The sequence below is a fragment of the Haliotis cracherodii genome, unplaced genomic scaffold, assembly GCF_022045235.1.
Source record: "Haliotis cracherodii isolate W230 unplaced genomic scaffold, xgHalCrac1.p SCAF_10, whole genome shotgun sequence".
NCBI lineage: Eukaryota > Metazoa > Mollusca > Gastropoda > Lepetellida > Haliotidae > Haliotis > Haliotis cracherodii.
The window spans coordinates 34,697,105-34,823,321 of record NW_027266265.1 but is presented as its reverse complement, the minus strand read 5'-3'; the positions used below and the strand labels follow the sequence as shown (position 1 = coordinate 34,823,321).

The following is a 126,217-nucleotide window of genomic DNA, read 5'->3' as shown; positions in this document are numbered from 1 at the left end:
GTTTTGAGTGAGTGAGTGAGTGGGTGGGTGGGTTGCTGAGTGAGTGTGTGAGGTTTTTAAGCCACATTTAGCAATATTCCAGCAATATCACGACGGGGAACACCAGAAATGGGCTTTTCACACCTATGTAGGGCCTCGAACCCAGGTCTTCGGTGTGACGAGCGAACGCTTTAACCACTAGGCTACACAACCGACCCTGCTGCATTGAGCAGTACTTCAGTTGTGTCATGCCATGTGAGCTTGCTGTTGGCCGGGTTTTAGACATACACAAAATCCCATGAGCATGGGTGTGGCGCATATAAAACCATTGACTAATCAATGAACTAAAAACATGATCATAGGATCCTGACATGACTAGGGGACGCAACTCTGCCTCACTTGACTTCTTGATGATTAATAAGAGTACAAACAAAGTAATAAAGACATAATGATTAATTGAATTTAAAATATGCTGCCCTCTCCTTGCTCAAGAGCTATTCTCTAGTTACCTGTTCTCCATCTTCACCAAAGTCCAGCCACAGCAGTCGGTGGCCATCATCAGCTGACATCCTCAATCTCTCGAACGGGTAGTTCCACAGGATGGTTGGTTGGATTTCATCGCTTCCCTTGTCTTCTATCATTGTGAAGCCTGTGTCAAAGTTCAGACACAACTTTGCTTTTTTCCCTTGCCATGTCACAGCTGAAATAGCAATGTTTAGTCAGTGAGGTCAGGTCGTATTCAAGACAATCTAGTGATTGAAATCATGAGCATCGATCCACGCAATTGGGATACGATGACATGCATCAACCAAGTCAGACAGCCTGACCACCCGATCATGTTAGTCGTCTCTTACAACAAGCATAGTTGCATGGGTTGCTTAAGACCTATTCTAACCCGGATCTTCACAGGTCTCGGCATGTGAGTGCTTGTATTAGTTTTGGCGTGTGAGTGCTTGTACTAGTTTTGGCGTGTGAGTGCTTGTACTAGTTTTGGCGTGTGAGTGCGTGTTCTAGTTTTGGCTTGTGAGTGCTTGTACTACTTTTAGCTTGTGAGTGCTTGTACTAGTTTTAGGCGTGTCAGTGCTTGTACTAGTTTGGTAACAGACGCAAATCTGAACAGGCAATTGTGGCACCTTTTTCAACTAGGCCACCCGTGCCCTCCATTAATGATAAAGATACCAAAAGGCTAGAAGACCTAAGGTGCCATGAATAAATAGAACACATCCGTTTTGCACACATAAGTAGTACAACTCCTTTGATTGAACTGGATCTTGCAAAACAAACCATCTATTCAAGGGGTACTACACTGTGGTTTTGGGAAAGAAGTGCTACCTTTAAAAGTCAGGTTTGAGCAATATTCCAGCAATATCATCATGACTTCATACAGTGTGAATGAATGATAGAATGAATGTCTTATGCTGCACTTAGAAATATTTCCGCTTTATCACCGCTGCCTGTGAATATCAAGTCTGGATCAGGTAAACCTGCTTGAGAGTGAGCGAGTGAGTGAGTGAATTTTGTTTTATGCTGCAGTAAGCATGGTAAACGGTATTCCAGCTACATCATAAATAATCAAGTCTTTGATAGGCGATCAAAAGCATGCTACACATGCTAAAACAGGAGGCAGGGTTCAGTTGCACAAAGCTATCTTAGCGCTATGATGAATGTGACTCTCATACTTTAACATAGACTTATGATAGTTGTAGGACTTAGATCATTTTGTACAAGTGGGCTCTGGACTATATTCTGCATGTGAGTAAGAATACCCACATGGTTCGTCCATCTCCCAGACCCTAACTCAAGTCTACAATGATTTGGCAGCCCCTGAAATTAAGGACTGTTCTGGTGTCCATTTGAATTTTACCGATTATTTTGTGGATATATATTTTTAAATGAGATAACTTTATTTCTGAAACTAAAAGTTAGTCAACCACAGGGTCGTAACTATTGAAACAAGTAGGGATTAGTTTATAACCAATTCCCCTGAAGCAATTACCCTCATCTCACCAATAACACAAATCTTGATAAACACATTCCTAATTTGAAGATTCCATATGAAACTAAGAGTCCTTTAGAGAAATTAAACACCTTACACAGACTAAAATCAAATCGAACTGTCTTGTCAGTGTTAACAATGTCCTCGTTTCTCTACTTACGACATGTGACATCCTTGACAAGGACTGCAGCTCCATGGGAGCCCTGTACCAGAGCCCGGGACCAGAATGCCAAGTCTCGCTGTGTCTCTACACGGAGGATGTGTGTTTCCACGCCATTCCTAGTCCCAGAGCGGGTACCAAATGTCAGGACGTCGTCTCCGGTGATGAGGTTGCTCTGCCTGCCCGAATGTACCAACCTGCAGTGTCAAGATGGCTGACAAATCTAACAAGCCATCACAGTGAACCGATGTCTCACTATTTACCTTAACTTATTTTATTAAGTTGCTGTCAAGAAACAAATAGTGATTGGGAAAGTCATGCCTTCTGCAATTCATGCATAATTCTAAAAAAAAGGTGCATCAAAAACTAAAGCCTCCATGTGCAGTAGTTTTCTTACCTGAACTCCAAGTTTACCTTGACTGACAAATCACAATTTAATTTCATCATCATGACCTCTAAATCGTTGATCTGCTTTCATCTTTGGTTACGATACTGCAGTGCTCATTCATACAAAATTTGAATTTTGTTTTGTTTTGTTTTTCCTCCTAAAACGTTCCAGCTAAGTATGATTTGAACAGGTGACTATGGCTTTGACATGTGATTGTTTGAAGTTCAAGATTAAGATTACACAGAATGAAGTGTTTTATTCAGCTGCAATCATTTCTAAGTCATGTTGAATTTATGGCAAGAAATACACTCAGGGTGTACACTTCAATTTAATAGTAGAACAGGCTTCCGAGCATGTGCAATGATCACAAAAATCATGTGTTTGTTTGTTTGGTTGTTGTTTACATTCAGTAATAATCCAGCTATATGACGGCAGTATGTAAATAATTGAGTCAGGACCAGACATCCACTGATTGCTACCATGAGCCTTGATCAGCGCAAGTGCGATATGATGACCCGATCCCATTAGTAACCTCTTACGAAAACCATGGGTAGCTGAAGACTTATTTTAACCCGGATCTTCAAAGGTCGAAAATCAAGTGAAGCAGGCCACAGGTGGCCAGCCTTGGACCTCCAAAACATATTACTGGGAGTCCTTTGGACTCCAAGATAAGGTCATTAGGAAACAATTAGATGCAAGTTAGAATATTTTCTTGCAATATAAGAATCTCAGCAGTGAAACAAACAAAACATCCTGAAGGTAAAAATTCATATTCAGAGAATAATACATGACCATTGTCAATTAGTACCTTGTGTGCTTTTTGTTATAGTTTTTGTTATTCTATTTTTGTTTTGAATTTTGTTACTTCCCTGGTGCCACAGATTGGTTGTCTGTAGACGTTTAGTTTGTTTGTTTGTTTGTTGTTTAACGCTGCACTCAACCATATTCCAGCTGTATGACGTTGGTCTGTAAATAATCTGAGTCTGGACCAGACAATCCAGTGATTCACAGCATGAGCATTGATCCAAATAATTGGGATCTATGACACGCATCAACCATGTCAGCAAACCTGACCACCCGATCCCGTTAGTTGCCTCTTACAAGCATAGTCGCCTTTTATAGCAAGCATGGGTTGCTGAAGACCTATTCTACCCTGTATCTTCATGGGCCTACATTTAGTAGGTAACAGTGGTCAAGCCGTGACTCCTGTTTTCCTGCCAGGGACCCCAAAAAGTATTCCAATCCAGCAGACAGACCCACAGTATATCATGTACCTGGTTGCCAAGAGTGGGTGGCTCTGGAAGGGTGTGGCCCACTCCTCCTTACTCCAGGGGGCAGTGTCGTACAGAAGGAGATCCTTGTCCGTCAAGGCTATGAACACCGGCTTCCAGCTCGGGCTTCCCTGCTCATTTGTTAGCTACAAACAACATAATTAGTTGTCATCAGACTGAGAGAGAATGAATGTCTCAGGTCCCAAAGTTGCGACTAATTTGGTCACCAAGCAACTGAAATTTCCACCTGGAAACATATTCTTAAGCAGTCACCACATGATTACTTGGAAAATCAAAATGGTGACCTGATATGACTAAATGCCAATACTTAGAGACAGAAAGGGAATATATTAATAACATTGTTCCACTGAATCAAAATCTCATGCAAATGTTTTTAAAAAAAAGGAGTTGTAAGGTTAAAATGATTGATAATAATGACCAGTATTCACACAATATGCAGCAAACTTTGAATATCCTTTCCAAAATAAATAGATGATCTATGATACGACAGCTGTATGGAACCTTGACATATCATGATGTAAAGATACATGTCATCCAAGCCCTACATATAACCAAAAATATCATCATCATCATTATCATCACCTGTTCTGAGAGCCATCCCATGTGCATGATTTCCCCCTGGTTTGGTGCAGAAATTGTGATCTGGTTGGCCTCTGATATGGCTTGCTGGGTTAGCATAGTTACGTTAGAATGAATTGCATTAAACCAGTCACTGGCCGTAAGAGGATCTGAGAATCGGAGAATGCAAGAGCTTTTTCCATCTGGTGAATGAAGTTCAAGAACTTTTTGTTCGAGGTCAGATATACTTAGGTTCCGACAGAGGTAGCACATTTTGAGTGGTATAGTTTTCGTTTCTGACCAGTTGGACGTTTTGACTGTTTCTTTCGGTGGGTCTGGGTGTGACCCCCATCCAAGTTCATTCAGAGGAGACGATTTCTTGAAATATGGTGTTACTTCTCTCAGATATTTCACTGTGAAAAAATAAAGAAATCATAAATGGTAGATCTAAAGAGTTTACAAAATAATACTGCACAAATGATGAAAATAATTTTCAGGCTTTCTTCTCTTGTGGTTATGTCATGAACCAATTAAAAGATGTAACAGTGTTAGTGTCAAGCAACTTATGTCAGGCTAATCTAAAAGTTGAACAATCCATGAATTTGCCTAAGCGCAGCTGCAAAACCGAAGCTATACAATTCCGTGTTTACTATTTGACATCCACTTGCAGCTAATAAATACATATTAGAGACCACTGTAAGCCGAAAGTTAAAGCAGAGTCGTACACTGCAATAGGTTTCGCAGCTCGGAAAATGGATAGCGCTTGATATTTTCATTGACAGATTTTATAAAGGGGCAGATAATCCTCTAAGCCTGCCTTTAAACTTCACAAGTCATGTCAAGACCGGCAATCAAGTTGCAACGAGAAACATGAATATTATTCCTTTAGCAGTATCGTTGAAGTTAAGAAGTAGAAACAAGAAATACAAATATTGGATATTTCCAAACCTTCCATCTCTACTATTTTGCCTGCTCTTTTCAAGGCCCTGACAGCTTCGTCATGCGTAGCCTCTCTCAAGTCTTCCCCGTTCACCGACAGAATGGCGTCCCCGACGTACAGTTTCTCAGTCTTGTCGGCTGCCATTCCTTTGAAAATCTTGCTAATAAGAATTGGCATTTTGTTTTCCTTTCCACCTTTGATGCTGATTCCCAAACCATTTGTTTCTTCTTTTATGACTTTCACAAATCGCTTCTGACCGGCGATAGATTCAGGCATTTCAGGGCTGCCATTTGCAAGACCCTGACGACTGTCGGGCGCACCATTGATTGCACCCGCTTGTTCGGGGTTTTCCGTAAGTGTGAGGGTTAATGACTCTTCATTTAGAGTCACATCCACCCCACACCACTGTTGTCTTATGTAGACTTCGAAAGTTCCTGACCTGGCTATTCCAGCCGCCATCTTGACCTCCCTGTCTACACGGATCACGTGACCGGGGAGCAATCAGTGCTTGAAGTTACGTTAGCAGGTGCATGGGGAAAGAGAAACGGTGCTTTTCCGTAATTGCATTTGGCCATATATTACCACAACATCTGCGAGTAATGTAAATATCGGTGTTGCGTGGCATTCCACACTCTCTTACTACCGCCGTCAGCTATTGTGAGCTGTACTTACATACATATTTACGTAATACGATTCCAGTTTATATAGCGTGACAATAATTTAATTCAATAATAACCGCAGTGATAGCAGCCTAATGGTAATAATAATTATAATAATGGCTTAAACATACGGAAGTTAAGATATTATATATCCCGCGTGATATTTATTATTAAGGAATTATATCTATAGATATAGCTTACAGCGAGTAGTATTTATTATTTTCCGTATGTACATACCGAATAATATATATATATATATCATGCCGTTATGGGCAACGAAAACTGGTGCCATTCTCAGCCAGTGTTGTTTGACAGGGTGCCGCTTTAGCTTGATCCCTTATATATAAACCCATGGATATTAATAATATTAATGAACAGGGGTGTCGTATGTTCTAATTACCCCATTTTAGTGTATTCCACGTTTTGTAAATATACCGGTCAGCTCAAATAGGTCGTATTAATTAGGCGGTAGACGAAACTGCCTGGTCCACGTATTGTCGAGGCGTAACACTGATTGTTTTAGATACGTCAGTCAGACTAAATGAATCAAAGGTCTATTGTATGTAACTTGCGGTAACCAGAATTTTCCCCTGAGGCTGCAGAATTTACATATTTCTCGGGCACACATATCTCAAAAGTGAGGAAGGTGGTAGGAGGTTTTAATTTTTTTGTTGAATATCCATTTTATTTTTGTTGAGTGTGCAAGTAGTGGGTAAAAACACATTATATCATTAGAGTAGCATTGAGGCAGTAAAGGAATGTCAGGTAGTGTCTGAGAAAGTAAACACAATGTGGTTAGTGAACAAACGGTGTTCCATAAGTGTAGGCTCGTTATCTACAATGTCTGTGCCGCATGTCATGGGCAGGCTATATACACAAGGTTATCACACCTCTCCCCGGCCACCCGCCTCGTGACTGCTGTCAAATTATGTCGCCTTGAGAGGCTGGTATACTGGTATAGCAGTAGGCAAAACTACAAGCTCATTCAACATTAAACTTTTTGTTTGTACTTTACTTACATCGTGCAGCACGTTATTACGCACGTTTTTCACATTTTGTCTCAAAATTCTTAAACATGTCACATTTATCATGTATGATTGTTTTGGTCATACAGAGATCATTTGAACTATACTTCTAATTGTACCAGCTCTGCGAATATAATCAATCATTCATTCATTCAATCAATCAATCAATCAATCAATCAATCAATCAATCAATCAATCAATCAATCAATCAATCATTCAATCATTCAATCAATCAATCGATCACTTTAAAAAGACGATTTTAGAACGTTTTAATTACTTGTTTATTCAAGTGTTTTTTTAAGATCGAACCTATTTTTTTATATGAAAGTACATGTACAATAATAATAATTTTAAAGTAACTATGATCATATGTTACTAATTATCAGGGTGGATTTTGATACACATAGGTTGTTAGGCAAGATTTGAATTTGAAACTTTAAATTTCTGTAATTATTATTAAGAATGTTTTAGAAGAAGTTTTAATATAAGTAATTAAGGAAATTCAAAGTGTTAATTTCAAATCCTGCCCATCAACCTGTGTGCACCGACACACCCCTGTGTGCACCAACACACCCCTGTCTGTCCCAACACGTGCTTTGATGATTACACTTATTAGGGCGAGTGGGTTAGCCTCAAGTAGCTTGTCACCTCGTTGCTCTGGGTTGGTTCAACACATGGTGTCCACCGCTATATTGCTGAAATGTTGATAAAAGCAGCGTAAAATCAGTTACTCATAATTATTGTAAGTTTCAGATTTATACTGGTTGTAAGCAGAGGTAAAATGTGGTTTAACGTCGCGTGCAAGATTATTGTGCACGTGTGTGTGTTTGTGTGTGTGTGTGTGGTATAGTATAGTCGGTGACCTGGTTTTGTATGTGTGTCATCGCACCTCTTACGGTGTATATCCTTGCTCATAACATCAGTTGATCATCGCACTTCTACGGTGTATATCCTTGCTCATAACATCAGTTTGTCGTCGCACCTCTACGGTGTATATCCTTGCTCATAACATCAGTCTGTCATCGCACCTCTATGGTGTATATCCTTGCTCATAACATCAGTCTGTCATCGCACCTCTATGGTGTATATCATTGCTCACAGCATCAGTCTGTCATCGTACCTCTACGGTGGATATCCTTGCTCATAACATCAGTCTGTCATCGCACCTCTACGGCGTATGTCCTTGCTCATAACATCAGTCTGTCATCGTACCTCTACGGTGGATATCCTTGCTCATAACATCAGTCTGTCATCGCAATTTTACGGTGTATGTCCTTGCTCATAACATCAGTCTGTCATCGTACCTCTACGGTGTATGTCCTTGCTCATAACATCAGTTGATCATCGCACTTCTACGGTGTATATCCTTGCTCATAACATCAGTTTGTCATCGCACCTCTATGGTGTATGTCCTTGCTCATAACATCAGTCTGTCATCGCATTTCTACGGTGTATATCCTTGCTCATAACATCAGTCTGTCATCGTACCTCTACGGTGTATATCCTTTCATATAACATCAGTCTGTCATCGCACCTGTGTGGTGTATATTCTTGCTCATAACATCAGTCTGTCATCGCACCTCTACGGTGTATATCCTTGCTCATAACATCAGTCTGTCATCGCACCTGTGTGGTGTATGTCCTTGCTCATAACATCAGTCTGTCATCGCATTTCTACGGTGTATATCCTTGCTCATAACATCAGTCTGTCATAAGTACCTCTACGGTGTAAATCCTTGCTTATAACATCAGTCTGTCATCGTACCTCTACGGCGCATGTCCTTGCTCATAACATCAGTCTGTCATCGCACCTCTATGGTGTATATCCTTGCTCATAACATCAGTCTGTCATTGCACCTCTACGGTGTATATCCTTGCTCATAACATCAGTCTGTCATCGCACCTCTATGGTGTATATCCTTGCTCATAACATCAGTCTGTCATCGCACCTCTATGGTGTATGTCCTTGCTCATAACATCAGTCTGTCATCGCATTTCTACGGTGTATATCCTTGCTCATAACATCAGTCTGTCATCGTACCTCTACGGTGTATATCCTTTCTCATAACATCAGTCTGTCATCGCACCTGTGTGGTGTATATTCTTGCTCATAACATCAGTCTGTCATCGTACCTCTACGGTGTATATCCTTGCTCATAACATCAGTCTGTCATCGCACCTCTACGGTGTATGTCATTGCTCATAACATCAGTCTGTCATCGCATTTCTACGGTGTATATCCTTGCTCATAACATCAGTCTGTCATAAGTACCTCTATGGTGTATATCCTTTCTCATAACATCAGTCTGTCATCGCACCTCTGTGGTGTATATTCTTGCTCATAACATCAGTCTGTCTTCGCACCTCTATGGTGTATGTCCTTGCTCATAACATCAGTCTGTCATCGCACCTCTATGGTGTATATCCTTGCTCACAGCATCAGTCTGTCATCGTACCTCTACGGTGGCTATCCTTGCTCATAACATCAGTCTGTCATCGCACCTCTATGGTGTATATCCTTGCTCACAGCATTAGTCTGTCATCGCACCTCTACGGTGTATATCCTTGCTCATAACATCAATCTGTAATCGCACCTCTATGGTGTATATCCTTGCTTATAACATCAGTCTGTCATCGCACCTCTACGGTGTATATCCTTGCTCATAACATCAGTCTGTCATCGTACCTCTACGGCGCGTGTCCTTGCTCATAACATCAGTCTGTCATCGCACCTCTACGGTGTATGTCCTTGCTCATAACATCAGTCTGTCATCGCACCTCTACGGTGTATATCCTTGCTCATAACATCAATCTGTAATCGCACCTCTACGGTGTATATCCTTGCTCATAACATCAGTTTGTCATCGTCCCTCTACGGCGTATGTCCTTGCTCATAGCATCAGTCTGTCATCGCACCTCTATGGTGTATATCCTTGCTCATAACATCAGTCTGTCATCGCACCTCTACGGTGTATATCCTTGCTCATAACATCAATCTGTAATCGCACCTCTATGGTGTATATCCTTGCTCATAACATCAGTCTGTCATCGTACCCTACGGCGTATATCCTTGCTCATAACATCAGTCTGTCATCGTACCTCTACGGTGTATATCCTTGCTTATAACATCAGTCTGTCATCGTACCTCTACGGCGTATGTCCTTGCTCATAACATCAGTCTGTCATCGTACCTCTACGGTGTATATCCTTGCTCATAACATCAGTCTGCCATCGTACCTCTACGGTGTATATCCTTTCTCATAACATCAGTCTGTCATCGCACCTGTGTGGTGTATATTCTTGCTCATAACATCAGTCTGTCATCGCACCTCTACGGTGTATATCCTTGCTCATAACATCAGTCTGTCATCGCACCTCTACGGTGTATGTCCTTGCTCATAACATCAGTCTGTCATCGCATTTCTACGGTGTATATCCTTGCTCATAACATCAGTCTGTCATAAGTACCTCTACGGTGTATATCCTTGCTCATAACATCAGTCTGTCATCGTACCTCTACGGCGCATGTCCTTGCTCATAACATCAGTCTGTCATCGCACCTCTATGGTGTATATCCTTGCTCATAACATCAGTCTGTCATCGCACCTCTACGGTGTATATCCTTGCTCATAACATCAGTCTGTCATCGCACCTGTGTGGTGTATATCCTTGCTCATAACATCAGTCTGTCATCGCACCTCTATGGTGTATGTCCTTGCTCATAACATCAGTCTGTCATCGCATTTCTACGGTGTATATCCTTGCTCATAACATCAGTCTGTCATCGTACCTCTACGGTGTATATCCTTTCTCATAACATCAGTCTGTCATCGCACCTGTGTGGTGTATATTCTTGCTCATAACATCAGTCTGTCTTCGCACCTCTATGGTGTATGTCCTTGCTCATAACATCAGTCTGTCATCGCACCTCTATGGTGTATATCCTTGCTCACAGCATCAGTCTGTCATCGTACCTCTACGGTGGCTATCCTTGCTCATAACATCAGTCTGTCATTGCACTTTTAGGGTGGATATCCTTGCTCATAACATCAGTCTGTCATCGTCCCTCTACGGTGTATGTCCTCGCTCATAACATCAGTCTGACATCGCACCTTTACGGTGTATATCCTTGCTCATAACATCAATCTGTAATCGCACCTCTATGGTGTATATCCTTGCTTATAACATCAGTCTGTCATCGCACCTCTACGGTGTATATCCTTGCTCATAACATCAGTCTGTCATCGTACCTCTACGGTGTATGTCCTCGCTCATAACATCAGTCTGACATCGCACTTTTACGGTGTATATCCTTGCTCATAACATCAATCTGTAATCGCACCTCTATGGTGTATATCCTTGCTCATAACATCAGTCTGTCATCGCACCTCTACGGTGTATATCCTTGCTCATAACATCAGTCTGTCATCGTACCTCTACGGCGCATGTCCTTGCTCATAACATCAGTCTGTCATCGCACCTCTACGGTGTATATCCTTGCTCATAACATCAGTCTGTCATCGCACCTCTATGGTGTATATCCTTGCTCATAACATCAATCTGTAATCGCACCTCTACGGTGTATATCCTTGCTCATAACATCAGTTTGTCATCGTCCCTCTACGGCGTATGTCCTTGCTCATAACATCAGTCTGTCATCGCACCTCTACGGTGTATATCCTTGCTCATAACATCAGTCTGTCATCGCACCTCTACGGTGTATATCCTTGCTCATAACATCAATCTGTAATCGCACCTCTACGGTGTATATCCTTGCTCATAACATCAGTTTGTCATCGTACCCTACGGCGTATGTCCTTGCTCATAACATCAGTCTGTCATCGTACCTCTACGGTGTATATCCTTGCTTATAACATCAGTCTGTCATCGTACCTCTACGGCGTATGTCCTTGCTCATAACATCAGTCTGTCATCGTACCTCTACGGTGTATATCCTTGCTCATAACATCAGTCTGTCATCGTACCTCTACGGCGCATGTCCTTGCTTATAACATCAGTCTGTCATCGCACCTCTATGGTGTATATCCTTGCTCATAACATCAATCCGTCATCGTACCTCTAAGGTGTATACCCAAAACTCCAATATTTACAGGCAGCCGCCTATATATTATACATGTATATTGCTAGGCGCACCGTTAAACAATAGCTATATAAAACAAGCTATTTTTCAGTTTAAATAATCACAATTACCTAGTCTTTTGACCTTGAAAAATGTCGCATTGTCTCCCTTTGGTAAAATAATAGATATTATTTAAAGCGCGACCATACGACAAATGGCTAAAATGTCGCCTTGTCGCATTGTGAAGCTTTCGTTAATAATTGTTTTAGTAAGGGCGACAACGTGACAACCCGACGATGTCCCTTCAAAGATTCCATACTTTTGAGTGTAGATTAAGCGCACAAAAAAACCCACATATATGATATATAACATGTATTCCTTAGAATAGAGTTAGAGTTAGACAAAATTCTGTTTACATCATTGTAACCACCAGGAGCCAAACTGACATGATTAGGATTAACTTTTGATATTCATTAAATATTTGGTAAGCATGTAAATAAAGAGAACACAAAGGACGAAATACGATAGTCTCATCAGGTCTCCCTATCACCTGTTATTGAGGACAGAAATACAGTAGAAGCATATCTATCAATGTTGATAACGTCACACTGTCAGGTGTGATGTATTATTTCAATGATCAAAGATGAGAACCCCTATCCCGTGTGTCGAGTTATACAGACACCCTGCTACACTAGGCTAGAGAAACCGGTTCCCACAACTATCACATCTGCCTGTATTTAACAGAGCTCGCACCATGATAACCAATGTTTGACAGCATGAACAACTATTTATATTGTCGTGGTATTAGGGCACAATCTTTAGGGGGGATTCCGAGTACGAATAGTGAGTAAGTGAGTATGGTTACTATTAGGTCACACTTGGATTTGAAGATGTGGACCCTGTCCTTAGCGATGGAGTGTAGGGATATAGAGAATCTCACCCGAGTGTCTTTTGATATCAAATAAATCAACACGAGTTGATAAAAGTGGAAAGACTTGCCGAGGAGTTTTTCCACTTTTATCAACAAACGATATCTCCTGTGGGAGCCAGTTTTGGATGATAATGTGTTTATCAACCAGTGTATTATATAAACCTTTTTTGTACTGTCTGAACGCTAAAACTGTTCCTGTATGGAACATGACCCTAAAAGTCTCTGTTACTTGAACACCTGGATGTGTTCTTTACAGGTCACATACAGGCGTCCATATTTGTCCTTAAAGACGCCCTGTGGTACGTCCAGCCCATCATCTGGCGTCAGGACGTCTCGGACATACTCCCCAGCTTCCGTCAGAAGTATGACCTTATGGACCTCTCTGTCGACAAGCAGGATGTCTCCTTTGTGCTTGGACGTTACCCCTCGAGGCACGCTGACAACTGTATCCCCATGGAGGGTGTACTTGAAGAGTAACTCCCCATCACATGATAAACACAGGAGAGATTTAGACACGTTGTCAGACACTAGAATCCTGCCGCTATGTGTTATGTGCAAATACTCGGGGTACTGTATGTATCTGTTCGACACTGACATGAGTAACACACCTTCCTGGTTCAGAATGTCCACTGATGAAGACACGCCGTCGCAAACACCCGCCGCTATCCTTGCCTCGTCCATACAACTGACTCCCCAGTACCGACGTGTTGTTGGTATGGACTTGGCCATGCTAAGGCGTGGATACACTGATACCACATAAAGACTCCTTTGCCACGGAAGACTCACAAGAACAAGATTGTCTCCGAAGTTTGTTATTCCAAACGGACTCTCTTCTAATTTCAACAGTTTCCGCAATGGCTGGTCGTGCTCTGTGTAGAATTCTTTAATGCTTTTGTTGGTCCAATCAGTCACAACAACAATATCAATTCCTCTCACAGAGATTACAACAATGTCCTTAATTACAGGAATGGTACTGTCAAGACTGGAATTTACATTAAACCGTTGATGTAAAGTTGGATGAAAGGTATCATAATCAATTATCTCTTCGTAGTTTGAGATGCTGTTTCTGAGAGTGATTTTGCTCAATGCATCCGTGAATCTGTCCATATGAGCTTCAAAATTACTATCAGCAACCCTCGTAATGTCCTCTTCATGTTTGCTGTCTGTCAATGTCTGTGTGTCTGATTTAGTTGCCTGATACAAATCAAACACTTTCGTTTTAGAGTCTGACGTCAAAACATTGTCTATGCAATAAACCCGTTCTTTCCTAATTTTGACAGCAATTTTATCTGAGTGTAATTCTTCTTGTATTTGCTTAATCTCTTTGGACTTGATCCTGTTCATTTCATCAAGAAGTTTCTTCTTTTCGACGCGTATCTTCTCCATCGCTGTCTGACTTTTCATAATAATCTCGGCCTCAACTTCATCAGTTCTGTTTGACACCACTTTCGTTTGTAATTTGCGTTTTTCAATAATATCCATTTTCAATGCTATTTCTTTCTCCAGATCCAATTTGGTCGCCATCAGACTGGCCTTGACCTTGGGAAGAACATCGCTAATGACTGCAATGCTTTTACATTTCCTATGGTCAACGTTGCAGCAGATATGACAGATCGTTTTCTCACAATCTCGGCAGAACATTGTGACTTTTTCGTCATGGCATTCACAAACGAAACTACGACTTTTCTCCCTTGTTGCGATGTCCTTCACGTCGTGGTTTTGTGACATGGGCATACGACGATGCACACGGATACATCTGCCACAGAATGCAGCTTCACAAGAAGAACACCAAAGAGAAGCTGGAGTTATCTCCCCTTTGTCCCTGCACACGCTGCATATGTTTTGATCTAGAACAAAAATAAAAAAGTAAAACCTCTTTCCATTGATCGAATTTACACTATGCTTGACCATTCGGGTGAATTATTTGTGAAATAATTATATAACCTTTTGACACATTTTTGATGAGGGGCCTGGAGTTAGCAGCGGGTTCGTTATTCGTTATTCGTTTTTCGAATAACGACAAACGATCCGGCACCGGGTTCGTTATTCAAAGGCTGTATATTAAACAACTACAGTAATGTGGTCAAATACACTGACACTCATTTAATATTTGACAGCAGGTTCGTCTTACATCGTTGTTTTTCGTAATTCAAAAGTACTGAATAGCTGAACGGTTGTTGGGAGACAGACTACAGACTATCTTATATTTAATAGAATTGTTGGACATAAACTGAATAACGAACCCGGTGCTGGCTTGTATTTCGTTATTCGAAAAACGAATGATGAATAACGAACCCACTGGAAATACGGTATCTTATACAATGTATTTGTTATACCAAGTCTGACTAACGAATCCTGTGCTGGTTTGTTTTTCGTTATTCAAAAGTACTGAATAACTTAACAGCTTTTGGATGATGATGTAAGACGAACCTGCTGGTATATTATAAATGAGTTTCAGTGTATTTGACCACGTTGCTGTAGTTGTTTAATATACAGCCTTTGAATAACGAACCCGGTGCTGGCTTATTTTTCGTTATTCGAAAAACGAATAACGATTAACGAACCCGCTGCTAACTTCAGGCCCCTTTTTTGATGTACAAAATAATACCTTTGTATTTTTGTGTAAAATCGTCCGCCAATCTGTGTGTGGCGTGGCTTGGTTTCAGCTGACTGACGCACTCCTCTACTGGAGTGTCTGCACTGCATGTGCCCATTTCTGGAGACATGAAATCAAAGATTTGAATTCTTTGAAGAGTAAAAGTATTCCTAACGATTAATATTTTGTACTGTTTAATTTGAGAATGATGTTTATAAGAATATATGCTCAAGTGTCGCCATGAACTAGTCACTAGTGACCGTCTCCGTGGTTCAGTGGTATTAAGGGGCTAAAAAACAAGGACTGATCGGCTCGGGGTCAGTATACTGTGTCTGAATGGGGTATTAATGTTAAACTGTGGCATGGTATCTCAGTGAGCTAGCACTATAAATCAGCATCAGTTCGGACTAGTACAAGCACACACACACGCACGCACGCACGCACGCACGCACACGTGCATGCACGTCGCTATTCAAATGCAATAATCTTGGACGCGAAGTTAAACCCCATTTCATCTCACCTCACCACTCGTCATCTTTGAGTTCGTTAAAACGAACTTTTACAGCACTCACCTACAGAACCGTATCCAAAGTCGTCCTTCAGCCCCTGTATCACATGACTTGGTTTCAGCTGACTGACCCACTCCTCTACTGGACTGTCAGGGTTGGTCACCTTCGTCAGCTGTCTACAGGATGGACATGGGATGGACCTGGCTTGTTTGGCTTCAGGTCTTGTCTTGAGGCATAGCAGTAGGCAGGACTTACAGAATGTATGGTTGCACTGAAGTGTGGCTGGGTCTGTGAACACCTCGGTACATACTGCACAGGTCAGGTGACTTACTATAAGGTTCTTGGCCATCTGAAACATGAACTGACGTGGAACAGTTACACTTTCACGGTGTATTCCATGACATACACAGTGTTAAAGTGACACGTCTGTAAGTAATATTTGACACAGATTACTTAAAATGTAATGTCATGTAATGGATAGTGTGGTACTGAGAGACATTATGTGTGTTTCTGTAGACAAACACGGCTGCAAATCAATTGGCATTACAGTAAACTACGTTTATAACGAACTGACGGATATAACGAACTGGTTTTTTTACCCCGTCCATTTGCTGTTTATATGCTGTATACGTGCTTATAACGAACTACGGTTATTGCGAACTACATTGGTCCCTTTAAGTTCGTGGTAACCGTAGTTTACTGTACATTATTTGTTTGTTTGTTGTTTAACGCGCATTTCGGAAAATTCCAGCTATATGACGGTGGTCTGTAAATAATCGAGTCTGGGCCAAACAATCCATGCAGTGATTGACATCATGAAAATCTATCTACGCAGTTCGGAAACAATGACATGCATCGACCAAGTCAGCGAGCCTGACCACCCGATCCCGTTAGTCGCCTCTCACAAGCATGGGTTGCTGAAGACCAGTTATAACCCTGATCTTCACTAACCCGGTTTCTAAACTTTGATCATTTGAGCACAACTACGTTTTAAACATCGATTATTGTAATACAGTGTAGAAACATCATATTATAAAGATATTATTACACCTATGTCTTCCGGATTGTAAATAGAAGTTTTCAGGCGGGAGCGTTTTGGGGATGGTAAATATCCTTTACCAGAAACAAACATTGTATTTTGGAAGAAAAGAACTATTCTCATTTCTTACAAACGGTAACAAGTTTCAAGTTTTCACGGAATGTGCGCATATATATATTGTTTGATTAGGTCAGTGATTGATCAGTCGGACAATGCCAACAGTCAATATAGTTCCAACTGAAACCTATTATTTAGACAGTGGCGTAACTACATATAGACAAAACGACAATTGCCTACACACATTTTATGTTCTACCTGCCTTGGCAATTCACCGGTCCGCCCGCTAGTAATTCTTTTTAGAATAAGGCAATGACTTGATAATTATGATAACGAGGTTATCACGTTTGTGTAGTTTGGTAAATATCCTGTATGGGGACTATACACGTTTTATTTAACTCGCCAATGCTCTCTAAAATACAATGGTTATTTACCATATATTATATTCCTAATTTATAGTTATGATACGGAAACCCACTCAGCTGGTAATCTCTGGATATATGGATAAGTGCCTCGTCGCTATATATATATATATATATATATATATATATATATATATATATATATATATATATATAGATACTGATTTTTCATCAATCGGAACTAGTTATTAACAGTACAACCCTCATCAAGAAAAAGGTTTTCACAATGATTATTATTGACAAGATTTCTAATGATAATGGAATGGTTTTGTCGCTTATGTATTACCATAAGATTATGCATGATGTCCCAACATTGACCATTAGAGATGACCCACCTATTTTGATCACAAAGTAACTGCACATGATACGATTGTAGATTGTAGATAAACACCAGGATGTCGATTGCAACAATGTGGCTGTATCAATATAGGTCATGATGTCACCTCCTCAGAGGGAATTACAATGTGCATTCTAATACACGGATTCACATATTCACATGACAATTGCTATGGACAATCAACTTTTGTGTGGTTAAACTCATTTGATGACAAGAAATCACTTATCGTTTTATTTTAATAACACGACCGGAGGTCTGTTGGTATATATTGAGTAGGTTCCAATGTTTTCAATGTTTTTATAAAGACATGTATTTACTTGCACAAGATGTTAAAACAATGACGCTTTTAATGTTGTTTCAGAAATACATCGTACGGTTACATTTACCATACGCTAGTCCTAAAGGATCAGTTTGTCGAGTTTGTCGAGCAATCATCCAGCAGCTCCAACCTTTGTTGTTTACATTTCACACCTTTTGAGATACAATCGAGCATGCTCTTTCTATCAAGATTTCATACGACTCTTGCTCAGAAGTTGTTTGATCAAGGTTACAACATTCAAGGCCTCAGTAAAGCTTTCAAAAAGTCTTGTGGTAGACATGTTGAGGACGTTTCCAAGTTTGACGCACCAATGACAAAAATGATGTCCGATGCAATTCCCTCGACTCGTACAATATGTTCCCGTGGAATTTCAGGTGAACAATTGACTTGCCTTTGCATGTGTTTGTGACGGGTGCCAACGGTGGGGCAGGATACGCTCACCTTTTCGCGAACACCTGGTATCATTACTATTTGAAAGTGATTCATAAACACCTGCTCATATTAAAGTCGGAATCGTACAATCGACTCTGCTTTATGCAGACATTTCTATTGGATATGGAAAGGGTTTTGTCGCTTTTTTTAAGTAGCTGATGGTGGCTTTGTGATCTATTTTGGTTGATATTACATAGGTTTCAGCGTTCTCCGCCCTTGTTAAGACAAGTTTTTCAAACAGGTTTACATGTTACGGATGTAACTATTCAGGTATTCAGGTACACATGCTTATGATATAGTCGGAAACGTACCATGAACTCTGCCTTTAGCACAGATTTCACATGATTATGAAAAGGGTTTTTCTGTTATTTAAAATTGAAAAGTCATAATATTTACTTAAACGAAAAGCATTTTGAACACTAACTTTGTGCCTAAACAACATGTAATTGCACAAAAAGGCTTAAACTACCGTACTTACATTGTCGCTTCTACATGGCAGGTGTCTGACTGACTGCTAGTATTGTTATCACCAGTACAAAGAGCAACTTTCGACGCAGGTGATGTCATCAAGATTATTTGATATAGGCATTGTACTGTTTCAGAATTCCTTTTTAGAGTTGCGTCCCTTTATCGCGTCAGTAACCGCTGTTTATGACCCCTGTTTTCTCAGTTCCGTAACCGTGCTCGTGAGTTTCAACACTTGGCAACGTCACTGTCTGATTCATAAACACCTGCTTATGATAAATATTATTATAGTTGGAATCGTACAATGAATGATTAAGTATCATAATGAAAATGTTTTTTGTCGCTGTTATTTAAGACCGAAAAGATGTTTTAGATGTATAACAGGTAAAAAGAAAACGCTGATATGTCGTATCATTAGCATGGGTTCATGTATAGTGTTCCCATGGTTTTATTTCATTGCTGATACCCCGACAACTTGATTCAATGGACGCAATATTAGATCATTTGATCTTCTGGTCCAGACTCGATTATTCAGAGGTCGCCGTTATACAGCTGGAAAATTGCTGATTAACAAATAACATATTTGCTCATGCGAGATAGCGCTAGACGTTTTGTTCACATGGAACAAGGCCGGGGGGACAACTCTGTTTAACTTTTCCTGGGGGTTTCCAATAGAGCCTTTCCTGCAATACCGTCAATGTAAAAGGACGGTTACAGAGAGCGACTATTGGTCAATGTTATTCTGCTACAAGAGTCGGTTACCGAGAGCGACTATTGGTTAATGTTTTCTGCTACAAGGGTCACAGAGGACCATTTTGTGGAGGTCTTGTTTTCAGACAGGTAATAATGAAAATATAGCATTGCTTTGCATGACTATCTTTGCCTTGCAACAGTTAACACTTTCTGAATATGTTCAACAAGTTAACCACCGCCACCGTGGTCTAGTGGATAGAGCGTCTGCCCTGGGAGGGGAATGCCGTAGGCTCGATCCTCGACCGCGTCATATAAAACGACTTTCAAAGATGATACTTGTTGTTACGCTGCCTGGTGCTCGGCATTAAGGGGCTAAAGCAAGGACTGGTTGGCTCGGAATCAGTACACTGTTCCTGAGTTTGGAAAGAAAGAAGTGATTGCATTAAGATCTTTGGTTAATGTTCGAGACAGAGACTTGGTGACTTATATGCTTAACCCAGCGGTATATCTCTCTTCGTACGGATGATTATGGAGCTTTGGGATCCAGTACGAAAGAAGATTGGACATGTCTTTATGTTTTAGCTTCGAGTCAAAAGTTAATAATACTGATGCTTGGTTTTGGCAGATTTCTTCTTCAGTCATCATACTGGCCTGGTATTAGTATCTGGTATTACTTCATATGCCACTAATACCAAGTTCTTTCATGTGTCTTTTATACCAATCTGACATTATTATTTCCTCTTTCACAACCATGAACATTGAGGTATTAAACAGTCATATATGCCAATAACACCAGTCCTTAGCTTCAATCACCATCGGAATTCCCATGGATTCACCATAGGGCAACACGGGTTATTACTACCTGACCTAGACTGTACATAGATGCAAGGCCGTGAAGCATTATTATAGTTCCTCTTTAACGTCTTCCCATCACCAACGTTATCTGTTCAGGGTTATGGTTGACCTGGAGACACTATGTCATTGCACAAAATCACAAACCAGGAAGAAATACATTTATTGGACAAAAGCCAAAATACAAACGTTGTTCACCTTCAAGTAAATACAGGTGATGCCATGTTGTTCAGGGCGGCATTGGATGAGAACAATGATAGAGTCAAATATTTATGAGAAGAGTAAAGGTATAGATCCACTACATACCCAGGGTTTAATGTAAATGGATTGTGTGGCAGCATTGCTCTATATTAGGCTATAGCTGACAGCCTATGTTAAAGTTTTGTATACCAGAAGATTGTGAATATTAAATATTTACATGTAGCAACATTTACAGCGTCATATTCCAGTAATCGTTATTAATCAAGGCATGTCACCATTTGTAACATCATTGTGAGTCATAAGGTGAGTTGAGTTGAGGTGTGGTGTGGTGAGGTGAGGTGAGGTGAGGTGAGGTGAGGTGAGATGAGGTGAGGTGAGGTGAGGTGAGGTGAGATGAGATGAGATGAGATGAGGTGAGGTGAGGTGAAATTGGGTTTAACTTAGCTATCAAGATTATTTCACTTATATAGCGACGTGCATACACGTGTGTTGACCTTCCGCTCTCGGAGCAGCCGAGACTTATAAGATTATACAAAAACACACATTTCTTAACAAACAAACGAAAACAATTCCATTTCTTAGCTTTGTGTTCGAAATGAACCTTTAAATTGACAGCGATAAATACAATGACGGCAACAAACTATATATGCTCCAAAGTTGTAGGTCAAAGACTCAAACACAGAGGGTGTTAGATATAATTCAGATCTGCTGTTTGATCAGGTTCAGGTAAGAAACAGAATCGCTATAGTTTTAGAAACAAGAGTTGTCGGCTTTGTCCACCAGGCACAACACGACTGCCTTCAGCACGTGCTACTTTCATGTTTTGCAGACTGTGAATCCTGGGACCCTGTCACTGTATGCGTTCTTGCTTCATCTTCATTCCCAGGTCCATTGAGTGGACCAACATTGTAACCATGCCATTCGAGTCTATTCAGGCTTTAATTGTGGTTATTATTGACATAACCCTATTGGGTGAATTTGAACACTTTCACATGATTGAGACCGGACACATACAGCAAGCCGTCGCTGTCCAGACAGATACCAGAAGGACAATAGAGACCATCCTGTTCTGTGAGAACATCTCTGACAAACTGCCCCGACTCTGTCAGCTGAATCACTTTGTGGGACTCACTGTCTGCAAGCAGGATGTCGCCTGTGCTGGTTGATGTGATACCCCGAGGAAACCCCAGAGCTCTGTCTCCTGTGGGCGTGTAGGTGAAAACATCTTCTCCTTCACGGGTCACGCATACAAGGGAGGCCACTCCTCCATCACTTACTAACACATTGTTCTGTCTGGTCACGCGGATGAAATATGCAGTAGGTACGATACCCGTGTTGATAGACTTCAGTACATTGCCTGACATATCCAGAATATCCAGAGAGTGTTCGACTTCGCAGTTACTCGCTAGTAGTTTTGACTGATTCAGGCATGCTAGGGCCAAGTGTTTGTGCTTCGTTGCCATGGTTGACAGCTGTACAAGGTCAGGGTTGAAGCCAATCATAGCTATCATCTTCTTCTGAGGGACACTAACAGCAACCTGGCTGTCACTCATCTTAGCTAATCCATGTGGTTTACCTGATAGAGTTAGACATTTGTGGTGTGGTTTTGATTTTAAACCATAAACTGCCTTAATATTATTATCACCAGAATTTGTTATAACAATGACCCTTTCACAAGCAACAGTCAGCACTGTGACATCGCTAACAAAATTATTCTCACCATCTATGTGACAGTCAACTGTGTGATACAGACGAGGTGAAGACGTCCTGTCACTTACACCCTTCCCTATGTCAATATGGCCGAGATGTATATCCTCCACAGATGCTCTCACTTTGTCCATGTCATGTGTGAAAATAACCCTCGCGAAGGTTGGTTTACTGACAGCATCTGTGTCTGTGTTAGATTTCGCTGCCGATTCGTAGACGTCGTACATGTCTGCCACAGACTCTGTCGTCACAGCTTTCTCCACGAACTCTGCTTCCTGCTGGTACATCTGTTTGTCAATCTCCTGAGATTTGATGAATGCTTTTAGCTCTTGTATGTGTCTGTCAGTTGATCGGTCGACCTGGTCCATCAGTTCCTTTTCCTTCTTCATCAACACTTCTGCAGCAGCCCTGTGTGTGTCTCTGATTTGTGTTTTCACGTTTTCTGCATTTCTGGTCAACTCCTTAATCTGGGATTGTGCTGTTGACATCACCCTAGCTGTAGATTTCACATTTCCCTTTAATCGTCTAGTTTTTCGCAAAAGTTCTTCTTTAACAAGTGGGTTCATGTGTTCAATTGTATCAACATCATCACATTTCCTGTGTTTTATGCTACGACAGAGAGTACAAATAGCTACTTTGCAATCTTTACAAAACAGTTCAATTCGTTTGTCTTTGTGTAATTTACACATAGGGCGAGGTGCTGATTTTCGCCTCGCTTGTTTTAGTAAATCAACTATTTCATGGTCTCGTAGATTTGGCGTTTTGTTGTGTAGCTTGAGGCATTCACCACAGAAGGCGTGTTTGCAGACAGAGCACCAGGACGTGGCAGGAGTTGTCTTCCCGTCGGGTCTGCAAACACTGCACGAGTCCATTTCTGAAGATATGAAATTAAACAGTAAAATCGTTGTTTGTGATAAATAATGAGTATCATTTGTGTTAAGGAATCTCAGTCATTTTAAATAAATGTAAAAGCTAAGAACATGTTGAATCGTCGTCATAAACCAGGTGAATACTCACTTGTAGAACCTTGTCCAAAATCGTCCATCAGCCCCTGTATCACGTGACTTGGTTTCAGCTGACTGACCCACTCCTCTACTGGACTGTCAGGGTTGGTCACCTTCGTCAGCTGTCTACAGGAGGGACACGGGATGCATTTGTCTTGCATTGCTTCAGGCTGTGTTTTTGTGTATTTCAGCAGACAGGTCTTACATAATGTGTGATTGCACTGAAGCGTGGCAGGGTCTGTGAACGCCTCTGAACAGATGACACAGCTCAGGTAATTGTCTTCCAGCTTTTTAGCAGTCGCCATCTGATAGAAAATATGCATTGGTACTATGTTGCACAACAACATTGACAAAATTTGAAGCCTATAATTTGCAGGGGAAGAAGATTGACGAGAGGCCATTCGTTAGCTTTTAACAGATCAATATATATCTAATCATTACATGCCTATAAGTATCGACACGGCATCAGGAATGAGACAAAATTGTTTTTGCAAGGTCTACAAATTGATGGTGGTCTCTATGAGTATCAGTTTCAGAAGGGACATAACTCCGTCCATCTTCTCGATGGCTGCCTGTTACACGACCACTGTCCTGTTTAATGGGGTTTGTGTTATGGGCAAAATCAACATCTAATTGTATTTATTGCATTCTTTTTATATTTGTTTCTGTGGATATTTTAGGCAACTAATTTCTAATGTAAACTCAAACCTAAGGTATAATTTAGGCAACTTTCGCTATCAAATCTGTAAGTCTACTTTCGTTATCAAAATCGTTTTGAATATGAAAGAATAACCTCTCCCTCAGAATATCAACATTATTTTAATTCGCTTAATGTTGTCTTCATATGTTTAACTGTTTTGATGTACAAATATACAAGTAGATATTTACTTTTGCAGAGAATTACCTTGAGAGGTGATTACCTTGACACACACAGCAGAGGGCGTCTCACTTCCTTGTTGGGACTTGACAACAAAGCTGTGTGTGTATGTTTACCGTTGGTAGTCACGTGATTAATGTATACTACATTTGTTCCTTCGCGGTAGGACAGTCGACTAATACAATCTTCAACAGTTGAATGGCGAGACTTGAGGGTTATTCAACAACTCGCTGAGGAAAGAATATACCTAACCAAAAATGATTTTATCATTGTTTAATTCCATAAACAGGTTCAAAGCGTACCCACGTTTTCTCATAACAATTTACGCAAGTTAGCTCCTTTCAAAATATTCCTAGTTTATGATGTTATCGGACATATTGTCATACAGCTACTTTGATGGATATATGTTTACAAACCGTGCATTAGGATGTACAAAGGTTATAAGCATAGAGAAATATAAGTTAAATTCACCAAACGTAAACCGTATCACATTTGACGCACTAACGTCACACACTAAAAGTACTACCAGTACTCGTATTTCACGATTAAGGGTCACAGGTTGAACTGTCCGTCCTTTGTGACGGTGTCCGTCGTGTGTCATTAATGCTTGCTACATTCCACCTGTCATTACAAATTAAACAAACATAACTGTCAATCAAGTTAAAGTCAACTGATTCATGTTCATGTCAGTGAAATGGTAAATCATTGCATGAGATGTCCAATCCGAATGGTATCGTACTGCCAGAGTGGCGGGCGACTCACGGGACTCGGGACACACGACAAAACATTTTCCATAAACATACAAAAATCTCTGTGCAGTTTTTAAACTTAAACTGTCATGTTATTGTTTTACATATCACCGGTCAAGAGTGTATTATGCTTCTCATGTTATGTTCCGAAGGCCCGATGCTTTTGTGATACATACAATCTTGACATTAGTAATTTAAAGTCTATTTATTTCTATTTTTTGTTCCTATGTACAATGTGGGAGGACCATTTCTGGTGTCTCCCGCCGTGATATTGCTGGAATATTGCTAAAGGCGGTGTAAAACCATACTCACTCACGCATATACAGCGAGCCAATAAGCTGGCGGTAGTAGCATTGGGAAAAGTATTTCATCTGCCAATGAACAAAATAGAGAAATTATTAAGTACTCATTTTCATACTAACAGCATCACCAGTGTTATATGGTGATAATCACAGGGGATATGTTACATGGCGATTTGTAGAAGATATATATGCTGTTTATATCAGGCCATTCATCCGACAAGAAATACAGAAATATTCTTCAGCCTTGTTTGCAACAGTAACGAAGATGTAATAAATATTTGTCTCCCTTGCACTTGGGATAAGTAAATTATTAAACAAATTATTCAATAACAGTAATCTCCTTAAATCAAAGCATACCAATTGCAACATTAACCACCTCACTCAGATTAATACGATAATACAAGAGCACCTCTTTTAACTGTAGAAATAGTAATTGTTTTAAAACAATTTCACATTGAAATATTAAACATTAATACAAGAGAGTACTCACTCTCGATCATCTGGGGACATAAACTCTTTTGGGTGTAACAGGCACAATAGTGGTGAAAACATTAATGTGAGAGTAATATTGTCTTTGAATTGCTGCCCAACTCAGATACCATGCTGAAGATTTCACATGGATACACCTCTCAGACACAGCATACTGACACCGAGGAATGGACCACCGACGTTCCGTTATCCGGGCAGGCGTGAATTATGAGATTATATAAACGACACTTCTAGAACATAAAATTCAACATTTTACCTTTGTGTTTGATATGAAACACATTCACGTAAGGGTACTATTTACAAAGCCAGAAAACCAGATACATATATAGGTATGCTCCAATGTTGAAACAAACTGTATATGCTCAGTATCTGACTCAAATAGAGAGGGAATGAGATATTATTCTGATCTGGTACATGCTCGGCTTGAAGGAAAAAACAAAATTACTTTTAGAAAGAACAATTGTCAGTTTTTCCCTAGGCACAACACGACTGCCTTAAGCATGTGCTTCTTTCATGTTTTGCAGACTGTGTATCCTGTGACCCTGTCCCTGTGGGCTTCCTTGCTTCAACTTCATTCCCAGGTCCATTGAGTGGACCAACATTGTTATCCATGCCATTCAATTCTATTCAGGCTTTAATTGTAGTGATTATTGACATTATCCTATTAGGTGAATTTGAACACTTTCAAATCTTTGAAACAGGCGACATACAGCAAGCTGTCGCTGTCCAGACAGATACCACGAGGATATCGCAGGCCACCCCGATCTGTGAGAACGTCTCTCACAAACTGCCCCGACCCAATCAGCTGAATCACTTTGTTGGACCCGTTGTCTACAAGCAGGATGTCTCCTGTGTTGGTTGTTGCGATACCTTGAGGGCATTTCAGAGCTCTGTCTCCTGTGGGAGTGTAGGTGAAAATATCTTCTCCAACACGGGTCACACATACAAGGGAGGCAACTCCCGCGGCACTAACTAACACATGTTTTGTGTGATCAAGTGCCATTGGTACGATACCCGTGTTGATAGACTTCAGTACATTGCCTGACCTATCCAGTGTATCCACCGAGTGTTCGACTTCGCAATTACTCGCTAGTAGTTGTTACTGATTCAGGCATGCTAGGGCCAAGTGTTTGTGCTTCGTTGTCATGGTTGACAGCAGTACAGGATCAGGGTTGAAGCTGACCATAGCTATCATTTTCTTGTTTCGGACGGTAACAACAACCTGGCTTTCACGTACCTTAGCTAATAGAAAAGGAGGTCCCGATAAAGTTAGACATTTGTGTCGGAGCTTTGACTTTAAACAATAACCTGAATCTGTCACGACATTGACCTTTTCAGAAGCAATGGACAGCACTGTGACGTTGTTAATATCTGCCTGACAGTGCACTGTGTGATACAGACGAGGTGAAGAGGTCCTGTCACTGACATCCTTTGCTATTTCAATATTGCCTAGCTGTACATCCTCCACATATGCTCTCACTTTGTCCATGTTGGGCGTAAAAACAACCATCTCGGAGGTTGGTGTATTGACAGCATCTGTGTCTGTGTCTGTTTTAGATTCAGCTGCTGCCAACTCGTAGACGTCGTACAAGTCTACCACAGACTCTGTCGTCACGGCTTTCTCCACAAACTCTGCGTCCTGCTGGTACATCTGTTGGTCAATCTCCTGTGATTTGATGAATGCTTTCAGTTCTTGTATGTTTCTGTCAGTTGATCGGTCGACCTGGTCCATCAGTTCCTTTTCCTTCTTCATCAGCACTTCTGTAGCAGCCCTGTGTGTGTCTCTGATTTGTGTTTTCACGTTTTCCGTATTTCGGGTCAACACCTCAATCTGGGATTGTGCCATTGACATCACCTCAGCTGTAGATTCTACATTTTCCTTTAATCGTCTAGTTTTTTGGCAATAGTTTCTCTTTTACAAAGGGGTTCGTTTGTTCCACTGTAGGAACATTACAACATTTCCTGTGTTTTATGCTACAACAGTCAGCACATATAGCTACTTTGCAACCGTTACAAAAAAGTTCAATTCATTTGTCATAATGCAATTTACACATTGATTTTCGTGTAAGTAAATCAACTATTTCATGGTCTCGTAGATGTGACATTTTGATGCGTAGCTGGATACATTCGCCACAGAAGGCGTCATTACAGACAGAACACCAGGATGTTGCAGGGGTCATCTTCCCGTTGTGTCTGCAAACACTGCATGTGTCCATTTCTGAAGACTTGATTTTGTTTAAGAGTTAAAGCATTTTATGTTGATTAATAATTAACGAAACTATATAATTTTCAGTAACTCTAAGCTCTAAAACATATGAATGTGTTAATGCCATAAAAGATATGCCTACTCACTTGAGTCCATCAGACTTCGTATGACGTGACTTGGATTCAGCTGACTGACCCACTCCCCTACAGGACAGTCAGGGTTGGTCACCTTCGTCAGTTGTATACAGGAGGGACATGGGATGGTCTTGTCTTGTATTGCTCCAGGCTGTGTTTTGGTGTATTTCAGCAGACAGGTCTTACAGAATGTGTGATTGCACTGAAGTGTGTCAGGGTGAAGGGATTTAACACCATCAGTACTCTCGATGGCTGAAATTTGTGTCATAATCAAAACCAACATCTACCCTGTATACACTGCATTCTTTGTGTATTGGTTTCTGTGGATATTATTAGGTAACGAAATGTCTGGTGCCAAACCATATGCCTGAAGGCTACTTTCACTATCAAAACCTGTAAAGCTGCTTTCGCTATCAAAATCTGTTTCAATTTGAGAGACTAGCCGCTCCTTTAGAATATCAACATTATTCTAATTCGCTTACTGCTGTCTTCATATGTTTTAACGGGTTTGATGTTAATATGCAAGTAGATAGTTACTAATACACAGACCATTACCTTTATAGGTCATGAACTGGAGACACACTGCACATGGCGTAACATCCTTGTTGTGACTTCACAATAAAGCTGATCACGTGTATGCTGCTGCGGGTAGGCACTCGATCAATATGTACTGCATTATGTTTGTTTGGAGTAAGAGGGGTGATTAAATGAATATTCATCTGTCGACGATGGGAATCAATAAAGAAAAACCTGATGTTGTGTTTCACAAGGATGTATGATTTGACCGTAACTGTTTTATATGTACATAGATGAAATGTTATTAAGAGTGATGACACTCATGGTATCTTCATTGATTGTGATATTGATGTTACATGTTGCAATTACTTGCTGATTCTATTATAAAGAAAGAATTAAAAGTGAATATTAATAAAAATAACGTTATGGTATTTAAAAATTAAGGATATCTATCACAACACGAAAAACCGTTTATCGATGGTGAACAGATTGAAGTACTTTAAATATCTTGGTATTTTAATTTCATATAGAAATATATTTACATAAGAATGTGTTACTTTAACTAAACAGGCAAACACGATATATCAGATAGCTACGCAAAGAATTAATCGCAAAGAACAACGAAGAACGAAGCGTGGTTTCTTTCACGACTAAAGATTGTCCTATCATGTCGTAATTTCTGGAGATTCAAATAAGCGCTCGCAACTTGAAGACGACGTAAAATTTGAGAGGGAAGTGTCTAATTAGTTGTTCCCCACAGATGTAGCTGGGCAACGTAGATAAACACAAAGGCAACGGTCGCATCCCAAAAGTGGGAGGGATATACAGATAATCGACGTGAATATTGTGAGCATATGCGGGAAAGACAAATTTACACATGTCCCCTTTTCATAAAATGGGCTTGGTCGACATTGCCGCTGTCGGATGCTATTCGGGGAGTCATCATTATTTAAATACGGGTAAATATGTTGAAAGCGTGTATTTTTTACTAACATTCAGAAAGAGGATGTAAGATTGTGACATACATTGATTCCTGTTTCTACAGTTTTGGAGAATCCAGCTTTACAAATTCTCACCAAGCATCCTTGAACAAGGGAAATAGTTCTATAAACCAATTCTTACATGTCACTTAAAGAAGGCATTCTATGTTATTTGTATTTTATTTACACACTCTGTCATTAGCCCATGCCATTTATTTATTTTGAATTTATGCTTTTACAAGAACATACACTGCTGTATTATGTAAGTGTCCTGTGGAACAACAGACGTGATGGTAAAGATGCAACACTGATATGTAGTTGTATATGTATCATAGGTTGCAAATAAGGGGCATGGATGGTCAATTCGTATAAGTGACCGCATTTCGTGTAGAGTTGCGTTCCTTAGGGGACCCTGGATCCAATGATCGTGAGTTCTATTCAAAGATAAACCCTATTCATGAGCCTAGTATATTATGTCTTTGAGACCCACACCCGTACCTGTATGTTCCAACAAAGTGTTAACGGTTTAAGACTTTCCACTCACTGATACATCGTCATGGAACTGAAATACAACACACTCAGTGGTTATTTAGAAGTAACACTATGCTCACTCGTCACTCATTTGTCAACACCATACCGTGCCAACAAAGTGGTAAACGTCTATGATTCTCTTCCACTTTAAGCTAACACGCTGTGATAGAACTGAAAAACTATTCAAAGCAGCCGTTAATGTGATTTGTTTGCTGTTTCCCATCACTACTATTCAATTGACTATGATTGAACTCCATGAATCGACTTACCATAGAGAGCAACTAAAATTCCTATTGTTTTCTTCTTGTTTTCCTGATTTCAGAGTTTTGGAATTTGATGTTTGAATGTGTCACTACTTTTCGATATTTCACAATTATTTCACGCTCATTTACCATGGGGGCGGTCGGGTAGCCTGGTGGTTTAAGCGTTCGCTCGTCACGCCGAAGACCCGGGTTCGATTCCCGACATGGGTACAATGTGTGAAGCCCATTTCTCGTGTCCCCCGCCGTGATATTGCTGGAATATTGTTAAAAGCGGCGTAAAACCATACTCACTCACTCATTTCAACCATGAAATAGATATCCCGATTTATCACACTTGAACCATGGTCCACCAACTATTATAATAACAGAACCACCAAAACAACGATCATATCTTTGACTCCCAAGGGTACGTGATAACCCTGTGACATGAGACGACGTGATTCGATGAGCAGATATGGGCCCCTTGATCAGCATTCGCTGGCCTTTGGGTCGAATCCCAGATTCCAGAGTATGAGCGTCTGTCGACATCAAATGTATGGATGTGGGTTCCACCAAAATGGTAAACTTCTTTGACCTGCTTTACCCGTCCTGACACATCAAGCGGATACTGCTGAACGTTGGGTAAAGTCAGTCCTTCACCCCCAAAATATCAACAGTTTACAGTTTATCGTTGAAGTGAACATGACATGTCCAAGAAGCCAGAAACACTACGTGTGTGTATCTGCAGTAATTTATGTGTCCCAAGGTGACATCAAATATTTAAACTTTTCTCATGGCACTTAATCCAGTTAATATGTTTCTGTTTAATGCCTCGCTCAACAATATTGCAGCAACATGAAATAAAAAACGAATCTTGATCAGACATTGCAGTAATTGATAATATGAGTGAGTGGGTGAGTGAATATGGTTTTATGCCGCTTTTAGCAATATTCCAGCAATATCCAGGCCGGGGGACATCAGAAATGGGCTTCGCACATTGTACCCATTTCGGGAATCGTGCCTGGGTCTTCGGCGTGACGAGCGAATTCTTTAAACACTAGGCTAACCGATCGCCCCAATTGATAATATGAGCAACGTCTCACGGTTTTAGCGAACACCTGTAGTCACTGATTTTCAGTGATCCACTTTGCATTTTACATCCGATGGAATGTCCAACATCAGAGCTGTGTGGGGTGTAGCAGACGCCGCCGCCCTACATTAAAGTTTTATTGAGACTCAGCGTATAGTAAATACAAACAACCTTTACATATCATGCATAAACATCGATCTGTTAACGTTACTCGAACTGGCATATGGTTGTTGTACGCAACATTTGTTCCAGAGTGTAATGTGCTTCTCAAGTAATGTTATGAATCTCTTTTGTGCAGAATATATCCAAATTATTAAAAGTGTAAACGTTACTGTTACGAAAGCAGGGGTCAATTTGGAAAGTATTTCTTCCTTAAATGAGCGGTATACACTGAAATTGGCTGACACAATTACTGACGATGCAACTCATGTCTTTAAATCCGTAAACACAATCTTACTATCTGACTGACGCTATCAAATTCCGCAATGTGAAAACAGCTTGTACATCATGTACAGCATATCAAACAGCATTCGCCTTTAGACAATATCTGAAAACGATTATATCTTGTTTGACATTGTTCCTCGTGTTTGCCTATTTATGTAATTATCTAATCAGTTAGCAATGAAGACTTTATGATAAGTAGAATAGAATTAGCTTTAGTCCATTTATTAATGTTTCCTGTTGTTTTAGATCGATAATACAAAACTAATTCCTTCAAAGGTATCATAATATTTTCTGATGTCGATCACGTCTCGGTGAGTTGTGAAAAAATGTTCTCTTTCCCTGGGAGGCTACTCCTCTGTCACTGACACGTTGTTCTGAGTCATTTTCGAACTAATTGTTATCTTGATCTTGGTTTTTGCTTATGTCTATAAATAGCTTGATGTCGAAAATTCCCTCGCGGAATGCCGTTCGAGGTTTTCAAGCGACTCGTAAAAGTTCCATATTTTTTTAAAAAATTGGGTGAACATGTTCAAACATAAAGACAAAAAAACTTAATTTTGGATTTATTTTTTTTATTCAACCGTCAAACCACCGCCTGTCGTCTCACGATCCTCGCCAGGTCATATCGACAAAACATGTCTCAGCCTGAAGACGATACATATGGCAGTTTTCAACTGAACTCAACTTGAACAAGAAGACTCTGCTTTTGATTCTGACAAGGAACCGGAAGAAAGTTTAGTGGAATTGATGAACGCTAATGATGAGGCAAACTTAATTTTTTGATCATTTTCTAACCAATAATGAATAAATAAATTACGCGAAAAATATAATTATAAGTCATTATAATCTTGTAGATCTGCCTGTGAATGAACAAAACGCCTGTGCCGAGGGTTGAGTGAGTGAAAAAAAAGTGAATTTGACGAAGGTGAGGATTAGATTGAAAGCAATTTTAAGTGTAAATTTGAGTAAATACAATTTTAATATACTGGAAGTTTTTATATAAAAATTAATATTCCAGAAACTAGCTTGAAACTGGACCGTTTCAAAAAACCTTTCAGGACTATATTGCCAAAATTGAACAACATGCTCAAAGCGAATCAACAAAAAGAAATACAAGACGGAGTGTTAATCTTTTTAAAAGTAAATATTCATCCTAAATCTGGTAGATTTCTACCCATCATAACATAGAAGATAATCAAACAGTATATAAATGGGCTTGATATTAAGATTAATACAGATTTTCCTTCACAACCTCCAGTTTTTGGCTGTGGCTGCTTGTACTAGTCCGGCCTTAAGCCAGTTTAATAAGGCAAGCCCATTGAGATACCAGGCCGCAGTTTTACCAAAATAATAATTCCAAATTTTAGCTTTGTCTTGTATATAATACATTCACGTTACAGTGATAAATAATTTGAAATGACAGCAACAAACTATATATGCTCCAAAGTTGTAGGTCAAGACTCAAAAACAGAGGGTAATAGTTATTGTCCTGTTGTGATGCTTGATCAGGTTCAGGTTAGAAACAGAATGACTATATTTCTAGAAACAAGAGCTGTCGGCTTTGTCCACCAGGCACAACAAGACTGCCTTCAGCACGTGCTTCTTTCATGTTTTGCAGACTGTGAATCCTGGGACCCTGTCACTGTATGCGTTCTTGCTTTATCTTCATTCACAGGTCCATTGAGTGGACCAACATTGTAACCATGTCATTCGAGTCTATTCAGGCTTTAATTGTGGTGATTATTGACATAATCCTATTTGGTGAATTTGAACACTTTCACATTATTGTGACAGGTGACATACAGCAAGCAGTCGCTGTCCAGACAGATACCAGAAGGATATTGCAGGCCATCCTGATCTGTGAGAACATCTCTGACAAACTGCCCCGACTCTGTCAGCTGGATCAGCTAGTGGGAGCCCCAGTCTGCAAGCAGGATGTCTCCTGTGTTGGTTGTTGCGATACCCTGAGGACTCCCCAGAGCCCTGTCCCCTGTGGGCGTGTAGGTGAAAACAGCTTCTCCTTCACGGGTCACACACACAAGGGAGGCCACTCCTCCATCACTAACTAACACATTGTTCTGTCTGGTTACATGGATGAAATCTGCAATAGGTATAATACCCGTGTTGATAGACTTCAGTACATTGCCTGACATATCCAGAATATCCATAGAGTGTTTGACTTCGCAGTTACTCGCCAGTAGTTGTGACTGATTCAGGCATGCTAGGGCGAAGTGTTTGTGCTTCGTTGTCATGGTTGACAGCAGTACAGGGTCAGGGTTGAAGCCAATCACAGCTATCATCTCCTTTTCAGGGACACTAACTGCAACCTGGCTGTCACTCATCTTAGCTAATAGATATGGTTTACCTGATAGAGTTAGACATTTTGGCGTGGTTTTGATTTTAAACCATAAACTGCCTTAATATTATTACCACCAGAATGTGTTATAACAATGACCTTTTCACAAGCAACTGTCAACACTGTGACATCTCCAACAACATTAATCACATTCTCTATGTGACAGTCAACTGTGTGACACAGACGAGGTGAAGACGTCCTGTCACTTACACCCTTCACTATGTCAATATGGCCGAGCTGTATATCCTCCACAGATGCTCTCACTTTGTCCATGTCATGTGTGAAAATAACCCTTTCGGAGATTGGTCTACTGACAGCATCTGTGTCTGTGTTAGATTCAGCTGCCGACTCGTAGACGTCGTACATGTCTGCCACAGACTCTGTCGTCACAGCTTTCTCCACGAACTCTGCTTCCTGCTGGTACATCTGTTGGTCAATCTCCTGAGATTTGATGAATGCTTTCAGTTCTTGTATGTTTCTGTCAGTTGATCGGTCGACCTGGTCCATCAGTTCCTTTTCCTTCTTCATCAGCACTTCTGCAGCAGCCCTGTGTGTCTCTCTGATTTGTGTTTTCACGTTTTCCGCATTTCGGGTCAACTCCTCAATCTGGGATTGTGCAATTGACATCACCTCAGCTGTAGATTTCACATTTCTCTTTAATCGTCTAGTTTTTCGCAAAAGTTCTTCTTTAACAAGGGGGTTCATGTGTTCAATTGTATCAACATCATCACATTTCCTGTGTTTTATGCTACAACAGAGAGTACATATAGCTACTTTGCAATCTTTACAAAACAGTTCAATTCGTTTGTCTTTGTGTAATTTACACATTGGGTGAGGTGCTGATTTTCGCCTCGCATGTGTTAGTAAATCAACTACTTCATGGTCTCGTAGATTTGGCATTTTGTTGTGTAGCTTGAGGCATTCGCCACAGAAGGCGTCATTGCAGACAGAGCACCAGGATGTGGCAGGGGTTGTCTTCCCGTCGTGTTTGCAAACACTGCACGAGTCCACTTCTGAAGGTATGAAATTAAACAGTAAAATCATTGTTTATGATAAATAATGAGTACCATTTGTGTTCAGGAATCTCAATCATTTTAAATAAATGTAAGAACTAAAACATAAGAATATGTTGAATCGTCGTCATAAACCAGGTGAATACTCACTTGTAGAACTTTGTCCAAAATCGTCCATCAGACTCTGTATAATGTGGTTTGGTTTCAGCTGACTGACCCACTCCTCTACTGGTCTAGCAGGGTTGGTCACCTTCGTCAGTTGTCTGCAGGAGGGACATGTAATAGACTTGGCTTGAATTGCTTTAGGCTGTGTTTTGGTGTATTTCAGCAGACACGACTTACAGAATGTGTGACTGCACTGAAGTGTGGCAGGGTCTGTGAACACTTCTGTACAGATGACACAGCTCAGGTAATTGTCTTCCAGCTTTTTAGCAGTCGCCATCTGATAGAAAATATGCATTGATACTATGTTGCACACCAACATTGACAAAATTTAAAGCCTTTAATTTGCACGGCATTCGTTAGCTTTTAACAGATCAGTATATATCTAATGATTGCATGCCAATAAGTATCAAAACGAGAGCATAAACATAGAAGGGGTAATTATTACTAATGTATACTCATTACTTATTACCTGTCTGCATAAAGTTCATGAAATTCGTGTATGCATGCATATTCATAGGCGGATCCAGAAGGGGGGTGGGGGGGGGGGGGGGGGGGGGGTGGGGGGGGGGGGGGGGAGTGGGGGGGGGAGATTGGGGGTTGGAGGGGGGGGGGGGGAGTGGTCAGGACTCACCCCTTTTGAAAAGTTAATGTAGTATGTTGTATGCAGTAAAATTATCTGAGAGATCCATCGAGTTTAAATGTGCTGGATCCGCCCTTGATATTTGATTAAAATTCATGTTATCACAACAGAATCAGAGATGAGACAAAATTGTTTTGCAAATTGTACAAATTGATGGTAGTCTATCAGTTTAAGAAGGGACATAACTCCGTCCATCTTCTCGATGACCGCCTGTTACACGACAGAGTGAGTGAGTGAGTTAAAATTTTAAGTCACATCGGCAATATTTCAGCCATATCGTGACTATCAAAAGTTAAATATAATACATATAATGAAACGTATGTAAAAACCTGCCAACGAGGGACAGTAAAACAACTAGACGTATCACAGCAATTTAATTTAAAACTAGTATGTAATAATAAAATCAATAGCACTATACATATACATTACATTTTAAAAACAGGCTATAGATCTCCAGCAACTGAAGGTAGATCACCATACTAGGGACCATGCGGACTTACAGTACCTTTGCTACCTGCATGGACCCTAGCAGGAGTTACATCATCCCTTCAGTCGTTGGTGATTGTACATAATTTTAGCCACAATTAAAATGACAGAAATTCTACGTTTAAAAGCGTAGTAAATGGAAATATTCTGTGAATGACAGGGACTTACGATACCCTCTCAGGGGGACAATAATTTTACAGTACTTTAACCCCCTTCAAGGATACTGCCACTAACAATCTCAGATATAAATTCATTCTACTAAGTTTTAAAAAGTTATTATACACAAAACAGATTAACAGAATTTATGATACAGTTCAATTTCTTTTAAAAAACCAAGAACTAAATGAGGACTTATAGTATTAAAAAGATCCTTTATAGTTTTGACCTGGAAATATTTATCCCTTGTGATGGAAAAATCAATACAGTCAAGCAGGACATGCTTGACCGTGATTCTCTCATCACAAGGGACACAAAACGGAGGATCCTCACCTTTTAATATATACTCATTTGTATATCTACTGTGGCCAATACGACATCGTCGCATTATGACCTCCTCAAATCTGGACTGACAGCCCAAGTAGGTGTAACCGATAGTTGGTTTAATTTCATGTAATTTATTGATACCTACTTGGGTGTCCCACTTCTTTTGCATCAGATCACGAATGTAAGATCTAATTGCAGGTTTATAATCAGTGTAGGGTATGAGAAGTGGTGTCACAGATTTGGTGAGTGCTGCTTTAGCAGCAGCATCGGCCATTGTGTTACCAGTGATGCCAACATGGCTTGGTAACCAACAAAAGACGATGTCATATTGGCCAGTAGCAAGATCATTAAATAATTCGAGAATTTGGATTAAAAGTGGATGTTTAGATGACATATTTTTAATTGCCTGAAGGCATGAAAGTGAATCAGAGAAAATAATGAATTGTGTATGTTTAGATTGATGACTGATATATTTTAGTGCTGTAAAAATGGCGTTTGCCTCTGCTGTGAATATGGAACTGCAATCAGGTAATCGTGAAGATAATGTTCTGGATCCAATGACGGTGGCACTAGCAACTGTGCCACCATCCTTGGATCCATCTGTAAATATAGATTTATAAGTGTCGTAAGTGGTTCTTAATTGATTGTATTCTTGTTGATAAATTAATTGGTTAGTATCGGATTTCTTTAATTTTGTTAAGGACAGGTCTACCTCTGGCCTTACCATTTGCCAAGGAGGTGATGTAAACAGTTGAAAAGGAGCTATATCTTGCAGTTTAATATTTGCGGCAGACATGTCAGACTGGATTCTGATTCCAAGTGGTGGAACAACAGACGATTTTTTATTATAAATATCTTGGAAAAGAGGATTAAAGACGCAATTAAAAGCTGGATTTGACTGATTTGAATATAATTTAGTAACATATTGTAACGATAATTTCAGACGGCGATGTTTAAGAGAAGGTTCATCTGCTTCTACATACAGACTGTGAATTGGAGACGTCCGAAAGGCTCCAAGGCAAAGCCTTAGGCCCTGATGATGGACAGTATCCAGTTTTTTTAAGTTACTTTTGCAGGCTCCACCGTAGACGATGGAGCCATAATCGAGTTTGGAACGGATCAATGACCTGTACAAGTGTAAGAGAGTTGTTTGATCCCCTCCCCACTTAGAATGAGAAACTACTTTCAACAATTCGAGTGCCTTCAGGCATTTAGCTTTAAGGTAATTAATATGCGGAAGGAAAGTTAAATGACTATCAAAAATAAGGCCCAAGAACTTGGCCTGTTTAACAATTTTGATAGGGGTGCCATCTAAATGTAGGTCAGGGTCCTTATGCGGCTTATATTTTCTGCAGAAATGTATACAATTAGTTTTTGATTTCGAAAATTTAAACCCGTTTTCGAGTGACCATTTATGAATTTTATTGAGACAGATTTGTAACTGCCTCTCTATTGTATGCATATTTTTACCTCGACAAGAAACATTAAAATCATCCACGAAAAGTGATCCATCTACTGAATCACTTAAAACCTTTGAAAGACTATTTATTTTTATACTAAATAAAGTGACAGACAAAATACTGCCTTGTGGGACACCCTGATCCTGATGATAATGATCAGACAGGGTAGAACCCACGCGGATCTGAAATTGTCTGCCAGTTAAAAACTTGGATATAAATTCAGGCAAACGGCCTCTCAATCCAAAATCATGTAAATCCTTTAAAATCCCGTGTTTCCACGTTGTGTCATACGCTTTCTCTAAATCGAAAAAGATAGACACCGCATGCTGGTTATTAATGATTGCATTTTTCACAAATGATTCTAACCGTACTAAATGGTCAACGGTACTGCGATTCTTTCGAAAGCCACACTGGATATTTGTAAGTAAATTATTTGATTCCAAGTACCATGTTAATCTATTGTTGACCATGCGTTCCATGGTTTTGCAAACGCAACTGGTCAATGAAATGGGTCTATAATTTGAGGGATCACTGTGATCCCGTCCAGGTTTCGGTATGGGTATTACTATGGCATCACGCCAGGAAGAAGGAAACTTACCTGTTGTCCATATATCATCAAAAATCAACAAAAGGGTTTCTAAACACGGTTCTGGTAAGTGCTTTAGGAGTTGATAGTGTACATTATCAGCTCCTGTAGCAGTATCATGAGCTTGTCCAAGAGCGGTATGAAGTTCATGGATCGAAAATATTTCATTATAATCTTCCCCATTATCCGATTTAAAATGTATAGTTTTCTGTTCCTGCTGTTTTTGAAATTTTTGGAATTGAGGGACATAATTTGAGGAAGAAGAATGTTTAGCTAACGTTTCACCTAGTTTATTTGCAATATCCGATTTATTAGTTAGTAGTTCATCCCCATTCTTAAGATGGTGGACGCTACATTTAGAACCCTTACCTTTAATTTTTTGTATCATGTTCCATACCTTGGACATGGGCGTTCGCGAGTTTATCTTGGAAACATAATGTTGCCAAGATTGCCGTTTATTTTGTTTAAACGTACGCCTGGCTTTAGCATTTAAGATTTTATATTTATTTAAATTATGGACCATGGGATGGCGACGGAAATAGTGTTCAGCCTTTTTCCGTGCCTTCCTAGCTTGTTTGCAGTCATTATTGAACCATGGTTTACGGATATGTGGATTTGTAGAGGACTTAGGAATACATTCATCTGCTAATTTGTTTAATTCATCAGAAAATAATTGCACAGGATCAGTAGCTTCAAGAAACAGATCAGGTTTTAATTTAGTGGATGCAAGCATTTCAAACAAAGGCCAGTTGGCCTTATTGAAGTTCCATCTTGTTGAAGGAGGAACATCTGAAGGTAAGACAGGTTTTAAAATGGTTGGAAAATGATCACTGCCACATAGGTCTTCATGGACAGACCATTCAAATTCGTTTAATAAAGCAGAACCTGTAACTGATAAATCCAGTGCAGAGTAAGTACCTGTACCGGGATGGAGATATGTGTTTGAACCATCATTAAAAATACATAAGTCATTGTTTGAAATGAAGTCTTCCAAAAGCTTCCCCTTATTATTTGTCTGAACACTACCCCAAAGTGGATTGTGTCCATTGAGATCACCCATTATAACACAGGGCTTGGGGAGTTGATCATAGAGAGCTTGAAGTTCAGACTGTCGGAGAGAAGTAGATGGTGGAATATATAACGAGCACAAAGTAAAAACTATGTGCAAAGTTACACGGACTGCAACAGCTTGAAGCGGAGTAGTAAGTTGAACGGGGCTATGGATGACGTCGTTTTTCATTAAAATTGAAGAACCTCCAGTGGCTTTAGCACCTGGAGGTGAAAAGAAATTGTATGAGGTATAACCTCTAATATCAAATTTGTCAGTGTCTTTATAATATGTTTCTTGTAAACATAATGCAGATGGTTTAAAATCCTGGATTAAGAGTTGTAAATCATTATAATTATTCCTAAGTCCTCTACAGTTCCATTGAATTAAATATGATGATTGAGTCATGGTGGCTCAATTGGTGATCTCCCACGTGAACGTGAGGGAGAGGAACTCCTGCTGGTCTCCAAAGACGGAGTTACCTCCATGTCCAGAAGTTCAAAGGAGTTGTGAACTGGTACCTCTGGTGGAGAGGGTACCCTGGCAGCTTTTCTGTTCAGTTTTTTCTTTCCTTTTTTTGAAGAGTGTATAATGTCAACGGCTGGTGCTGGAACAGCTGGGTCAGATTGACCCACATTCTGATTACTGGTCTGAGTTTCTGCTGTAGAGTAAGTGATTGAGTAACTAGGCAGATGTTCAACTGACTTTGGAGGAGTAACTGATTTGGTTGGAACTGGATGATCAGATATAATCCAAGACAAATCAGTCTGACAATGAATAGAGGAAGTAGCGACAGTACAGGAAACAGCTGCAGAATAATGCAAAGTTGAGGGAGATGTTGACTGTTTTTTTACAAGTTGTTTTGCATCATTGTAGGAAATGTTTTGTTCACATTTAATTTTGATTATTTTAGATTCTGTCTGCCACACAGGACAGGACTTGGATGAGGCGACATGGTCATTGCCACAGTTAGCACATTTGGCGGCATTTGTACAACTGGTTCCATCATGATCGCCACCACAGCGAGAACAAACCACTGAGTTACGACATGATTTTGAACCATGTCCAAAGTGTTGACAAGTGAAACATCGGAGTGGATTGGGGACATACACCTCCACTCCGATGTTGTTATAACCTGCTTTAATAGATTGGGGAATAGATGAGCGTGCAAAAGTCAGCATATATGTATTTGTATTTTGAATGCCACTCTCTTTCCTCACGGTAAAGCGTTTAACAGCCGTGACAGCCTGATCCTCCAACTCTGCAGTGATTTCATCTTCTGACATATCCGCCAGGCAACGAGCTCTATCGCGAACTATACCTCTGCAAGAGTTCAATGTCCTGTGTGCGGACACAACAACCTCAACATTTGCAAATACATGAATGGACAAAAGATTAAGAGATTGCTGCCTCCGCAAACATTCCACCAAGAGGGAACCACCACGGAGACGCGTGACATTCTTAACCTCGCCACAAATCCCAGAAACGGCTTTTGAAATCGCAAAAGGGTTGAGTTTAAGGGGCAGTTGATCCTGGGCCTCAATAACCAGAAATCTAGACCACGAATCTATGTTTTGAGACACACTGTCCGTTGAATTGTCAATTTCTAGTCTTCTCTTTTTTTCATTTCTATTGGAACCAAGTTGTGGGAGAGACATGATGACAGAAAGTAGTTCAGAACTCCCGCTCCCCACCCGCCATGGAGCGTCAACAAGGACGGTGTCACATTGCAACGGATATCCAAGATGCAAACACCAGGGATACAGGGGTTCTATACTCCAGCAAATATGACGCGAATAGCTACATTTATCTACCAACTCAATGCCAGACTGGTTCCGCCAATGACAGAAGTTGGAGACATATATTATTCGGAGGTCAACATCACCAGATTGGCCCATGAGCCACCGCCTTCTGGCGTAAGACTCTAGGCAATTTATATAATCCAAAATAGTTAATTCACACAATTTATGCATGGCCAAGGCCAAAATATACATCAAAATACAACACATGTGTGTATATACAATATTACGCACAGGGCCTGGCATGACCAGCCGATTGATAAGACCGGGCCCATCTTACCACCCGTCTAGGCGAAGTAAGGGTCGAAGTAGTGTGTTGGGCAAAGGAACACAGTTCCAGGAACCAGTGCCCTCAACTACCAGACTCCCGTCCTCCGCCGACACAGGGACGCAACCCACGGCAAACGGGCTGCCCACTTTGGTCGCCTCTTACGACCAGCAATGGGGTGCTGTGGAAATATTCTGCCCCGGTTCCACACGGGGGAAGAGCTATTAGCGCTACCCAGCACTCACCACGAGGAGGTTGCTCTTCACGAGTGCCTACACGACAGAGATTACCCCTGTCCTGTTCAATTGAGTTTTTGTGATGGATAAAATCAACATCTAATTGTATTTATTGCATTCTTTGTATATTTATTTCTGTGGATATTTTGGGGCAACTAATTTCTAATCTAAACCCAAACCATCACTTTCGCTTTCGAAATCTGTAAGGCTACTTTCGTTATTAAAATCTATTCGAATATGAAAGAATAACCACTCCATTATTATATCAACATTATTCGCTTAATGTTGTAATCATATAGTTAACGGTTTTGATGTACAAATCTACCATTAGAGTTTTACATATATGCAGAGCAACACTGTAGCAAGTGTGTAGCACTGTAGCAATTACCTTGACACACACAGCAGAGGGCGTCTCACTTCCTTGTTGGGACTTGAGAACAAAGCTGGTCACGTGATCAACATGTACGTGTTCATTTGCGATAGGACAAATTAGTAACAGAAGTTTCAACTGTTTCAAGACTTGAGGCTCTTCAATAACAATGCTATTTATTAAATCTTACATTAAAATACTAGCTTCTGATTGGTTAAGAGTGGGCAAATAGTTTCCATGTAACCCGCTTATTTACCCCGCAGGGAAAACATCCGGAACACACCTTAGGTAACTTGCTTATCTCGCATACGAATCGTTGAGCTGAACAACCGATGTTTATCCGAATGCATTGGGTAAAAGGAAGTAACTCGGTTCGTTTGCGTCGTCTGTCACATTCTGAATCAAACTCGTTGTCAAACAATCCCTCAGGACATATAGTGTGATTTACCCTGTGTGTGAGCCTGTGTACCCCTGACGGCCCGGGTTACATAGGCTCACACACAGGGTACATCACATTTTATACCCCTCTAGATCGGTTGTCAACTTATTTTAACACATTCCTTCCTGCTGAGGGGGTAATACGTTTGTAAACGTGCTAATTCTAGATCTACCTCCAAATACACAGATGTCTGGTCAATGTAAATAACCCAATTGTGACTATGAAACTTGCTCATCAATACAAAGCTTAGATAACCCATCCCTTCACTAATTCCGTTTTGCGTGTACTCAATTTATTATCCTTTGGTGTTAATCTCGCGTTATGAGTATGCCTACCTTCTTCTGTTAACGTACGTATTGTACCGATTGTAGTAAAGATAATTCAGTAAGCTCGTACATACTATTAACATGGGGAAAATGGACAAAGTTTTATCACGTTACATACCACATATTAAGACTTTGAAATTGTGAAATAATGGAATATTATTCCGTAGATCGCCTAAAGCCAAGAGATGCAATAGAGAAGCCCAAACTAACTATATATCGGAAAAAAGTGATCTTCTTGAACGTACAGCAAAACAGAACAGCAAAAGAAATTTTATCAATTTCTAAAAATAAAAAAAATCATATCAATTCGAAAATAGAAATCTTGTTAATACAAAAACAGAATTGTTTATCATTACTAAAAATCACAATAGATATGTGTACCCAACTCACATGTGTACCCTACTGTCCCAAGGAAGGACAGGTCAGCCAAAACTCTACGGCAGAAGACGACCTCTTAAACACTTAAAGCAGGCGAGACGATAGACTATAGCCTACCTGCTTAAATCAACACCAAGCCGCAAATCTTTCTGTGGCTGTCTAATAAACCGACTGTTTATTCGCTTAGATAAGAAACGTTACTATCTTGTACTGTGTTAAATCTGAACTATATGCTATTAGCAGGGACACTATATAGATATTCTCCCTGCTATTACTCTTGGCAATACCTGCATGTTTATTTGGTAATTGTTAATGACCTACTTTTGAGTATATTTTAGATATTTCCATTGTAATCATGCTGTGAATAGATTATGTAAATTCTGTTAACATTGTTACCTTGTTTACCTCGGAATGTGTATTGTCTCTGTACTAGAATGTATCTTGTGTGAATGCCCACTCGGGCAATGTATTCTATAGAGTGTGTCGGATATATTATATTCAATCACATGTAAACTGTTGTATGACGTTGTGTACCGTGGAATATGTATCGTGACTAATGTAGGATGTATCTTCGCATATATTGCCCGCTTCGTGGTCTAGTGGAAGATCGGGATTGAATCCCCGGCCGAATCATATCAAAAGACGTTAAAAGATGGTACTTGTTGACTGGCGCTAGCTAGGCAAGGGGCTAAAACAAGGACTGGTCGGCTCGAAGTCAGTATACTGTGTCTGAGTGGGGTATTCATGTTAAACTGCGGCATGGTATCTCAGTGTGCTAGCACTATAAATCAGCATCAGTCCGGACCTTACAACCAGCCACCCCCACCATCCCCCACCCTCTACTCCCACTGCACGCACGCCGCTAAATGAGTGCAATAATCTTAAAACGTGAAACCCAAATTCACCTAACCACACCTCTTTGCATACAGTACATGTACTTCTATACCTGATTGTAAACATTCTGTGATACTAGTAATTGATTGAAAGCATTCTGTTGTTGACTGATTATATAAAATATTCAGTGGCTGTCTGATAAACTGACTGTTTATTCACTCAGGTCTTGTGTTGTTGTGTGGGTTGGTCGCGTACAATGGTACCTTCCCTCACTCGTTTTAATAATGCGACAATAGGTTTATGAGCCCCGCCTCAGGTTTGATACCACGAGAATGGGGAGGTATAAACCTAACGTGGGACGCATAAAGCCACACATACCCCGAGGGATACTGCTACAACGAATCTGCGATTCAACGAATCTACCTTGACGATATGTTTCATTCTGCCATTGTAAATGAATTGAAAGAGATTGAATGCTGTTCGATTGAGGTGAGGTTAACCAGTGCAGTGTAACGGGACTTTCGTTGACTCGGAAACAACGTGCAGCTTTTCGCTTCGTATCAGGGTACAGGAGTTGGGAGGATATTTATTGTGCTGCTGAGGAATGTCCGTGTATTATCGTCCCAGACCATCCTGATGTGTGAGAATATATCTTTGACAAACTGCGCCGACACTGTCAATGGAATCGACTTGTGGGTGCTAATGCCTACAAACAGGATGTCTTCTGTGCTGATTGTTGTCATACCTTGAGGATATGAGGTATCAATTCTTCATACCAATGCCATATCAGGTTCTTCATGAGTAGAACTGATGGTGCTTAATACCGTGGACCTATGGGCCACAGATGATAAAAGTCTGACTGTATTATCAGGAGGAAGGCTCCTGTTCTTCATACCAATACCACATCAGGTTCTTTATTGGTAAAATAGATGGTACTTATTACCATGGAACTTTGGCCCACAGATGATAAAAGTCTGACTGTATTATCAGGAGGAAGGCCCCTGTTCTTCATACCAATACCATATCAGGTTCTTTATGGGTAAAATTGATGTACTTATTTCCATGGAACTTTGGCCCACAGATGATAAAAGTCTGACTGTATTATCAGGAGGAATGCTTCCGGTTCTCCATAGCAATGCCATATCAGGTTCTTCACGGGTAGAACTGATGATATTCATTACATGTAAAACTGTGCCCATGAAATAAAAATTAAATGTCGATGTATGCCCTCCCTTACTACTCATGTAGAGGTGTTCTTTAATCGCACACTGTATCTATGATAAAATGTATTTACTGTCAGTAACATATCTTCATTTCATGGGAGATAAGATGACCTATTTGTTTAATATACACTGACTGGTATATTGTTGCTTACAATGAACCCAATTAAAGTAATGTCCGTGGGTTTTCTCAGCATGAGGCACATTAATACAGTTACCCTCAGTTATGAGTACCGTTTGTACATGCGCGCGTGCGTGCCTTCTTGGCATCGGGGCATGTATGGTATGTTTACCGTCTTTGCACCTTAGGGGCGGTGGGGAAGCCTTGTGGTTAAAACATCGGCTCGTCACGCCAAAGACCAGGGTTCGATTCCTGAAATGGGTACAATGTGGGAAGCCTATTTCTGGTGTCCCCCGACGTGATATTGGTTGAATATTGCTAAACGCGGCGTAAAACAATACTCACTCTCTCAATCACTTTGCACCCTTACAAGTGTGTCAGTGGCGGATGCTACCGGTATAATAGGACAATTGAGCGATCACCTGGTGTCATCACTTATGTTCAGTGATCGATTTATATAATGTCATCACGATGTTGAATTTTCCCCATGGAATTCGTTCGGCTTGTATCCGTGACTGAGTATTCTCCGGCGTGGACATTTGAATTTAAACGAATACATGAACAGTCGTGTGTTTGTGCCCTTTTTACATGCATATACGGTGTGTTATTGTTAGCATGCTCACGTGGAATGCACAATTGCGTGTGTGTACCCACTTTACATCCATACATGTATTGTCATGTACATGTATCTTCTCGCATGTATATACACGTATGTATTGCGTCTTTTTATCAGTGCATGGCTGAGTCATGGATTGTTTGATAGACATTTCTTAGAAGTTGACGGATGACAAAGTAGACACAACTTCTTAATGTTACTGTAATGACGACGTCTCTGTAGAAAGTTGTTGTCATCATTTGTGTCTACTGTGTCTGTGTGACGTCTTTGCCTATGTGATCAATCGTGTGTAAGACTGTCACGATGTATGGGTCCGGCCTTTCCATGATCATGAGCAAAACAAATGTACTCCGCATATGTTCAGCGTGTGTGTGTGTGTGTTTGTGTGTGTGTGTTTGTGTGTGTGTGTTTGTGTGTTTGTGTTTGTGTGTGTGTGTGTTTGTGTGTGTGTGTGTGTGTGTGTGTGTGTGTGTGTGCGTGCGTGCCTTTTCCGCATATATGTTCAATCGTGTGTATTTGCGCACAGTCCTTTAAGTCACTCTATTGAAAATACATGAAAAGTTGCACAGATTCTAAAACGTTTTGGCGATTTTTAGGGGAATGTTAAAATGTTCTGTTTTAATATGATATGCATTATTTACATATCAGTGCAATACACACTGAGCCAGTCGAACGGGTACACTGTCTTCTCATGATCAATTACCTGGCCAAGCCGGCGTACAGTCCATTTGGCAAATGTGCACCGAAATATTACAAGCTGCATGGATTCGAAATTATTGTTCAATATAAAATCGTGAATTATGTACATTTTATTATACTAAATTAACACTAATCCAGTCCAAGTTGTGAGAACGCAATGATAAATCCAGTCTGCTATTCTGACCGTCATATAAACAAAAATCATTATCAAGAGATCAAACCAATGGTCCACCATTTCATACACAATACGTAATAACGGTCCCTACAAACATGTTGAAACCCTATGCGTTAAAAATGTACATGGCTAATGAATTGAATGAAGGTTGTAAACACACACTCCAAAAGAAGCTCCTTAATATGCATCATGTCCCAAAATATAATTTGTTAAGTATTTAATAAACCCAAAGTTGTTTAAATACGACCCAGCTACAATAACATAAGTAAGTGAGATATATTTTTTTGCTGGATTTCAACAGCTATTCACACGTTTTACAAGCACTCGTTACACTTGTTATACATTTAGATATACATGGTGCTTATGTACAGGCTAATTTTGTCATACTCCCTAGTGGTAAACAATTCAATTTATTTCATGTGGCAGATGAAACCAGACCCTGACGTCAAGATAATAGAAAGTCTATTCACCCACGTAAGAAGTGACAGATACGTGTAGCGCAAACCGAACATGTTTTTAGACTAGCGTGTTAAAGTTCGCTGTGAAGGGATCTATTTTGTCACTTAATCTTGTAGTACACAGACTTAGTCAAGTTTCCCTCACAAAGAAATCGCCTATAGTGCCTTAATTAATATAATCTACCATTCATTGAGAACTCGGAAGTTGACCAAATTCTCCATAAGGAAGATAAGCTATAAGATGAAAAAAAGAAGATAAAGACTTAAAGATGTACATTAAAGGTTGTAGATAACGCAAATCCTTTAAGTCGGTTTATTGTAGACGTGAGATTTCGCATCCTGACTGGACAACGGTATGCTTATAAAGGACGTGTTGGAGAGTTCAAGTCATTTACGAATCAAGTTGCTTGGTGAAGAAGTCCACAAAGCAATATGTCTATCACAACATCGGCCCTTCTGTTCGGGATGTGCTTGGCTCAGATAGCCACCGCCCTGTGGCCCGTGTTTCCGACAAATGGCGAAAATTCCCGAGACACTACAACAAACCCTCGGGAGCCGGATTCAAACTTCCAGACGGCGGGAACAACCGAAGTGTGTTCGTGTTTGGAGGAAATTTCACATCTCGAAAAACAACTTAGACTTTCTCATGGAAGACTTGAGAGTTTTCAGCACAGAATGGACGAGCTGTCGGCGGAGTTATACAACATGCAGAACGGAATGAGGGCGTTGAGGAACGGACGTTAGTACTTGCCACCGATATAAGTTTACGGCGTTCATGATTGGTTTATTATGAGATATTTCAGTGTTCAGGAACTTCTTTAACAAATAAAATTCTCGAGTATCCTAAATTTGTACCTTGCTCACCATTGCATCTGAGTAATGACGTCCAGAAAAAGTTCACGACATCGAATCTTAATTTAACACTAACCTCGTTATTATGCCACCGTTTGAAATATAAGCGATACAAAATAATTCAAAATCATAAAATATCTCTGCTATGAACGTAAACTTATCACATTAAAATTCATATTTCTAGTATGGTCTCCATTTTCTGACATTGTCTAATCCATTGTCTGATATCGTCTTATCCATTTTCTGATATTGTCTCATCCATTTTCTGATATTGTCGAATCCATTTTCTGATATTGTCTGATCCATTTTCTGAAATTGTCTAATCCATTCTCTGATATTGTCTGACCTATTTTCCGATATTGTCTGATGGATTTTCTGATATTGACTTGTTCATTTTCTGATATTGTCTGATCTTCTATAGGCTCGCTATACTGCCGTGAAGCTACATACGTTATCACTATAACGAGACTACATTATGGATATTCTCGGTGCCATGCTTCACTGTAACGTCCTATGCCTTCATCTATTTTCAGTTCGACCAGCTCTTGGACAATCACAGGACATTTCTTTCTCGGCCCGCGTTGGCACCAACAGACCATATCTCAAGGACGTCGACACTGTAATCTTCGACGACATCATCATCAACAATGCTGGTGCATACGACCCCTACACCGGCAAGTTCACATCACCTGCCATCGGTGTCTACCATTTCAGCGCCACCATCCTCAGTGGCTATAACACCACCATTGAAACAATGTTTGTGGTCAACGGGGCAGAAATGGGACGGTTGTATTCGGGCTCCTTCAACAACAGAGGTTCAGGAACAAACTCTATTCTCGTGAACTTGAAACAAGGCGATGAGGTTTCAATCAATTTGTTCTACGGCAACGGGGATTATGTTCACGGACAATGGAGCACATTCTCTGGATATGCCGTGTCACTGTTTGGATAGGTGGTGTCAGATTGCGGAAGCTCTTGGTTAAAAATTGACTGAAAATGGCGTGAACTGGAACGTTTCCTTGCCAAACATTTTCATTGCTATCTGTATCATCTCGTCACACAAACGCATCTTTTTGTCAAATTTGTGTCATCCAACAAATGTTGATTGATTATTCATACACTCTTCCGTCGATGAATCATACACATTACTTACTTGATGAAAGTGCATGTAGAGTCGATTGGGGTACCACCTGTGATGAACAGTTACCTCATCATATCATACTCATAATCATAACCTGTACTATAGATTATTATATGCTGAATACAAATCATCAATAAAATATGTAACCTAATGCTTGTGTTTGTTGTCTTCGTAAGAAATCCGTAACTAGCATTTCTGAAATAATCCTGACTGCACTTAAACCTGGATAGTGCATTCAACCACTCAGTACTCACGTACAACTATTTTGAATTGTGACACACATTTCGTTACTAAGCTGGTAGTCAAATGTGTATACATTTTGTTGTGACTTGGGTTAGTAAGGCAGCGTTGAGGTGTTGACGTCTCTGGTGTCGACGTTATATATTTATGAAACCTTCTCTGAAATATTTTTGATTGCCAGACTGATTGATCGTTTGTGAAACTAAATGTTGTAAATTCTGGTAATAAACATAAGCGGGTTATTAATTTTAAATCGATACTGGACGATCTAGGATTTGGTGATGTTAAATGTGGATTCAATATATATATATATATATATACAGGACGATCAATGGATTTGGTGATGTTTAATGTGGATTCAATATATATATATATACTGGACGATCAGTGGATTTGGTGATGTTAAATGTGGATTATATATATATATATATATATATATATATATATATATATATATATATATATATATATCAAAAGCACAGTAAAGTTCTAACTCTCAGGCACAATATAGTAATAATTAAATAAGTGGAGTAAGATTGAACACAGTTTTAACACTATATATATATATATATATATATATATATATATATATATATATATATATATATATATATATATATATATATATATATATATATATATATACTGGACGATCTAGGATTTGGTGATGTGGATTCAATATATATATGCCCAGAGATCTATTATATCCCAAAACTTCATCTCATGAAATTATAAAATAAAATGTATATCATTTGAACAAAACCAATACATTTTGGATGTATAGATAAATATAGAATGCCACCATTGCACTATTGTACCTCGGGTGTTTGTGTGTGGCTGAAGCTGTGATATACTGTATGTAAGATCATCATTTTGTACCAAAGTGATATGTTTCTCAAAAAGGATGGTTTGTGTTTGGCTGAAGCTGTGATGTGCTGTATATAAGAACATCATTATACCAATATACATACATTGGTCCGAACCTTGATTGGAATTGATTTTAAACCCATAATGCTCATGTCCATGCAGTATATGTACAAGTAGTTTCTTCTCCAAGTAGTGTATGGAAAAAAGCGTATTAATCTACATGTTCAGACTGCACAAAACATATACATCTAAACAACGCCTTCTCCGTTCGTGTAATTCATTGTCCAAATATATGGTTACATCAGAGTTCAAAAGAATTATGCATTTTAAGATGTATTTCTGAAATCGAAAGAGAATAACTGTCCAAAATGAATATAAGGAATAAACTTAGGCCTTGGGTGTTATTTAAAATGAATATAATATTTCAAATATTAGCTTGTTTCAAATACAAGCGTGAGACCTGATTCCCGGATCCAAGTACAAAAAGCCTTATGGTCTATGCCACGTGGGTGTTATATTCGATGGGATATTAAGCCCTGGTCGACCTTCATCATCTGGGCCAACTCGACATAATACACGTAATAAGCCGTACATTCTACACACCACTTCCATCTCCGTGTCCGCGGTTGTTGTCCTGTTGTGTTTACGTGCTTGTTCAGTGCGGTTTGCTTCGTGTGCTTGAACCGTTAAAGTCAGCATTAACTTGTCATGCGTCAACAGTAGCCCCTCAAAACAAACACGCAAATTGTCTCAGCGATGTTAAGTTAATTCCTGTCAAACAAGGGAGCTGTGCAGTTTGAGGAAGTTTTTGTTATGAAACAGGAGACAATTTGTACAGATGTGATCCTGAGCCCGTGAGTAAGCTGTTGATGACGGGCGGTGATACCTTCATCAAACTGCTACACCTTTGTGTTCTGAGACATGGCGAGGTGATGTACATTCAGGACTCTTTTCTGCCGATGACATCGAGCACCTTCATCACACTGCAACACACCCGACTAGGTCTTTGTGTTGTAAATTTTATATTGTAAATGCAAGGGAATAACCAACCCAGATTTGCTTCCAAAACAGATTCCATTTGGCGTAAAGGGCAAATAGGTGTGGAAATTAAATGAATGGATTACTGAAAACCAGTGATGACACCAGGTGTTTGCTAAAAGGGTAAACAAGTCCTACCCTACCGTTAGCACCCGCCATTCATACAATCTGCATAAAAAATGTAATTATTGCGTGACGTTGAACAGCAGCACTCTTGCCATGCGACGTCAGCTTGAAAAAAACCCATACAATCAAGTGATCGATGAACCAGTAAATCCAGCGACACGAGAGCACCATTACTGATTTGGTTAAAACTAATAAAACCGGTATGTAAATATAAGTAAAGAAAACTTTAAGAAATATATTCGTTTTGCAACACAGTTTGGCGCAGATGTAAAGTCTGGGCCCATATTTGTTTTGTAGTTGTCTCAGCATTGATAAATGCTACTAAGACACAACGCGTCAGAGATGCTGAAAATTCTGGTCTCTTGTCTGTTGATGGGAGTAATGTCAGAGACAGGTTTCCACGACTGTGCTTAACATAGGTGGTTTGGGATATCCACGATATCTCTACGACCGTACAGGTTGTACTTCAGATGACTGTTGAACTTTAGGGCAGAAGATGTAAAATGCTTAAAATGTTCACAATTGCCTTTACCTGACATTTTAGACCCGTGGAGATTCGGGGTAAAATAGATCTTCAGCAACCCATGCTTGCTGTAAAAGGCGACTGTGCTTGGTTAAGAGGCGACTAACGGGATCGGGTGGTCAGGCTTGGTTGATGCATGTCATCGTATCCCAATTGCGTGGAGCGATGCTCATGATGTCAATCACTGGATAGCATGGTCTAGACTCTATTCGTTACAAATCGCCGTCATAGCTGGAATATTGCTGAGTGCGGCGTTAAACAACAAACCAACAAACAAAAAACAAACCTGACATTTTAAGAAACGAATCACTGAAATGCTTAAAAGTAGAATAATAAGAACCATGTCATCAATCCACTGGTAACATTTTACACCCATTCAATAGTAAAACTTCTTGTCTCTAACTATGAACAGGTGTAAGTGATTCACGTGAAAACCTTTTATTGGAGAATGGCTGATAGCATTGTAACGTCGTGTTCAACAATGCATACATCTGACATATATTATGTCATACATGCATTCTGAAACCTAAAGTAAAATACCTGAACTTATCCGTACTATCCATATACAATGTCCTTAGAAAAACGTAAGAGTCGAATAAAGGAAAACTTGGAGAATATCGACAATGAAATATAACATGACAACAAAGACGTTTTTTTTATATCAAAGTATATTTATTAAATTGTAAAATCATTATAATCAACATAACACACGTCTAGATTAAGAGACAGGCGTTCCTATTCAACTCTCACAATACAAAAAAAATAATACAAAAACTTCTTGGACCAGAGCGTGGATAGCACACACACGCGAACTAGCTTCTTCGCCCTGCAAGGAAATGTCATATTGTTCACGAAAACCACAGTTTATTTTGCAAAGTTTTCAAGGATCCTTCTCATTGAGGATAAACCCCGAAAACGTGCTGTAAAAGCCGTGGACGTGAGTGCCACCTTGATACAAGAGCCTTATCCAAACGCTGTCACCACTGCGGAGGTTTACAACGGCCGCGTTACTGCCAGATCCATGCGCGTCATGTGCGCCTGAGTACATTCGGGATACTTCTTTGTCATTGACTATGACCGCAGTTTCCACTTTGGTGTTGTAGCCGGATAACACCGTAGCAAAGAAGTAGTACGACCCAGAGAGGGGCGCCGTGAATTTACCAGTTTCTGAATTGTACCCCTCGCCGTTGTTGGTAATAGTTGTGTCGAAGATGACGGTGTCCAGAGGTTGTAGCTCTCGGTTGTAGCTCAGCTTGGCAGTGAAGGCGATTGCTGGTGGGTCTCTCTGAGCGGACAATGCAGTAGCTCGGGCCACTAAAATAAAATGTGTAGTTATAGTGAGTGAGTATTGTTTTACGCCGCTTTTAGCAATATTCCAGCAATATCACGACGGGGGACACCAGAAATGGGCTTAACATTTGTGTAGCTGTAGTAATGTGCAGAAAATACTATTGTAATATGGACGTTATAATACTTATACCGTTACTGCTTCCATGACACAAATGTCCCTTATTAAATGGTTTGAATCATACTTTTCGTTTTCACTTTTGGCATAGCGACTAATCGGATGGCCATAGCATTATATAAAGAAGGTTAAGAATGCCAGATATACAAGGAACTGTTTGTCGCAGATATCAACAAATCCTAATCTTCTTATGTACAAGGAATTCCTTAATCATCGGTGAGAGTTCCGCCTTTTGTATAACATTCAGTTGTATTTATAGACCGATTTACACTTGTTAGTATGTTTGATTTTTGTTTGTTGTTTTTACACCGCTCACAGCATAATTCCAGCTATATGACGGCGGTCTGGACCAGACAATCAAGTAACTGCCATCGTGAGCATCGATCTACGCAATTGTGAAACGATGACATGCATTAACCAAGTCAGCGAGCCTGACCACCCGATCCAGTTAGTCGCCTCTTACGACAAGCAAAGTCGCCTCTTATAAGAAAGCATGGGTTGCTGAACACACATTATAAACCGGATCTTCACGGGTCCTTGAAATAAATCAGTTTCATAGCGTGACCATTTTTTATCATCCTGGTATAAGAAAAAAACCCATACTGATAGAATAGATAGAACGACTCGTATAAAGAATTGTGCGGCTATCATCGAATACAGCAAATATGTTACAGACTACTGACGTATCTCTGCATTGACAAAAAGAGGAGCAATGGGAAATAACAAGCATTATTAATCATGTGTATTCTTGCAGACTGGTTTCTAGAGGTGTTTATTGTTGAACACGTTGTTAAACCCCATTTCATATCACCTCTGGAGGCTTTCACAGTAAACTGTTTGATGAACTAGATATAAATTCATAATAAATCATGCATATTTTTGCTGTTTCCACAAAATTTACAATTTGTAGGCGTTTTATCAAATATTGTAAGGCTTAAAAAAGAGGTGGGCTAACACCTTGTTGAACATGATTTCAGTTATACAACAACTTGTCAGCTTTGGGGGAGAAAAGTTCAAAATGATGCAGGTCTAAAAAGGTTGACACCCACCAGTACGGGCATGGCGCTGACAAACCAAAAATCACGATCAAGGCAAATCTCTGAACAACAAACTGCGGCTCATTAAACTTATCCTATGATTCACGAGGTTGTATAGACAATAGTTGGTTAATAAGAAATGATACCGTTGGGTGTGTTGTATGCACTGTTTTCATTCTTTTCAAATTAAACTAAATTTAAAGGGATGCTCCAAACACTGTCTGAGCCATAATCATGATAACCACTTGCTCACAGGATAAGTACTTGCATAACCTGGCCAGATGATCACTAACATACGTTGTAAAGTTTGTCTTTTGCATTCAGCATATTGTAAAGTTTGTCTTTTGCATTCAGCATATTGATCTGCTTATGTTATTTCTTTGCATAATGATGATGTCCGATGCAATTCTCTATTTTGACGTGTACCTTATGTTCCCGTTTTTTGTCGGTTTTTCTTTGAAGTAATTGACCTAGCAATATCTGTTTGTCTAAACACATGTCTGAGACTAATCAAAACCAACTGGTACATTTATTAAATATAGAAATTCATAATCCATGCTAAATTATGCCTTCTGGTATGCTTAAGTGGTTAGTGTGTCGGATGTTTCCAATATAAACTGTTTGATTGGCATTTTTTAGATTGGTTGGTTGTTTGGTTTGTTGTTTAACGCCGCACTCAGCAATATTCCAGCTATATGACGGCGGTCTGTAAATAATCGAATCTGGACCAGACAATACAGTGATTTACATCATGAACATCAATCCACGCAATTGGGATCGATGACATGCATCAACCAAGTCAGCGAGCCTGACCACCCGATCCCGTTAGTCGCCTCTTACGACACGCATAGTCGCCTTCTACGGCAAGCATGGGTTGCTGAAGACCTATTCTACCCCGGATCTTCATGGGTCATTTTTTTAGAATTTGGTAAGTAACAGTGAAGACAAGATATTTTATTAATGACAACTTCTTTATTCTATTATGATGTGACGTTTCGGTATATATCCTCACATCGGATTGCCACGTCTCCTTGTAGACGGCGTTTGAACTATTTCATTGGCACTTTTTAGATAAGGTGAAACGGACCCGACCTTCAGATTGAAGAGTGAACGCTATAACCAATATGCTATCCACCTCCCTTATTAAAAGAATAAGTAGAAAGTGTTAAATTGACAGTCCTATGGCCGAATAAACACTTACCTTTGGTTGCATTTTTTAGAGCAGTGACTAAAGCTCTGAGTTCATAAAGTTCTGAAACATAGGTCTCCAAAGCACCCTTGAGTTCCTGTCGCTGATGAACTTCCTGGAGGATTTCTCTCTTGAGGGCAGTGATATCGGACGCACAGGAACAGTTATTGGATCCGGCTGCCCATGCGTTATATCTTGTGGGGATGGCTGCAGCCTTTTCAACCTTATGCGCAGATGATACATAAACTATAATGCTTAAGAGCACTAACGCCGTTTCACGAGTCATTTTGATAGAGGTGTTCTGCAGAGTGGTGTTCTGAGTCCGTGCTTGTCTTTTATACCTGCGTGCAATACGACCTTCCTCACGCCGCCCATGTCAGTCTTTTTGAGTCAATATGAAACGTTGAGACAACAAACATGCCCCGCGAGCCAAGTTAGGGAGGATCACTTTGCCTGCCAACACAATAGCCTCAACAAATAACAAGTCCTCCATCTTCAATTTGTCAAATATTTGTGTTCTTGCTTCTTCCAGCACGCCCCGCGCTTCTGACATTGACTGGCAAGGGGATGTGTACCTCTTAACATAGGAACCCATTCAAAACGGGATTATGATAATTCTGGGTGATAAGCTAGTCAAATTCGTTCGTAAAACCTAAACTATATCTGGGCCAAACAGGAAGCGATTCAAAATATGAAATTCCTGTTTGTCCTCGGACAATGGTCTTTTCCCCCCGAGAACAAAACCTCATGTGTTTTGGGTGCAAAACAATTCACCACGCCCATCTCTTGACGCTCAACACAAGATAACATGACAATGCAACTTTAAATGGATCTTCATTGCCAAGTTACACCAAGGAATTGGGTTTTTGCTTATATACTCACAACTTTTTGACAGCAACAAACAACCTCAGTTTGCTATGAGTTTCAGATTTGTGATTCTGACAAACATGAAGAATGTTTTCTAGATTAGCCGATTTCCCAACTAATTTACCTATTTTTCCAAACGGTGCAATTATACATAAAAGCGGCAAATACCTTTTGTTAATAATACAATATATATAAAACATTAACGCCAGAGAATTCTCACTCTCGATTATCTACCTTTGGGCGTAAAAGGCAAAATAGCTCTAAAAATTATTTGAATGTATCACTGAAAATCAGTGATGATACGAGGTGTTCGCGAAAAGAGCAAACATATCCTGCCCTACCGGTAACACCCCTCACTCGCACAATTTGCATAAAAAAAGTAAGTGTTTGTTTGTTGCCTGACACCGCAGACAAGAAATATGTGCTAAAAGCAAAAACGATTGTACGATTCCGATTATTTAATAAGCACGTGTATATGATCACTGTCAAATTTTGATGGTGTTCGCGAAAAGGTGAAAATGTAAACACATCCTTTGGGAGCCTATCCAGATGTACAATTAAAAATAACATAATTACTGGGTCTTTGAAAGGCATTAAGCAATTAACATAATTACTACCATAAAAATCTGATATTTTGTATTCTACTTTTCTCAACATGAAGGAACGAAATATACTGTGTAAATGCGCGCTAGACGAAACAAATACTGATTGTATTGAAAACTTAATAGTTAAGTAACATGAATCGGTAAACAATTCAAATATTCTAGTATTTAAGAGGAAAAAAATTACATTACTTTGAGGTGCTTTGTCGAAGAACTATGTCACTGATATGATACTTCACAAGTCACTGTCACTCCTAATACCAATGTTGTTATAACCCAATTGACAGAATTCGTGTGGTTTGGTGAGCACACATTTACATATTTTGTAGGAAGACAAATGTTGTCAACACACTGTGTCCTTGTGGTGCAAAAACACATTTAGTAAACAACTTGAGTCAAATGATATAACCTTTTCCTTGGAAACTTTATCGTAGGTTAAAGCGGATTTAGTAAACCCACAATAATGTATTATTTTATTTTGTCATTTGACCACATGACCCTTTTTGCAATAAGCATATATGGATATGTTCCCTCACATTTCTCTTTTATCGGACAGACTGTTTCCGATATTAGCAAATTGTTTTTCAAACCAGAATTGACTTGTGAATGAAATTTTGTGGAAATTGATATGCTGGGTGTTAATCAATAACCACTTCAGTGATCTGCTGACGGTGGTTGAGCGTTACCCTGACAGCAGCATTACACGTATGGATGTCATCGATTATGATCTAAGTAAGTATTGATTATGACCTAAGTAAGTATCGATTATGACCTAATTAAGTATCGATTATGATCAAAGTAAGTATTGATTATGACCTAAGTAAGTATCGATTACGACCTAATTAAGTATCGATTATGATCAAAGTAAGTATCGATTATGATCTAAGTAAGTATCGATTACGACCTAATTAAGTATCGATTATGATCAAAGTAAGTATCGATTATGATCTAAGTAAGTATTGATTATGACCTAAGTAAGTATCGATTATGACCTAATTAAGTATCGATTATGATCAAAGTAAGTATCGATTATGGACCAGATAAACATGGGGAGGAGAGTGCAATGATACACCAACGGCATTACGACAATGGGTTCAGAGGGCTTCTTTCCTTACATACTCACGGGATTACCTACCAATCAAAGCGTCATTACTTATTTAAATGTTCATATTGTGGATGTCACTGTGGGGAGTATGGGAGAATACATCACGTACACATTATCAGGTATGACTAGAATAACCAGTTTGAGTATTCACACAAAAAATCATGCCCCGGTAAAAAGCAATAGGTATATTTAACCATGCAGTATGTTGGAGTAACATTTTTATAATTAGGTTTCCATCCAAACCATGATTTCCCAGACCCATAACGTGTACATTAATGCTTCGGGATGACGTCCTTCTCCATGTCAAAAACATTTTTTCAGTCATGTGTGTTTTGCCTTCCCTCTGGTCACTACAGGTGAGATATTTCTGTCTCTTTGCTGAGCATCTTTACTTTATTATAGACGTGCTGAGTCAGCAGTTATCGACCCATGTTATTTGTTTCCGGTATGCATGAATGGATGAAAGTATTTTGTGCAGGTATGCTGGGCGCTAGTGACATTTTATCACAACACTACTTTAAAGATGATGATACATTCCAAGAAGAAGCTATTTCTCACCATAAGAAGGTGATGTAACCACAGCTGTAACGCAATATGGTGAGTGAGTGGGAGAGTGAGTGAGTGGGTGAGTGAGTGAGTGAGTGAGTGAGTGAGTGAGTGTCAGCTTTACCGATACAAACAAAAGTAATAAATATGCTTGATATCTGTTTACTGTGACAAAAATACTGTTTCCTGTTATATAATTATTTTTTAATTACCCGTGGCACACTGGCAGGAATATGTATAAAGAGCTTTTAGTACAATGTTCAGTGTATGTGTATGAATATGAATGTGTATATGAAATTATATATGTAAATGAATATGTATATGGGTTCAATTATGTATATATAATTAAATTTTCGCTGTTCAATTAAATTCCTGCATTCTGATTAGCTGAATTGGTCACGTGGTATTGCATTCATTTCCCAACGAATGTAAACAATTAAGACACGCCCACCGAGGCGCACTACTTTTATTACTCAGGAATGTCTGGGACTCCCAATATAATTGCATGACGATACGCGTGAGCAGAAAGAGAATTCCCTCGACTGTAATATGATATTGCAGTTGAGAGAATTCCCTTTCTGCTCACGTGTATCGTCATGCACAGGGCATTCAGCGACATTCATGCATATTCATTGTCCAAACTACCCTTTGAAACCGAAGGCCAAGAAAGAATGAAACAGCAAACGTGCAGGCTCACTCGCCTGTTTTTTCCCGCTCGCCTCGATTTAAGAACTTTCATGTCTTCGGGTTTCATTTCTTACTAGCATTTTTCAGGGAACTAATGTTTGAATCTGGCGGTAACTGACCATGTCATTTGAAACAGCCGCCTTCTCAAGGACATATTTCTTCCGATTTCTTCCGGTTCTCGCCTCTTGCCTTAATTGACAGGTCCTGTGAACATTATTTGATCCTACTCTCCGTTGATTGGCTACTGACTTTGTAGGCGTGTCAAGTTATGTGCATAAATTTAACGATCACCTGATTCATGTTACGCCACGGTGTGTATTCCTACACCTGGAATGTTTATCAATCTCGTAATTTTTTTCAGTTTTTGGTTAAACTTTCGTAGATTAAACATGTTTTACGTTGTAGAATTTAATTATAAGCATTGACTGTGTATTTTCTTCATTTCATACAGTTTGCACATCGGTTTTTCGATTCATACCTCAATGAACCTAAACAAATACACAGTCAATCCTTAACTGTATATTATATTATATGTAATATCTATATGTATATTGCATTTGTGTGTATATATGCATATGCACATGCGTATGTATGTATGTATGAATATGAATATGAATTTGATTTCATATTCATACATGCATATACGCATGCTGAATATCATTTAGAAACATAAAACACATGGTGAGGGTGTATTTCACGTATGATGTACGCACATCTAAGGCACAAGGTAATTTTATACACTTGAAAGTTGGATTTGGCTCAAGGTCACAAACATTTTCAAAACGTTATTAGGCTGAAAACAATCGCCGAAACACTGCAAACTGAAGATCCAATACACAACTATTAAGCCAGTATCAAATTCATCACCATAACCAGTTTGTTTGTTTCATTGTAAGACACCATCAAACGTACTTTATTTTGCCCAGCAATTTAATTGCAAAGAAATTCAAACGAGTCATGTACATTCATGAAATATGAAATGAAAATGATTAAATTCAATGTATATGGATCATGACGATACAGTCGTCGAAGGAGTCATACAGAAGTAAGTTACTTGAATAAGCTTATTCCAGGAACTATTTTTCACCATGAATTTGGAAAATACTCCGGTTTCAAATCACTAAAGCCATCTCTGATTTGACGGCCGCTTCTCCACGAATGTTAATATGCTACTCCTCTTTTGATAGGGATATTGTTTTATCTTTCGATAATTAATAACATAACTGATTCTAATATATTAAGTGTAGCTTTATTTAACGTGACATATCTCATTATCAAAATAAGTGTAGTGTATTATGAAAAAAGTACGCCTTTTCACTCAGTCATTGTCGGTACATATTTTGGAATAATGAAATCTACAAAATGCAGAGTTGCGGTTGCTACAATATTCAAAGAATGTATGGCAATGCATTTTGGCAGAAGACATGATAGAAATCCACTGAGAGAAGGTATTTCAAATAATAGAGACAAAATTGCAAGGCTTGAATAATTTTTAATGATACACATTTGACTTACGAAGTAGCTGGGATACACAATGTCAATGATTAGCATCTACGCGGGCAAAGAATCTACAGTAAACTACGGTTATAACGAACTCAAAGGGACTACTAATTTTAGTTCGTTATAACCGTAGTTCGTTATAAGCATATATACAGCATAACTACAGCAAATAATCGGGACCAAAAAAGTTAGTTCGTTATATCCGTCAGTTCGTTATAAGCGTGTTCGTTATAACCGTAGTTTACTGCATATGTAAAAACAACATGTAAGCATATACATCACTATCCTTTGTTTACGGGCATATAATCGGTGCTTAGTTAATTCAGATCGTGTTTCGTGTTTTTAGGATAGAACTGAGATAAACATTTACATTAACCGTGTCGTTAATGTAAAAACTAGGTTACCTGTAGATTTGATAGCAGTAAGTTTACATCTTAAAACTCATGATGCGCGTTCCGTTCCTCATTCTTTTCATCCTCTAAATGAACAGGATCAAGATGCTGCCACCAGCTATTGTCAGAGATACGGCAAAAAATACACAGTCAAGTAAACGTTCCCAGTAACAGGACTTGCACGATCCAGAAAAGGGTTTTGTGTCCGAGGATGTTGTGTTGGTCTGGGCCTCCTCTTTCTGGTGATGAACCACGAGCACAATGATAGAGGCAAAGATGGTGAGGAATCCTTGGATCTCGTTCATCAACAGGTACAGAGAGAGCCTGGATGTGCTGTCCGAGGTGGGTGGCATGTTGCCGTGGATCAGACTCAGGAACATTGTATGAGAAACAAAGACAGCCATCAAGAAGCCAAGTTTCTCCCCAGACCGAGCTGGGATGAGGAACACGAATGGGTTAAGGATGGACATGAGGCCCATGGGGAAGAGAAAGTTAATGAGATAGTAAACATATTTCCTTTCCAATGTGAACATGAATTCGGCAATTTCAAATGTTTCTATTAATGAGAGGTACGCAGAAACTCTTCGAGTTTTCCATTCACCATTTTCACCCAAGAAATTCTTTCCTGGAATATCGGTGTCATCAATTGTAATGTTAAGTGTGTATCCATAGGGAGGAGTGAAGAGCAGGGGACAGTGTTGAGTGTCGAAAGGAAATCGTGAAACGTCTATCTTACACACTGTCCGGAAAACATCGACAGCTTGCCATGTCACGTACCCGGAATGCATGACAACAATAGGTATCTTTGTTTCCACTGGATTCATGTCTGATACACTGTTGCCAACAGATATAGTGGGTGTCCATATGTCGCCACTTCTTACCTCCATCAATCGGACATCTGAATGATTGTGAACATTCCAAGTGAGTCTCGAGTCACGCCATCTTACCCTGAGATATCCAGCCACAGTCAACTCTTGGGTGACAGAGTTCAGGTCTAGGATTGTGACCGGGGTGAAGGACAGTGAAACGTCTACTGATTTCGAGTTTCCTTTGAACGGAGGAACAGCATTATCTTGTTGTGCAAGAAGATACTTCCTCAAATGACTTAAAGAGTCTCTTGTTTCTGAATCTGCTTTTGCACCCATAAATACAAACAGGAGAAGGCATATTCTGACCATACCGATTCTCACGTAAGGGTCCCTATTACATCACTTAACTGCAATACAACATACAGTGTCAACTCTAGAGAATAACCACAGTTTCACTACTCCTGCATAACAGATTAAACTGTGCGCACATCTCGTCCTTTATAACCCTTGTGAAACATTGCCACAAAACAGGCTACAGGCACTGTTACAAAAGAGAGGGAGCAATTAAACTGTGTCTGATCAACGGTAACCATAACAGACTGTCCAGGAGCAATTAAATGAATGTATAGCAATACTTAAAGTTATCCCAGTGGAATCTGCAGTGATTGCTGTACACATTATGTACGGATGGTCCAAGTCAATCAATATCCATTTAAACTGTATTTTGCTTTGTCATTTGCATCTATGTACATTTGGGAAAACAGCTTGTAAACGTTACATGTGTATTTCTGATAAAATCGTTATAATTGTGAGTTTAGAGTTGTCATGAAAGCTATGCATATACTGGATTTGTTTGCATGTGTGACATATATGTCATCTGACGTATGTACAACATGAGGGAACAAAGAATCACTATGTAAAATCATTCAATCTGCGAAACACGATAAATGAACTATCTATGGTAATGTGATATGTTTAATTGTCTCCAAAGCATATGACATATAAACTTGCAGGTGCACATGAACACCACCTCAACAATAATAAAAATTCACATAGGATAATCTTTTTGATAATGTGAAGTGTGTTATTTTAGTTTGAGAATAATTTTATCCACTTACCATCATTCAAGCAATATCACAGAGGAAGGTAAAAGAAATGGGCTTCACACATTGTGCCCATGTGGGGAATCAAACCTGAGTCTTTGACATTACGCGCAATCGCATTAACAGCTGGAATATCCCACTGCAGTATATTTACATTAAGTATGTAAACATGACAATTGTCCATTATAGCCAAAGTTGTAATGACACAAACAGTGGTAGTAAACTGTTTGCTATCATAAGATCTTCCCAAGATACAAGACAGTAACATATTGTCAGTACAATAACAAACACCTGGCGTTTGTTCTATTACACCTCACTCAGCAGAATTCCAGCTACATTCGAATTCCAACAAAATATCAGGTTTGGACCAGACAAACCAGTTCGTTGCCGGAGTATGTTGACAATCGACAGTCAGTGAGTCTGACCAATTCATCAGCTGATTCTCGAAGACCTTGTGCGACATGCATAGGGAATATTACTAAATAGCAAATATTAAGGACAACATTGCAATTCTTGCTTAATTTTTAAGGATACACACTTTGCTTACGAAGTAGCTGTGACACACACTGTCAATGATTATCATCTTTACTGGCAAAGAATACAAATGTAGAACCAATATACATCGCCATCCTTTGTACAAAAGCATTTAATTGGTGTTTAATTAATTCATGGACAATCCACTCCAAACATTGGGGTCAACCAAACTGCTTCACTAAGACCTTTTACAAACACCGAACAGCGTTTGTGTTAGCATGATAGAATGGAGATAAACATACACATATCGTGTTTTCAAGGCAAAACTAGGTTAGCTGTAGAATTGTTCATGCTAAATGTTACATCTTAAAAATCATGATGCGCGTTCCGTTCCTAATTCTTTTTATCCCCTAAATGAACAGGATCAAGATGCTGCCACCAGCTATTGTCAAAAATACGGCAAAAAATACACAGTCAAGTAAACGTTTCCAGTTACAGTACTTGCACGATCCAGAAAAGGGTTTTGTGTCCGAGGATGTTGTGTTGGTTCTGGCCTCCTCTTTCTGGTGATGAACCACAAGCACAATGATAGAGGCAAAGATGGTGAGGAATACTTGGATCTCGTTCATCAACAGGTACAGAGACAGCGTGGATGTGCTGTCCGAGGTGGGTGGCATGTTGCCGTGGATCAGACTCAGGAACATTGTATGAGAAACAAAGACAGCCATCAAGAAGCCAAGTTTCTCCCCAGACCGAGCTGGGATGAGGAACACGAATGGGTTAAGGATGGACATGAGGCCCATGGGGAAGAGAAAGTTAATGAAATAGTAAACATATTTCCTTTCCAATGTGAGCATGTATTCGGCAATTTCAAATGTTTCTATTAATGATAGGAGCGCAGAAACTCTTCGAGTTTTCCATTCACCGTTTTCACCCAAGACATTCTTTCCTGGAATATCGGTGTCATCAATTGTAATGTTAAGTGTGTATCCATAGGGAGGAGTGAAGAGCAGGGGACAGTGTTGAGTGTCGAAAGGAAATCGTGAAACGTCTATCTTACACACTGTCCGGAAAACATCGACAGCTTGCCATGTCACGTACCCGGAATGCATGACAACAATAGGTATCTTTGTTTCCATTGGATTCATGTCTGATACACTGTTGCCAACAGATATAGTGGGTGTCCATATGTCGCCACTTCTTACCTCCATCAATCGGACATCTGAATGATTGTGAACATTCCAAGTGAGTCTCGAGTCAAGCCATCTTACCCTGAGATATCCAGCCACAGTCAACTCTTGGGTGACAGAGTTCAGGTCTAGGATCGTGACCGGGGTGAAGGACAGTGAAACGTCTACTGATTTCGAGTTTCCTTTGAACGGAGGAACAGCATTATCTTGTTGTGCAAGAAGATACTTCCTCAAATGACTTAAAGAGTCTCTTGTTTCTGAATCTGCTTTTGCACCCATAAATACAAACAGGAAAAGGCATATTCTGACCATACCGATTCTCACGAAATGGTCCATATTAAATACAATACAACATACAGTGTCAACGCTAGAGAATAACCAGTTTCAATAATCTGGCATAACAGATTCGACTGTGCGCACATCTCGTCCTTTATAACCCTCGTGAAACATTGCCACAAAACAGGCTACAGGCACTGTTACAAGAGAGAGAGAGAGAGGGCAATTAAACCATGTCTGGTCAATGGTAACCATAACAGACTGTCCAGGAGCAATTAAATGAATGTATAGCAATACTTTAAGTTATCCCAGTGGAATCTGCAGTGATTGCTGTACACATTATGTACGGATGGTCCAAGTCAATCAATATCCATTTAAACTGTATTTTGCTTTGTCATTTGCATCTATGTACATTTGGGAAAACAGCTTGTAAACGTTACATGTGTATTTCTGATAAAATCGTTATAATTGTGAGTTTAGAGTTGTCATGAAAGCTATGCATATACTGGATTTGTTTGCATGTGTGACATATATGTCATCTGACGTATGTACAACATGAGGGAACAAAGAATCACTATGTAAAATCATTCAATCTGCGAAACACGATAAATGAACTATCTATGGTAATGTGATATGTTTAATAGTCTCCAAAGCATATGACATATAAACTTGCAGGTGCACATGAACACCACCTCAACAATAATAAAAATTCACATAGGATAATCTTTTTGATAATGTGAAGTGTGTTATTTTAGTTTGAGAATAATTTTATCCACTTACCATCATTCAAGCAATATCACAGAGGAAGGTAAAAGAAATGGGCTTCACACATTGTGCCCATGTGGGGAATCAAACCTGAGTCTTTGACATTACGCGCAATCGCATTAACAGCTGGAATATCCCACTGCAGTATATTTACATTAAGTATGTAAACATGACAATTGTCCATTATAGCCAAAGTTGTAATGACACAAACAGTGGTAGTAAACTGTTTGCTATCATAAGATCTTCCCAAGATACAAGACAGTAACATATTGTCAGTACAATAACAAACACCTGGCGTTTGTTCTATTACACCTCACTCAGCAGAATTCCAGCTACTTTCGAATTCCAACAAAATGTCAAGTTTGGACCAGACAAACCAGTTCGTTGCCGGAGTATGTTGACAATCGACAGTCAGTGAGTCTGACCAATTCATCAGCTGATTCTCGAAGACCTTGTGCGACATGCATAGGGAATGTTACTAAATAGCAAATATTAAGGACAACATTGCAATTCTTGCTTAATTTTTAAGGATACACACTTTGCTTACGAAGTAGCTGTGACACACACTGTCAATGATTATCATCTTTACTGGCAAAGAATACAAATGTAGAACCAATATACATCGCCATCCTTTGAACAAAAGCATTTAATTGGTGTTTAATTAATTCATGGACAATCCACTCCAAACATTGGGGTCAACCAAACTGCTTCACTAAGACCTTTTACAAACACCAAACAGCGTTTGTGTTAGCATGATAGAATGGAGATAAACATACACATATCGTGTTTTCAAAGTAAAACTAGGTTAGCTGTAGAATTGTTCATGCTAAATGTTACATCTTAAAAATCATGATGCGTGTTCCGTTCCTAATTCTTTTTATCCCCTAAATGAACAGGATCAAGATGCTGCCACCAGCTATTGTCAAAAATACGGCAAAAAATACACAGTCAAGTAAACGTTCCCAGTTACAGGACTTGCACGATCCAGAAAAGGGTTTTGTGTCCGAGGATGTTGTGTTGGTCTGGGCCTCCTCTTTCTGGTGATGAACCACAAGCACAATGATAGAGGCAAAGATGGTGAGGAATCCTTGGATCTCGTTCATCAACAGGTACAGCGACAGCGTGGATGTGCTGTCCGAGGTGGGTGGCATGTTGCCGTGGATCAGACTCAGGAACATTGTATGAGAAACAAAGACAGCCATCAAGAAGCCAAGTTTCTCCCCAGACCGAGCTGGGATGAGGAACACGAATGGGTTAAGGATGGACATGAGGCCCATGGGGAAGAGAAAGTTAATGAGATAGTAAACATATTTCCTTTCCAATGTGAGCATGTATTCGGCAATTTCAAATGTTTCTATGAATGAGAGGAGCGCAGAAACTCTTAGAGTTTTCCATTCACCGCTTTCACCCAAGAAATTCTTTCCTGGAATATCGTCATCATCAATTGTAATGTTAAGTGTGTATCCATAGGGAGGAGTGAAGAGCAGGGGACAGTGTTGAGTGTCGAAAGGAAATCGTGAAACGTCTATCTTACACACTGTCCGGAAAACATCGACAGCTTGCCATGTCACGTACCCGGAATGCATGACAACAATAGGTATCTTTGTTTCCACTGGATTCATGTCTGATACACTGTTGCCAACAGATATAGTGGGTGTCCATATGTCGCCACTTCTTACCTCCATCAATCGGACATCTGAATGATTGTGAACATTCCAAGTGAGTCTCGAGTCAAGCCAGCTTAACTTAAGATATCCAGTCACAGACAACACTTGGGTGACAGAGTTCAGGTCTAGGATCGTGACCGGGGTGAAGGACAGTGAAACGTCTACTGATTTCGAGTTTCCTTTGAACGGAGGAACAGCATTATCTTGTTGTGCAAGAAGATCCTTCCTCAAATGACTTAAAGAGTTTCTTGTTTCTGAATCTGCTTTTGCACCCATAAATACAAACAGGAGAAGGCATATTCTGACCATACCGATTCTCATGTAACGGTCCATATTAAATCACTTCACTGCAATACAACATACAGTGTCAACGCTAGAGAATAACCAGTTTCGATAATCCGATGTAACAGATTCGACTGGGCGTAATAGGCAAGCTCGTCCTTTATAGTCCTTGAAACACTGGCATAATCCATTCTACAACCACTGTTACAACAGAGAGGTCCTTGGAACCGTGTTAGGTCAATGGTAACCATAACAAACTGTCCAGAATCGATTTAATGAATGAAGAAAAATACTTTTAGTAATCCCAGTGGAATTTGAAGCGGATGCTGTATGCATTATGTACGGATAGTCCCAGTCGATCGATATCCATCTGAAGGGTATTTTGCTTTGTCATTTGCATCTAAGTGCATTTCGGAAACCCGCTTGTAAATGTTACATGTGCATTTCTAATAAAATCGTTATAATTGTTTAGAGTTTAGAGTTGTCATGACAGCTATGCATATACTGGATTTGTTTGCATGTGTTGGACAGATATGTAATCTGGCTAATGTACAACATGAGGAAACAAAAAATCACAGTGTAAAAACATTCGATTTTGCGAACACAATAAATGAATTATCCATGGTAATATAATATGTAAAAAGTCTCCAACGCATATGACATATAAACGTGCAGGTGCACATGAACATCCACTCAACAATAATAAAGATTCACACAGAAGAATCTTCTTTTGTAACAAATGTTATATTTGGGATAACACTTTCTTAGTAAAGTACAGATTCTCATACTTTTTGGGGGTTGAGTCCCAGAGTGAGGCACCTAATCGCCAGCACACAAAGTCAGCGTTCTTACCCACTCAGACACCGAGGCTTCCACAAAAAATGAAAGTCCGACAACTTGTAGTCAAGAACACGTACTTTGAGTACACCTCTGACATGTGTAAATTGGCAAGTGTGGGTTCGAATTCCGGACGGGACTCAACCCCCCAAAAGTACGAGAATCTGCACTTTACTAAAAAAATGTTATCCCAAATATAACATTTGTTACATTTGACCACTTTCTAAATGGCATTGTGTATTCAAGAATCTTCTTGATAATGTGAGGTGTGTCATTTCAGTTTGAGCAATATTCCAGCAATACCACAGAGGAAGATACAACAAATGGGCTTAACACATTTTGCCCATGTTAGGAATCGAACCTGGAACTTTCACGTGAACCACTGGAAATTCCAACTGCTGTATTTTAACATTGAGTATATAAACATGACAATTGTCCATTATAGCAAAAGTTGTAATGACCACCAACAGTGGTAGTAAACTGTTTGCAATCATATGATCTACCAGAGATACAAGACAGTATTCGTACTACATTCGAATTCCAACAGAATATCGAGTTTGGACCAGTCAAATCAGTTCTTAATGTTGTGAAAAAGATACACATCGCCGGTGTATGTTGACAATCAACAGCTGCTGAGCCCGACCAATTCATCATCCGATCTATGAAGACCTCATTTATCGGTGTGTAGTCGACAATGCACTCAAAACAATACGGTCAATGAAAACCGCTTCACTTACTGACTTCTCCAACATCAGACAGCGTTTCGTGTTTTCATGATAGAATGGAGATAAACATTTACATTTACCATGTCTTTAATGTAAAAACTAGCTTACCTGTAGATTTAATAGTACTAATTTTGCATCTCAAAACTAATTTTCGTTCCTAATTCTTTTCATCTTCTAAATGAACAGGATCAAGATGCTGGCTCCAGGTTTGTCAGAGATATGACAAAAAATACACAGTCAAGTAAACGTTCCCAGTTACAGGACTTGCACGGTCCAGAAGAGGGTTTGTGTCCGAGGATGTTGTGTTGGTCTGTGCCTCCTCTTTCTGGTGATGAACCACGAGCACAATGATAGAAGCAAAGATGGTGAGGAATCCTTGGATCTCGTTCATCAACAGGTACAGAGAGAGCCTGGATGTGCTGTCCGAGGACGGTGGCATGTTGCCGTGGATCAGACTCAGGAACATTGTATGAGAAACAAAGACAGCCATCAAGAAGCCAAGTTTCTCCCCAGACCGAGCTGGGATGAGGAACATGAATGGGTTAAGGAAAGCAAAGCAAAGATGGTTAGGATTAATTACCAACAGTGGTGGTAAACTGTTTGCTATCACATGATCTACCCGAGATACAAGTCAGTAGCATATTGTCAGTACAATAACATACCCCCGGCGTTTGTTCTATAACAACTACATTCGATACCAACAAAATATCGAGTTTGGACCAGGCAGACCAGTTCCAAATATTATAAACAAAGATACACATCGCCGGTGTATGTTGACAATCAACAGTCACTGAGCCTGACCAATTCATCATCCGATGCTTAAACATCTGGGGTGACAAGCATAGGCTGCTTGGGAAGTCTAACCCGGAACCTCCACGAGGGTATTGAGAAGCATGGTAAGTTGGCTGGTTCCAGAGTAGTTCCAGATGCAGTTGACCACAACATAAGATGATACTGAACTGTTGGAAGTGACAGTTAAAAAAACCTAAACATCCTGTCAGTGTCCAATACTAATGTGAGCTACCAAAACATATTTGAAAGTAATTTGTGAAATATAGTGGCTGCACCTCCTAAAGTGGTTGTTGATGTTTGTAGTGTACCTCCTGAGAATGCAGTGTACTTTCGAAGGTTGCAGTGTACCTCCTTAGATTGCAGTGCTGCTTATGGGTTAAAGTGTACCCCTGACGTTGTTATACTTTTTGAAGTGGTCGATGTGTACCCTCCGTGGTTGGTGTGTACATCCGTGATTGTAGTTCCCCTCAGAGACTTCAGTGCACCTTCTTAGATTGTAGTGTGGCATCAAGCTCCTCACGGCGATAGTCTGTTTGCGGAGCTCTCTATACTATCGCTGCCAGCAGTCAAAACTCCCCACTGTGATAGGTGGCCCCAACCATGCTTGGAGTTGAACTCGCAACCGAATGACCGTTGTGTTTACAAACAAGTGACGACTGTCGTGACAGCGAATACACTTACCGCTGATGAATTAGTTTGTTTGTTTGTCAATTTGAATTTCTATTTCATTAAAACTATCATCTTTAATTGAAATTAGTAAGAATGTAAGGGAGTAGTTGGTTGATTTTCCGTTAGTCTGCAATCTCGAACCAATCTGTGAGTGAGTGAATGAGTATGGTTTTACGCCGCTTTTAGCAATATTCCAGCAATATCACGGCGCGGGACACCAGAAATGGGCTTCACACATTGTACCCATGTCGGGAATCGAACCCGGGTCTTCGGAGTGACGAGCGAACGCTTGAACCATTAGACTACCCGACCGCCCCTCTAACCAATCTGATTATCAAAACAACAAAGTATATTCATCTGGAAAACATGGTCAGCCGTAAACCTTTTCAAAATGAATATGATGGCATTCTCAAAGACATAAACAAAAGTATAAACGTTACTACACATGGGGTTAGAGGGCAAATTTCAAGATTCTTGTAATGGCCGCGCCCACACTGGTGGCAGCGATGTTACCGAGAGTGTAACGAAGGTGTCACGCGCTGGGAAGGAGTTTGGTGTGGCATATGTTGTTGTAGGGAGCCCTAAGAAACTGCTGTGTGCCTTCTTAAATTACAGTGTAGCCTATGAGGTTGATGACTATTTTCAGAGGTGCCTTCCGAGATTTCAGTGTACCTTCTGATGTTGTTTACCTCCTACGTTGTAGTGTACTACATGAGAATTTAGCGTACATTTCGAGATGGCTGTGTTGTTGTTGTTGTTGTTATTATTTGTGGTTTAACGCCTCACTCAGCAATATTCCAGCTATATGACGGCGGTCTGTAAATAATCGAATCTGGACCAGACAACCCAATGATTGATATCACCATCGATCTACGCAATTGGGATACGATGACATGCATCAACCAAGTCAGCGAGCCTGACCACCCGATACCGTTAGTCGCCTCTTACGACAATCATAGTCGCCTTTAACGGCAAGCTTGGGTTGCTGAAGACCTATTCTACCCCGGAATCTTCAAGGGTCTGTGTGTCTTCTGAGGTTGAAGTAGACCTTCTGAGCTTGTTTACCTCCTACGGTTGAAGTGTGCCTCCTCGTGTTGTAGGGTACCTTCTGAAGCTGTAGTAGACTGTCCTCCTGTTCAGTGGGGGGCACGGGTGGCCCAGTCGTCTAAGGCGCCGCGATTCGCTGTGCAGAGTTGCGTCCCCTGGACATGCCAGAAACCTATGATTGAGGGTTCGAATCCCGGTTCGCCCCGATTATGTTTCTTGGTTTGTCAGCACCATACCCGTGCTCGTGGGTTTCACCGAAGTGGTAAACGTCTGAGACCTGGATCACTTCAGGCTTTCCTCCCACATTAAGCTGACACGCCGTGATATAACTGGAATAATGTTAAAAGCGGCGTTAAACCCAACTCACTCACTCACTCCTGTTTAGTGTACCTCCCGAGCATGGCGGCGCAATAACATGATAATCTCATTTTTTAAATTGATATTTAGAAACCTTAACAGTGTTATAAAACTACTCGCCACTCTACTCCTATTGACGGAATATTTAGAGCAGTTCTAGCTAGGCATTTCTTACCAACATTCTGTTATGTTGTTGTATGGAGATCTGCAACGTTGTAAGGTTTGCTGGTCAGATCACAGCTTGTGAATGCACAGTCACGTGTCAAATAGACCGTATATGTCTATGGAAGTCTGTTTTAGATTTTAATAGTTGATAGATATTGCTTACATTCCTCGATACGTATAACATGTGACCGTATTTGACAACAAATCACAAACTGTGTCAGTAATTTAAGTTATTTTGTTTATTAGAAAGTTGGGGGCACTGGTGGCCCAGTCGTCTAAGGCCCCGCGATTTGCTGTGCAGAGTTGCGTCCCGTGGGCACGCCCAAACCCTATGAATGTGGGTTCGAATCCCGGTTCGCCCCGATTATGTTTCTAGGTTTGTCAGCACCATACCTGTGCTCGTGGGTTTCACCAAAGTGGTACACGTCTGAGACCTGCATCACTTTGGGCTTTCCTCACACATTAAGCAGACACGTCGTGATATAACTGGAATACTGTTGAAAGCGGCGTTAAAGCCAGCTCACTCCCTAATAAAAAGTTGTTGTGTGTTGTGATCGTTTGGCACTTTGTCGACATTACCTGAAACCATTATAATAACAAATTCACAACTACAGACGCATTTTACAAAAAGTCATCCAATGACATATTTACACATCTGCTCGTGGAAAGTGCAGTTACGGAAGAGTTGCTTCCCTTCTATTGAGAAATCGTTTGAGATATTTCATGCTGAAATGAAATTATTAAAAATAAGTCGCCTCTTACGACAAGCATTGTCACCTTTTACGGCAAGCATTGGTTGCTGGAGACATATATATAGCTGGATTATTGCTGCGTACGGCGTTAAACAACAAACAAACGTATATTCGAAATCGTACAATCAATTCTGTTTTTAGCAAGAAATTTGGAATGAGATTCGTCGCTTTAATTTACATATGATGCGCACATAAAATCGCTGTTTATCTATTAGTTGACTTTCCGGTTCTTGCGCTTCTTCTCTGGATTCTTTTGAAAGTCATTATTAGCCTTATTTACGATGTGATATGTAATGGCATTTATCATATCAATTAAACAATGTGAATACTTCGAAGACAAGGAAGTTACACACTTCAGAGTGAGTGAGTGAGTGAGTGAGTGAGTTGGGTTTAACCACCCGATCCCGTTAGTCGCCCCTTACGACAAGCATAGTCGCCTTCATGGGTCCATATTTTGTGAAAGGTACAATGTGATTATGCCGCACTTTGATTAGAAACGAAGGCTGATGTGATAACAGACTCGCTGACTTTGTTGTTGCATGTCATCGTATATCAATTACGTTTGATCGATGCTCATGATATCAATCACTGGATTGTCTGGTCCAGACTCGGTTTATTTTTACAGACCGCCGTCATATAGCTGGACTATTGATGAGTGCGGCGTTGAACAACAAACAAACAAGCAACTTCAGGATTAATAAGATTTTGTTCTGAACAGGTCTACCTGATGTTTACTCAATAAAATAGGGAAGAAAATTAATTCAACGATTTAGTTTGGACAATTATTAGACACACGGGACTATAGTTACTCGTAGTTCGTTTTAGAAACGCCTGATCCAGGTTTTCAATGACAGCTAACTCCGTCTTTTGTATTACCCGCTAGAGTTCACAGCGACCAACGCTTGGTGGGAAGATAAACACGACAATGTTGCGTTATGAGAAGACGGTGTTGTAGCCCGTGTCCACAGTTGGTACGTGGTTCCATTTGCTATACAGTGCTTGACATTAAGTTAGCACATTTAATTGATCATTTCATAAGTAAAAGGAAGAGTGCATAACGTCAGTTCCTGGTTGCAAATGACATTGTTTTGAGTACAGAACACTGAGGCCTTTTCGATAGGACACTGACCTTATGAAGGGTATTCGGGTGGGCCTACTCTAACCGGTCGAGTTTAGAAACTAGACGGACTCGTGTCGTAAGCAAAGGTCTCGAGTACTGACATACAATCTAAATCTGAGAAAAAATGAGAAGTGGTCAAGGGCATTGATTCATTTTGACAATATGATGCTGGGAAAAAGACATGTCAGTTTGTTTCATATTGACGTCGGTGTCTTTGCATGATGAAATACATTCATGCTTTATTATTTGTCATCCTGTATTAGTATTTATCGGTTAACTTTTTATAATTAGTGACAATGAGTAGTACTGATAGTGAATGTGATATCAGACATTTTCTGTCATTTTGTTTGGCCTGTCAAAGTGTCATTTTGATTTCATTCTGATATCCATATTAATCAGTCAGCGTTGTAATGTATGAGAATGAACATTAATGAATGTGATATATGAACCATAACTCAGCTACTCGACTTGGGTGGGTTCTTAGAAGGATCTGGGTACCCACAGTACTACCCAGACCCATGGTTAGTCACGTAATATGATGTTTAATGACAAAAATGATCTAGGACACTAGATCTATATGGTTACACTACAAGTCCTAATGTTCAGATTTCTTTCTGACTATGCATCCATTCCTTCTGATTTTTATGTTTGAATAAAGATAAAACTTCAGTCAACATCAGTGTATGCATGACCAGATTGTTTTATACATGTATCCACATACATTCTGTCCTTGGCTATGGTCAAACTAATCCCAATCGGACATTTTGTACCTCGGGTAGTGTCGGATAATAGAGGGGTGGGTACCCTGGTAGTGAATTTGGTCTCGTCCCAGCTCTAGTATCAGCTTTTTCTTTGTGGATTCAAAACTTGCTTATTTTGGACTATCATCTTGAATGGTTTGACATGTGCTTGGAGCTATTCTCGCTCGTAATGTCGAGCACCTGGGCATGATACACCACTTGGGTATGTGTGGAGCTCGTTTCTGATGTTTCCCCATGATATATTGATGGAATATTCCTGAAAGCAGGGTAAGGCTACACTCATTCACTCATGGACAATTATGTTGCATTATTAGCTTGATCAAGCATTACACCCTTAATATGAGACCCGTGAAGATTCTGGGTAGAATAGGTCTTCAGCAACCCATGCTTGCCGTAAAAGGTGACTATGCTTGTCGTTAAAGGCAAACTAAAGTGATCGGGTGGTCAGGCTTGCTGACTTGGTTGATGCATGTCATCGATCCCAATTGCGTGAATCGATGCTCAAGATATCAATCACTGGATTGTCTGGTCCAGACTCGATTATTTACAGACCGCCGTCATATAACTGGAATATTGCTGAGTTCGGTGTTAAACAACAAACTGATATAAGGGGGACATATGAATGCAACATTTGTAGCTCATGATTCGACTTACTCAAGGTGTAACCTGGCAATAAGGTAAACTTTCTATGAGATGATTATAAGATGCCGATTTTAAAAACATGTTCACATTAGCCTTACCAAGTTTGGAACATCTTCATTCAGAGCTTCACTCTTCGTTGAGTGTAGGTTAGGGAAACCTGATGAGGGACCATTGCATCATGTCATGTTGACTGCGTGATTTCATATGGGCGGCAGATTGTTTATCTGTTATAAAATTGATTGTAATTAGCATCTAGCTAATCCATTTAGGCATTTTCGGAGCACAAAAATTTCACGACATGCGATTGCATCAGTTGACATATGGACAATATTTTTATTATCCTCCCCCTTTTGCAAAGAGGGTTACTCTCATTTGCAACACAAAGTCCAAGGGTGTTAATAGATGCAGTGTGATATGCTAAATGACATAAGGTTTTGTTTATTAGTGAATCTCTGAACCTTTTAATGCAAAAGTGAGTATTTGTATAATTTCTGTATATCATATTTGTTCCTGTGTCCTGCGAAAGATCATAGGCAACTATAAAAAAACAACTTGAAAATTCAAGTAAAATATGTCAATAATATTGCAGGTTTTGCGATACATTCTTAGGGTATGCAAAATAGTAGTGTCTATCAGGAGTAGATTATCCATCTCGGAGAAGAGTAGATGTGGAGTACAGTTGCACCGTGATACTGATGCCACCTTTGGAATGACCATGACAAAATATAGTCGCATCCATACTTGGTGTTATATAACACTGTTGAACTTTTAGCCTGCTGAATTGTTTGGACATAAGGCTCTGTGAAGAGGGTGGACGATTTCTGACTGTCAGTGCTTCATTAAACAAAGGCCAATTGAAGAAATATTTTGCACATTTATTCCTGATAGAAAACTACACCATACTATATAAAAATATCCAGATATTTTCAATTATACCAAGGTTAAGGCACAGCGAACACAAAATTTGTATTTGTTTTATAAATGTGTATTGATATTAGACGGGTCTTCTCTTCATGGGTGAGTAATAAATTAAAACCCTTCTTAAAGGAAACAAGGTATAGGTACTGTGTTATTACTCGCTATGACTGTTTGTTCATATAATTGTTTTCAGATTGATGGCCTACGATGCAAAGTAAGGAGAAGCAGGAAGGAACGCCATGTTGTCCAGAACTACCTTTGCTTCCAACATCCCTGTCATGCTGTCATATGCAGCAACAAGCCTAAGATCAACCTCTGTATGTTCAAGATGGCTGATGCCCATCAGCAGAAAACTAGGTCATCAATTTCACAGCCAACTACATTCACAACCAAGCATAGTGACGAACAGATGCCTGTGCAGAAAATATCCTAGAGTATCACTATGGCAATCTTTGAAACCATTCCGTCATAAAAGCAATATTTCTAGCACTTCTACAAAAGTACGTAAATGGCCAAAACGTTTTTTATTGACTCTTGGAATCAGTTCAGGAGCGAGTGGAACATATTATGCATATTTGGAGGAGAAAGACCGGAGGAAAATACGGGTCACAATTGGTGGATTTAGGCGATTCTGGAGTTAAGTTGCATGTTATTAATATTATGTTTATCTTTTGTTGGTATGAAATCTTCAATGCCCAGTGAACATTCAGCACCTTTCTAAAAGTTTAGTCGACTTATAATATAAAAAATAACTGAGTGGAGGGGACCTATAATTAAAATTAGATAATTTCTGAAACGGTACCTCTCTGCATGAGATGTCTGTTTTCTATTAAGAATTCTCTTGTGGTAGAGCGTCCGTCCATAGAGCGGAAGGTCTGGGGTTCCATTCCCAGCCCCGTCATATGAAAAGACGTTAAAAGATGGTACTTGTTTTACCCTTTCTGGCGCTTGGCAACAAGGGTCCAAAACAAGGACTGGTTGGCTTGGAGTCTAAGTGGGATGTTCATGTTAAACTGCTAGTTAGTACAAGCAGCCACAAACACACACATGCATGCACATCACTATACATAAACGTGCATGCACGTCGTTATATAAGTGCAAAAATCTTGGACGCGGCGTTAAACCCCATTTCATCTTACCTTCTATAAACAGTTTTTCAGTTTTGATTCGTAACCACCTTGACAGGGAAATTTGATCACTGCCAAAGAACATGAAGAAAAACGCCACAGAAACTATAAACCTGTACATTCCATTGAAACTCAAGATGATAGGATGTGTAAAACATCCAAGACGATGTAATACAGCATGGCTTTTTTCACATTCAAAGGGACGGTTGGGTAGGCTAGTGGTTAAAACGTTCGCTCATCACACCAAAGAGCCAGTTTTGATTCCCGACATGGGTACAATGTGTGAAGCCCATTTCTGGTGTCCCCCGCCATAATATTGCTGGAGTATTGTTAAATGCGGCGTAAAACCATACTCACTCACATTCAAATTTCCTGGATTAAACTTGTTTACTACTGAGAATTTAGAAGCCTTGGCACTGTTTTGGCTGATCATGCTGATTAGAAAGTCCACGCCAATGGAGGTGTCTTCAAGCAGAGATGGAACAGTAAAACATCTGACTTATATGAGATGGAAAGGGGACCTATTTAACCTCTGAGTCTGCACTAGGGCTCCATTGTTGAACATACTGGGGTGACCCCAGGGATAATTCTAGGATGGGGCCTTGTGCTTCTAGCCCCTAAATTTGAAAAAAGGCCCACATTTCAAATACAATGGGGCATTTTAACATTGTGCTATATGGGCAAGTGTGGGTGTACCTCTGGAATATTTGGAATTTTCACATAAAGGGCTCGTGTCTGAAAATTCCGAGTGAACCTTACGGATAATTTTTCAGACTTGTGAGTGTACATTATATGTTTGTATGTTGTTAAACACTCATCAATGTTCCAGCTTTATAATGGCCTGTGCACCCAATCTGTTTAGCTGACTTAGTACTTAGTACTTTAGTACGACAAGCAAAAGTTGACCAATTCTAACCCGGAACAAAGCTTAGCAAGACTCAATCTCATATTGTAACATGTATCAGGTCAGATCCGGTGAACATGACAAATGTTTTAGCAGTAAATATTTATAAGTATGATCATGTGTGATTTTAGGTCTCTAGTGATTGGTACTTTAATCTCTCTGGACTACAAATGGTCTCTATGGAACCTTGATGAGGATGGAGAGGAATATGATCGAACGATCAAAGGATGTCATCGGCGGGCAGCTGAGAGGATGTTGCTTGGCTGCTTGCAGAATGGAGGGTTGTATATAAAACTTGGACAGGGTCTTGTATCTCTGAACCACATCCTACCTCGAGAATATGTTGATGTGTTGGTTGCTCTGCAAGATAAGGCGCTGGCACGTGGACCACATGAGGTAGGTGATAGTCTGGAAGAGGAATGAGAATGACGACATATCGTTGATGTGGGTAGATGATCAAAATTCTATCTCAGTGTGAACATTCTAATTAAGCCATCAAATTGGTGATAAGTGTAGTTATTGTATTTATTTACTATGTACAACCTTTCATAGTCACAATGTAGCTGAAATACTGCCGATGTGACTTTAAGATATCACTCACTCACTAGATCATGCCCTGCAGTATTGCATCTCTTACGCTGACCGGAAATCTAAGATTCTGGGTTCAAATCAGGTTTACCCACATTTCTAGGTTTGTCACCACCATACTCATTCTTGTTGGTTTCACTTCACTGATGTGGTAAGCATCTGCATCCCTTCAGGCTCTCCTCCTATAAGTATAAGTGCAGAGTTACGTACCTTGGGCAAGCCAGAAACATTAATCATGGGTTCGAGTCCAGGTTTGTCCCGATTATGTTTCTAGGTTTGTCAGCACCATACTCGTGCTTGTGGTTTTCACCAAAATGTTAAGCGTCAGAGACCTGCATCACTTCCGGCTTTCCTCCCACATCAAGCCGACTCACTCACTCACTCACTGCTACACATGCTACATGAAGCTGCGTGACGTGATATAACTGAGATACTGTTCAAAGTGGTGTTAAACTAAACTCATTCATGTGTAAGAATTATTCCGATCATTTTTGTATTTTGGTTTGACCTCTGTTGTGTTTTACTATGTTTATGAACTCACTGTATCCCAACTACAGGTCCAACAACTATTTTTAGAAGATTTTGGAAAGACTCCAAAGGAAATGTTCTCTGAGTTTGAGGAGGAACCAATCGCTGCTGCCAGTCTCGCTCAAGTCCATCGTGCTGTCACCCATGAGGGAGAAAGGGTAGCTGTGAAGGTAAACCACACGATGGAGTAGTTACCATGTATTCAGTGTATAGGGGCATGTTCACTGTGTGTGCTAGGCAAGGGTTGAGATCATGCAAGGTTCAGGATGACTGAACTCTGGGCTGAACTTTGGATCTGTATTATCTCTGCAGTCAGCAACAGGGTTGGAAGGTTGGAAGGCAGTTGTAGCTTCATGTGTTCTGTCTGTGCCAAAACCCTTGCGACTGCTACCCTGAACTTGGCTCTTAGCATAATTTTTAGTAGAATTTAGTAATGTTATGTGGGCTATTCAGCATTGGAAATTAGCACTAGTCTTGTAGTCCTTGCAAAAGTGCCCAATAGTTAAGGTATTATAAGGACTACCGGTAGTAGAAATTTGCCATTTATATGCGTTTTGTTATGTGTTATACTTATAAGGACTACTGGACTAAAACTGTTAGTTTCTACCCCTGCTATTATTTACCTGAGCTTACCATGCTTTTGAGACTGAACATAATTTTAATGAACTCCGGCTTCTGACTAGTGGATAAAGTCACAGAACGCGGTGTAGTGCATGTGTTGTGGTGCATTTACTACGAAAAGGAGAGCATGTGCAGTTCATCCAGAGCTCCAGATAACTTTTTGAGCAATTGAGTTTTTACTCGAAGGTTTCTATTTTAATTGGGTTATTACATTTTTCATTGGTAACCAATATTTTTTACCTATCTATTCATCACTCTGTTGGGTTTTTCCCAAAATGAGTACCAGTAAGCATTTAGAGATTTAAAAAAAATTAAATAATGTTTTAGATGTAATATAACGGTTCTAAATATAGGCTTGACTCAAAAAGTAAATTAGCTCATAATTTTGTTTCGGAATTTGTGTTTCCCAAATCACGGACTTTACTAGGCATGGCTTGTGCACATGGTGCAGGCAGACAATGTTTGTTTATTCAGGCTGTCAGCATGGCACAGTCGTGTTTTAGGGAGTGTATAGAGGGTGTGGAATAAGATTAAAAAATATTAACTGTTTTAGAATTGTTATTTACATGATTAACATTGAAGTAATATTGTTTGTTTTCTCAGCACTGTGTGCATTACATTTGCATTATCAGACTTGGTACCAAATATAATTGTCAAGTAGTCATTTCTAAGTAATGTTAATATACTATATTAAATATTAAGTTTTACTGTACCTGATGCTGCACAGTTCTTTAGCTTCTCTACCTTTACAAACAGACCGTACTGGAACAGAGAGACAGTTGAAACACTATAGCCCTTACCCTGTTACTCCAGAGTTACCCACCTCGGCCCGTACTCCCTATTATTCTGCTCTGTCTGCCTACACGACAGACTACCTTACAGTGAACTAAGATTTCCTCTGATACTTTTAGGTCGTTTCCTGACAGGGGTTTCAATGGTTTTCCTTGAGTATATATTTCTTCAGACATATATTCTGCTTCTAGGTGGTATATTTCTGCTTTTTGCTGTTAGTTTCACGGAAAACGTCAACCATGTACCTAAGCATATTTTTCGCGCCAAGGTTGCCATTTTGTATTCTCCTCTGTCAGAGACATTACCTTTACTACCCACGACAACCTCAATGAATACCTCCACATTGGTGCCATTGCCTCAGAGGATTGCTACTCGGGTGACACCATGTGCCTCTTCTGAGATGTCATCCCACCGGCCTGCTGGATCCTGTTCCCGATCGAAAGCCCCTGAAGACTGCCATGACACCTCCCACAAGTTCTGTAAGCTGTGGGTTGCCAGAACTCACCTCTCTGACTGGGAAAGGTTGTCAGCACCCTGAGTCTCCTGATCACCTCTCCTGTGCCCCTTCTGAGAAATTCCTACTGCCTGTCTACTGGATCCTGTTGCCGATCGAGATAGCCTGAAGGCCGCCCTGACGTCTCCCTCTAGAGCCATCACCAGCAGTTTCCTATGGTCGCCAGCATGTAGACAGTGGCCTGACCATTGCCACACCTCCTCCAACACTGGTATCTCGGGACCTCTGATGCGCCTCGCTCCTCCAGAGACTAGCACCAGGGTATGACTTCACCACCAGGCACGAGGCCCCAGTCTGCCGCCTTGCTTCGATCACTTTTGCCACCGAGATCGCCGTTTCTTTGATGATGACTTCATTCCTGACTTTGTTGAAGTGCCTCCAGTTCGACCCCTGATCCCAGCGGACATGCCACTGAGGTTAATGATCATCAGCCCTGCACTTCGCCAGGACAAGACATATTCCCATAGATGGACCTATGGTCCTTGATGCCGATGAGGATTCTCCTGCCACATAACCAGTTAGTTGCCGACATCCCGCCTCGACCATCCATGCAGCTCCTCCGGCTCTTCTCACGGGACCGGCACTTTAAGTGGAGAGTGCTCCCATTTGGAATTCTTAGGCCTGTGGTTATTCAACAGGGTTCAACTGTCTGTCTTTTCCAATACTGTCTGTAAAGGTAGGGATCTAAAGTATTGTGTTGTGTCAGGTAAGTATAAACACATTGCATTTATTCTTTAATGCTCATTATTAGACTTAATATTTAAAACAGACCCAAGACGAACTTCACATTGTAGTCAGAATGATGTATTCATTGCAATACCATTGTGATTTTCCAGGTGCAGTATATAGACCTCCGTGACCGCTTCAGTGGGGATATTCGAACATGTGAGATCCTGTTGCACCTGATTGGCTGGATTCACCCAAAGTTTGGCTTCGCCTGGGTCATTCAGGTAACTAGCTAGCACAGACATGTGGAGAGCATATTATGTTGGTTTCAATATCTCCGTCATGGGACTCCTGGTTAGAATTGTTCCCCAACAACCTATGATGGTTGTAAGAGGCGATTTAACAGATCGGGTGATCAAGCTAGGGAACTTGGATTATTGCATGTCCTCACCCCGATGGCCTGGGTCGGTGCTCAATATCAATAACTGGTCGGTGCTCAATATCAATAACTGGTTTGTCTGGCCCGGACTCAGTTATTTACAGGCTGCCATCATGAAGCCGGAATATCACAGAGTAGTGTAAAACATACAAACAAGATAGCAATATCTAGGTAACCCTAGTAACATAATAAATGATCAGGGCCCCGTTCCTCAAAGCGATCTTAGCGCTACGATGATTTTAAACCTATGTTAAAGTATGGGACTTACGATCATCTTAGTGCTAAGATCGCTTTGTGGAACGGGCCCAGAAGTGATTCAGCTTAAGATCATGATAAAAGCATTTTAGAATATTGGTTATTTTTGTAAGAGTAAAATTGTTTATATATCAACAGTAATTTCTTACAAATTATATTAAGAAATATTCAGAGAGAATGCTTTATTATTATCCCCCGCCGCGCGAAAGCGCGAAGCGGGGGATATAGTATTCACGACCGTCCGTACGTCCGTCTGTCCGTCCGTCCGTACGTCCGTCCGTACGTCCCACCTGTTTGTTGCCGCGATATCTCAAGAACTAAACACTGGATTGTCTTCATATTTGGAACTATGGTGTATATACAGACTCCGCAGACACCAGTCGGTTTTGGTGACCTTGACCCCATTTTCAAGGTCACAGCAGGCATATCTGCTTTTGGAGTAGGAAAACGGTGTTGCCGCAATATCTCAAGAACTAATCTCTGGAATGTCTTCATATTTGGAACTATGGTGTATATACAGACTCCGCAGACACCAGTCGGTTTTGGTGACCTTGATCCCATTTTCAAGGTCACAGCAGACAAATCTGCTTTTAGAGTTGGAAAACGGTGTTGCCGCGATATCTCAAGAACTAAACACTGGATTGTCTTCATATTTGGAACTATGGTGTATATACAGACTCCGCAGACACCAGTCGGTTTTGGTCACCTTGATCCCATTTTCAAGGTCACAGCAGGCAAATCTGCTTTTGGAGTTAGAAAACGGTGTTGCCGCGATATCTCAAGAACTAATCGCTGGATTGTCTTCATATTTGGAACTATAGTGTATATACAGACACCGCATACACCTGTCAGATTTGTTGACCTTGACCCCATTTTCAAGGTCACAGGAGGCAAATCTGTTTTTGGAGTTGGAAAACGGTGTTGCCACAATATCTCAAGAACTAATCGCTGGATTGTCTTCATATTTGGTACTATGGTGTACAGGCGGGGGATATTTCGTCACTCTGTGACAAATACTTGTATATATTTCTTTTCATGGTCTTCGCAAGGTATTACAGTATGTTTAATACACTGATTAATATAAGAAAGATATTATGTTTCAACTCCCTGTGTACAGTATGAGAAGTATTTTCAGATGATCGTACTACTACTACTACTACTACTACTACTACTACTACTACTACCACCAATAACAGGAACAGGGTCATGTTCTGAACAAAGTTTCTTGCCAGGCCTGGATCTCTAGAAACTCACAGGAGTCAGGCTGCTGAACACTGTCACTCATTCACCGACTCTTGAAAATGTCACTTAACTTTGTCAGATTTGTGACCAGTGTGCTGTACACAGGACCACTTGCCACCATGGCTATATCATTGTACCTTTATGCATGTTTCCAGGATCTGAAGGGGACATTAGCCCAGGAGCTGGACTTTGTGAATGAGGGTGGTAATGGTGAGAGGTGCCAGAAGGACTTGCAACATCTTAAGTATGTCTACGTCCCCAAGGTGCACTGGGATAAAACAAGTAAGGTAGGTGATCTGTGTTGGTGTGTTTAGTGAAGCATGTCCACAACTGTGAAAGGAATAGTAGAATGCTCTGCTGTTGTGTTATTTAACATGGTGAACCTTCAGCTGGCCCATTAGGATTCTGGGTTAGTGGTGGGCATGGGTGGCCCAGTCGTCTAAGGCGCCATGATTTGCTGTGCAGAGTTGCATCCCTTGGGCATGCCAGAAACTTTTACAAACCTGTAGAGGTTGTGAATTCTCTGATGAAATCCTCCTTGGGGCACTTATTGCATTTTCCTGGTTCAAGAAAATCTACATGACATAGTTGTAACCATTTTCCTTAATAAAATGTTACCACACAAAAAACTTCGTTTTTGTATGATATACGACCACCCTTACGGTGCCTCACCCTCTACGGCGCGTCACGCCAAGGGAAGCAACTCTCACCCAAATCACTTTCCATATGTCTAATGCTGACGGAATGTGGGGAGGTGGGTGGCCGTGCCCCAAGGAGGATTTCATCAGAGAATTCACAACCTCTACAGGTTTGTAAAATTCTCTTTCAGATTAAATCCTCCTTGGGGCACTTATTGCATCAAGACAGACTCCTAAAGATAATCTAGGAAGTGGCATCCGTCAGCAACAAGCGAAATAAATACATCGTATTTTGAATATTCAGAGAATAAACTGAGAGTTCAATAAAATGGAACCAACCTTATCGTGAGGCACCACCGTCGAGAGGCGGGGGCTGGAGACAGGGCGTGGTCGACCATATGCTATGATATTAGCCTTTATTCTTGGCTGATCATATTTTGAGAACTCAAAACACCCTCCCCCCCACTTGTTTGAACGAGTGATATAGGGGCGTTGATCACGAGAGACTATAACCGCGCTGAGCTAGGCCAGAGGGTCTCCGAGGATCTGAGGAGTGCTGTGCAATACGAGTATTATCGAGTAGTAAGGACGGATAATTTATCGACCGTAGAAGATATAATCCGGACCGTTACTGAGCAGTTGTATAACCGGTCCGGGCGATCTAAAATCTCGAAGGCTCAATCGGCTAGAGATTAGAACTTTGCCCAGTTCGGAGAACTGACTGACCAAACCGAGCACGCTCGCTTGAGTGTTTGTCGAGTTGGTAATGTTTGATGAACGTGCTCGGCTGGCTCCAAATAGCCGCGGAGCAGATCTCCTCAATGGGCAGAGCCGCGGCGTACGCTTGTGATGTAGCCACTGCTCTAACCGAATGAGCCTTCAACTTGGTAGGGGGGTCCCTGCCTTGAAGGGTGTACGAAGTACAGATAGTAGAGACTATCCACCTGGAGATAGTTTGTTTGCTCGCAGGTGAGCCAGCCTTCCTACCGCCATAACAGCAAAATAGTTGATTATCCTTACGGATACCCTTAGTTCTGCTGATATAGGCCTTGAGTGTCCTACGGACATCCAAGACATGAGCATGTCTTGCAGTGGTCCCCGACGAGGAAGGCTGTGAAAGAGCAGGTAGCTCAATAGGAGCCGTCACGTGGAAGGCGTGTGCGACCTTAGGACGGTAAGAATCCGGCAGCCGAATACTGACCCTGTCCCGGTGGAAGACAGTTAACTCGGGATCGGCTGACATTGCATGAATGTCGCCTACCCGTCTGCCGGACGTTATCGCCACAAGGAACGCCGTCTTCCAGCTCAACAGCTGAAGAGAGAGAGACGACAGATCCCGAAAGGAAGGACCGGACAGCCAATCAAGAATGATTGACAAGTCCCAAGGGGGACTGATCCGCCGTACCGGCGGTCGGATCCTGTCCACACCTGCTAAAAAGCGCTGCACTAATGGGTGCGCACCCAGAAGTGCCCCGTCGACAGGGACGTGAAAAGCTGCGATAGCTGTAGAGTACCCCCGGACTGTTGATGCGGCCAGGCCGTCATCTAGTCGCGACTGGAGGAACTCAAGCACGGCTACGAGATCTGCAGAAAAGGGATCTGCAATCCCTCTATCGACACACCAGCGCGCATAGCAGGCCCATCTATCCTCGTACTGAACGTTTGTCGAATCCCTCCGCGAAGCCAGTATTGTGTCTGCAACTCGTGCAGGAATACCGCTCTTCTGGAGGCGATTCCTGACAGTGGCCAAGCCACCCACTGAATCCTGGGATTTCGGGTGGAGGGCCCCGTTCTGGGATAGTAGGTCCGGTCGTAAAGGTAATAGAACAGGAGGCTGAGCCAGAAACCTGAGTATTACTGGAAACCAACTCTGCGCCGACCAAAGAGGTGCCAGGAGCACAAGTAGTCGCGCAGGTTGAGTGGTGAGCTGAGATAGGACCTTGTGGATCAGAGGTACTGGGGGGAATGCCCACAGAATTCTGTCCGTCCAATCTAGCTGGAAGGCGTCCGGTGCCACCGACCTCGGGTCGGGGACTCGGGAGCAGAACGTTGGTGTCTGGTGGTTCACCCCAGACGCAAACAGATCCACCTGGAACGACCCGTATAATTGGGAGATAATCCCGAATATCCCCGGGTCGAGCCTCCACTCGTGAGGAGCGAGGATCCGGCGAGACAGAGCGTCCGCACGGACGTTGTCTACCCCCGGGAGATAAACAGGTAGCACCCTGATATCGTGTGAGTCGCACCATAGGAGGAACTGCCACGTCTCTTGGAGAAGCGACGGAGACACCGTTCCCCCCTGCTTCCGGATGTAAGTCATCGCCGTTTGGTTGTCCATCTCTAGACGAACCACTTGGCCACGAAGCAGATCCAGGAAGCGTTGGAACACCAACCTGACCGCTCTCAGTTCTAGCACATTGATATGCAATTTGATCTCCTGCTGGGACCATAGTCCCGAGGCAGTGTGATCGTTCAGAACGCCTCCCCAGCCGGAGAGTGACGCGTCTGTTTGAACTGTGAGAGACGGAACGGGAGTGTCGAGGGGGAGCCCCCGGGACAGATTCCCGACCTCGGTCCACCACTGAAGGTGTGTAATGAGCCACTGCGGGGTCTCGAGAACAGTCTCGAGATTTTCCGAGTTCACCCAAAGTCGACGGAGCGCTTGTTGAATGGGTCTCATTCTCAGGCGCGCCCGCCAAACCACATCCACTGTCGCCGTCATGTTGCCCAGTAACTGGAGCCATGTACGAGCAGTGTGACTTGCGGACAGAAGGAACTGGGTAGTAACGCTTCTGACCTTGGTAATGCGATCTTGTGACAGTGATACAAGACCGCTCACCGTGTTGAAATTCGCCCCTAGGAAGACTAGATTCTGAGTAGGTCTCAGGTCTGACTTCTTGAGATTGACTATCCACCCTAGAGTGATCAGAATATCTATCACTTGTTGTGTAGCTATCTGACTCAGGGATTGCGATAGAGCTCTTAGTAACCAGTCGTCGAGGTATGGGTGGCAGAGCCGACCTTTCGACCTGGCTATTTGGGCCGGAATCAACATCAGCTTGGTGAACACCCTCGGGGCCGTGGCGATCCCGAATGGTAGAACCCTGAACTGATAACACCTCCCGTCGAAAGAAAACCTGAGGTATTTCTTGAACTCGGGGTGTATGGGTACGTGGAGATAGGCGTCTTTTAGGTCTATTGACGTTAGCCATTCTCCTGTCTCGACCGCGGAGATCACTGAGCACAGTGTCTCCATCCGGAAGGACGGTACCTCTATATGATTGTTCAACCTTCTCAGATTGAGAATAGGTCTGAACCCTCCGTCTTTTTTGGTGACTAGGAAATAAGTCGAGTAGAAGCCCTCGCTTTCCTGTCCCACGGGAACCGATTCGATCGCCGCCTTCATAAGAAGTGCGTTGACCTCGGCACGGAGGAATTCCGCCTTCTCTCGGGTAGCAGGCACCGGAGTGTGCTTTATCCCGGAGAAGGGGGGCGGATGATGTTTCCACCGAGGCAAGTGGCCATCCCTTAGAGTGGACAGGGTCCAGGGATTTGAGGTGACTGTCTCCCATTCCCTCAGGAATAGAGCCAGTCGGCCGCCTACGGGGACATCCGGTTTGAGGCAGTGGACCCCGGCTGTCAGCAGTTCGATAACCGGGGCGCTTCGGGCGCTAATGGGAACCCGATGGGTTCCCGGCCCCGCGAAAAGGCTGCTGGCCTCGACCAGCTGCCTTGCCCCGGCCCCTGCCTCGCTTGCTCCTCCCGGCGCCCTTACCTGTAGGAAGCGGCTGCTTCCAAGTAGGTGCGGACTTCTGAGCCGGCGCGTCAGCGTGGGAGGATTCAAGCGGAGAGGCCCGCTTACGCGGTTTAACGCTAGGTATTTCCAACAAGGCCTTAGAGTCCTTGATGGAGGCATACATTTGAGCGGCCTCTCGGACTACCTGCTGAGCCCCAGGGAAGAGGGTAGAACCCATCTTATAAGGCAAAGCTAGGAGATCCTGGCGTGTGGACGTCGAGTACTTGGATACTGACATCCACAGCCTGCGCATGCCCATAACTGCGCACATCATCTGCGAAGCACAGCTACGAATAGCGTCCCGCGCGAGATGACTGTGGACCTCCGTCAGTTGCACCGCCAACTCCGAAGAGTCGGCCGGCCCCTCTCCCACTAGCTCTCTCTGTACAGCCGACAGATAAGCAGAGTGTACGGCTATGCGAAGCTGTTGGCCTGCATTACGGTATTGCTCCTCAAAGCAAACGTAAGCCGCCTTCAACTCCGCGCCGCACATGGGAAAGGGGGGCAATCGCCGGCCCTGCTTGGCCTTAGCCAAGGCGGGGGTCGAAGACCCCCCCAGGGTGACAGAAGTCCAAACGCACTCGTCGACCACTGGCACCTCAAAATCACCGTCCTCTGCCAACGGGTACCGCTTATTAAGTTCGGGCAGGTCGAACTTCCTGCGGGCACCCGAGAGCAGAGGGTCGATGACCTCGTGTGTCAGGGAGGACAAGATACGGAGCCGCACCTGGGGCGCCTTGCTAGGAGCGAAGGCGTCCCCCGGAAGGCGGAACTCAGTTGGATCCGACTCGGGCATAGGCGCAGCCACCTGAGGCAGTACCTGGACAATCTTGTCCCGTACGTGCCTCAACGAGGATGCGATGGAAAAAATTCCCGAAGCCTCCGAGTCATCCCCTCCCTCCTCCATCCACTCCTCCTCTCTCGATTCCGAGCCGACCGTAGTCGACTCGTCCTCAAGAGAGTGAGCGGACGAGGCAGGAAAAGGACACCCGAAGGCCTGGGTCTTCGCATCCCCGGGCTGCCCCCGGCCCGAAGCCGAGTCCCGGTCCCGAGGTGCCGGGGGTTCAAGAGAACCCACCTGGCTCTGGGCCATAAATCCGCTAGCTGGAGCCTCGGCCTCGGAGAAGGCGTCTGACCCCGCTAGGAATAAAGGTGCGGAGGTAGTGAACGAGCCAGCGCTCGCCACCCCTTCACTGGGGAGCGACCTCGAGCCGGAGCCGAAGCCCGGTCTCGGGTCGTCCCCGAGGTCGAGTGGCCTGCCTCGGCCGACGCCGGGCATTCCACAAGACCTCGAAACCGCGCCCGGCGCCGACGACGAGGAAGGCCCCGCCCGCATCTCCTCTCGGAGCTGAGACTTGACCTCCTCCATCATCGACGCCATCTGCGACTTAAACAAAGCAGATATATCTGCTAAAGACGGTGCAGAAGAGGGTGCAGTTAAGGGGACCTCGGGAACCCTAGAGCCTTCACCCCCGGCCCTCGAAGAGGGAGCGGAGGAGACCGTAGCGGAAGGCTTATTAGCCTTAGGTTTATTTTTACCCTTTTTAGACGGGGGGGGAATGGCCTTTTTCGAGTGAATGTCCACCCCCGCCTCGAGTAGGCTTTTATAGTGTAGGAGATCGGCATGCCGCCTTTTCATCGTCTTGGGCGTAAAAGCCTTGCATGTGGGGCATGATTGATCATCGTGTCCGTTCTCCACCAAGCACTTTAGGCAAAATGCATGTTGGTCTTGGGGTGGGACGTTAATCCCGCATCCCGTACAAAGTTTGAAGGTCTGTAAAAAGACCGTAAATCTTGTTGGGTTGGGCGGGAAAAGTGTATCAGTGCGATAAAGATCGGAAGATACGTGCTTTTAACAATTGTGAAAACAGAAGCAAAGGCGTAATGTATAATGCGACTGTAGCGCGATACTAATAGCCATTGTCCGTAGTAAAATTTGTTTTGTTTTTTTAAAAAAAAAAAAAAAAAACACCAAGTGGGCGTATTACGCTCTAAGGTGTAAAAAACCCTTAAAAAAGGTAAGTATAGTTATAATCTAGTACATCACCTTGGGTTTTATAAAGGAAAAAACGTGCAGTTGAAAACTGTATGATATAACAAAACCCCAAGCCATTTTGTTGGCCTTGGGGTTACATGTGTCAGACAGTGAAACCGCACAATGGACGCCATTACGGACATTTGAATTCTTATGCACCGTACACGTGGCGTTTCTTCTATGAGAATTACAACCTTATAACTTTACAATGCGAGGTATTACGCCTTTGCAAGGTAATAAATGTACCATACATACAGTTTGGTCAGTCATGCTGTCTCAGGTCACGATTTCGTACTTTGAAACTTTTCTCAGAATGGTCACACGTCTTGTCAGTCGAATGACATAAAGGAAAGTGATTTGGGTGAGAGTTGCTTCCCTTGGCGTGACGCGCCGTAGAGGGTGAGGCACCGTAAGGGTGGTCGTATATCATACAAAAACGAAGTTTTTTGTGTGGTAACATTTTATTAAGGAAAATGGTTACAACTATGTCATGTAGATTTTCTTGAACCAGGAAAATGCAATAAGTGCCCCAAGGAGGATTTAATCTGAAAGAGAACTATGATTGTGGGTTTGAATTCTGGTTCGCCCAAATTATGTTTCAAGGTTTGTCAGCACCATACCCATGCTCGTGGGTTTCACTGAAGTGGTAAAACGTCTGAGACCTGCATCACTTCGGGCTTTCCTCCCACATTAAGCTGACACGCCATGATATAATTGGAATAATGTTACAAAGCGGTGTTAAACTCAACTCACTCATTTTTATATCAGTTAATAAAGACGAGCTTCTGTAGCCCTGGGTTTCAAAATCATGGAAGGAAGTTTCATAGTTGAAAACCTAATATGCTTATTGTACTAATGACATAGTTGAAATAATAAGACATTGTCAAAATGAAAGTATTTTTTAAAGTGTTTGTTTCTCGGTTCTTACTTTTATTGACAGTATCTCTATGTCAAGTGCTCTTTGCCTATGTTGACTATAACATGCATATGTTATGTTACTTTTAGCGGGTGCTCACAGCGGAATACATTGATGGCTGCAAGATCAGCAACATTGCTGGCATCAAGAACTTGGGTCTGTCACTGAAAGATGTAAATAAACAGTTTGTTTAAACAATTCTTCTTGTTCTCCGTTACAGTACTTGTTTGCATCAAGGTCTGATGACACGTCCATAGACGGACTTGAAACAGTCAGTGAGTGACATAGAAAATGACAGGATATAAAATATCTACAACAATGAAATAATAGCATATTTTCACATTTGGATTTTCTTGATTATGTTCATTTTCGAGATACGGATAACAGATATGCTTGTCTGAATAATTTGTTCAGTTGTACTGATAATTTAAAATTCTTGACACTAATTAAAAAATTCACCTGACGCAACCTTCAGTGTTGTCAGATGTTCGTGCACACAGGTATTGTATGGGAGTAGAACATTTGACCATACTGACATTCCCTGAATTGTTCATTGGACTAACTTACCCAAATTGGCTGTGCTGGTCATAGATTCAGATCGGCACACAGCTGGTGGGTTTCATCAGAGTACTAACTTCCAGGACCTATGTCCCTTCAGGATTTCTTTGCTTGATATAACTTTAATACTGTTCAAATTGGCGTTAAACTCAACTCACATTCTCTATTTTGTTCCTGACACAAAGCTTTGTGTCACATAGCTTTGTGATGAAATGTTGGGATTGTTGAGTTGCCTAGTGGATCATGTGTTATGTTGTCACGCCAATGACTTAGGTTTGGTAGAGTTTTTGAATCTCCTTCTTTGTATTCCTGGCTATTCCTTGCTAAATATTAATATTATTATAATCTGAATCGAAGCGATGTCAGCTTAAAGTCATACATTGTCAGTACTGAATGGTATGTTGTTTTCTCTTCACCTGTGAATAAATGTGTCGGCTATGATGTGTAGTCGCTGTATTAACCAACCAATCTAGCGAAGGCCTGGGCTCCTTTCCACAAAGTGATCTTAGCACTACGATTGTTGTAAGTTTATGTTAAGGTATATGAGTTACGATCATCTTAACGCTATTATCGCTTTGTGGAATGGGTTCCTGGTGACAACAAGAGGCCAGCTTGCTTTTGTTCAGATCAATGGGTGCCCAGCTGACGTTAGACAAATGGCAAGGTTTCTCGCTTGACATCGTGTGCAACATGTGCCCTAGCCTTGTGGCAGTCTTCTCTACACATTGTTTTAATGGCTCAGGATGGTAGGTTAGTGGGTTCATTTGTACTTCAATGAGTTATTAATAGGGGTAACTATTGGGCTTTTTTTACTATTGCAATTATATTGCAATAGAACCCCACACTATTGCAATAGTTTTGCGATAGTATTAAACCAACTTTAGTGGTTGATTATCAATGTAATAGAAATCAAAGTAATATTGACACTTTAGGCCTTTTCTCTCCCTGTCGATTAGCAAACCAATGGGAAATAACTCTAAACTGAAGTATTCTGATGCATAATTAGTGTTTTAATTGCAAATTTTGAAACTATCGACTCTTATGCAGACTATCAATGATATCATGAACTTTTATAAATTCCTATTGAGTAATACAAACGTTGGGCAAACAATTGCAATAAATTGATAGTTTGATATATTGTTACACTCCTAGTTATATACAACCTCATTTCATTAGCGTACTGAAATTAGACATGTGTCACTACTAAAACATACAGTCCATGTATTTTCAAAAGTGATGGAGGAACAAAACATATTCATAAATTGTGAAGTATTTTTGATCACACAAATGGCGTTATTAGTTGCAATATGAAGGGTTGGAACCAGTTGTTGGCAAACAGGCTATTGGGGTCTATTATGAATGCTTTTCAAGATAACAAAATTGATTTTAGTAACAAAGACTTGACACATATGGCAATGATTATATATCCACAGTTCATTTTATGACTGGGGCAGTGGGGTAGTCAAGTGATTAAAGTGTTCGCTTGTCATGCAAATGAACAGGTGGCATAAATCTATACTCACTCACTCAATCATTTTATTACCAACAATACTGACCATATATGTTGTTTTCCAGATAGATACCAAGCTAGTCAAATGTTTCTCGGACCAGATTTTCCTGTCCGGTTTTGTCCATGCTGACCCACACCCTGGAAACGTGTTTGTGCGGCGGTCTAAACAAGGCGGTGCCGAGTTGGTGCTATTAGATCATGGCCTATACGACTCCCTCAGTCCCTCTCACAGGGAGTCCCTGTGCCATCTGTATAAAGCCATTGTGATGAAGAACGAACAAGACATGGAAACATACTCCCAGAATCTAGGTGTTGAAGGTGAGGAGAAGGGAGTACTTTGACCAGTATATTACAGCAGTTACTATTGGTGTGTCTTGTCTAAGTAGAAATGGATGTTTTTTCATGAGTACTTTTAAAGGCCGGGTGCAAACTTGAAATAACCCACAGGTTTCCAATTAGTCTGGCTATTCCTCAACAGTGTAAATTTGATCTGCCCATGGTGACAGAGCTGTAACAAACAAACCATACAAAGTGATATCTGCTCATATGTCTGTCTAATGCTTTTTTCCTGCTCTCTTGATAACGTGCATCCCTAAATACATCTTGGTAAAGAAGCATGGTCCATAATCTCTTTTAATATCCCTTTCTAAGTTCAGAATTTTGCACATTGTCTTGAAGTATATGTCCAATTTATTTGAATAGTTGGAGTCAATGAACAGTGTTCTCACCCTGTAATGATCGCATGCTAAAACAAAGCAACAACTGGACTGTCCAGTTATTTACAGGCCGTCATCATATGGCTGAGATATTGCGGGGTGCGGCATTTGACAAAAAAAAATAATTGTAGTTTTACTTAGTAGAAGTGTGGTGGGGTAGCCTAGTGGTTAAAGCACTCAATTGCCACACCGAAGACCCTGGTTTGATTCCCAACATGGGTAGAATGTGTGAAGCCCATTTCTGGTGTCCCCCACCGTGATGTTGCTGGAATATGGCTAAAAGCGGTGTAAAACCATACTCACTCACATAGTAGAAGTTATGTAACTATGGTGATAAAGAAATGTACCGGAACAAGGTTGTTATTAAGATTTGATACTGTCATTAATATTGCAATGCCTTGCTACTCCTCAGATTTCCACATATTTGCCATAATGCTTGTACAGCGGCCAGTTAGAGTGAAGAACAAGCCTTTGCTCCGCACCAAACCCTTCTCGCGTCAAGAGTGGAGAAACATGTCCAAAGAGTTACAAGATCAACTCAAGAAGGAATTCTTAGTCATTCATGATCGTGTTTTGCAGGTCATGAAAGATATGCCTAAGGGTCTTCTTTTGATATTTAGGTAGGAAATCTCCGTTTTAGTTGATGAGTGGCTTCCTTCACTCTATATCTTCAGTGGTTGGTGTTATTACGTATTTGTCGTAACAATTTCTCTCTTTTGATTGTGTCATTTCTCTCACTCTTTCCTGAGCAGTTTCACGTTTGCACTCTCTCGACTCTGAATATTGTGATATCAACTGCTTTGTAAGCATGCTTATGGCTGTGTTGGGATGCATAAATGTGATTCAGTAGGATGGTATGCCAGTTATTATTGATGTACTCTGGAAATGATATCTTCTATCCTGCATGTATCTCATGGCAGTCCTTGGGGGACATAGGTTGGCATTGCTTACAGGAGGCAGTCTTGAAAATGCTTTTCTTGTTTTAGTGTAAAGATGTAGCGCTTACCAAAATTTGATTGTAAATTTGAAAAATTGCTCAGCTTTTGCGCATTTGCATATCTTTATCCACTCCTCTTGCTCAGTGTTTGTGGTGGTTTTATATCTGCTGGTTATTACGACCGGTCGTCTATGTCCTGTAATCATGTCACACATGGCCTGGTTGTATAGTGTCCGCATGTTATGATGTTGTGTTTTACCTGGGGGACTTATTAAGATAAATGAGATTGGTAAAACTGCCCCAATGAAAGCAAAACCACCTAGACAATAATCCATCATACAGATTTGCTGAACTAAAATCCCTACCTGTCGTTTGACATAAGTATTAATCTGTGGTTATTTGTTTGTGATCCATTTACAGAGTTAAGACTAGTAGAAAGAATATACACTGTATGTGTTATAACTCCAAAGGGATGCCATCTTTCTACAGGACATATGAGAAAGGAAACGCTAGCTGTGCGCCCGTTAGCTATGTTGCATTAGATATTTTATTATTTTAAACCCAAACATGATTGCTCAGCATGGTGTAAGGACTGGAATAGATCTATTCTTTAATCTTCTTTAATTGCTGCAAGTGCCTGCTTTGGAATGAACATTTGTTTTAATGATTGTGAAGGTCGTGAGCTGAGTTTGTCTGAGAGTCTCCTCAAGGACAAGCAATGTTAGGCCCATGGTGGCATTCCTTGTCTGTTATTGAACGACATTTGCGTGATAAGTTAGGTTAGTAATCATGATGAATATTCAATATCTAATTAGTCTGAGAAATGCGTTAAGGGTAGGTAGTTGTAATAAGAAATGACACTGGCATTAATCTTGTTCATTATGTTCATATCCAGAAATATGTAAGACTTACTGAACTTCACAGGTCTGCTGACTATTAATATGTTAGGGCATAAGAGTTTTAATTCCAAAGAGAAATCCTTAATTGCAGAACCTGGAAAATATTATTTCATGATTGCCCTGAGATGAACAAAAATCTGCAAAGGAAGTTCCCTTATTGCATGCTAGCCATAACGCTGTTGACTGGTGAAAACATCTTTGTGAGACAGTAGTAGACACAGCTGAGATAGTAAATACTTGCATACATAAATGCATTTGTGATCATTTGTGTATGTCATGAAAACTAGACAAGATTTGCTTTTGGCATTTTGGTTTAAGGATAGTCCTGTGTTAGCTAGATTCTTTAATGTTAGAGTTACGTGTTAGTCCTGAGGGAATATTGCGGAGATTTGTACTTTCTCTCACCCTCATTTGCTAACAGAAACCATATTAACCATATCTATTTCCAACAACTTGAACTAAACACTTTAACTACTTGAGAGATTAATGCAGTTTAATGCCTGTACTAAAACATCAATAAGGTTGCATGCAAACAAAGGCTGACCTGTTATTACTTGCATAATGAATCCTACACCGCTATCTCTTGTATTACGGCCACTTTGAAAGGATGTTTTAGTCCGTCAGTGATGTTAGTAAAAGCCAAAAAAAGTAGGCCGAAAATGTAGGTGGAAAGGCTTGTTCTTCATTCGAGGAAGCTGCTGTTGATGTATCCGTCTCTCTCATCTCTTGGTGACATTTGTTTCCTTAGACCATCGTGTCTTCTGTGAGATTCTGGTACAACGCCCGATAGCACGCAAGACGCTTTACTTGCCGAGTCGAATGACAGAAAAAGACTTGGAACATATGCGAGTGATGGCAGGCCAACACTTTGACAAAATTATGGCTGTGCTGAAATGTATGCCACGAAGTCTGTTGTTAGTCATAAGGTGGGTGTACAAATGCTTGTTGAATATATGCTGCAGAGTGTGTTGTTGCTTCATCAGGTGGGTATCCTCAAACAGTAAGTGGTTTGTCTATTTTTGCAGGAATAAAACAATTGTAAGTGACTCTGTGAATTAACCAAGCAATATTTTGTGTGTGTTTGTTTCCCTAAAGCTTTAAATAGTAGGCCATGCCACTAGAAGCTTACTGTTTCCTGATTGGTTGGTAATAGTGGGCAGGGTTTGCATTATCTATCTGAATGATGTCACCGATTTTGTATCGTTTGTAACAATTGTTTGTGTGTTAAGGATTAAATAAGCAGTCTTTAAAGCCATTGTGGTTGTGGGGGCATTTTACATGTGTTGTTTTTGAATACATACACAAAGGTTTAATTTTGAAAGTTGAAATATACACATCCACGTAAATATTTCTTCATGAATGTTTGTGCACACGTCCCAGGGGAAATGTGATGTTTTGTTACTATTTACTGGTTGAGAAATTGTTCATGCTTTGCACAGCTGTTGATGTGATGAGGAAATGCCGTTTGCTGGTTGTATCATGAAAAAGGTGAAACAATTTTGAATTTGGAGTTGGTGCTTGATATTCATGGTTCTGGTTTGTTTCTGGGTATTACACTTCTCAAGCTTCAGTATTTTCTTGCCTCATCTGCAACCTTGAAGTACAGACACACATATTCCGCAGTCATAGGGTCTGCAGCAATGAACCACACCAGTAAATATAGATTGCAGTAGTCCATGATCGTTGGAAGATGAAATGGGAATCAGATGGACACAATTGGTTTTATGTGAACACAATATGGGATACAATGGACACAATTGGGTTCAGATGGATACACTGATGATCGGATAGCGATCCAGTGGACACAATGGGGAGCAGATGAATTCTACGGGATCCAATAGACACAATGGAGATCAGATGGACACAATGGAGATCAGATGGACTTCATATCATTCAGACACAATGGGCATCAAATGGACACAATATGATTCAGACATAATGAAGATCAGATGGACACAATGGGGATCAGATGGACACAATGGAGATCAGATGGACGTCAGATCATTCAGACACAATGGGCATCAAATGGACACACTGTGATTCAGACGTAATGAAGATCAGATGACCCAATATGATTGAGCCACAATGGGGATCCAATGGCCACAATATGATTCAGACATAATGGGGATCAGATGGATACAATAGGGATCTGATGGACACAATGGGGATCAGATGGACACACTGGGGATCAGATGGACACAATGGGGATCAGATGGACACATTGGGGATCAGATGGATACAATGGGGATCAGATGGATACAATGGGGATCAGATGGATACAATGGGGAACAGATGGACACAGTGGGGATCAGATGGATACAATGGGTACATAGTATGGAAAGTACTGTAACTGTCCAGTGTCATGGAAGACCTAGTTAGTCTCTGCTTGTGTGTCATTTAATCTCAGAATTTGTATAGTGATGCTCACACCTTCAACCACTAGTTGGTCTGCTCTGATGTTTTGATAAACTTGTCCGAGTTGAAACTGTGTTACAATTGCTGATGACAGCTCTTGTATCCCTGATGATGAGTTTTGGACTAGGTTTGTGTACATTCAGTCAGGATATTACTCTTTAACATACTATGAATAATTTATACTGACACACAGTGAAAACACATAATTAGCTTTCACCACAAGAATTATGTTAGAACTAAATCTTTACTCACCTGACATGACGATGAATGAGAACTGTGTGACAAAATGACATTGTTGTTTGATTATCTCATGCCAGGGTACACAGATATGATGATGAATGAGGACTGTGTGACAAAATGACATTGTTGTTTGATTATCTCATGACAGTATACACAGATATGACGATGAATGAGAACTGTGTGACAAAATGACATTGTTGTTTGATTATCTCATGCCAGTGTACACAGACATGACGATGAATGAGAACTGTGTGACAAAATGACATTGTTGTTTGATTATCTCATGCCAGTGTACACAGACATGACGATGAATGAGAACTGTGTGACAATCTGACATTGTTTTGTGATTATCTCATGCTAGTGTACACAGACATGACGATGAATGAGAACTGTGTGACAATCTGACATTGTTTTGTGATTATCTCATGCTAGTGTACACAGACATGATGATGAATGAGAAGTGTGCGACAAAATGACATTGTTGTTTGATTATCTCATGCTAGTGTACACAGACATGACGATGAATGAGAAGTGTGCGACAAAATGACATTGTTGTTTGATTATCTCATGCTAGTGTACACAGACATGACGATGAATGAGGACTGTGTGACAAAATGACATTGTTGTTTGATTATCTCATGCCAGTGTACACAGACATCACGATGAATGAGAACTGTGTGACAAAATGACATTGTTGACATTGATGCTCATGATATCAGTCACTGGATTGTCTGGTCCAGACTCGATTATTTACAGACGCTGTCATATAGCTGTAATATTGCTGAGTGCAGCGTTAAGCAACAAAGAAGAAACAAACAATATGTTTCTATGGTTCGTGTTTCTTTTGGCAGTGAGTATATTTGTGTACCTTTTGTGTGGTAATCATACCCTGATAATGTGGGATGTTGCTCATGGTATCAGTCACTGGTTTATCTGGTCTGAACATCGACCTTTACACCACATTTCCAAAATGAAACAAAATGAAAGTTTTGTCAGGGGCCTTTCTGGGTATTTATTGTGAAACATTGCAATGCTGATTGCTGCACAGATGGGGATAGTGCTGTATTTCGGAATGTTTGTTTTCAGGAACCTGAACACCATCAGGGCTATCACTAGGGAACATGGCCACCCTGTTGACAGATATGGCATTATGGCTCGCAGGTAGGCCACTCAGACGGATCTGTATACTGTAGTCACTGTTGTAGGAGCGATATGGAAAGTATGTGTATCGTATATATGTTGTGTGCTTCAACCAGATCACTTGATCTTATTTTGAACATAAAAAATGCCTAAACAAAAGGGGGGGCACGGGTGGCCCAGTCGTCTTTGGAGGCGCGATTCACTGTGCAGAGTTGCGTCCCTTGGGCACGCCAGAAACCTGTGAATCCCGGTTCCCCCCAATTATGTTTCCAGGTTTGTCAGCACCATACCTGTGCTCATGGGTTTCACCAAAGTGGTAAACATTTCAGACCTGCATCATTTCGGGCTTTCCTCCCACATTAAGCTGACACGCCGTGATATAACTGGAATACTGTAAAAGCGGCATTAAACCCAACTCACTCACCTATAAAAAAAAGAATAAAACCACTTTAAATGTTTGTGACATTTTCATAACTTATGGCTAGTCAGTCAGTATTGAAAAACAACAACTCTTTTTTAAAATTTAATTAATTAATTGGATTAAATTTCAATGTCAAGATCATGACAATCTTTTGTCTTGACAGGCATGAAAACAATTTCTGATATATTTTATAGTAAATGGCGTTTTCAGACTTGGCAGTTAGAAAAAACATCTTAATCATGTTGATTATTATTATTGAGTATTATACTTTTTTCTACTTTCTTGATTTTTATGGCTGCTGATCCATAAAGCAGTTAATTAAAAAAGCAACTGATGCAGCTTTGCATGTGATCACTATTCCCAGTTGATTAATCTCATTTTAGTGCATGAAGTGAACATTGTCAACATGCCCTCCTTATTTATGTCATTTTCGCTCAGATTTTAAGACGGCTCCTAAATTTGATTTTGTTGTAGTGCCATATCAGGAACAGCTCGGCAGCTGGCAGGAGGTCTAAACATTACCGGGCACCTAAGGGCATGGTGGGAGAGGTGTGTGTTCGACATCCGTGTCCACACGGAGAATGTTAAACACAGACTGACAATGTTCCTGGCCTTTGCCTTCCTCCGAGTGCTGGAGCTTCTGGGAAGAGCACCCTCTGTGAAGTCCATCAAACAGTTTGCGGACAAGGAAGGGAAGAGGTAGGGTGCATTCGGATTATAACAGATTCCCAAGGTGATAAAAACAAATGCAGGTCGGGGGAGTCCCAGAGAGATTCCTGGTTAGAATTGGTTCTCAGTAACGTATGCTTGTTATTAGAGATGATTTACTTCTTGGGTAAAACCATGAGTATGCGTTAGGTGCTGACAAACCAAGAAACATAAAGATAATCAGGGTGAACCCGTATTCGAACCCACAATCATAGTTTCCTGGTGTGCCTAAGGGACGCAACTCTGCATGTAACTATATGGATAACTTGTTTATTGTTTGTAACTATGGATAATGACTTTATTGTTTGTAACTAGGGATGATAATGTGTTTATTGTTTACAACTATGGATAACGACTTCTTTATTGTTCGTAACTGGAAAACAATGTGTTTATTGTTTGTTACTATGGATGACAACTTTTTTATTGTTTGTAACTAAGGATAAAAACTTCTTTATTGTTTGTACCAGTCAGCAGTGACAGTTTTTTAAAGCTTGTCCATCTTCATTTTTGAAGTGAAGTGTGGGCTACTGAGTACTTGTCCAAAGTGCCTTCTAAGGAAAAACAATCTGTATTTTTTTGTTTGACACTGTTTCATCTGTTTCAGATTTGATACAATCTGAGACCTGGCAGTTTAAAGCATATTCATCATTGTGACCCTTGTCATCCAGAGAGGAAATACAGCAAAGAAGCAGATTATTGGAACTGACTGTATAACAGGGTGTTGATCACATGGCGGAGTGTAATTCCAGTGCCTGTTTGGTGGAGTTGTTGGTGCAGACAGATTGTGTTAACACCATAGAGAGTTTTCATCTGAAAGCTATGTAACCTTGCAGTTATGGTAAAGTAGTTATTAATATAGTTTTGAGTAATTTCTCAATGATCATTGGAAAGTGATTTGTATTACATCATTATGGAACAGCCTATGCTAATATGTTTGACCTTCATTGCATAGGGCAAAACAAATGATGAAAAATGATTCAATAATATTTCTATAATAACTGTGCTGAGACTAGCTTGTATAAGCACTTTGATCACTATTATAGCTTCCGAGGTTTGTTTTAAATATTATATGTATACATATTATCTAATGTCAAAAGTAGTGCTTGTTTTTTAAAATGATTAGAATCTGTTTTCTACCTTGGTGATGTCAAACTGTTAATTTTAATTGTTTTCTAAGGTTGTTGACTGTTGATTGTTATGATTCTGTATGTTGATAAGGTATCGTGTGGTCAAATGATAAGGGCACCAGTGAAGAGTTCAGGGCTCCAGATAATGTTCTTGAGTATAGTCTCAATTGTTATCATTCACTTAGGGTATTGAATATATTTTTACTTCATTGGTCTAAAAAAAATAATAGTCTTGGTTCTCAGGCACTGCTCACATCATAAAGTCTGCCGCATGTTTCGTTTTTATTTCCATTTAAAAAAAACCAAATTTTTAAATATTCAGAGTCTCGAACACACAACACTAGCAGTGAAATGCTTCAATACTTACAAAGTGATCCAATATAGCCTGCAGTTACTTCCCTTTACTGCGCATCTCGTGTTATGGTCATCATGGCAATGCACACACACTTGTAGTCCAACGGTGGTCCAATACTGTATTCCAGTATTTTACTCATCAAGGAATACATTTATGTAGGGAGGCCCTGTCCCAGGTTGATTGTACACAACTGTTATTTACTTACATACTAGTTTGAACAAAAAAACAAACAAAAAATGCCAGCCTGGACTATATTTTCAAAATCCATTGCCCGAGAACCAATTCTTAAATTTTTTTAGCCTTGAGTAGACATTTTAAAATTAATTCTTAAAATGTTGTATCTTTTCAAGTGCTGAAGAAAGCATGTAACGTCACATGAATTCAAAACAGCATTAGACATGTCTAATTAACAGTGAGCGTAGTGTAGCATAATTTTCATGCATTAATCACTGCATTAGAGTTCATGTGTATATGTTAAGCCTGCATTTGATCAGTAAATAAAGATATGTAAAGAACTAGAGGAACGCAAGTTGAGTGAGTGAGTATGGTTTTACGCCTCTTTTAGCAATATTCCAGCAATATCAAGGCAGGGGACACCAGAGATGGGCTTCACTCATTGTACCTATTTCTGGAATCCAAACCGGGTTTTAGGCGTGATGAGCCTTTTGTATGCAAGCAACTCAAAATTATTGGGTAATGGTGATACAGTTTTCGCATTATACAAAAATATGTGGCTTATCTGGAGATCTTGAGAGCTGCATCCCTTAGAGCTGCCAGAAGCTGTTGGTTGTGATTTCTGAACCCTGATTTGCCTCAGCTTTTTAACCATTATCTCTCAGCACCATACCTTTCGAAACCCATCTTTATATCTCCCAACATTCTTGGCTGTTGAAGGTTAGAAGGAGAATGTGTGTTTTGAAGTTCCAATAATATGTTGCTTGTCAGGAAAAAATTCAGGTTTATAAATATTCCGGTTTCTGGTTTGAATTAGCAAAATTAATTTGAGGTTGAAGTGATACATATTTTTGCTGATTTTTGTTTGAACAGCAAATTGTAAGTAACAGTTTCAGTTTTGGATTCCAGATATGTTTTGTTTGCAAGTATTCAACGATGATTTTACTCCTTTTCCAGAATCAGGGCTTATTCTTCCATCTCAGCTTAAAATTAATATTTCTGGTGCATATTGGCTTGAATGATTTTAAGATATATTTCTATCTAATACAGATTCACTGCAATGTGTTAATGATAGTTTTGTCTTCCACTTGAGCAATCAGCAAGATCAGTAAAGGATGTAATAGAATATAGTTGGTATGTACATTTGTTGTCAAAATGGTTACATCAGAGTGATTTGTACATGAAATGTTTATGGATAACAGCTTCTTTATTGTTAAAATGTTCAGGGCTACTTCTTGCCCCTTCATCTGCTCTTCTTGTTCTAATGTTACCCAAGTCACAATCACACCCAGCCTACACTTTGCCACACCCAGCTGCTCTACCATTAATCCTGTTGGCTTCGGTGTTACATTGTTATCTTGATACATTAATACAACCATGTCTTTGTTTGTTTATTTGTTGATAAACACCACACTTCGAAATATTCCAGCTATATGACGGTGGTCTGTAAATAATCAAGTCTGGACCCGACAATCCAGTAATTAATATCATGAGCATCGATCTACGCAATTGGGATACGATGACATGCATCAACCGAGTCAGCAAGCCTGACCACCTGATCCCATCAGTCGCCTCTTATGGCAAGCATGGGTTGTTAAAGACCTAGTCCTACTCTGGTCTTCATGGGTCCCATCCTTGTGTAAACATATCAGCAGGTGTATGTATTTATGTTTATTAACTGAATATGCTTTCTCTTTTGATGAAGGGGCAAGAAGGAGCCTTGAAACATCGTTACAATAAAGAAGTTGTTTTCCATAAAAGTTTCATGTCTTCTTTACTAAGAGAATTTTTCCGTCCTACTGGTGCTGTCTGCGACCACTAATTGCATAGGTGAGCTTACAGTGGAATGTGTTGGGAGAAAGTGTGTGTCGGCATTGCGTTAGGGAGAGCAACGACCTTACCTTTGGTCAAGTGGATAGTCTCCCCAGGAGCGGAAGGTTGGCCTTTCAAGGGTTGAATCTGATGGTCCAGTCATGTCAAAAGAGTTTAAAAGATGGCACACCCTACCTGGCGCTCGGCATTAAAGAGATAAAACACGAAGTGGTCGGTATACCTTGTCTCAGTGGGCTATCCCTGTTAAGACTGGTATCACCCTGGGTTAGCCCTATGAAACCGGTTTATGTTCGGACTAGTACAAGCACCCAAAACGTGCGTGCACGTGGCTATATAAGTACAATAGTCTTGAACGCGACGTTAACACCCACTTCCTCTCACCTCAGCTCACCTGGGGAGAGCCAACACAGAAATAACTAACCTCAATTACATGAATTGGCTGAACTTTGTCCTAGTGTTTCTTGCAGAGAAGAACCCTTTGTTAATTGTTGTTTAACTCTGCACACAGCAATATTCCATCTGTACGACGTCGATCTAAATAACACAAATCTGGACCAGACAATCCATTGATCGACATCATGAGCATCGATCTACGCAAATGGGATACGAGGACATGCATTGACCAAGTCAGGGAGCCTGATCATCATGGCCACGGATACCGTTAGTCGCCTCTGACGGCACGCATGATTTGTTAAAGCCCAATTCTAACCCGGATCCTCACGGCGGGAAATAACCCTTAATACTGGTCAAATTATCTTTAAGTGACATTTAGAATCTCTGGTATCAATGAAGAAAAATAGAATATGGATTAAATTAGAATGAGTAGGTGAGGGATCTGGGTTTAACGTCGCTTTGAACAGTTACTGTATTCCAGTTATTTCACGGCGTGTCAGCTTGATGTGGGAGGAAAACACGAAGTGATGCGAGTCTCAGACTTTCCACAAATCCGAACCCAGAAAGGTTTCTAGTGAGCCGAAGCGACGCAATTCTGCATAGCGAATTTCGTCGCCTAAAACGTCTGGGCCACATTTGGCCCGGTTAAATAAGACGTTCATTCCTGTCAAATCGATTTTGAGATTTGCCCTACACACGGTCAATTTCTCCATAACAAAGAGTTGGGAATCCAATATTTTGTCTTCTTAATGTTCTAATAAAGTTGACAAATGGGACAGAACTGAACTATTGTGAAGATCATGTTACCACTTTTTTCGAGAGAGCTATGCGTTTTACATTGTTCGATCTCTCATAGAGAGCCACTGCTGGATAATGACTACAGTTTTGCCCGGGAACCGAGCCAGTGCAAGACCCCTCTGCTGGAGGCCAGATGCTACTGGTTAATGGTCATTCATCACTGGAGGGCTAATATCCACAGTTACGAGTTTGGGGATTGTTTACATCAGACCCGACGTGTTTAACGTGGTAATGTCAGAGTTTCCTGTTTGATATGTCGTCTCCTGCATCCACGGCATAAGCTGTTGAGACCACTGGATAGGAGAAATCTGTGCCATTCCGACCTTAATGAAATATTTGTTCCTCTGTGAAATTAGATGGCCGGTAGGCCAGTGTTCAGGATCCCTTCGCGAATGTTAAAACATAGTGATCTTAAGAGTTTATGAGAAGACTTAAGCTTTGCTTTTCTGTTATTTTGGTCGAGACGAGTCAGGTTTAAATGGCATGCTTTAGTGCACCGAAGAGACTTGTCATGTTGAAAGAAAGAGACAGGGCAATCAGAGATTTGGACCGACGCCATTGTGACAAAGCATTGACCGAATTCCAAGTTGCAATGCCGACACTGAGGTGATATCATCATCCCGGATTGCTCGACCGGCAGCATTTGCCCTCACATAAATAAAGCGACAACACCCGTTCCATATCCAATAAAGCACAGTCGATTGTACGATCCCAATTATATCATGAGCATGTGTTTATGAATCACTATTACATAGTAATTATACCAGGTGTTACGCGAAAAGGTGAGCGTGTCCTGCCACACCAGTGGCACCCGTCACAAACACATGCAAGGCAAGTCAATTGTTCACGTAAACATGGTATACACGGGAACATGGTCTATGTAAAAAAAGGGAATTGCATCGGACATCATTTTTGTCACTGTTGAGTCAGAAATGTCCTTCACGTGTCTACCATTAAACTTTACTTAGGCCTTCTAACCTTGATCAAACAACTTCTTAGCACACGTCGTATGACGCTCTTTGATTGTATCTCAAAAGTTGTGAAATGTAGACACCAAAGGCTGGAGCTTCCGGAATATTGTTCGACATGAAGGGAAAGTTGAATGTTGGGTAGTTTAAGTCATCCCTCTTGTCATTCAGTCTAGTGGAGAGTGTTTTGTCACCCTGAATCGTTATGCATAGATCTAAATATGAAACAGATGAGGCAGTCTCACTGGCCTCCTGTATGTCTAGTTCAGTTGGGTAAATCAGTGGAAAGTAATTGGCTGTTTGATTGTTATTGAACGATATCAAATCATCGATATACCTGAAGCTGAGTCCAAATTACCTTGTTTTCACTTTGCCAATCCGAACGGTATTCCGATTCATATGCATAAAGAAACAGATCCGCAAGACCGGGAGCACAAATGGTGTCTATGGGGATGCCTAATTCTTGCCTAAATGTCTTACCCCCAAATGTTACATACAATGTAGATGTTATCAATGAGGAAGTCCGGCATTTCGCATATTGTTTTCTCAGTAAACTTCAGATGGCATTTGCTTTCATTTTTCACAAATTGCGTGAATCTCTGAATACAGAAACGTAACTGTACACTTATATGATACTTTCATTTTTAGAATGTTGGCTGATACGCTTCCATACGTCGAGATGGTTGCTGATCGCCGTCATGTAGCTGGAATATTGCCGACTGTGATGTCAAACTGAGCAAAAAACAGTAGGAATTGTTATTTTCTTCAGAGCCTATGGATGACATTACTTACGAATTGTATTTGCCCAACACTATTCATTGCGGATGATTGATCACTTGACGTATATATATAGAGAATCAAGAATTCATGTTGTCATGGAATCTGCAGAGTGCACAGAGTGAACGAATAAGAATACAAACTAATCACAGTAAATAAAAGTAAATGCATTTGGAGTACGGTTTTCGGCAAGATTCATGAATATCACGGCGACGGACACTAAGAAAGAACTTGTTTGGTCCCTGTGAGGAATCAGGCTCCTGGCGCACAAGCTGCCGCACACCCCTTTTGAAAATAAGAATGTGCTCACTAATAGGCATTTGCCGTTTTCAGCGAATATGAGTTTGTTTTCCAGAGTTTCGCTTCCATTTTCTCTGTACATGACAGGAGACGGATTTATTTGTTGTTTTCGCCAATAATGAAGCTATATGACGGTAGCCTGACATAATCGAGGCTGGACAAGGCTAACCAGTGATTGATATTATGAGCAACGATCCCCGCCGTTTGGGTACTTTAACACACGCTATTCACCATGTTAGCGAGCCTGACGACCCGATCCGTTTACTCAAACAGCATTGGACACTGGGGACTTATTTCTACCCGCTGTACCCAAGAGGGTCCAGAGATAAGAATTATGATTAAATGCTTTAACGTTTTCTATTTCGTGGTGTGTTTTTTGCTGCTGAATCATTATTTGACAGGTGTGTGTTCCAAACTTTCAGTCCCGTTATTGCTTTGTTTACACATAGATAAGAATGTACCAGTACCTAAGGCGTTGAAGGTATTATTTAAAACATGGTTTTCAGAGATGAACGTTGCAAAACAGATAATGCATTCGTTCTCTTAGGTGTCTGTTTTACTTCCTGTTTTACTATTGTTTTTAATACTTAGGTCTTTCTTTTTTTCTTAGTGGGACATAATAAAAATACTAGTCAATTCTTGAATGATGATGATGATGATGATGCTGGTATTATTATTATCATTGTTATTATTATCATTATGATGATGATGATGGTGGTGGTGGTGGTGGTGACGATGTAAGAATTTAGAATCGGTAGGACGAGGAAACAAATACAATTCATATTCACTATATTCCTTTCGATCAGATCTTCTTGTTGGCTACCGCTACATGAGGGATATGTGGACCACCAATAACAGTTCACACCAGGAAGACCTTTCATACGGTCAACCAGAGCGTCGCTTGCCAGTTCGCGAAAGTGGAAGACCGAGTGTGTTCTCTTATCATGAAAAAACGTTGCAAACGTTAACACTCGGCATTCATACAACGCCAATCTCTCGCTTCATTGGGGTAATCGTTTGAAATGGAAGACTTTCTAATATCCTATGGAAAGTACTGCCATAACATCTCGACAACCCATTAGACGTTTCAGAATTCTGGTTTGTTCATTTTTCAAATTTTGAAAAAAAGTTTGTCAAAATATTTTTCATACTAGGTATTCTGGAATAGAAAATTGTACCGCAGAGCTCGAGAATGATGCTTTCTGATTGGCTAATTGTGACTTACTGTTGCTCAATTCATCGAACGGTCAAAGTTCTGACGAGCAAACAATTACAGGTCTTTGACCATGTACCACTTATTTCAGGCGGGAAACAATCGATTATTAGGCTCGACTTAACTAATTACATAAATATAAGCGATAAAAACATTTCCATAATTACAAGAAATCTAAACCAAATGCAGAATCCCCCTTACGATCCCGACCAAACCATCAGCATGTACCCACGGATCATCATCAAACAGTAAGGACACCATGTGTTCTCGGAAAGGTGAGATCACCCCTCCCCACCTTCTGGATCCGACACAAACACTCGCAAAGGCAAGTCAATCACCCACCCGACAAATCTCGGGAACACATGGCACAAGTCAAAATAAGGAACCACATGACATCATCTCAAACCCGAAACGAACGCGCCCCCCATACGTCCATCAAACAACCATTTTTAAAGCCTAGTTGTGGCCTTTAATGCCACAACCCCCGATGAGACAACCCTCGAGCAAGAGAGTATGACATAGAAAGGGTATGTCAAGCTTACAAAGCGTCATATTATATATGACGTCATGACACCCATAAAGGAGAGAGAGAGAGAGAGAGAGAGAGAGAGAGAGAGAGAGAGAGAGAGAGAGAGAGAGAGAGAGAGAGGAGGTTGTCCGAGCATCATAGTGTGGGGTAGAATTGGTCTTGCACAGAGGGTTGGCCCTGTGGTCTTCCAAAACATCGGTCAAGGGAGAGGCAATGGTGTCACCGCAGCTCGGTACATTGATCAAGTCTTGAAAGCACACGCCATATCTCATTTGACACGTCGCCCAAGGCCGACAACTGCAGTTGAACTGCGTCAGGCGTTCCTCAGAGTGTTGTCTCAAGTGCCTACTGCCTCTCCATGTATCGACGTTGCACGGCAGTCATCAATACACATGGCGGACACGCGAGATACTGACTTGTGATGCCATTTACTCGGAGACTAGTGTTGTGTTTCACTTTAAGAACATTTGACACTTTCATTTCAACCTTGATGATCAGTTTTGCCAAGTTTCTTCATTTTGATATGTCTTAAAGTATGTTTACAGTGTTTGGACAAATAAGGTTTCTCATAAATCTATCCATGGTGACGTTTCTTTTGCGGTTGAGTATTGTTATAAATATATATATATATAAATGTTATCCTCTTAACAAAAACGTATGTACCCAAAAACCAAGACAAACAACTCTCGTTAAACGTCAACAAAGATTCAATGTTTTAGTCTGTAAACATATCGAAGTGATTAGGATTGATTTATTGTTGGAGTATCAGTATTAAAGTGTTGTGTTGTCAATTCTCCGATATTAATATCGAGATGAAAATTTAATATAAGTCATATATGTGTCCGTGAAATTCCATCGTGGTTTTAAAAAAGAAGAAATTCATGTAGGGCTTTTACGTAAAACTGCTTTCATAACTTATAATGAGAAATGAAATGTAATCCGCGCTACAATCAAATAACTAAACTGACATCCAAAAGAAACTTTACCAGAGTTTGAAATCACTCTTGCTCAAAAACAACAAAACATACATACATGAAGTAAAGTGTATTGAGAAGATCATAATCAAAACTGAAAATGACAATCATACCGCGACCGAGAATGACGTCAGAGCCCCCCAAAGTTGGGTGTGGTACAAAACTCGAGCTTTCAGAATCAATGACAATAGGCAGAGTACATAAACAATCGCTCACGTTCAATAACAAGTCATTAGTAGCGTGTGTGACCACCAAATGCCTCAATACACGCAAAAACTCTTCGACGTACAGAAAAAGGCAGTCGTCTGATGAGGTCACGTGGGATTTGACGCCATTCTTCTTGGAGGGCCAGAATCAGTTCTTGCCGGTTGGCTGGAGAGTGTGGTCGTTGTCGAACACGACGATCCATGGAGTCCCAGGGGTGTTCTATGGGGGACATGTCGGGTGAGCGTGCAGGCCACGACAGGCTGTTGATGTTGTTGGCTGCGAGGAAGTTAGTGACAATTTGGCTGTATGGGCTCATGCTGATAAATGACACCACGTGGCTGCTGTTGGAGAAATGGTAGGACAACTGGACGAAGAATGTTATCCATGTAACGCTGAGCTGTTAAGTTTCCGTCAACGATGACCAGCGGTGTCATCTCCTGCCCGCAGATCCCTCCCCACACCATCGCACTCCCTCCACCATATGGTACAACCTCCTGCACGCAACACGCCGCCGTTCGTTCACCCCTTCGGCGGTAAACACGTTGTCTTCCATCAGCCCCAAACATACAGAATCGACTTTCGTCAGTGAAGACAACCCTCTGCCAGTCACGTCGTTGCCAACGTCGTACAGTCCGGGCCCATCTCAATCGCAGACGACGATGTTGCGCTGTCAATAGCTGTCCTCTGTATGGTCAAAAAGCCCTGATTCCATGAGCCCTGAGTCTCCTGGCCACAGTCTGTCGACTAACCATGTGACCCAAGGCATTTGTCGCCGATGACGTCACTGTCAAAAGCGATTTTGGAGGTGCAAGGTACGCAAGTACCGGTCATCATGGGGCGTGGTCACCCTGGGTCTGCCTGTTCTTGGCCTGTCAGCGGTCCGCCCTATCTGTCTGTAACGTTGCATCAAGTTGGTAACGGCAACACGGGAGCAACCGAATGTTTGTGCAATATTGGCGTGGGTGGCTCCCATTTGTTCCATACCCAAGGCTGTGAGTCGTGGCATTTCTTTTGTGTTTTTTTTTTTATCACTGTGGATGTCTGACTTGCCGTTGCAATCGTTTTATACCCTTACCCGCACGTGCATTTGCAGTTGTCTATGGTGCACGTGTTTGGTCCCACTTTGAGCATTAACTATCTGGATAAGATGCGTTTTATAACTATAATTTATTATAACTATAATTTATTATTTATTACAATGAGTATACATTTTCAAATCTAACCTACTTCTAGCTTAAACACATTTCCCCTAATGTCATTTCAACAGTATCCCAAACAAAATGTTATAATATGGAAATCATTTCTAAAATAAACACCTTGTAAATACTCACATTCTTTCCACTTACTAAACAGCACAATAACATATAGAAATAAAGATATCTTATATATGAACGTGTATCCGAATGTAGTTAAAGTTAAGTGTTATATAATCATACTTTTGTGCCCAACTGCAAGGACGATAAGATTTCGACAGTAAAGCCAGTAAGGATAAGATATATGGATAAACCACTTCTTTATTACAATAAGAAGCGACGATTCGGTGTAGGTGTTAACGCCGTTATCAAGCAAGTGATACCGGTGTTAGAATCAACACCAAAAGGTCGCTCCTAATTGTAATAAAGAAGTTGTTCATCGATATATCTTATCCTTACTTGAACTCCAACTTCTAAATGCCCCGCAAAGAAGTTACAGAAAAGTGGATAGGTCTTAGTTCAAAAGATTACACTCGAACCTTCTGTTTTTTCAATTGGAAAGTCAGATGGTGACATCCAGATTTGAAAAAAAGAACCTGCCTCAGAAATGTTAAATACTGTGAATACAGACCAGCGAACATTATTTCATGTGCTAATTGATGAGATTGCGAAATCTGTTCTCAATTATCTCAGAGCTCGTCGAATATAGTAGAGAACGTCTCGAAGTCTTGCTTCTTGAATCGCATCAAGTGGATATATTTGACATTCAAACTGGTTCTATATACTTCACGGCATGTCAGCTTAATGGCGTTATTCTATAAACAACTCCTGCAAATTGGTTCAGAGCCAGACAAAGCTATTTATTTGACCTTGCATAAAATGTAAATGCCCACCCACATGAGGCTCAGGAACTGGAAGTAATATATTACGAAATGACTTTTGGCAGCTTCATGTTGAACTCGTGACATCAGTATTGATACAATCAGAGTTGCCGTTCTGTAGTCCGTCAGACATGAATGCTGTGCAGATCTATCTATATAGATATGTCTGAACCCTCCTCCATAAAAAGAGCATGTTGATACTGGTTTTTAGTTATATCGTATCAGCTAAATTTTAGAGGAGAACCCAAACTAACGTGATATTTAAGAACCTAGGATTCAAATTAATGATTAGTGAATCCTAGTATGACAAAGGGACGCAACTCGACTTATCCACTCGTGGTGCCTTAGATCATTAGATGAATGAGTTGGGTTTAATGCCGCTTTGAACAGTATGTCTGGAATTCACAGTGTTAACACATGATACTTACAGGTTTTGTGCTGACAATGTGTGGCAATTCAAGAATTCCAATCAGTGCGAATATGGAATCAAAACCCCTGATTGTAGGATTCTGATTACTAATTATCAAAATATACACTCAGTTGTCTCTGGTTAATACATTAGGAAACATCTCCGATATGTTTAAAATAGTTAATCCTTGTGTTCCTATCAATCATGTGCGTAATGAGTGAGTGAGTTCCCTGGGTTTAACGCCGCCTTTACAGTATTCCAGTCATATCACGGCGTGTCAGCTTAATGTGGGAGGAAAGCCCGAAGTGATGCAGGTCTCAGACGTTTACCACTTCGGTGAAACCCCCGAGCACGGGTATGGTGCTGACAAACCTAGAAACATAATCGGGGCGAACCGGGATTCGAACCCACAATCATAGGTTTCTGGCATGGCCAAGGGAAGCAACTCTGCACAGCGAATCGCGGCGCCTTAATCTTTAATTGAACATTTACAAGTTAGATTTATAGAGGAATCAAAGATATTAGTTATAGAGATTTCCATAGATATTCCTTCTTATGTAATCAATACAACCATAACAACTCGATAAAAAAGGACAACATTTAAAACACTGCGCAGTTAATGTAATCAAGGCAGAGTGGTAAACATCTTTGAATTCAAAGAGAGTAATGTCTATTTCTAAAATAGTAAGGGTTTTACATCAAGGATTAGTTCTATTTACACACAGGCTTATGAAGTTCAGAAAAACGGCTTGGCATGTAATTAGACTGTTTGTGAACGTGAGGATACTCGCTGTCTCCAAGACAAGAGTCGAATTGAAAGTATTCTGCTCCAGAGAAATTAAAGAGAACGAAACTAGAAGATAGATCCTTGCCATGTTGAGAGGGCTCCGTACGTGAATCATGTTCAGCAATCGGAGTAGCGGTTTTATAACTATAGGCACCTGTAGAACCTTCCTCATTGCAGATCTCATTAATTTGGTATCCTACGTATTTAGGATTCAATTATTTGATCAAACCTAAAGCAGGAATGCTATCATTGAAAACACAGTAGGCTGCGAAAATGATTCGGAAGTCTCTTGTTGATACATCCATTGATGCTAGTATGTTGTAAACGGGATATAATGTATTATGATAGATCACAATATCAAGCATACATTTCCACATATTCCTTGTTGATTTGCTTTGTTGCTGTGTTCAGTGATGAAGCACTATTTTCTTCTGAAAGATAAAAAGCGATATTCTCCAAGTGGGAAATATCATGCTATGCCGGAACTACTGTCAGATGCCAAGAAGAAACTTTTGGTTTTGAGAGTAAGAAAATACATGATGTTTTTTCTTGTCAAATAAACAATAAACAATCTAAATACGTCTTTGAATAACCTGACGACCAATAGAAACTTAACTATGGTTTTGAATCACTCTAGTTCAAAACGCTCAAAAGATTGATGCATGAAGTAAAATGTTTTGAAAAGATGAAAATTTCAACGAAAGCATTTAAGATGACAGTCTTACCGCATCCAATATTGACTTGGGGTAGCCAAATGAATATTTCAACGTTATGAACAAAGGGCACGCACGTCTAAAGTCGCTAAAATTCAATAATAGCGTGTATGACCACCTAAATCTCGCCAAAACGCTCCGGCACACAGGAAGAGTAAGTCGTCTGATGGCGTCAGGTGGTATACGTTGCCATTCTTCTAGGACGGCCAGGATCAGTTCCTGTCGGTTGGCTGGAGGATGTGGTCGCTGTCGAACACGACTGTCCCTGACATCCCAGAGTCGTTCTATAGGGGAGAGGTGTTCTGTCTGTGGAGCGTGCAGGCTACGGCAACACGTTGACGTTGTAGGTTACAAGGACGTCCTGTACGATTCGGGTTGTATGAGGTCTGCCGTTGTCATGCTGATAAAGGACGCTGTTGAAGAAATGGTGGGACAATCGGACGAAGAATGTCATCCATGTTACGCTAAGCTGTGAAATTTCCGTTAACGCTGACCAGTGGTGTTCTCTCCTGCCCACAAATTCTTCCCCACACGTTAACACCTCCCCCCTACACATACGGCATGACCCCTTGAACGCAACATGCCACCTTTCTAACTACGTATAGTCCGGGCCGATCTACAATCTCTGACGAAAATGTTGCGCTGTCAAAACTGTTCTCTGTTAGGTCTGTAAACCCCAATTCCTTATGCCCCGAGTCGCTTGGTCACTGTCTGTCGAATAGCCATATGCCCAAAGTCATTCGCCGCTGATGACGTCACTGTCGATTCCGTAGATGCAAAGTACGCAAGTATTGGTCTTCATTGGGCGTAGTTACCCTGGGCCTGCCTTTCCTTTGCCTGTCTGCTCGATCTGTCTGTAACGTTGCATCAGGTTAGTTACAGCAACCCGAGAGCAACCAAAAGTTCCAGCAATGTTGGCATGGGTGGCGCCCACCTGTATCATACCGAGGGCAAGTTCGCGTATTTCTGTGTGGTGGTTTTTATCAGTGTGAGTGTCTGACATGCCGTCCGTATCATTTATATACCCTTAATGCATGCGTAGTAGCCCAAGCGGCACGTGCTTTTCATGTTGCATACATCATTGTTGTGTTTGGACGATGTGTTTTGCATTGGTTTAGTTCGAACTTGTGTTTTTAAATTGCAATATCCCTTTGAAGTGGTAAAGTTTTGTCCGTCAGTTTACATTATTGTATGACACAAAACTGCCTCACCGACTTCATCCAAGCAAAGGATTCATAGTCAATCAATCAATCTTTATTGTATGAAAGGCCATTGGCCCATATACACATACAGATAAACAATATTATTTACAGCTGTACAGCGCATTTTATAATTATTTGATAACTAATATGATACTTGACATATAATAAAGGTATTGTAATAACATTGGTTATAACCACAGTGGCAGCAGTAGTAGAAAAAATACAAAAGGAATACCAAAGGAATGGAATGGAAATATGACGTTTTACGTCGCAAAGGCTTTCAGCCATAGCGCGACATTCAATACAGAAGGATCTATCAGAAATATACTCATCATGTCAGGACAATTAGACAATTAAAATGTATATGCATTTCTAGTAGAAACAAACAGACAAAAATGAAATGTAGATACTCCTGATCTAGATGCGAAAGTTTCAAAACAACTTATTATTTCTGGACATATCGGATTTACTAAGTAGTTTACTACGCACTCGTAGACTTTGATAGATGTATTGTAATATCTTAGTTAATTTTTTACTAGAGATACCATTAAAAGATAATATTTTGTTCATGGAATAGTGGTTCTTAGTTATATCAGGCATATATTTCAATCTTAGGTTGTCGTAAATTGGACATATAAACAAAAAGTGTAATTCGTTTTCAATATGGTTTTCGCAGAATGGACAGAAACGCATATCCTTAGGAATAGAGGAGAAGCGACCCCTGTTGCACATCAAATCATTTAACCCTAGCCTAAGTTTAATAAATGTGTCTCTAATTTTTGTCTCTGTTATAGTATGCAGGTAAACCTCTGGTGTTAGACAATATTTAAAGGTTTTATAAACGTCGTAGCGTGTACTGTTATCTAGTGACGACCTCCAATTTTGAGTAAACATATCAATTGCTACCTGCTTAAAAGAGCTAAGAAAATACCTTTTGTCTCCAACGCTTTGATTAAGCCAAACATATCCAAATCCGTGAGAGAAGAGTAAATGCTTAATGTTTGATGCCCAGGTTACGTAACCAACACTATCGCGATAGACAAGCATTTCGTAGCATTTTTTGGGGATTCGTTCCCGCGACATCTCTGTTATTTTGAGCCAGTATCTGAGTAAACGTAAATATGAACAAATATATAACGGGTATCTGCCACATTCGCCATAGACCATATGATTTGGAGCCGATTTAGAAACATTTAGAAATCTTTTACATGCAGTTAAGTGTACCTTTTCAATATTGTAATAGGTTTCAAAACCCCTTCTGCAGGGTTGCCTACTTCTCAACACACTGCACATAGGCATGATGCAGTGGAATAATGCTGAGCGCGGCGTTAAACAACAAATATACGAACAAAAATAAAGAGTAACCAGCCCCACATTTCGAACTACATGCGATCAGATATGGTGTCTCCCGGTCACAGTGAATTCAACTTCCTCCCGGTATAATCGCTGCCACCAGTATGCCAGCGGTATTCACAACAATCTTGAAAATGTCCCTCTCACCATAAATGTAGTGACATATATATGTGTGTGTACAGTTAAGTACGGTTATAACGAACTCAAAGGGACTACTAATTTTAGTTCGGTATAACCGTAGTTCGTTATAAGCATATATACAGCATTACTACAGCAAATAGTAGGGACAAAAAAGTAAGTTCGTTATATCCGTAAGTTCGTTATAAGCGTGTTCGTTATAATCGTAGCTTACTGTATGTCTTTTGGAATCATTATGCCATGCTACTGAATTGGGACAATGTTTACGATCTTACTATTTGTTTTATCAGATTGGTTGGAGAATGCAGATTTATGGGGAAAAGCCCCCAACTACCATCCCTTGAATTATCACCAAAATTACATGGTAGATAAAACGTTGTATGTGAAAATATTTTAATGTTTCCGTTAAATGTTATAACTGGTTAAGTTACAGTATCGGCTGCATCAAGACATACACGGCTGGGCAAAAGAAAACATACACCTGAAAACTGGATTTTCCCAAACGATTACATACGTTATCGAAACATTACAAGAAAAACTGAAAACTTACGGTGAAAAAAACCCCAAACTCTCATACCCATATCAAATACATCACCAACAAATAATCATTTCTTGTTTGTTTCATTTTTTAGCCACAATCAAACATTGGTGTGTACTTTATTTTGCACGGCAGTGTATTTTCTAAATGCGAAAACAAATAACGCTTCAACAGTAATACCAGCTCTCCAGTTGAGAACACCTGCTCGTTTGGAGCCGATCGATTTCAGTCGTAATACCCAGGTGGTGTGGAATTCACTGACTGTCTTCCACTTTCTGATGACCAATACACAGCTCTGGTTGAAATAAATATATAATGTCAAAGTCTGCATCTGGTTTATAACGCTAATCAAAGTGTCCAGTGTACAAAAAAAGATAGTTGTGCTCAGATCCTTTTTTTTTTTAGTTGTTTGTTTATGAGATATAACATCTGAAGAATACTTTTTGCTGTGGTGACCCTGGAGTGAAGGTTTGTGGGTGCGTTCTTTCTTATTTCCCACTGCTTCATGTCTCTTGCATTGTTACATACATTTGAATATATATATATTTTACCCAAAGGGCTTGACATAGCCGAGTTCATAACAAATTTATGTGCACTAGTGTAAATATCACTTCTCGCGCACTGGGTTATTGTTTCCGTCATTCGGACGGCATTGTTAACGTCATTTGAATCATATTTTGACGTACATGTGAGGTCACAATGACGTCACACTAAGAACGACGTCACAGCTGGAGATGTCATTCGACAAATTATGTTTTTCTATGACAGCAGTGGTGATCGGTGCATTTTTCTAAAGGGGAGCTTCCCGGGAATAAGAAATAAAATAATAAAGAAATATTACACTCACATGTGTGTCACTTATTTTACGAAATACGTGTAAGAATTCATGTATTACCCTCGCTTCCGCACGCCTCCGTGGTCTAGTGGTAGAGCGTCCGCCCGGAGAGCGGAACGTCCTGGGTTCGATCCCCGGCCGCGTCATTCCAAAAGACGTTAAAAGATGGCACTTGTTGTTACCCTGTCTGGCACTCGGCGTTTAAGGGCTAAAACAAGGACTGGTTGGCTCGGAGTCAGTATACTGTGTCTGAGTGTGGTATTCATGTTTAACTGCGGCATGGTATCTCAGTGTGCTAGCACTATAAATCGGCATCAGTCCGGACTAGTACAAGCAGCCACACACACACACACACGTGCATGCACGTCGCTATATAAGTGCAATAATCTTGGACGCGACGTTAAACCCAATTTCACCTCACCTCACAACCCTCGCTTCCGCCCGGGAAGTACAAGAATTCTGACATTCGTTTCGTAAAATTATATATGCACGTACAATAATCTCTCTATATGACCTTAGCCTCTTTCTTTGAACTGCTACAGCACTTGTTGATGTATTGTGATCCCAGATTATCATTTGTGAGATACAGCCTGACTGTGTATCCAATATAACGAGGTTTGCATAAATACTGCACATACGATGAAATGTCACAATAAAGAAATTAACCGGAACAATGCTTATCTGTTGTATGCGTGTATATTTAAAGGAAATCGTGACAAAAGATGTAACCAAACTAAATGGAAACTTGATATCCTAAACTTGTTTTCCATAACAGGGAAATATATTTCTCAAAAAGTCTAAACAGTTGAAATGGTCCACATGTTTTGCGTTCCATTATCACTTATGACACAGAACAAGGTTGTCCGACGTAGAATCCGGACGGAAATAACGGTTACTCGCGAGGCGTTAAATACATGTAATGAAGTCGGCAGCAGCAATGTTCGGGTCTAAATGTGTTACACAAAATCCACAGGGAGTGCATAACTACAGCTCTTTTGTGCCATCGATACTTTGAAATGAAAATAGAGCTCTGTTAGCCATTGATTTCGGCTGACTGTGCGAAACCTGTGGCTACAGCCGTCTTCTTGGTGCTATAACATCTCTCCGGGGATGCTGAGTCGGACTTTTCACATTTATGTATTTTTACAAGTGAAATGAGTTCTGGTGCTCAAAGGTATATCATGGCTAGACGTGTAGGATAGTGAGGTAATCAATTGCAATTACAGAACATTTGAACACGACGGCAGCCTCGGTAAAAAGATACATGGATTTTTTTATGTTCGTTGTTTAACGCCGCATTCGAAATTAGTCCAGCCACATGACGGCGGTGTATATATAATCGAGCCTGGACCAGACAATTCAGTGATTGACATCATGAACTTCGATCATAAGATCAACCAAGTCACCGAGCTTGACCACACGATCGCCTCTTACGACAAACATGGGTTGTTGAAAATCAATTCTAATCGGATATTCACGGGCGGTATAATAACGGTAAATATGTTTATTATATCATGGTTTACTTGGATCATTAAAATAGTGTTTGTGTATTTGTTGTTTGACGCACTCCAGCAATATTCCAGCTGTAAATAATCCAATATGGACCAGACAATACAGTGATTGGCATCATGAGCATCGATCTACGCAGTGGGATACGATGACATGGAGTCAACCAAGTCAGCGAGCCTGATCACACATCCATCCTGTCGAAAAGCAAAGATTGATGGGGACCTATGTTCTTCCCGACGAGCCAGTGATAAAGTGATAAAGTTCATGTATATGCAATGTACACTTTTACGAGTGAAATTCAATAACGTTTTCAATTTTATGCGTGTTCTGTATTAAACATGAATTATTTTAACAATTTTTACCACATACAAATAGCAACCTTCTCGAAGGAGACCAATTTGTCTTAATCACAATTAACTCTGCATCTTCTGGTGGACACCATTATTTCTGCCAAGTCATTCTGCTCACATATCTGAATGCTTTTAATGTTCAGGATCTATCTTTCTGGAACAATCATTATGTCAAATACCTGATCAGTGTCGTGAAATCTGCGACACAGAAGTGTTTAAAGTCATAATATATATCTATATCAGTCCAAGATGCGAGTTTCATTACCATAAGCAATCAAGTAGCGTGAAATGGATTCGTTGAAAACCAACTCCCAATGGCTATATTGTCTGAGTGCAAATTGCAAAGCAGCTTTAAAAACCATCTTATACAAGTGATATTCCAGAGACGTTTAACGTTCTTTAACGTTCAAAAGTTCTGCCCAACATTTAGGCTTTGTGTAATAGTATCATATCATAACATGGTGTGACCTAAAAAGGCCTTATATGTTATCAGATATCAGTCAGTGGAAAGGTCTTGAGAATAAATACCAAGGGTGTTCTTGCTTTCCCACTCTCAAACACTTGCAAACTACTTTCGATTTTTCAGTACATGTGGTTGTATTGATTGAAGCGCTGCACAGAAATATATGAAAACAACTTCCAGTTTATTGCATTCAACGACGTTTCCATGTAGATTCTTACACCGTTCTCATACTGGTGTGACAACAATCAAGTAATGAGAGGTATATATATACTTTAAATCTGGCTTCATCCAATTATCTGTGGAAACTTCTATCCATTACCTGTTGTTGTTGACCGCCACTGTGGTCTAGTGGTAGAGCTTCCGCCCGGCTGCGTCATACCAAAAGACGTTAATGTATGGTACTTGTTGTTACCCTGTCTGGCGCTCGGCATTGGCGCTCGGCATTAAGGGGCTAAAACAAGGACTGGTCAGCTCGGAGTCAGTATACTCTGTCTGAGTTGGGTATTCATGTTAAATTACGGCATGGGATCAGTTGGCTAGCACTTTAGATCAGTCCGGACTAGAACAAGCAGCCACACACAGATGCATGCACGTCGCTATATAAGTGCAATAATCTTGGACGCGACGTTAAACCCCATTTTATCTCACCTCACCTATTGTTGTTGATGTTAATCTGCTGCATGTCATAGAATGCCAATAAAATAGCTACAAAGATAAATATCATTTTTCGGTGCATTTTTCTAAAGGGGAGCTTCCCGGGAATGAGAAATAAAATAATAAAGAAATATTACACTCACATGTGTGTCACTTATTTTACGAAATACGTGTAAGAATTCATGTATTACCCTCGCTTCCGCACGCCTCCGTGGTCTAGTGGTAGAGCGTCCGCCCGGAGAGCGGAAGGTGCGGGGTTCGATCCCCGGCCGCGTCATACCAAAAGACGTTAAAAGATGGTACTTGTTGTTACTCTGTCTGGCGCTCGGCGTTTAAGGGCTGAAACAAGGACTGGTTGGCTCGGAGTCAGTATACTGTGTCTGAGTGTGGTATTCATGTTAAACTGCGGCATGGTATCTCAGTGTGCTAGCACTATAAATCGGCATCAGTCCGGACTAGTACAAGCAGCCACACACACACACACACGCGTGCATGCACGTCGCTATATAAGTGCAATAATCTTGGACGCGACGTTAAACCCCATTTTATCTCACCTCACCTATTGTTGTTGATGTTAATCTGCTGCATGTCATAGAATGCCAATAAAATAGCTACAAAGATAAATATCATTTTTGGTTCAGCAGCGCCATACCCGTGGTCGTGGGTTTCAACAAAGTGGCAAAGTGGCACAAAAGACCTGCATAGTTGTTGAATATTGTTAATCCCGACTCAATAATTGATAGAATATATACCAGGTTACAAACTAGTGTATTGATAAAGGCGACAACAAACCTTTCCATATGCATAAGAAAAAGCTTTAAAAGCAGAGACCATTGCGATTACGATTGCGACTGTATATTAGTGAGTGAATGAGTTGGGTTTAACGCATCTTTTAACAGTATTCCAGTTATATCACGGCGTGTCAGCTTAATGTGGGAGGAAAGTCCGAAGTGGCGCCGGTCTTAGACGTTTACCACTTCGGTGAAACGCAGGAGCACGGGTATGGTGCTGACAAACCTAGACACATAATCGGGGCGAACCGGGATTCGAACCCACAATCATAGGTTTCTGGCGTGCCCAAGGGACGCAACTCTGCACAGCGAATCGCGGCGCCTTAGACGACTGTTTATTAAGGACATGTTTCTAAATCAATATTTAATAGTGATGATACCAGGTGTTCGCGAAAAGGTGAGCCTATCCTGTCCCATCGATGGCAACACATGCACGTGCATTTGTTTGTTTGCTTGTTGTTTAACACCGCACTCAACAATATTCCAGCTGTATGACGGTGGTCTATAAATAATTGAGTCTGGCGAGACAATCCAGTGGGTGACATCATGAGCATCGATCTATTCAACTGGGATACAATGACATGTATCAACCAAGTAAGCGAGCCTGACCACCTGATCCCTATAGTCGCCTCTTACGACAAGCATAGTCGCCTCTTACGGCAAGCATGGGTTGCTGAAGACCCCGGATCTTCACGGGGAATATGCACAACCAAATGCAAGTCAATTGGCCACCTGAAAAACAGCACTGGAACATATCTGTATTATATCAACACGGACACACTGTTGTCTAATCTTCAATATTTGAGAGTTAATTGATTTTCTTTATGAGAACAATAATTTTGTCAAAGATGGTATTTCTGTGACAAAAGCTGGATGTTTTGTTGTACTTTTAAAAACTGTTCTAAAAATTTACTATACACCCGTTTGTTGTGAACAACACAAACGGCTCTCTTGTAAACAACTTGGCCTTCAGACAGTCATCCGTTCCCGACATAGAGGTTCGGCATAAATACGTCAATGATCGACAAAACTACGCTTGTACCAGATTTGAGTATCATGTGTCTGACCATATAACGATTTCATCGAGGTAATGACATCTCTCGTGTCGGAACATGATGCCTATACAAGCAAAGGGCTGACAGCATATGTGATACTTTTGAGGATGCCTAATTAAAAGTATCCTCACAATTACGTGAGTAGTGGTTCGCGGTGTCAGTCAACAAACAACACTCATAGTTTTATGCAAATTGCGTATGTTGCGGGTGCTACCTGCAGGGATATTTATTTGTGGATTTTAACAAAGTCGTAAACGTCTCAGACCTGAATTCACTACGGCATCTCTCAGTGAAATGGCTGAAATTTTGCTCATACCGTCGCTTAACTAAACTCTCTCACTCACAATACGGTATAGTATGGTCATATTAGACAATCAGCAAACAATATGTCTTTCCGTAATATTTTCAGATTACAGTAAACTACGGTTATAACGAACACGCTTATAACGAACTGACGGATATAACGAACTTACTTTTTTGGTCCCGACTGTTTGCTGTTGTTATACTGTATATATGCTTAGAACGAACTACGGTTATAACGAACTAAAATTAGTAGTCCCTTTGAGTTCGTTATAACCGTACTTTACTGTATTACATTAAAAGCTGATAATGCTTTCCAAATCCACCATATATTTGATACTTTTGCAAACAGTTATGGTTAATACCCGTTTACTGTCACTCAGAGGTACCGGAGTTTTTAAATTGGTAGATTCGGATCTATCACTCTGGATTACAGGACACATTACATGTCCATAATGTATTCAAACATTCACTTTGCTCCATATCATTCATTAATAACAGCATCGACTTTGTACGTTTTTGACGCATGCATGCGCTTGGAAATGACATTCAATGGATACAACAAAGAATTGAATCTCCAACAAACTTTTAATATCATTAACTTATATCACATCGAAAGACAAGGTGAATTTCATAGATTAAATTCTCCCAACTCTAGCTAGGAGGTACATAAATGCAACACAGAGGAATAACTGATCATTGCATTATAGTGAGTGAGTATGGTTTTACGCCGTATTCAGCAATATTCCAGCAATATCACGGCGGGGGACACCAGAAATGGGCTTCACACATTGTACCCATGTCGGGAATCGAACCAGGGTCTTCGGCGTGACGAGTGAACGCTTTAACCACTAGGCTACCCGACCGACCCTCATTGCATTATAGGTG

General features: G+C 40.6%; 9 protein-coding genes and 2 pseudogenes across 10 annotated transcripts in view; 2 read left to right on the top strand and 9 right to left on the bottom strand.

Annotated features, from left to right (window-relative positions):
• The window catches only part of LOC139454338 (beta-1-syntrophin-like), an 8,375-nt gene extending 2,602 nt beyond the window's left edge, over positions 1-5,773 (bottom strand). The window contains exons 1-5 of one of the 2 annotated variants that reach the window (XM_071235967.1): positions 5,322-5,773; positions 4,398-4,786; positions 3,798-3,940; positions 2,136-2,332; positions 489-679 (exon numbers count right to left, since the gene is read on the bottom strand). In XM_071235967.1, the coding sequence (XP_071092068.1) occupies positions 489-679; positions 2,136-2,332; positions 3,798-3,940; positions 4,398-4,786; positions 5,322-5,772 (1,371 nt within the window). In that variant the 5' untranslated portion in view covers position 5,773. The remainder of the gene's footprint in view (positions 1-488; positions 680-2,135; positions 2,333-3,797; positions 3,941-4,397; positions 4,787-5,321) is intronic. The other variant, XM_071235968.1, reaches the window with a different exon arrangement.
• A 7,460-nt stretch (positions 5,774-13,233) lies between these two features.
• LOC139453744 (E3 ubiquitin-protein ligase Midline-1-like) lies at positions 13,234-16,462 on the bottom strand. Its single transcript, XM_071235211.1, has 3 exons — positions 16,177-16,462; positions 15,617-15,724; positions 13,234-14,855 (listed from the first exon to the last, which is right to left on the bottom strand). Exons 1-3 carry the CDS (start codon positions 16,460-16,462, stop codon positions 13,234-13,236), a joined length of 2,016 nt encoding a protein of 671 aa, XP_071091312.1.
• Positions 16,463-21,546: 5,084 nt separating this feature from the next.
• LOC139454337 (uncharacterized) lies at positions 21,547-23,723 on the bottom strand. The gene is made up of 2 exons (XM_071235966.1): positions 23,655-23,723; positions 21,547-23,511 (listed from the first exon to the last, which is right to left on the bottom strand). The coding sequence occupies exons 1-2, from the start codon at positions 23,680-23,682 to the stop codon at positions 21,896-21,898; spliced, it is 1,644 nt and encodes a 547-aa protein (XP_071092067.1). The 5' UTR covers positions 23,683-23,723; the 3' UTR covers positions 21,547-21,895.
• Positions 23,724-26,722: 2,999 nt separating this feature from the next.
• LOC139453743 (tripartite motif-containing protein 3-like) lies at positions 26,723-28,666 on the bottom strand (annotated as a pseudogene).
• Positions 28,667-32,811: 4,145 nt separating this feature from the next.
• On the bottom strand, positions 32,812-43,166 carry LOC139454336 (tripartite motif-containing protein 2-like; annotated as a pseudogene).
• Positions 43,167-48,809: 5,643 nt separating this feature from the next.
• On the top strand, positions 48,810-50,181 carry LOC139449767 (complement C1q-like protein 4). The gene is made up of 2 exons (XM_071231300.1): positions 48,810-49,116; positions 49,763-50,181. Exons 1-2 carry the CDS (start codon positions 48,810-48,812, stop codon positions 50,179-50,181), a joined length of 726 nt encoding a protein of 241 aa, XP_071087401.1.
• A 3,863-nt stretch (positions 50,182-54,044) lies between these two features.
• Positions 54,045-57,146, bottom strand: LOC139449758 (cerebellin-1-like). Its single transcript, XM_071231288.1, has 2 exons — positions 56,868-57,146; positions 54,045-54,478 (listed from the first exon to the last, which is right to left on the bottom strand). The coding sequence occupies exons 1-2, from the start codon at positions 57,139-57,141 to the stop codon at positions 54,045-54,047; spliced, it is 708 nt and encodes a 235-aa protein (XP_071087389.1). The 5' UTR covers positions 57,142-57,146.
• A 5,421-nt stretch (positions 57,147-62,567) lies between these two features.
• LOC139453742 (neuronal acetylcholine receptor subunit alpha-7-like) lies at positions 62,568-64,929 on the bottom strand. The gene is made up of 2 exons (XM_071235210.1): positions 64,892-64,929; positions 62,568-63,754 (listed from the first exon to the last, which is right to left on the bottom strand). Exons 1-2 carry the CDS (start codon positions 64,927-64,929, stop codon positions 62,641-62,643), a joined length of 1,152 nt encoding a protein of 383 aa, XP_071091311.1. The 3' UTR covers positions 62,568-62,640.
• A 421-nt stretch (positions 64,930-65,350) lies between these two features.
• On the bottom strand, positions 65,351-66,466 carry LOC139449750 (neuronal acetylcholine receptor subunit alpha-7-like). Its single transcript, XM_071231277.1, has one exon. The coding sequence runs from the start codon at positions 66,464-66,466 to the stop codon at positions 65,351-65,353; it is 1,116 nt and encodes a 371-aa protein (XP_071087378.1).
• A 1,244-nt stretch (positions 66,467-67,710) lies between these two features.
• LOC139449739 (neuronal acetylcholine receptor subunit alpha-7-like) lies at positions 67,711-69,280 on the bottom strand. The gene has a single exon (XM_071231266.1). It carries the CDS (start codon positions 69,169-69,171, stop codon positions 68,056-68,058), a length of 1,116 nt encoding a protein of 371 aa, XP_071087367.1. The 5' UTR covers positions 69,172-69,280; the 3' UTR covers positions 67,711-68,055.
• Positions 69,281-75,348: 6,068 nt separating this feature from the next.
• LOC139454335 (uncharacterized aarF domain-containing protein kinase 5-like) lies at positions 75,349-104,328 on the top strand. The gene is made up of 12 exons (XM_071235965.1): positions 75,349-75,435; positions 78,099-78,540; positions 80,066-80,332; positions 81,082-81,222; positions 83,816-83,929; positions 85,737-85,868; positions 93,056-93,139; positions 95,100-95,352; positions 96,163-96,370; positions 101,328-101,402; positions 102,277-102,501; positions 103,115-104,328. Exons 2-12 carry the CDS (start codon positions 78,145-78,147, stop codon positions 103,128-103,130), a joined length of 1,911 nt encoding a protein of 636 aa, XP_071092066.1. The 5' UTR covers positions 75,349-75,435; positions 78,099-78,144; the 3' UTR covers positions 103,131-104,328.
• Positions 104,329-126,217: the final 21,889 nt, after the last annotated feature.

Excerpts from the sequence above, each read along its gene's own strand:
- LOC139453742 (XM_071235210.1), bottom strand. The coding sequence starts at position 64,929 with ATGTCGCACAAGGTCTTCGAGAATCAGCTGATGAATTG. Across the intron at positions 63,755-64,891 it reads GAGAATCAGCTGATGAATTG|GGACCCTTACGTGAGAATCG; the intron begins GTCAGACTCACT and ends GTGATGTAATAG.
- LOC139449750 (XM_071231277.1), bottom strand. The coding sequence starts at position 66,466 with ATGGACCATTTCGTGAGAATCGGTATGGTCAGAATATGCCTTTTCCTG.
- LOC139449767 (XM_071231300.1), top strand. The coding sequence starts at position 48,810 with ATGTCTATCACAACATCGGCCCTTCTGTTCGGGATGTGCTTGGCTCAG. Across the intron at positions 49,117-49,762 it reads GAGGGCGTTGAGGAACGGAC|TTCGACCAGCTCTTGGACAA; the intron begins GTTAGTACTTGC and ends ATCTATTTTCAG.
- LOC139454337 (XM_071235966.1), bottom strand. The coding sequence starts at position 23,682 with ATGGACGATTTTGGACAAGGTTCTACAA. Across the intron at positions 23,512-23,654 it reads TTTTGGACAAGGTTCTACAA|AAATGGACTCGTGCAGTGTT; the intron begins GTGAGTATTCAC and ends TCATATCTTCAG.
- LOC139453744 (XM_071235211.1), bottom strand. The coding sequence starts at position 16,462 with ATGGCCAAGAACCTTATAGTAAGTCACCTGACCTGTGCAGTATGTACC. Across the intron at positions 15,725-16,176 it reads CTTTGGATACGGTTCTGTAG|AAATGGGCACATGCAGTGCA; the intron begins GTGAGTGCTGTA and ends TCATGTCTCCAG. Across the intron at positions 14,856-15,616 it reads TTTTACACAAAAATACAAAG|ATCAAAACATATGCAGCGTG; the intron begins GTATTATTTTGT and ends TTTTTGTTCTAG.
- LOC139449739 (XM_071231266.1), bottom strand. The coding sequence starts at position 69,171 with ATGGACCGTTACATGAGAATCGGTATGGTCAGAATATGCCTTCTCCTG.
- LOC139449758 (XM_071231288.1), bottom strand. The coding sequence starts at position 57,141 with ATGACTCGTGAAACGGCGTTAGTGCTCTTAAGCATTATAGTTTATGTA. Across the intron at positions 54,479-56,867 it reads TCTAAAAAATGCAACCAAAG|TGGCCCGAGCTACTGCATTG; the intron begins GTAAGTGTTTAT and ends ATTTTATTTTAG.
- LOC139454335 (XM_071235965.1), top strand. The coding sequence starts at position 78,145 with ATGTTGTCCAGAACTACCTTTGCTTCCAACATCCCTGTCATGCTGTCA. Across the intron at positions 96,371-101,327 it reads GGTCTTCTTTTGATATTTAG|GAACCTGAACACCATCAGGG; the intron begins GTAGGAAATCTC and ends GTTTGTTTTCAG. Across the intron at positions 101,403-102,276 it reads TATGGCATTATGGCTCGCAG|TGCCATATCAGGAACAGCTC; the intron begins GTAGGCCACTCA and ends ATTTTGTTGTAG.